Source organism: Lampetra fluviatilis, chromosome 20, assembly GCF_964198595.1.
Source record: "Lampetra fluviatilis chromosome 20, kcLamFluv1.1, whole genome shotgun sequence".
Classification (NCBI taxonomy): domain Eukaryota; kingdom Metazoa; phylum Chordata; class Hyperoartia; order Petromyzontiformes; family Petromyzontidae; genus Lampetra; species Lampetra fluviatilis.
The window spans coordinates 11497258-11629730 of NC_136294.1; the positions used below are offsets into that span (position 1 = coordinate 11497258).

The 132473-nt window shown below is 46.0% G+C and overlaps 3 protein-coding genes across 3 annotated transcripts; all 3 read right to left on the reverse strand.

The window, feature by feature from the left end:
• Positions 1-1739: 1739 nt before the first annotated feature.
• On the reverse strand, positions 1740-41739 carry LOC144937963 (erlin-2-B-like). The gene is made up of 12 exons (XM_078865615.1): positions 41650-41739; positions 22770-22876; positions 18488-18569; positions 17879-17925; positions 16235-16296; positions 14582-14707; positions 13813-13886; positions 12702-12760; positions 11532-11623; positions 9943-10032; positions 8500-8579; positions 1740-6144 (listed from the first exon to the last, which is right to left on the reverse strand). Exons 2-12 carry the CDS (start codon positions 22871-22873, stop codon positions 5920-5922), a joined length of 1041 nt encoding a protein of 346 aa, XP_078721741.1. The 5' UTR covers positions 22874-22876; positions 41650-41739; the 3' UTR covers positions 1740-5919.
• A 7178-nt stretch (positions 41740-48917) lies between these two features.
• LOC144937965 (peptidyl-prolyl cis-trans isomerase-like) lies at positions 48918-79144 on the reverse strand. Its single transcript, XM_078865618.1, has 6 exons — positions 78980-79144; positions 69910-69940; positions 62154-62242; positions 53600-53696; positions 51966-52041; positions 48918-50653 (listed from the first exon to the last, which is right to left on the reverse strand). Exons 1-6 carry the CDS (start codon positions 79046-79048, stop codon positions 50515-50517), a joined length of 501 nt encoding a protein of 166 aa, XP_078721744.1. The 5' UTR covers positions 79049-79144; the 3' UTR covers positions 48918-50514.
• Positions 79145-86702: 7558 nt separating this feature from the next.
• LOC144937964 (peptidyl-prolyl cis-trans isomerase-like) lies at positions 86703-95280 on the reverse strand. Its single transcript, XM_078865616.1, has 6 exons — positions 95074-95280; positions 91631-91661; positions 90592-90680; positions 89897-89993; positions 88566-88641; positions 86703-87525 (listed from the first exon to the last, which is right to left on the reverse strand). Exons 1-6 carry the CDS (start codon positions 95140-95142, stop codon positions 87393-87395), a joined length of 495 nt encoding a protein of 164 aa, XP_078721742.1. The 5' UTR covers positions 95143-95280; the 3' UTR covers positions 86703-87392.
• Positions 95281-132473: the final 37193 nt, after the last annotated feature.

Sequence of the window (132473 nt, forward strand, 5' to 3'; positions counted from 1 at the left end):
CAAAACAAACCCCAAATCGTCATAAAGACGTCAAAAACCCCACCAGATACAAACTTAAGCGATAAAAATGCACAACGGAGACAATCCAAAAGGTAACTACCGATTCTATAAGCGTGTATTTTAGAAGATCACAAGCAGTCCTCTCGTGTTTGTCACTGAGGGTTAAAAAAGTAGCGTTTTGCAGAGGCAGCCAAATAAAATAGCAGGATTTAAATGGAAAGCATTCACTCACTGCGTCAGTCGGCACAACAAAACACCATGCAAGTCACCAACATTAAAGATTTCCCATGAGCTTTCCACAACAAGCTCAATTCCCCATCGCAACTTTTACTGAGATGTCACTGAACTGTGGCTTCGGTGGTGGCCATTCACTTAAGACGTGAAACCAGACCGTTTTTTCCATTCTCACAAAAACACATTTGTAGTTGAAAACAATACACATCTAAACGAATTTTAAGGATGCATAAATCTAAAGCTATGGAAACACAAAACCACTTTTTGGGCTTGAAATGTAGATTGATGAGGACAGGTTTCATCCACGGGGTAAAACCAAATAGGTTACACGCAACTTTTAATTTAGGAAATATAAAACACATGTATGTTCTAGTGGATTATACCGAACCAATATATTTAAGTGTCAGATCGGCGTGGACTCTTCATTTTGTATAATTTGAGTCCAAGGGAAACTCATTCACTCCTATGAAGACACCCCAAAACATTTAAATAATTTACAATACATGACAGAGACCGCATTTTTTTACTTGTACTGCGGGATGATAATTTTAAACAAACTCGATAGAAATGATGGTTCAAATCTGGAATGTCAAGTGGTCATGTCACTGAAAATGTAACACTTTGTTTAGCGAAAAATGTGTTTCTCCTAAAGCTGAATTTCAAGCCAGACACAAAAAAGCAGCCATCTTATTCAATTTTTTTTTTATCAAGAAACCAATCATTTCTTTTTATTTACTACTTAAATTAAGAAAACAAACCCCTACAAAAGTGAAAAATAACGCAGCCAGCAGCATGACCAATTAAAAATGTTGAGGTTCCTATAAAGCAACACATTTGCCATGCTGTGAACGGTGAAATGAAATGAAAAGACATTACATCACGGCAAAGGTGTCAACTTTAGCAACAGAATAATTCAGCCCAGCCTTTAAACGACTCAACTAAACAGTCAAATGTTCAAAACCCAAGCTGCCTTGCTTGTTCGGTCCATTTGCCTCAGAACAAAAGTATACATTTGCAACAAGAAGCAGTCCTGCACGACCGACTGCTTTCGCAGCTTTGACACAAGCAGGCATAAGACTGGCTGTGTGAAGTCAAGTGGATCAGGTCCCTCATTTCCATCAACATCTCTTATTCTACTGGATTCAAGGACAATATCCTCCTCATAACAGTGTCTGTTGTTGTAACCTCTGCAGTTCCAGGTATTTTATAGCCACGCAGCTGGGCAACAAACGGACAGAGGCAAGTGCAGCCCAGTATTCTGAGGCATTTGACAGTTCACGATGGAGGAAAAGCATGTCGCAAACCTGGCATAGACCACAACAAATTATAATTACAGTAAGGGACAACTGAAGGTGTGCATTTATCCACCATTAACTTATTACAGCCTATAGTAATGACAGAACATAATATAATGTATTCTGGCCAACCATAAAATAGAAACGACTATTCTACAAATTTGTCTGACGACATTTTTTTTTAGTCCAACACTAAATTCACAAAAGGGCTGGAACTTATTTTTTTGTTTAATATGCTATTTCCTAACATCAACAATGCAATTATACATCACCCAGTACATAATTATGGGATCAGCTCGCCGCCAATTATTAAGTGTGGCACCGCGTTTTCAAAAACCTTTCCCTCGTATGCAACGTTATTCCCCGGTTCCGCAGGCACCCAGATGTATAGGCTTGAGACAATAGGACCCTTGTTAAAAGCTTGCATATAGGTGAGAATCACTCAACATTGAGCTACGTGTGGACTGCAAGGGCCCAATGTACTCAATCGGATGGTATTTGTGCACCCAAAACAAGAGCTGGCGTGGGATGGTGAATCATCTCCACAGGTGGCTTTGAAGTAGCCGCAGGAATTCGACATTCCCCTGGAGATGGCAAGTCTATCCAGAGGACAACCTCGAAGAAGGCACTGTTCAATCCAGGTTAACTCAAGGGCTCCACCAAGCTTTCATTAATGACATTTTATAACTCCTTTAACAAAAGCTTTTTTCAGATCTAGAACATTGTTAGCATCCGTGTTACAATGAAAATGAGTGGCTGAATGTACTCGGGGAAAGCAACTGCACCGACGTTGCGGAAATGCATCTGCCATGGTGTTTACTATGTTAGGACATTGAAGCAAAATTAAGTTCCAACATTGATACCCATCATTGCAAAGAGGCCAAGAAAAGCACATTGCACCAATAATCTTCCTACAAACAGGAGAGCCTTGTCAACATGACGAAAGACTGCAGAAGGATGGTACAGCTCAGCAACTCCTCAAAGACCTGCATGGTTAAGTCGTCCGATACATGTTTAACCATTTCAAAGTAATTTTTTTGTTATATTCTTCATTTATTGGAAAACTGGGCAGATAATTTCATTTCAGACCGGAATGTAAGATTTGAACCCAGGACGGTGCTCCTGACACCGTCATCAACCACTTCTGCCATTTAACAATACGGAGGTCATTTTCAAATTTGAGATCTTACACCGACACAAAATGGCCCAATCTTGTGAATGATCTACAAGGTCTTTAATATCCACTTTACAGAAAACGGCACGCTTTGATCGGCTCCACAGACATTACTGGGCAGCAGCAGCAACAATCAAACTTACTGCCTTTGTAGAAACTGGCCCAGTGGACAGGACTATGCATTTATGTTACACAGCTAAGATATGAATAATATAGTATCTATGAGAATAAGAAAACATCGAATCAGACTTCAAAGTAGATATTACATATGGCTCAATGAATTAACTAAAAAGACCACTAAACCTCAGAACCTATCCGCACCACACAGCAAAGACAGCTGGGGGACTTCCAATTACCAATAATTAAAGCCCACAGCCTCATTAAACCCGAGGGAAAAAAAGTAATTCGAGAAGCTGTTTAGTGTTTGAGGAGTCTGGCAATAGCCTAGGAAGATTGCATGCGTTCGGCGAGCACAGTATTTTGCAGCAAAATTTGGAATGGAAAAACACATAGCAAACGAGTAAGAATAACACTAATCCTACTCATTACGGGACCTACGTGTTGGGATAACTTATATTTAAACTGCATTCTTACCCGGTGTATTCGGCATGAATGCAGCTACGTTCGCCCATTTTACAACCCCAGCACCATCGCACGCAGTTGTCTTACAAGCAAGGGGGACCCTGGGGCCACACACGCGATATTACACACTGCAGGACCCACCCCACACGCTCAATTGTTACAACAGTTATATTAATCATAATTTTAAAAAAAGCTCAACCAATTTGAGATATTCACTCGCACGTCTTTCCTTAGCGCCATGGTGTTACGCAGAATAACCGGGCTATTGGAGGGTTTGGCGATCACAGGGGGGGGGGGATGGGTCCACGTGTATCCAGTGGTTGGGGGCACAATGGCTTACACGGATTCGCCACTGGGTGTCGTAATCCGCAAAGTGCATGAGGACTTTCCTTTCATTGGCGGCATTGGCTGCTCACTGCTGAACGGAGCTTGCGAGTACGATGTAAATTACGGCTGCTGTCCAGTGTATAGACTCCACAGGTCAAGGCAATCAAACCCGACTCCCCACTGGGGCAGTAATCGTCTCCATTCGTGGTGGCCCTTAGCCAGCGGAGGAAATCCCACATTCTCATGGTGGAAGTCTCTTCATGGGATGATCACGTGTAACTTCCCACAGATGGTATTCATTGGCCCTGGAAGGATGGCCGAGTTGATCCCGCACAGGAATTGAAACTCGTAACATTATATTTGCTACTCTAGTGCTTTGCTCACAGCAAGAACACTCTACGAAAAACAATGTTACCTTTCTTTACCCAGGAACACGTCAATAGATGACAATACTCAGAAAGGACGTGCTTGGGATGTTTCGCGGGTTCTTTTGAGTTCTGTTTTTGTGTGTGGGCAGAAACTAGTGTATGGGGAAAAAACCCCAATGCATACGAGGGGAGAACACTGAAATTTCATGCAGCTTATTAGAATCCTACTTGTGTATGACTTGTGTATGGCCTCCTACAAGTAGTTAACTGATTTTCAGGTGGGTGTCACAATGGCTATACATCCTCGGGGTGTGTGAACACACATTCCGGGCCCGTTCTTTTGCTTATATGGCCCCAACCAAGTGGAATTCTCGACCTCGTCAAATAAGGGACTTTCTAAACATCCCAAGCTTAAAAAACAAATACACGTTACCTGTTCAGCCCGGCATCATGGATGAAAGCTAACACAGCATCTAAGTTATGGTTCAGATTACCCCGATTATTTTAATTGCGTGGTTTCCATACCTGTCAACCCCTTACCAGTGCCTACATTTTTACAGCCCAATTCAGACCTTATTGGTCACCCCGTGCCACTTATAAATCTCAACGTTCATCAAACAAAGTCCGACCACAAGGGAGAAACACAAGACAAAAAAAATGTGTTTGTGCCCGTATTGAAACGGCTGTACGCCGTATGGACCTGAAAACTCAATTTCCCTGTACAAGAATACGGGGGGGGGGGGGGGGGGTGATGAGGGGGGGGTAGAAACCATATGGGTTGACAGGTATGGATTTCCCAAGTTTTTTTCGGAGAATCATAAATTATACATCACGCATTGGTTTAAGAAAGGCGCCTTTCAAAACAACAGTTTTGATTGAGAGTTGATTACAGCGGTTCCAAAATCAAGGCGTTGGGCATGAATTGAGAAACATCACAAGGCGCAGCTTCATTGACGAAAATAATGTATTGCAGCATTAGTGCACAAAGACTAAAATTGCATATACACTGCGGGAAATCAAATCGTGTTACGAAATTACTGGTACATTTTTGTTATCTTCCAGTTTCTCCTTGAGCAGGTTAGCATGGGGAGAAGGATCGATGTAGAATCCTAACGCTGTACACGATTCTGGTGAAGCAAAAAAAAGGTAACCGATTCAGAGTTACCATTCAAGATATTTTTTCCTGCAGAACACGTGCACACGAATGTTCTGTGCCGTTCCCATTACCTCTGCGCCCACGGTTATTTCCGAGTTTTGGCGACAGCACCCCACCACGTTGTCGCCCACCCTTTGCCGAGGCGGCCGTTTATTAGTTTGGGACAGGGTGTGGTGGTGCCGACACCACCACACCTGTGTGTGCCAGGTGTCATTTAGCAAAGTTCCCCCGCGTCGTGTTAGTCTCAATGTCGCGCAGTCCTCACGTCGTGAAACTCCAGGTGTGTCTGTAGGTTGTCCCTAGATGTCATCCAATCTAGATGTCATTTTTTGTTTGTTATAGAAATCACTTATTAAAAATGTCAGTCCTTATTGATGTAAATTCATACAGACATTAATCGGTATACGTATCAACTCATTCAGGCGAGATGTCACTGCAAAAAAATCATGCACTATAGAGGTCATTCCTAGTTGATGTAATTTCTTCTAGCAGTCAACTCTTGTATTTTTTTTTATTTTGTCTTTAAAGAAATCCAGCCAAGATACCAATCAATGAAGAATTCAACCAGCAAGTCATTCCCACACCAGTCATTGTTAAAATCACTCGGTGTAGATGTCTCTCCGCGTAGAAGTCATTCAATGTGAAAGTCATTTCTTTGACACGTCAACTCTTGCACACATCGTTCAGCGTAGGAATAATCTTACGATATGTCAATCCTCGCCGATTCTAGGATAATCTTTCCGTGCAAGCTGTCGCTTGTAGCGGATGTCATTCATTCCGCCGTTAGTGCTGCTGCTGCTGCTGCGACGCCTGGGAGTCGCCAGGAGAGCCCTCGGCAGTCGAGGCATCCCGTTGCCCCCCCCCGCCGGTGGGTGGTTGTCCACTGTGGCCGCCCAGCATCATGCCGTCCAGAAACATGCTGGGGATGTCGCGGCCAAAGTAGACCTTGGCGTTTGCGGAGATGGCCTGGTACCGCATGACCTCCAGAAACTGGGGCGTCAGCTTCACCTACGCTCGCACAACAGTGACAAATCAGTGACCATAAAAGCATTACCACCAATTCCCTTTATTTATCCATGAAAGCCTCACTGAAAAGGCCCCCAACTCCGCCCCCCCCCGAATTGGGATGTTTAGTCAGTTCCACTTTAAACGCAGAAAGATGAACGTCAAAGCGTTTTGCCAAAAAAACGAGAATAGGCCAGGGCTCATTTATTTTGGTGGCCCTAAGCTAGTGGTGGGAATGTGAAAGTCATCAGGTGGGGCCTATTTCTCCACAAGGCAATTACTGTTGACAACATATTTCGTGAAAACCCCGGGGCCAGCCCTGGACACGCTGGCGGGACTATGTCACTGGGCTGGCCTGGGAACACCTGGGGATTCTGCAGGAAGAGCTAGAGTCTGTGTTTGGTACTGTATAGTCTAAACCCTCCGCTTGTCTAATGAGCGTTGCAAAACAAAGTTTTTTCAATGCTCAGAAAGTGCTCTGAAAATGCCTCCCTCAACGCTAGAGTCCATCGCCAGGGAAAGGGAAGTCTGGACCGTCCTACTCAACATGCTGCCACTGCGACCCTCACCAGGACAAGCGGATTGAGAAATGAACGAACGAACATATTCCACAAAGTGATACTCCTGTAGAAAGTCGAAGGTATAAAGAAAGCGTCTCTCTACTGAAATAAGCAACAGGTGCAGCACTCCTCTGAAATGGGGAGCCCTAAACAAGTGGTGGAAATTCCACCTTTCTGTCTGTAGGACGGTAGATGTTGACATCTCAGAAAGTAGTACTCCTTTTATTGACACCCACGGACTGATGGAATGTTTTAATCCTTAACTGGGAATTAAACTAATTATAAACGCGAGTATCATGCGAAGCCACGATTCCCAGGGGCCCGACTGTACTCAATATTACACTGTTATCACAGCCCTTTGTCACTTACCTTCTCCATGGTTTAATCACGATCGTGTCACAGTCAAGGGAGTTGTTTAACCATCCTGAATTCACCACACTAATCAGTGCAGGTCGGCAATGAGAGGGCAAGGCCCTGGAACCAGTTCAGACACCATTCACCACTACTGTTATCCATGGCCAGGCTTTGAACTCAGGTTACTGGGTTCATAGGGAAATGCACTAATCATCGTGCCACTGGTCCTCCTGTTATTTGTTACCCAGCAAAAAAATAGCAAAAACGATCTCCCTGAAAATTCCACATTGTCAAGGTGGGAGGCCAGTCATTCCGCACGATGACTACTGTTGACGTTCAACAATGCAGTACTCATTTGATCAACATCAGAAGCGATGATAAAGCGAGTAAACCCCACCCTGGGGTTTTAAATCACGACATTCCAATTGTGAGTCAAGCGAGAAAATCATGGCAGCCACCCAGCCGATGATGCACAGAATGTGATGGCCCTTTATCCAACAGCGGATTGTGCAAGTAGGTGACAGTATTGACCACATAACAGAAATACGATTGGGATTTTTTTTTTTAAAGCAAGGCAATTGAGAACGCCATGAATGGGAATAAGAGACTAGAGTTTGCACATGGGAGCGCTTGTCAAAATACGGAGCTTGTGCAGAGAGATTACAACATCGGTGACTTAACCACGAAACACCGGTTACTCTCACCAGGGCAAAAATTTGCCGAGTAAACTGGGTTCAAAAGCCCTGTGCGCATTGAGGTAGCCACGTGACTGACAAATACACTAATAACTTCTAGATTTGAAGCTTTCGTGACTGCAAGGATTCATACTCTTTGGTTGTTTCGGTAAAGTCACGTAGGTAAAAAATAAAATAAATGAAAGCAACTAAATTAAATCACAACGTTTCGGAAGCAACACAAGCCTCCGTCTTCAGGTGATTTTGCTGTGGCGTGTTCCACCTGAAGACGGAGGCTTGTGTTGCTTCCGAAACGTTGTGATTTAATTTAGTTATTGTCATTTATACTGGTAGGAACCTCCTGGTTACACCAGCCCACAGGGGATTATTGTGCCTGTCCATCGTGCATCCAAAAATGGGAGGGGTGGGGCTGGGTGGAGAGGGGAGGGTGGGGAGGGGCAGGGTGGGGAGGGTCTGGGTGGGGAGAGTGGGGCTGGGTGGTGTAGGGCTGGTCACCCCGTGGTGCCCTTATAAAACCTACACACGCCGGCTTGTGCCCGCCCTCAGTCGGCCATATTTGCGGAATACACCACGCCGCCGTTGACCCTGGCCATTGACCGAGCAACCCAACGTTCCTACCAGCTCCCTCCGCAGGAATGTGTTTTTATTTTATTTTTTACCTACGTGACTTTACCAAAAAAACCTAAGAATATGTGTCCATACTGTAGCGTGTAAACCACTGGATCCTCTACTCCAAGCACACACTTCACCTTGTTAGCCTCTGCAGTCTTCAGCGACGTGTAGTACTCTGCGTCGGCCTTTGTTGTCTGCCGAGCAAGGAATGCCGTGTCTGAGCGACACGCACACGCACACACCACAAGAGTTCGATGAAACATGCGGCCCAACGCTTCCTTCTGCAATGCTTGTCACTTCTATCCATTCAAGGCGTTAGGATTTTGTAGTAAATCAACCAACGTGTTTTACAGCAAAGGATCGGCCATCAGCTCCCGATTATGATGGTAAATGTGAATGTCCATGTACAATCTAGCAAATTAAAAGGCAAAAATGTAAATATATGATCATGGTTTGGGGTGTTTACTCAGCCCATCATCCCACAGTGGTCAATAAAGTGCCACATTGTGGGAAGTCAACTGTGGTTGTCCTCTGGACAGGCCCATCCTACTGCCATAGGAATGTGTCATTTCAACCACGAGGCTCAGAGCTGTAAACAGGAGAGGAGCAACACCATAGGGTCCATCTAAACCCTCCGCTTGGCTAAACCCTCCGCTTGGCTAAACCCTCCGCTTGGCTAAACCCTCCGCTGGGCTAAACCCTCCGCTGGGCTAAACCCTCCGCTGGGCTAAACCCTCCACTGGGCTAAACCCTCCGCTGGGCTAAACCCTCCGCTGGGCTAAACCCTCCGCTTGGCTAAACTCCCCGCTAGGCTAAATGAACATTGCAAAACAAAAAAATTCAATGCTCAGAAAGTGCTCTGAAAATACCTCCCTCACAATTTTTAAGTTTACTGGGATGATTTCAGAGACGATTTCATGCGAATATCCGAAGTATTGTGGATAGTGTCACAGATAACAGGTTCCAAATTAATTTAATAACATAGGACGAGATTGAAGACTCGGGCACAATGGTCTTATCGCCTCAAGTTCATTTTGGGCCGATGCACGAACTGTCACAAGTTATATCCAAGGTGGTGCTCATTGGTGACGATATGACGGATGGTATATTCAGTTTAACACGTAGGCTTTCGCGACCAATATTATTCATAATAACGTTTTTTGGGTTAGATCGCGTTATTTATAAATGTATCGTAACCCTCCACCACCCGACACGGCCAATCAGCAAAAAAGTGTCACGTTGACAAAAGACAAATAGTTCACTACTTCCGGCGAATTGCCCGATGATGCTGGATGTAATTACCAGCGAAACGTCGTACTCAAAAACTCTAAATGTTGTGGATTCACTCTTCAACACACCGGTGGGCTAAAGTAGTGAACTATTTGTCTTTTGTCAACGTGAAACTTTTTTGCTGATTGGCCGTGTCGGGTGGTGGAGGGTTACGACACATTTATAAATAACGCGATCTAACCCCAAAACGTTTATTATGGATGGTATATTGTAACCGGTGCCGAAGCGCCGCTAGCCTGGTGCAGCTCTGTACGCGTCAATGTGTGTGCAACTGTGGGAGCACAACGTACCCTCCAGCTCAGACATCTTCTTCTCAGTCTCCTTCTCCTGCACCTTCTGCTCAAACTGGATCTTGGACACCTGGGCCACCTTCTCAGCCTCTGGACACGCGTAGAGCGCAAAGACAGATGCATGAATATACATGGAAAAGCACAGATTTCCCCCATTCATCTTCACGGTCTGTTGGGGCAAATCCCGCGAGCGAGTGCTTGTTAAGGCCACGTATTTATTTGTACAGCAAAGCACGCGAGAGGGTTGTGGTGTGGTCAGAACTATGCCTTAGCCACCTCTCTTTTCGTCCTGGTACAGTGTGCCAACATCAGCACTCAGTGCTCAATTAGGACGGAGAAGACCTAAAAAGGAGGCCTCGGTGAGGTTCAGGTGCCACTTTACACTGCTGTTATACCTGGCCAAGAGTCAAACCCGGATCATCAGGTTCGTAGCGCAGTGCGCCAACCACTCCACTACTGCTCCCCACATTAAAGCGTGTACAAATAAATACACACAACTTTACAGAAATAAATTCAACCGGACACATTTATACGTAGAAAAAAAATTAAGGTTCCCCATTTAGTCATAAAGACTGGTTGCGCAAGTGCAGTGAGTAAGGCCACAAAAGGAGTGATGTGGCCCGATGTGCCAACACCGGCAGTATGGGCTAGACATGTACAACGCAACGATACATCGATTTAGATTAAATAACATTCTTATCCTCATGATAATACACTCAGTCATGCCTGTGGCAAGTGACTAAGATGTATGCAAACTATGACAAGCAAATAGATTGCATTACACACAAGTGTAAAAAAATGAGACAGAATGAACATACCAACAAGATGGTAAAAAAAGACCAAAAAATAACTGATCATGGAATAGTTAAGACTCCGAATCGTGAGAATTCACCTCCACCCGTGTGGAGGTACCTGCCCACTATGGGCCCCCTCACCCATCGCTGTTGATCAGATTTCAAGTTTATTTTGTTCAACCAGAATGGAACTCAAGAGAACAAGATGGATCTCAATTGCAAGTGAGCTGGGTCACCAAAAGCAACAACAAATAAATTAAGATTCCAGCAATAAAAAAATAGAAATTAGAGCAAAGACAACTGGCGTCACATGAGAAATCACACTTATTGCACAAACGTAAATCAACGTTAAGTAATAAGTTCCCTGTAGCGCAAGTCGGCTCAGGCAGATTATGTCAGACTAATCCCAGTGCAATCACAATTAAGTTGCAGAATTGTATTACATTTTTTTTATTTTACCAGGTTAAGGCCCACTGAGCTATACGGCTCTTTTTCAGAAGCGACCTGGGCGCAAATGATAGCTCAACGAAGTGGCTTATCACGTGGAAATGTATTGTAGCCAAATACTCTTAACACATGTTTATAAATGTGGAGGGGAAAACCCGGAGGACCTGGAAAAAAATCCAAGCGACCACGGGTAGAACATGCAAACTCCAAATATACAAGCATCAGGTTTCGGAACGAACCCACAACCTCCCGCATACCGGGCGAGGGGAGTTAACATCTTGCCAATGTGGCACCCAACACTGATGCACAGTGTAAGTGGGAGACACGGGGCCATGGCCCGTACCCTACCGATGATGGCTTTCTTGCGTTCCGTCTCCGCCTCCTTCTCCACCACCTTTTGTCGCTGTGCCGCGATCATCAGCTTTGTTTTCTCGCCCTCCCTGCCATGGGAACAGAGACGTGGGAACCATTCGCCCAGTCAAGCGATTTAAAATGGGCGGCTTCCAGGCACCCACGCTCTACTCCGTCATATCCGTTCCACTATGCGCTTAGCAGAATCGCTAACGTCATGATCGTTTTAATCATTTCACCCGCCCCCACCCCGAACAACCAATAAAAGTTCATTCAACGGTCACAGTCTCATTCAATATTCCACCAAAACTGTGGCTCTTAATGTAAAAATACTTGTCTCTCTAAACCAGTGGTTCTTAACCTGGGGTGCAAGCATCCCCTGCAGATACGAGATGCCCTGTCTGGAGGTGCAAGACATGTCAGATTTTATGAGAAGGTAAATCACGGGCACCTAAGTACAACTACATTGTTTCATCAAACCGATGCAAAGCTGCAGTAATTTTTAAGAACCATTGCTCTAAACTAAGGAATTCCATTATTTATGTATTCTTTATAAAATTGGCTGGCACTCGACTCGGCAACATCACCTTCAATATATTCAGTTTTTATGAAGCACTATACAACCGAAATGTAGTCTCAAATCCAACTAGAAACTCTTGATGCAAAGATTCAGAATACATCGACCTGTGCACATATACGAGGAGACCTCAAAAGAATCGTCACTGTCAAGTTTTATATTCTTGGTTCTTTCGGTAAAGTCATGTAGAAGGGAAATAATAAATATAAAACAATACAATTCTCACGACGTTTCGATTGCCACACAAGCAATCATCATCAGGTGTGCCTGGTGTTCCTGATGATGATTGCTTGTGTTGCAATCGAAACGTCGTGAGAATTGTAGTTTTATTTTTATTATTTTATTACTTCCCTTCTACGTGACTTTACCGAAAGAACCAAGAATATGAATCCCTGCCGTCAAGTTTTAGTTTATGTTTCCATTACACATTCAACGAGGATAATTTTCATCTGGAATCCAAACATAATGATATAAAAAAAACTATCAGTAACAAATGGAAACAATTCAAGTAAATGGTCGCGATAAAATACACACACACACAGACAAATGCCCCCCTCCAAAGGGTTACACAGGGGAGAGGGCTCACTCACATGAGCTCATAGTTTCTTCGAATGGCTTCCGGGATCTTTGGTTTCGTGACGCGAACAGCCTGCGTGCAAAACACCCTCAATGTCGTCATCATCATCAACGCTGACATTAAGAGCACCATCATCGCAACCACTGACAACATAATTTTAAATCACCATCGCCATTGTTATCACAATGCTTGCAATGCATTGATTCGAGGTAGCATAAAGCGTGGGTACCATCACATTCCTTTCGCAGTGGACAGCTTTGAAAAACGCTCCCAGAGTGAGGGCACTCTTGTACGCACATGACATCAAACAAGGCACGTATGCAAGACGAACTTATTTTCACACCGGACGTAGCCAAACGTGCTAATCGGCGGTAACAGAGAGCATGGTATCATCGGAAATATTCATCACAATGCCTTGAAAGCCACAAAATATTGCACAAGCTCAGCTGCTTTCGAGAGCCAGTAGATAAAGTGAAGCGTACAGTAAAAACTTGGATTGCGAGTAACTTGGTCTGCGAGTGTTTTGCAAGACGAGCAATTTTTTCAAATAAATATTAATTTGATAAACGAGCGAGGTCTTGCAATACGAGTAGTACGTGTATAGGCTTTGTCTGCCGAACGTCACGTGATCACAACTGATATACGAGTGCTTTGGATTACAAACACGTTTCCGGAACGAATTATGCTCGCAATCCAAGATTTTACTGTATTAATTTGGAAATCCACAGTGGTAAATCATTAGAACACATGACTCGTAACTGGAGAGTTGCAAGTTCAAATCCTGGTTCAGGGTAGGCTCAGCCCATCATCCCTCCAGGACTTACAAAACAAGGAGCATTTTACAAAGAGATCAAAAGCAATTGTCCTACCAAAAAATGGTCTCTGCCATAAAAAAAATGTGCAATTTATGTCACTTATTTATGGTCACCAATGGAGCCAAGTGCTGCCTCTCACTCATTTGAGCAATGCTTCAACTTAAAAAAGAAAACCATCAAAAACGTTTCACCATTGTCAGTACAAGTAAGCCCTCATAACATGTACATGATTGTGGCTGAGGGTGCACTAAGATGAACATCCATCCCTTACAGCCTACGGAGTCTAAAGGAAGCGGTCCCAATTGGCACCTGTATGAAGAGGCCTGGAGCCATGGAGGTGAGGTCTTGCTGAAGGGCGATCTTGAGGTTCTCATCAATTTGATCTGCACTCGCCGAGATGAAGAGCAGACACACGAGCGTGCGAGTATGTTTGTGCGTGTATCGTTTGTGGAGCGGTGGTACAGCGGTTAGCACGCTGCGCGATGAACCCGGGCTGCCGAGTTCAATTCCCGCTCACGGCCAACACCAGTGACGATTATCCGAACCAATATTTGGCCTTCCCGAGGTCGACTCAACCTCAAATGAATACTTGGGACGGTGTGTAAACATTGGCACTAGGGAAACGACAAAGGTAGCCGGAATTGGTGCTGGCCGTGCTGACCTTCATAGGTGCTCGCCAACAGCACTTGGCCCAAATAGTCTGTTAAAGCTATAAGGGGGTCATTAGTCTTTATATTGTTTGGGCACCTATGTGTGTACACTGGAGCATTATCGTCAAACACTGCACTACGAACCCAGCTACCTTAGTTTCATTCCTGGCCACAGGTATCGTGGCGAGCGATATTTGAACCACGCCTGGTGTTAGAACATCAGCAATGGGGAGTCAAAAGCCACCAGATATAGTGTTGGAATTGGTCACCACCCCCTAAGTGTGCACCGCGCTGGCCTTAAAGAGATGCTCGCCAACGGCGGCAAGCCCAGGATTCTGTACGGATAAACGGCGGAGGTTCGATCTTCGTGTGTACGTGCGTGTACACCGGTGCATGCACACCGGCTGGGAGTTCCCGCGTGCACTCACCAAACAGCTCGATGTAGACCTCCTGCAGGGAGTGGACACTGCAGAACTGGTTGAGCTCGTGGTGCACCTTGTTGAAGATGAGCGTCTTGTCGTAGTCAGCGGTGTAGTTCTTCACAATGTCGTACACTGCGTGCCGCGCGCACACGTAAACAACACGACATGCACACAAACACGCACATGCTGAGTGACGTTCGTCCAGACTCCCCCCCGACTTCACGCCAAAGCTACCACCTCAAACCTGTCTCTGCAGCTCCCCCCAGTATCACCAGGCATTCTCAATCCACTGCTATATTTAACCTAACAGAGCGGTGCTGGAGTTGGAGCACTCGACTCATAATCCAACAACATTAGACCATCATACCTCCAAGGCAGTTAAAATGAGTACCTCTGTGTGGAAGCTCAAATAACGCTCGTCCGCTGTAGAGTGCATAACTACATCGAGGGTAAAAAAAAAATTCTCAAGTAAACGTTCCTCTCGTTGCTTAAGTACGCTTAGGATGGTGCTCATCTCTCGCAGCGGTCCTGAGCCAGTGGTAAAATTCCTCACTGCTATGGCGGGTACCGAGTGCATCCAAAGAAAATTACTGTTGACTTCCCACTAAAATAATAAATTTCTATTGAGCCTGAAGAGATTGTGAGTTGACTTGAGCCTTGACTGGGATTTGAACTTGCAACCATCTGAGTCGAGCGCTGTGCCACAAAGCTGCCTGTCCGGTAGCTGGCAATTCTCTATAGCGTATGCTGTCGTCTGATCTTGTCGAAAGCTTAGCAGGGTTGACCTTTGCTGTATTGCTTGAAAGGGTACCTGTAGGATTACGTTATGGGCAGCAGAGGGCAGTGCAGAAAAATACATAGTTGTACTATACCTCCATGCTCCCCCATCACCAACCAGCACTAACCAGTGAGCCGACGTATGCTCAAATAACTACCCACGATTAGCACAGTATGGAAAAGTTCTCACCCAACAGTGGATTAACAACGAGATATATATTAACATGGAAATGTAGCCTTCAAAGGTGACCTACTACTCAAATAACAATATACACAATCGCCGAGCTGCATTGGCTTACAGTTGCCGACCAAATATATTATACAGGTAGGAACAACAGGTTCCACACTGCCCACCAGGGATTATTTGTCTGTTTGTCGTGCAATTTGTGTGTCATGCACGAATGCGCTGTCCAACCAAGTTCCTACCTGCCCACTCGGAAGGAACGTGTTAAGGTTGCACTCAATATACACAAAGTGCTGGCCACAAATGAACCACAATACCTTGCTGATCTCCTCAAGGAGCATAAACCATCATGCGAACTCTGGCCATATTCGCAGTGGATTTTGGCTAACCATTGAACAAAGACGGTCACCGCATCGCATGCTTTCAGATGCGCTTCCGAGGCCGTCTGGAACGCTCTTCCTTCCGATATTAGGAAGCCACTGGGAGCTATGTACTTTTAAATCATCTAGATTGAAAACTCATTCCTTTACAACTGATTTTTTTGTTTAGTTTGTTGTCCTTCCCCGCACCTCCGATTAGCACAGTTGGCTACGTACGGTGCGAAAGAAGTTTAACATACGTACATAAACATGTGTATAAACACAGACAAAAGCACACACGCACACACAAGAACATGTGCACAAACACACACACACCACCTGCATCTGCTGCCAGGATGTTGACCACTTCTATCCGGTCGAAGTAGATCATCACTCCTCCACTGTAACACAAAAAGGCAAAATAAAACGCTCACAGCAGCCTGGTTAGACTGCAGTTAAGTGAACAATTCTAAATTATTTAGCAATGATAGGCACAAGCAAAGATCCCTCTATAGCATTGAACAGACTATTGGGGCAAGTGCTGTTAGCAAGCACCTATGAAGACCGGAACGGTACACGAGGCGGTAGGGTGGCCAGCACCACCCACGACTGCCTTTGTCTCTCCAGTGGTGCTATTTATACACTGCATCAGATACTCATTTGGGGCTGAATCGACCTAGGGAAGGCCCAGGACCGGTTCAGATAATCGTCACTGGTGTTGGTCGTGAGCGGAAATCGAACCCAGGACGCCGGGTTGGTAGCGCAGCGTAGCGCTAACCGCTACACTACTGCTCCCCACAACATGCACACACTGACACACACACACAGCTACAAAGGTTCCCCTTCCAGCCTGGATAATCTATTGGCGAGAGAGCTGTTGGGGAACACTTCATAAAAGTACAAAAAAATGCTGTACCAGATTTAAACTGGATTTTGGGAGTCGTTGCCTACGTTAGGGAGCTGTTCCCAACGTTTGGGAGCCGTTGCCAAGGTTTGGGGGGTCCGTGCATACGTTTGGGGACAAGTTGCCTACGTTTGGGGAGAAGTTGCCTATGTTTGGGGAGTCGTTGCTGGTGTGGCAACGATGACCAAAAACGATGTGGCCAGCACCGTGTCTGGCTGCTATTCTTTAACGTGGTGATTTTCACGCCACGTACCGGGCCACTTATTTTCAATGTTAGAAATGCAGCTCACTAACACTATCCACTCTTGTCGCCCCTCTCTATACACAGTATGGATGTATTAACAAGCAATGAATCTTGCACGTAATAATTGGATATTTCAGATCCGCATAAGTTGTGCGCGATCTGTTCATGGAAACCGTGATGCCTCTGCAGCTTCTACATGCACATCCTATTAGCATGGTTGGCTACGTACGGTGCGAAAGAAGTTCAACATACATACAGAAAGCCAAAGATTCAAGAGTCAAATGGTGACCCCCCCCACCGAATCCTCACAATTAATTTCAACAAATTGTGTAGGGGTGGTGAATCAGTGCATCCTTAGTGTACATGTCATTCCGCTGCTGGATGAGGGACTCCACACAATGAGGGTTATATCTGACCATACTTTAACACGCTGGTCCACACAGGTTGGTAAAGTTGGAAAGCATAAAAGTACAGAACAATCCAAACTCAACCTTGCGTGGCTTCCAAGATCTCGCAAAATTGGGTGGATTGTGGGCGATTTGGTCAAAAACATTCATTTAAAGCACAATAAACACACACACATAGGTGAAGATCATCCATTAAGTCTCTAGTGCTATTAATTAGCAAAGCACGCACGCATGTACACAGATACATGCAACAAAGATGTCTCCATTAACCAGGAAGAGTCGTAGAAAATTCCGTACATTTCCCATTTCGGCTGGCACAATGCAAGAGAGGGAGGTCAGATAGGAGAGCACCCACACCCCATGCCTGGCCGCCCAAAATGTACAATTTCAAATAGAACTCTCCAATACAATAAATAATTATCACTCGCCTTGTTCCGCAAGGCACGTTCTTGACTTCATCCGTTTGGAGGGTGGTCTGTACAATACATAAACAGATCAGTTAAAACACATTATCAAGTTGAAGCTTCCATGACTTTGTACATAAAAACAGGTTTCTCAACCGTCACTTGAATTTTGCCTAACATAACAGTGAAAGTAAAACCAACCTGCTGCTATTTCAATTTAACCTTTTGCATTAAGTAAAAATCATACACAAATTGATTATGTGGTTAGAGTGCTCAATTTAAAGTTACACGGTCAAATCCCGGCCGGGGGTTTACTCAAGTTTACTTGGGGTTGATAAGAATTTAGTGACGTCAACATCGGTTGTGCTATGGATAAGCTGGCCCCCGCCATGAACATGTGGAACATCCATCACTGGCTGTCACCAGATGAGTGTTGCCCCAACGCTCATTTAAGGAGGGAGCCACTGCCTTTTTAACAAGGTGTTTTATTTATAGATTTGTGTGTATATATGGGGCTCACAGCGGTGATTCCATGATGTGGTATATTAACAATAATTACAGTTAAAAAACCTCAAGGTGCTCTCAGTGACAAGGTGGGGAGGTGGGAGGGTGGGGTTGGGTAAGTTGTAACACCTGCACGACGCGGTTAGACGTGATGAAGGGAAGCATGATGTGGTAGCCCGGTCCACTCGTTGCCTTGAGCAGTGCCCCACCCCTGGGAAACAACCACAGCACACGCGCACCCACACGGCCATGAGCGCAACTCTGACACAACCCCAGCAATGAACCAAAGTTAAGTACCCGCTGTTCGCTGTACACACACTGGGGGAATATGCTCTCATAATGCATGTATGGTGAACTTATTTTGCACCGTACGTAGCCAACCGTACTAATTGGAGGTGTGGGGGAAGGTCAACAAATTGGTGAGCAACCACTACGGGTGGCGTGGCACATGCTGGTAGTCCAGTGATAAGATTCTTGAATACACATGCGCAGAGCTCTGGGCGTTACCCTCTTATATGTGGGTTTTCTCTGGGTATTCCGGTTTCCTTCCACACGAACAAAGAAAAAACTGTTTAAATAATTGGTCAAAAATTTTAGTTGCCACAATATAGGTTTTCAAGATGGTATGTTATTCAGTTTCACGATAGGATGACCATCGCAATCAGTTCCCCAGTACTTTGTATTTCACATTTTTATAGTTTAGTTTTTCTGCTTTGTCGTACTTCCAGTAGAAATAACAATTACTCTAAAGGTATTCAACTGCGATTCACGACGTTTTATAATTGTGATACCTTCACAATCTATCACACTTGCAACGCACACCATCAGTAACACTAATATGTATTAATTAAACTAACTACGAAAAGGATGCCGTTATATAACTGCCATGTCATTACTCTGAAAAGCCTTTTACAAAGCACTAATGTAGTATATAATATAGTTAAAACCTTAATGATTGACTTTGTTATTTCATAGTCAGAACATCAAATATGTATATAGAAATAAAATAAGCGCTGAAAATCTTGATACAAATATTTAGCTAAACTGAAGATACAATTATTGTGGTTCTTATTCTTGGTTCTTTCGGTAAAGTCACGTAGAAAGGAAATAATAAAATAATAAAAATTCAACAATAAAAATTCTCACGACGTTTCAATTGCAACACAAGCAATCATCATTTTTTTAAACTGCTACTTAAAAAAAAAATGTCTTGCTGTGGTTTTCACACCTGATGATGATTGCTTGTGTTGCAATCGAAACGTCGTGAGAATTTTATTGTTTTAATTTTATTATTTCCCTTCTACGTGACTTTATCGAAAGAACCAAGAAAATGAAACCCTGCTGTCACGAAAGCTTTAAAACGAAATTTATTGTGGTTCTCTTACAGATTGTACGGTTTGTCGGAACGTCGCCATTGGCGGCAACCCTACTGCTTAATGCAGAACCCTTGCTAAGAGACTCTTAATGCTCCGTGAAGCTTGATTATTAAATACAGGACTATAAGAAATGAGCAAAAATTATTTTTTAAAACTGGCTATATTACCATATAATCAAAAATCAGAGCGTTGTGGTGGGTGGCAGAGGAAAACATTGATGGTTCTGCAGTATTAATACATTCTAATGCTTTGGGTACAATGCATATTGCAACATGTCTGAGTCTTCTATTTGATCAAAATCAAACAGCCTCAAGCCAGAGAATCATTCCAGCCCAGCAGGTATGGATGACCCATATAGGTAGGATAACAGCACACTGAGTATTTCGTGAAATTGTATTTGTATCGTATTATATCGTGAAAAATTATATTGCAGCAACCCTAGTTAAGTAGGCAGGTAGAAAGATAGATACGGGTGTGGGTAGGTGAGGAGGTAGCTTTTATTAAAACCAGATGAGAGTACATTGAGACATCACATCTGTTTTGGAAGGAGACCTTGGAAGAGTTCAATAACAAAATAGGCAAGAGGTTATAGGGCAGAGGAAGTACGAAATAAAAACATAAAAAAACTGGACTGTAAAAAGAATGGAATTTGTACAACTGTACAAATTACGTAAATTTTAACAAATATATTGGACAACTGCTTTAAATAAAAAAGTAATGTGATGGAAATATAGAATATAATATGATGTATAATATAAGGGCACTCTTGTTAAAGGTACTTAGTTTAAATAAATGAAATTAAACTACACACTGTATTTTATCAACTGGTTTGACAACCTCTGACAAAACAAACACGTGGTACGCGATGAATAATTTCTCCAATTCGTTCTTTCTTTGGTATAGACGCAGTTCTGTTCTTGTGTATGGCAGCAATATGTCTAAGCGCTAAATACCAATGTTGATGTCTGCTGGCCACGAGAGGGCTTCAGGAGAGAGTTTGTGTAGTTTTGCTAATCCTCCATAGAAGGAGCGCAGACGACACAGTGGCTTACTGTGTGGTCCATAGTAGATGCAGTGAAGTTCCTGGACTGTATCAGTTCCATATCCCCCACATAAGTAACAGAGCAATTACATTGGTGAGTTGACAGCGAGGGGCTTATTCAGGTCATTCTCACCAACACCACAAGATGGTGCTGCTCTACCAAGTCATGCAAGCCAAAGCCACACATTGTCTTGATCTCTAATTGTTTTTCTCAACTCCATTCCTCGCAGAAAACGCACAGCCCGCATTTTCTTAAATTACCAAGTCTCTTTCGTGCGTGTGCAAATAAAGCCACTGCACACTCAATCCACCTGGTCACTAGCAATCACGCAACACAGTATATCGGTAACTAATCAGTAAATTTTATCCGTCAAGGTTGCTCTTTAATTACCGGTGAGCTGAAACAATAATTCACTGGTCAACAAAAAAAAACATTTTTTTCTCGCCTGGACTTTTGCAGCTGTTTTAGACTAATTTCAGGGTGCCGATTCCAAATCTGATCTCAGATTTGCTCGATCACATCTCATTTTTATGTTATCGGCATACCCCATTTTCATTGATTTTACCCGAAATTAACTCTGTCACTTATGATTGCAAGTTGTTGCGAGTCAGCGACTGCTTTAGTGTTAAAATATGGTGCTGTATTTTTAGGATAGTGTGTTTATAATATAATTTTATGTATATATCCACATTTATTTAATATTTTTCTTCTGCAGTTTTTATTGAAAATGCAATATTTGATATCTCAAAAACCTGATGTGATAAGACAAAAACTGATGCCAGATTTGGAATCAGCACCCCAAAATTACCTTAAAACCGTTGGAATACCTTATGCCATAAAAAGTGTGTTTACCAGTGTAATATTTGGCGCACTAACATTTGTACAGTGACAATTTAATTTGTTTAGCTATGTCGTGCGGCGGAGGATCTTACCATTATGTGGCCAAACTCAAAACTTATGAATCGTAACATTGTCTGCCAAAACCTATGAGTTAACAATGGCAATGATGATGAGAATCATGAACTGCCGAGTGAAGCTCAACTTAGATTAAAAATCACGACCCCGTAACCACCAGCCGAGTTCTCGACATACTAAGCCAGTTTGTAAGACTTTCCGGGGAGGCAAACCTTTCCATACGATTACACGACTGTATGTACAAAGGGCTGTGGCCACGGGCAAGAACAGATTACCAGTTGCATGCTCATTAGAAGAGTGCCACCCAATCAGTGTTGGGGGTGCAATGCTAAAAGGTCAGAGACGATGGCGCCCCTTGGGACTCGTTTGGCGAAGGGTTTCCGCCCCACGGGGATGCCCCGCTACTTCTTGGTGTTGCCTCGCAGTCCATATTGCTGGTGCTGGACCTCAGTTGCTTGGTCATGGGCTGTACTGCAGTGTTGTTCTCTCTCTCCTTTCTCCTATGTGTTCCCTGCCTTGCTGCCTCCCCTCCCTCCTACCCTAAACACTCGTTTTCGTCACTTGCAAAGCATCTTGAGATGCATTTACAAGATATGCAAATGTAAAGGAGTCCACCACGAACGAGGTACAACTGAGGTAGGGGGCTCTTTATTTTCGCCAGCCACACGACGACACTCTCAGGAAGCAGAACCAAGGCCGTGTCCCCGAGTTCTCCGCAAGCCCACTCCTTTTGGCTCGTTTACCGCCCTTTGAGAGTTCCAAACAGACCCCCTCCCCCCCTAATCAACCCCGCTTCAATTTCCCAAACAAGTCTCAAACCGACCCAGTATGACCGATATAAATTGCCTGGGTTTCTACCCATCAAATTGCTCGGTTGCGAAGGTCTCGCGCTCCCCCCAATCAGCTCGCACATGGCTTGCGATAGCCGGCCAATGCGGTACGAGCTGTACCATTTATATAATTAATCAATGGGGTACGCCCTCGGTGACCCCACGAGCTGTACCGTTTATATAATTAATCAATGGGCTATACACACCCTCGATGACTCTTCCATAAATGTAAATGTGTTGTTGTTACCTGTAGTAGACTGCCACGTGGCCCTCATCGATGCGGTGAATGGAGGAGATGAGCAGAGCAAACATTAGGGCGACACCTGCCACCACCACTGCTCCCACCGACATCTTCTGCACACGCACACACACAGAACTTCAACATACATACACACACGTAGACAATCGACCCTTAGCCTCGACAGACAACAGGGGGCAAGTGCAGTTCGCAAGCGCTAAGGCTGCGGTGATGCCCGGAAGTATCGGCGGTAGTGGTCAGGGGGGCCAGTAGTTAATTGATTTCATTATAAACAAGAGAAGAGAGTGTGATCGTAACACACAGTGATTACTGCGAAATAAAACCTATCACGTTTAAAAGTGTCACTGAGGGGAGACACACTGGAGCATGTAATGCGAGCCGTAGATTCGAACCCATATCATTTGCATGTTGAAACCAAGCCGCCCTGTACTCTACCCCTCGGCTACAGTGCCTCCACAGATGGTTGGCAACTTGTGTATCTTGATAGCTGCCGTTTCTCACTTCACGATATCATCTGAGGCCGAGTCAACACCAAGCGAGGCACAGACCAGGTGCGGATACCATTTGAAGCCGTCATGCATGGTCAGGAATCGAAGACGGGCCGCTTAGCTGACAGTGTGGTCGGCTAATTCACGTCACCGCAATACCAAAACATACAAGGGTGTATGTGCGCGCGCACACACAGCGCGATATCTTCGGTCACTTGCAGACAACTGCCCTTGTAAAGGTGCATCTACACACTCCATTCATCACAACTTCATAAAAATAATACGTAGATGGAAACATTCAGGAAAACTAAATTCAAAGATCCCATCTCACAATTTGAGGTTCTTTGCGAAAGCGTTGGCAAGCACCTATTACGATTCGCATGGAACGAAACATGCGTTGAGATTGTTTAGATTTTGGTGCTAGCAATGTCCAAATAATGGCCCACTTTGTTGAGCTATCATTTGTGGTGAGGTCGCTTCTGAAAAATAAGTGAATACCTCTTAGCTTTGCCTGGTGGGATGGAGATGGTTTAGCTGTATTTATGTGTTTGGGCAATTTGTTTACCTTTCTTGTCCTTTGCACTCTTATCGTGTTTTTGTATTGTTTGTTGTCGTAACGTTCTTACCCACCCCGACTGGAAATTTGTGGAAGAAAAGAGCTTTATACCTCATCGGATTCCTCCAGTATAAATAAATATTCGGGTTCTGATATTTTTATTATTCGGGATATGGGCGTCGCTGGTACTGTAATCCAGCATTTGTCGTCCATCCCGAGTTGCGCTGAGAAGGTGGTGGCAGTGGTGGTGGGCCTTCTTGGACTGCTGCAGCCCTTGGGATGAGGGTGGCTCCCACCACACAACGCCGTATCTGCCAGGGACATCTCAGATTCTGACCCAAAAATGATGGAGCGGCGATAAATGCCCAAATTCCGGACCGTGCATGGCTTGGAGTGGAACAAGGAGGCGGTGGCATCATTGGCATCATCATCACCACTTGGCAGCTGCTGCCCTTGTTGTTCTCAAAGGTGGAAATTGCAGGTTTGGGGGTAGGTGCTGCTGGAGTTGCCTAGGAGAGTTGCTGCAGGGCATCCTATAGATCAAATCAAGACGGATCCTATAGATTGTACATCAGAATTTAAATCTGAATATTTATATATACTAGAGGAATCTGATGAGCTATAAAGCTCTTTTGCACATGTGTCCAGTAGGGGCAGGTCAGAACGTTACAACAAACAATACAAAACAAGATCGGAGGTAAAGCCCACTGAGCTATTAGCTTCCTTTTCAGAAGAAGCAGGTGATAGAGGGGGTGGACATTCACACGGTTTAGCGAGGTGTCTATCAAGTGGGCTGCTCTGTCCTGGATGGTGTCGAACATTCTTCGGTGTTGATCAAGCTCTGTACCCATCCAGGCAAGTGCCGAGCCATTCCCATTAAAATCCTGACTTGTGCCTTGCAGAGACGGCGGCAAGGTATTGGGAGAGAAAAGAGGTGGGGCCAGTGTCTGCACATTGCCTGACGTCAACTCGTGCTGTTGACGAATGCACCCTCATTTCAGCTCGAGATGACCTTGCGGAGACCTAGACCACGTTCGTCAAGGATCTGGTCAGACAAGCGTTGTGCGTGACGAGGTAGCTGAAACTTGGGCTGCCAGGACGGTAGTGAATGTGGACTGCTTAGGATGACACTACTCAAGGCTGGGCAAATCCATTGAGACGTCTTATTTACACGAACCGCAAGCTGCCACGGGGGAAGCAGATTTCATTAAACCCTGGAACATTATTAATGAATCCCATACGTCTTCTGGTGACATTGCAAAAAAAAAAGCTCAATGTAATAAAAGTGGGCTGAAAACCCAGTCTTGTAGATTCCTCCATCCCAAATTCAAGCAAATGGTTGGGGAAATATTGGTTTCATGAAACTAGACTTTCAAAATTATTTGTGCTGGACGCACGAACCACATAACGCTATGGTCCTACGCGTCCGCGTTGGTTGTCTGTCCGAGCTGCCTATCCCGCTATGTGCCACTCACCCATCTCGGAAGTTGTGCTGGGAAAAATAATGCAAATAGAATTTAAATCAAATTTATTAGGATTTAGGAGACATGCGTGATACTCAACACTAGCAAGGCAGCCAAACACAAGCCCCCTAATCAAACCGACAATAAATGTGTTGTTGAATGCCCTTATCATAAAACTACCACCACCATATGGACAGATGTCCTTTATCTAAAACCAGTTGAGAGGCCACCGAGCCACGTCTCATTTGCAAGGAAGAATGGATAAAAATGTACGTGAAAATAATTAGCAAAATCTTAAATAAATATCAACACAAATTGAATTTGTTTTCACTTTAAATATTTTTTTTAAACCATAATCAACATAAACTGGTCCTTGCCACTCTAATGTAGAACATTCAGCACTTTCTTGGAACCACAATTGGGTATGAACTCTACGAAATGCTCTTATTAATGGAGAAAAAATTAAGTGATGATGATCATAGGGGGAGACCGATTCCTACCAAATGAAGATAATTTCCAGCAATTTCCAGAAATTGCCTCTCCTTAATTCTTGCCCAGGGATAGTTCCCTTCCGGTCTAAGATCCCAAGGCAACAATCTCTGGAGTGGCATGGGACAATATGGCCACGTGGTTCATGGGGGCAAGAATTGGTCTTGATGGGCAAGGATTAGGAACCAGCAGGATCCGGCTCCATGTGCATGGGTTAATGCCAGAATTTGAACTCATCCACTAATGGGAGCCCCCTGCTGCTCAATCAACTGGGCTACTTCATGGCTTAAAAATAAATATTAACCAGATGTTAATAATTGACTAATGCCTAGCAACGCATGGACTTGGGATTCTCAAGCCCAATGGGGGCTTTGTGGCCTTTTCCCAACCTTATCCAAACAGCCCGTGATTAGGAAGGATATTGGTCATAAGAATGTGATTTTTGCTATATGCACACCCGCAAATGCAGCTGCTACTCATCATCCATGACCTCGCGACTGCTGGACAAAGGCCTCCACAAGCTCTTGCCATTTTCCATGATTTTGTGATGTAACATTCCATATAGCTCCTGCACACCAGCTGATCTCATCACTCCATCTCCATGGTGGATGCCCTCTTGGGTGTGTTTCTGTCAATTGGCTTCCAAACTACTTTGATTTGGGCACTGCCGGCAATCACAATCTTGGCATAACTGATAAGAAAAAAGCTGATGTAAAGTTAAATATTAGATTATAGATAAGAAGTGGGACAATGGTTACTGTTCTGCACCGTGAACCCAATGCCATGACTCACATCAGCGGCAAATGATATCCGAATCTTTCCTAGGCATCCCTTTCACCAATCTGCAGAGATCAGGATATCTTTAAACTTTTTTTTTCATTTCGCATCAGGGAATTCAACTCGTGGTCAAATGATCCTTATGGCGGTACCCCGGGGGGGGTACCAAATAATAAAAAATGGCCGAGGCAATTAAATATTTTATTTCTGGGACACTATTTTTTCCAGGGATGTACTTAAACTCCGCGAATGGGGTACCAATCAATCCGAAATCAGCGCTACTCCGATGTCGAAACGCCAATCATTAGCATAAAAAATCCATTATCGAAAAATTAAACTTTGAATAATGCATCGTGTACAGCTCGTCGAGATGAGTCGATTGCCGCATCGCCGATCATCAACAGACTAAAAATGACTCATTCACAGACATTATGCGAGATCTAGGTACTATCGTCCCATGGGTTACCGCCATGAGGTTCAAATGAGCACCGTGCTGAATGCAGGGGTTACCTTCCTGGAAAATGCCGTGTTGGGCAAAACCGCGTTTGACAGGCAATAAAATATTTTTAAAATACTTTTTTTTTTAAACACGCTTTAATGAAATGTGCCGTACGAGTAATGGCAGAACTCCACGACTCCAGGAAGTGGGCCACGTAGCTTGCCGTAACGTCAGGGACCGTGGTGATTTACAGCCAACGTGAGTTGAGCGTGGACAATTAGACCTGTAAAAATTATTGTTTAAAAATATATTTTACATTTTTAATGATAGAATATCGTATTGTCATCAGTATGACATACCTATACCAAGTTTGCAGTCGATATGACATTGGGAAGACGGTTGAACATGAGTTACAAGATTTGAGGATACGACAACAGACGGAGCGAGTTAAATAAAAGCGTGTAAAATGTTTAAAAATATTTATTTTTATTTTAATGATATAATATAGAGTCTTGTCATCAGTATGACATAGGTATATCAAGTTTGCAGTCGATAGCACATTGGAAAGTGGGTAAAAATTTAGTTACAAATTTTTTTGAGGATACGACAACAGACAGAGTGAGTTAAATAAAAGCGTGTAAAATAGAGTGATGTTCCTGGGTCCGAAATCACCCCCTCTCTCTATGTTTAAACAATTCTACAAGACTTCCACCCAGCACAAAACACGGCTGCCTTTGTCATGTATAGGCTATGCTTGTGTCCGTTGGAATTGCCGAGTATGAGACATAATGATACGATTGTTAAGGCAGGGACCACCAGTAATAAAAACGTGTGGTACTACAACAGACAATACAGAGACAGCTAAGTTGTCTCTATCACTGTGCCAGATTTATAGTCCACACCTCACAATGTGAAATAATCTTCAATACAATACATGACAATGAATTACATCTTCATTTTTTTAATGATAAACAGGCCCCCCTCTTTGTAATAAAAAGGCATGGTGTCTTTGATCTAAAACACTCACTTGGTGAGATAGGACATATTTACCGCAATCGTCCATTGGAGGCGGCAACACAAACAGAAACCACGTACAACCACGCACACTCCTACTCCTGAACCCACGGGCTCACTCCCACGCCACATACACTCCCACCCTCACCCTCCCTCCCAGTGTGCCCAGCCTTAGTGAGCACAGGGCGTTACACATCTCGTTTGTTGGTCCTGAAACGATGATTAAAATTCCATATTACCGTCATGCTTACTATTACGCCAACCTTGTTCTTGATGTAACCCACCCTTGCAAAAGAGGAAATGCTGGTCTCGTGCGTCCCAACATATGTATTTATCTCCTGGTTAGATAAAGGAAACAATCAGGTGACCACTCGTTCACTGATCCCGGCAATGACGACACTCCTGAGTCCACCCCGACTAGGGAATGCACCGAGAATTTTGTTGTCGTGAGCCATTTGTTTGACGGACTTGGCTACCCAAAACACGTGTCAACACAATACAAACGGCTCTCAAGATGCACGAGCAGAACATATCACCAACTGTACCAACCGCTTACTTTGAGCATATCTCTGCAGACTGGTACCACGTGGAGTATTGCTTGTAAGCTCAAATTCAAACTTACACGTTCAACACGAACCAATATTGTAATACATGAAACAAACTTAATAGTCAACGATTGTTACTTCGTACTTTTACAACGGAAAATAATAGACATTTTCTAAATCACCTTCACATCACTCATTGCTCTGTTCAATGTACACTGCAATAGCAATGCATTAGCAGTAGCCCAATCGTCAGTGTACTCAGCACTGGGGCATTTCAGCCCTTAGTGTGGTTAGGAAATTCCTTATGCAAATGCTGGGGAAACACCGGATTTACTTAAAAACTGGCTCAGTGCCGAGTGTGCTGATCCCTAACATTGCTCATGTCTGCCTTCTACCCATAATACATTGTTCATGGCCGGCTACCATCCACAACATCTACAAGCAAGCGTTACATTATGACCCCTTGCCCATGAAAACTGTTCGTGCCCGACTCCTGTCCACAATATCAGTGAACATTGTTCACGGCTAGGCACTGTACCATATAATGAATGAAAATTCACAAACACCCGTTCCTGCACAAAACGTCAGGGTTCCAAGTGGAAATTCTTTGACGGGGCACATGATGCTCCAAAAACGAAAGATTTTTATTTTATCTGGTAAGTTCCACTAAACTGAATAGCTCTTTAATCAGGAGCGACCTGGCCACAAATGACAGCCCAGCGAAGTGGCTTATAATGTGCAAATGTACAGCACCCAAATACTCTTAAACACGTGTTGATTTTAAATGTGGAGGAAAATTCCACGCAACCATGGGGAGAACATGCAAACTTTAAATATACAGGAGTCAGGGTTGGGATCGAACCCACAGTCTCTTTTATCACAGGTGAGGTAGTTAACATCTCACCACCGTGCAAACCGGTCTAAGGCTGCCTCGCCTAAACAAACACTACAGGGCAAGATTATTTCACTGACAGTCAGAAGGTAAGATTCTCACAAGAAGAACACAAAACTGCCTCGGCGACACGATGTATTTATTAAGACACATTAATATTGCCACTAAAACCCTAGCCATTAGTAAAGTTAATCTATGAGAAACATACCGCAATAGCAATGAACTCTGGACCAACCAGCTGGAACACTTGACCACACTGTCAGGATGCATGTTTACAGACCGCGATTAAAAGGTCTGAAACACGAACTTTAAAAAAATGCCAAAGGAACAAGACTGCTCCACTTAGCGTCATGGGTTGGCATTTTTGTCAGCTCTAGGGAAATGAAGCATGCATGCAGACCACGAGTGATGTTCTCAGCCTTCCCTAATTTTAGTTCTGCTTCTGTTCACAGTAATTACAGTTGTAGCATTTTCTGTGTTATGTTTGATGGATTATCCCTATTATCACTTAAATTTGACCAGGCCAAGCAGTAGGTAGTAGAAGACTTCTCAAACAAACAGAAAGCAGGGAGTTCAAATTCCAGTTGGAGCCCCCAAACGCACTGCATTTCCCTTCATAGACTGAGAAAGCATACATTTATGAAAAAATAAGAATAGGTTTTACCCTTTCTGGCAATAAAACAGGTGTTAAGGTGTTCAAACACCACATAGAAACCTTCTTGCAAGAAATTAAGTTCGCATTAACGACAATACTTGTGGTAAACATGCAAACAAACATGTTCTTAAAATATATGCATTGTCTTTGAAACGGATTGGCCTACACCAGAGAGACAACCTTCTTTTGGGCCTAGTCTTCACCAGTGTCAGACCAGAGAACGCCAAAAGGCAAACAGCACAAAGTCAATGCACTATCAGGGCATTTATAGCTCAGGGAGAGCAGCTACAAAATGGGACCTTTTTTCTGGTATCAAAATCTGAAAAAATTAATTGGTTTTAGCCTTTCTGGCAATAAAACAGGTGTTAACATGATCAAACACCCAATAGAAATCTACATTTCCACGTACCCCGTTTTTCATTGTCTTGAAATGCAGGTGCAAGGTGCAAGTTATGTGCTCTATAAATTCAAATCGTTTTTCACTTTAAAACGAGTACCACTGTGCAAAGATGTCATCAACGGATTTCCTAAACGAACATCGCGCATCCCTGCCATAGGAAAGTACCTTTCCTCCATTGGCTCAGGGATTGCTAACAGGAGGTGAGCACTGCCCCCCGAGCCCCTCGAAGCATGGAGGAACTTTGCCCCCGGCCTTATTGTTTGTAAGTTACAGTTTAGTGATCTTGCGCCTACTGTAGAGTCCACTCACTCGATATTAGACTGGGTGAGGTGGAGAGCCAAGCCTCTCATCCAGACCGTGCATGGACATGAACCATATCACAGCATCAGACCATCACACGCTGCAGAGACCGGATGCGTGGATGGAGACATCCAGGACACTCCGCTGTACGAATGTGGTAAACAAATAAAAAAACATCTGCTGAACTCTCTACTATTAAGTCACTCCCCAGAAACATCTCTGAAATCCACACCACATCTCCCAAAAGCCCTCGACTGGATATGAAAAACTTAACATGGTTACTTCAAAATTGTCCCTATTAATCCATACGACATTAAATCAACGCAGACTCGGGAGGTGTGTTTCGGTAGACCCCTCACAGAAGTGAGAAAGAGAAGAGTGAAAATCAACACACACTTGCATATGAGGTGGTGCCTGTACGGGGATGTACAGCAAGCGGGTTTCTGGGAGACTATTTGTGCGGAATAATCCGTCTATCCTTGTACAAACATCACCATCTGGTTTTTTTCTGCATGTAAAAAAAAACAAAAAAAGGAAATGGCCAAACATCCCAACTGGAAGCTGAGAAAGTCTTTAGAACTTGTGGGGGTAAAAAATTCAAACTATGATTAGCTATACGGTCATTACAATTGATTGCACCAAATCACAGATATATCAGATTAGTTGTTTGTCATTCTGTGCTTTGGCCGAAAGATGTATTTATCGTTATGAAGACGCATGTTTTGACAATACGGTACCCCAGGCGAGTGAACGTGGCATCAACATCGCGGCTCTGATATGTACCCATTCATAATTCCTTTAATTATGAATAAATGTAATTCACATTCATAAGGACCTGGAAAATATAATTAATGTTGCTTATATATGACCGTGCAGAAAGCCAGATAAAATACATTGCATTAACGTAAAGTATTTATCGCATAATTAGGTATACATTTACAAGTTCACATCTGTTGCTCTGTACCGTTTTGAATTTTCTGCAAACATTTCTTAAATAAGAACGTAATGATTGCACAAGAGGTTAAATTAGTTTTAACTATACTGCACTTAACATTCTTCCAAATGTTCACAATTTAGCCAATAAAGAGTAACGCAAAAGAAAAGGCCAGGGCACACTCGGAGATCCACATGTTTACCATCTCTAGATTCAGGTACCCATTTGTCGAACTCCCTTCTCACCATCCCGCAGACCAGTTGGGGTTTCGAAGTTTCACACATCTGCATTATCCACCAACTTTCACAAAAACAAAGATCCCCAGTATAGTGCTGTTAGCGAGCACCTATGAAGACCGGAACGGCAAACGAGGGGGTGAGTGGCACCACGCCTGGCACCTTTGTCTCCCTAGTGGCGATGTTTATACACACTGCACCAGACACTCATTTGAGGCTGAGTCGACCTAGAGGAGGCCCAGAACTGGTTTAGAAAATTGAGCAGGAATCAAACTCGGGTCGCTGGGTTCCGTAGCGCAGCGCGCTAACCACTACACTACCGCTCCCTATTTTCGCTCTCCTGTAGATGCTCACTCGCTCTCCTTACAAGTGAGAAATCTCGCTCACTCTGCTGCACGCGTGTCCGCTTGATCTCTCGTACGTGCATACTCACAAGCCTGCTTTCGAGCGCATATGCTCGCTTGCAGTCCTGCACTTTCAAAAAAGTAAGTTGGCTTGGATGGGACACATTACTCAATTAGGATTACACATGGCAATCGTCACCCTTCCACTGGCACACAAATGCCACCTTGCAGGTCAGGACTGAGACACCCTTTGTCACGCATGGACAGCTGCCAATGGGGTTCCCTTTCGAATGGTTAAAATTAGATGAGATATAAGGAGCTTTGAGGTGCCAAGGCATTCTAAGATTATGAATGGGAAAGACCGCCGAGGAGGGAACACAAGTGAGAGGACAATCATTGCAGCAATGGAATGACGAGATCAGTGAATGTGGAAGAGGGAGATGGACTGTGACATTGCAGGGCTGTGAGAGATGGCGAGTGGCACATTTATTCCACCATCTGCCTTTCTTTGCCATTTGTCTGCAGATAAACAGGTATAACAGGACGACAACTCTACTCATCCAGCAATTAGCCTTTCCACTAATAACACCCTCACTGCAGTGTGGACAAGAGGCGTTGTACTTTACTGTGGCGGAAGTGGGCTCTTTTGGTATCACTTGTTAATTTGCATTTTTTTTATCCTTAATATTCCATTTTACGTCATATCTTCTCAATGAACATGCATCTCACCTGCAAAATGAGACGTATCTCAATGGGCTCTTGCCTGGTTTTAAATCACAGACTTGTTTTATTGATTTGCTCCTTGGGATCCACAATTAAGAACCACCATATCTAGCTTAGCCCCTACAGATAGCAGGAACCTTGTACAAGGCAAAGGGCACTATTGTCACAATGAGTGAGGAATTAAGGTTCAGCGGCAATTACGTATGTCGATGCCACCAGGCTTAGCCATCGCTTCTTTCCTTGCTTCTGCTAGATCCAGCAGTTGTTACACAATCAAAATGAAACAAATAAGGTCTGCTCTCACAAGTGTTATCATCTCCCACAATCTCGCTTCATATCCCCCATCTTAGGTCGCCGACCTTCTGGGTGTAACGCCAACAACGCCTGTAAGTATCGGTAACTTGCCCTCCACAGCCCTGCGCACACGTGCCGTATGCATCGCAGCCTCCTCTTTGAACTACGTGTAGAATTCTCTCTTGCCATGTTCCATTGCAAACTTTCAATTTGCTTTCCATACCATCATGACATTCTTTGAATTCTCCTCACGCACCTGTATTCAAATGCGAGGAGCGTTTTTCCTCGTTTTGTTATAGCCAGAATATATCCCAGTTGGTACAAGAGCAGAGCTTTTAATCATGAGTAATTAATTTAAAATCCAGGTCAAGATTTACTTTGACCATTATATTGTTTTCGGTGGAGGTCAATAAAATGGTCGCTGAAGACCGGTTGCTCACGTTTGTAATGTTGACTTTTCACAAATTCCATATTCCCGTGAACGACACTCAATGCTCATTTCAGGCACGACCTTTTTTTCTACAGATTGTCATGCGTCTGAGTTTTACATGGGATCCACAAAGGGTTGCTGCAACAAAAATAACCCATTTGGTTTTATTGACAGGATTGTTGCATAAAGTAACGTGCCATTTATTAACAGTTATTAACATTAACAGTTTATTAATAGTTAGCTGTAATGCAGCCACATATCAATGGTATATCACAGGCTCAAAGGCTCAAGTAATGTCACACCACAACTGATAGCCACATGCACACAATGATCATACAATTTTCTAAATAATACCAGAATACAAGTGTAGTGGGTTCAACTGATTCACAGACGTACTCTTGGAAGCAACACATTTATTAATACCAACACACTTAACACAAAGGGGTAACTGCCCCTTTACCAAATAACAACCTATGGTGGTGGACCAGCAGGCTAACTACATGAGTTACACTGGGAGTAGCTACAGCGGACCGGACCCCAGCTTGGGTCCAGGTCCACGTGTTGGTGACTTCTTCTTGGACGTAGGACGTAGAACTTCAGATGACAACAACAACACTGAACCTCGGTCCCTCTCAGGGACCCGGTTTATATGCTCACTGGCCATGGCTGGCTCCGCCTTTGGCCACGACCACCTTCTCAAACCCTCTAGCAGGATCTCGCCCGGCACGTGACCACCCCCAGCCCCCACTTGGGGCCCCTGTGTAGATCTTACCCATCACGTGCCTTCCAGGGTCAACCAGAGTGCCATGGCCTTTGGTAACCTCATTCCATGGCTGACACTCTCACACTCCATCCTGTAGGAGTCAGCACTGCATGCCACGCGTGGTGCCACCGAGCGCTATGACCCAGGGCTCACCGAGCCCCCTCTAGGGCTGGTACTACACCCACATATACGGGGTGTCCGCGATGGCAATACATCGCACGCCGTGCCTCGCTAGAGCCGGCATTACCAGAGTGACATCATACAATGTCGCTATATACGTGATGTCCGCGATGTCAGTGCATCGCACGCCGTGCCTCTATATGGCCGGCACTACAAAGTGACATCCGCGATGTCACTACATCAACCCCCCACCCCCCCCCTTTCATAGCACTCAACCGTCCCGGCTGTCAACTCCCCCTTAAACGAACCAAGTGATTAGGGTGATAAAAAATGAGTCAAAAGTAATTAAAATGCTATGTGTGCCTCAACAAGTAACAACAATTACCAATTAAATACCCAAGCCCACCTATACAATATATACACTACCGATAAATGTACATTAACAACAGGGAAAAGGGTGTGAGTACAGAACACAATGAGGGAAAAAAATGCAGTGAACCGCGAACGCTCGGAATCCCCTTCATCGCCAACATCTCCCACCCTCACCGTGTAACAACACCCGCAGCACAATAAGGGATAGGTTCAGCCAATAGCCGAAACGGCTTACCGAGTGCGACAACCAACTGATGTTGTGTGGGACTGTGTGTGCATGGGGATCACGAAACCCGAAGAGTTTTTGATCGAGTCCTCGTGGCCGGGCCTCCAGGGGAGGTGGACTTGCTCTCCCTGGAGGCCCCGGGGGGGAATATGTAAATGTCCCGTCGAACCCTCACGAAGAGCAGTAGGCCGGGTCGATGGGTTCTCCTCTCCCGAATCCAGTGGAGATGGCGCAGGCGGCGGTGCTGGGGATGTCAGGTGTGCGGCACCTTAGGGTGCAGTGGACCGAAGGACGGTCGGGCGGATGAAATCGGTGGTCCGGGGAGCCGTCGTCGTGATATGCGACAGCCCAACGAGACATGTCCCGGCAGGCCGCAGCTGTAGCACATGAAGGGGCTGCTCCCGGGACGAAGAGATGTCTTCCGCAGTTGCTGGTCATCCGCCCGCCGCACCATGCCATCCCCTCGCCCGCCTCCGCTCTGGGTTGATGCGCAGGCTGGGACAGGCTCCACATCTTCAGGTGTATCCGGCCCCTTGCAGGGTGCAATACACGCCGCCAACCCCCTGTGCCATTGCAAGAGCTGGTGAGCCTGAATGCATCTCGCAACCTTGATGGACGAAAGATCGTCGTCTACAGCTGGCAGAACGACGTTAAGGTCCTTAGCTAAAGCCAGCAGTCTCTTAAGGACCAACGAGTCGACTCCGTCGTGGTCCATCCTCGGAAAAGGCAGCCTTCGCTAGCGCCAAAAGTGCGCTACGGAAGGCAAGGGGCATCTCGGTTTCCCCTTTCCTTCGCGGAGTGAACTTGTGGCGCACGTTCGACGGTGGCTCGTAAATTTCCGCCATTTTGTCGAAGGCTTGAGTCAGCGTGGCCCTCTCCGACGGCGGGATGATAAGAAACGCTGACAGGGCGTCGTCATGAAGGGCAGCGGGCAGTGCTCTCAGTGCCTCCGCCTCTGTCCACCCCGCGAAGAGGGCGTTCGTCAGGAACCGCCGCTTGAAGGCCACCCAGTCGCCTCCGGCAGCTATGAATTCTTTCACTAAGGGAAGTCGTCGCCGAAGAGATGGAACGTCCACCGGCGATTTCGACGCAGCTTCGGATTTGGCAGGTCCCGTGCTCTGCTCTTCCGAGAAGATGCCGGCTGCCAGCACGGGCTGCGCCACGGAGGTTCCCACTTGGCGGGAAATAGCGGCGGGAACTTCGTCCCCGCGTGGCTCCATTGCTCCCGCTTCCACCGCTGGCTCCGCGATGTGGGGCTCCGCGAGGATGGACGCCGTGGCGTGGAGGAGTTCTGCGAGGCGGCCGTGTACAGCCTGGAGCACCCTCCTTGTCGGCGTTGAGCTGTCGTGTGCCCGGTCGGAGCTCTGCTACACCGGTAATGCTTCGCCTCCATCCTCCGGGGCTGTTTGCGGGATGAGATCTTCGTCTTCGACGTCCTGGTACGTAGTCTGCGGCGCATAGACATAGTCTAACGGCTAGCTAAGTAAAATAGCATTTGGCCACTTCAGACACCAGTTGTAGTGGGTTCAACTGAGTCGCAGACGTACTCTTGGAGGCAACACATTTATTAGACCAACACACTTAACACAAAGGGGTAACTGCCCCTTTACCAGATAACAACCTGTGGTGGTGGACCACCAGGCTAACTACACTAGTTACACTGGAAGTAGCTACAACGGACCGGACCCCAGCTTGGGTCCAGGTCCAGGTGTTGGTGACTTCTTCTTGGATGTAGAACGTAGATCTTCAGATAACAACAGCAACACTGAACCCCGGTCCCTCTCGGGGACCCGGTTTATATGCTCGCTGGCCGTGGCAGGCTCCGCCTTTGGCCACGACCACCTTTTTCTACCCTGTAGCAGGATCTCGCCCGGCACGAGACCACCCCCAGCCCCGACTTGGGGCCCCTGCGTAGATCTTACCCGGCACATGCCTTCCACGATCAACCAGAGTGCCATGGCCTGGGGTAACCTTATTCCATGGCTGACGCTCTCACACTCCATGCTGTAGGAGTCAGCCATGCATGCCACGCATGGTGCCGAGCTCCCTCTAGGGCTGGTACTACACCCACAAATACGGGGTGTCCACGATGGTAATACATCGCACGCCGTGGCTTGCTGGAGCCGGCATTACCCAGTGACATCCACGATGTTGCTACATACGTGATGTCCACGATGTGAGTACATCGCACGCCGTGCCTCTCTAGGGCCAGCACCACAGTGAGTGACATCCGCGATATCACCACACAAGTGTGAGCTTGGTTTGGAGTTGGGTATAGATTTTTAAGATGGTGTTAAATATGAATTTTATTCAACGTGTTTATGAGGATGACTGTCCACTGAGGTTATCCGTTTTGTTTTGCAAGGGTAATCTTGGCAGGTTTAGTTCGGCAATGTGCACATTCTTTCTTAGTAGAGCAAAGTCAAATGTATCATCCAGCCAGCTTGGGGTGGTGCTCATCTCTGGTGGAAGCAAATAGCACCAGTGGTACAATTCCACATTACTATTGACAGGGCCAGTCTCTCAATACAACTGCTGGTGACTTTCGACATAAGCAGCACTCAGTTTATCTACCCAGCAAGAATGATAATAAATGTAACTAACGGCCTTCCAAATGTAGTGTAATCTAGCACTCTTGTCACTTCGCTACATGCTTAGATTTGCTTTAATTCAAGCTACAATAGGGCACAAGATTACCCATTCCATTGACATAATGCAATGGTGGCTTCTATGTACAAAGGGTCAGAACGCTCTGATATTATGTAATTTGCAAGAAAGGGTTGGGAAACTATAGTCACTAGGAACGGGTTAAGTGGCAAGCTGGCAATTACTCCTGAGTGAACTGTCCAGCCAGTTTAATCAACTGGCTGGGAGTGAACTTCAACCTTGCGCAATCGCACAACGGATTGTATGGACAAATCAGGACAGTGTGGTAATAATATCCATGTCTCCAGAACTGAAATATAGAAGCCACATACGTAGAGTATCGTCCGAGCCCTCATACCATCTTTAAACCTCAGCCCTACCCTGAGGTTGGGGTTAAAACAAGTTGTTGTCAAGACCCTTGCCATAACCCTCATGCGAGTCCATACTTTAAAGATAGCCCAAGCCTTCACCCTAAAATTAACCAAAACATAACCGAACTATAACCGATATTGACCTCAACCTCGACAATAACCCCAACTCTAAACCAAACACCCTGGCCCAGCCTTAAATTACAGCCATAACCAAAAGCTCAACGATGGCATTTATGCCAAGTCCCTTTTATATAATCTAAAAACAACTCTAGCCATACCCCTGACTAACCGGAGACTTTTCGAGTTTCCTCTCACTCGTGCCATGCATATTAGTTTGGATTGCTCGCTGGATTTCCATTGTACATAATTGTCGTTGTTTATTAGCTGTGTTTATATATTTAAAAAACATCCCCTGCCTGTTCTGTGGAGCCCCCTGGAAACTTCCTCCCTTCCTGTGCAACCTGCTACCACATCAGCCGTTTTGGCCGGGTCACGAATGCAAAATAATCTTAGCTCAATGGGCCTTACCCAAAATAAACTGACCGACTTTCCCCAACCATCACACTATACAACATCCTGACCCTAACGCGAGAACCGATCCTACTCTAGTCCTATCTCTGCCGATAAAAGTCATGATAACCAAGATTCAACGCTCATGCAAGATGAGCCCAGCCATAAATCTATCGTCGAGACTTTCAGAACAGCTCAGCTCTGGTTAGTTGCATAAACACCTACATGGATGTATACGCATGAAGTGGAATAAATTAAAAGCAAAACTATAAAATAATTGAGAAGGATGTGTTACTGGCCACAGACCCCAACTCTAACCTTGACCCCTGACCCTATATAAGTGGCTTCACTTCCTATGTCTCAACGTCTCCGCGTGTCTTGCCCAGTGTTGCAACATATTCAAGGTTTCCCCCCAACTTACACAGCTTTAAATAACAAAGTGCAACTCAAAAGGAAACACAATAGCAGCTACAACATCTATGCTGTGTCCCAGGATGTCTCGCAGATTACGGCTTCGTGAATGAGAAAAAAAATCTAGCTTTTGTTTTATTATAACCAAGCGCGTTACGGCCCTTTGATGCTCCACGGGTGAAGAAGCTTCAACCAAATGACCCAACAGGTGCGCAGGGATACGCTTGGTGTGGCCACCGTGCATAACAGGCGTTATAGGTTAACAGGAGTTATACAATCCATAATATAGGGGGTTTCTTGGGGGTAGATCGCGCAAATATAAATGTGTCGTTAAACCCGCCAATTAATAAGGTTTATCAGAACATGACAATTCGTTACTAGTACAGCAACACCGTTGTGTTAACCAACAAAATCCACAACATTTACAGAGTACGACCACGTTTCGCCAGTAATTATAACCAGCATCATCAGGCGTCGAAGCAGAGGGCACGACAGCAAATCCAATGTTTGCTAGCCGCCTCCACCTGCAGGCTTGGTGAAGTTTGGTGAAACCAAATGTTAAATGGGCGCCCTGAGTGTAGTGCGTTAAGTGTGCTGCTGCTGTACGTGCAGCTTGTGTTGCAGTAGTAGCAGCAGGGGTAACCGTCGCTGATCGTGTTTGTAGAAGCTCTTAGTGTAGTGCTGCTAGCTCGTGTAGCTTAGTAGCTTCTGTGGTGTGGAGAAGTAGTCGCTGGTGTAGTCGCTGGTGGAAGGGTATTCGATTGGTATTAGCTACTAGTGTAGTAATATAATTGGCGTGTAGTAGTGGTTTTATTTTACTTTCATTAATTTTAATGTTTTTACCTACGTGACTTTACCGAAAAAATCTGAGAATATGTAGTAGTGGTGGTTCATGCAGTTGTAGTATTAGCTACTAGTGTAGCAATATCATTAGCGAGTGTAAGTAGTGGTGGTTTATGCAGTTGTAGTATTAGCCACTAGTGTAGTAGTAGACAGTGCAGTGGCGATAGTGTAGTAGTAGCTGGTGTAATGGTAGTTAATACTGGGAGTGGTAGTACTGTACTCGTATGTAGTGTGGTGTTAGTACTGTAGTAGCTAGTGTAGTGAAAGTACTGTATTAATAGCAAAAGCAAGCGTGGTTGTGGTACTGTGGTAGTACTAGTGTAATGGTAGTGTAGTAGTAGCTAGTGTAGTAGTAGCTAGTGTAATGGTAGTGTAGTGGTAGTACTAGTGTAGTGGTAGCTAGTGTAATGGTAGTGTAGTGGTTGTACTAGTGTAGTGGTAGTAGTAGCTAGTGTAGTGGTAGTGTAGTGTTAGCTAGAGTAGAGTGGTGAGTGGCGAGGGTGGTGGTGTAGTACTAGTGTAGTGGTAGCTAGTGTAGTGGTAGTGTAGTAGTAACTAGTGTAGTAGTGGCGAGGGTGGTAGTGGTGTAATGGTAGTGTAGTACTAGTGTAGTAGTAGCTGGTGTAGTGGTAGTGTAGTAGTAGTGTAGTAGTAGCTAGTGTAGTGGTAGTGTAGTACTAGTGTAGTGTAGTAGTAGCTAGTGTAGTGGTAGTGGTAGCTAGTGTAGTGGTAGTGTAGTGTTAGCTAGTGAAGTGTAGTAGTAGCTAGTGTAGTGATAGTGTAGTAGTAGCTAGTGTAGTGGTAGTGTAGTGGTAGTACTAGTGTAGTAGTAGAGTAGTGTTAGCTAGTGTAATGGTAGTGTAGTGTTAGCTAGTGTAGGGTGGTGAGGGTGGTGAGTGGTGAGGGTGGTGAGTGTGGTGAGGGTGGTGAGGGTGGTGAGTGGTGAGGGTGGTGAGTGGTGAGGGTGGTGAGTGGTGAGGGTGGTGAGGGTGGTGAGGGTGGTGAGGGTGGTGAGGGTGGTGAGGGTGGTGAGGGTGGTGAGTGGTGAGGGTGGTGAGTGGTGAGGGTGGTGAGTGGTGAGGGTGGTGAGGGTGGTGAGGGTGGTGAGTGGTGAGGGTGGTGAGGGTGGTGAGGGTGGTGAGTGGTGAGGGTGGTGAGTGGTGAGGGTGGTGAGTGGTGAGGGTGGTGAGTGGTGAGGGTGGTGAGGGTGGTGAGGGTGGTGAGTGGTGAGGGTGGTGAGGGTGGTGAGGGTGGTGAGGGTGGTGAGTGGTGAGGGTGGTGAGGGTGGTGAGGGTGGTGAGTGGTGAGGGTGGTGAGTGGTGAGGGTGGTGAGGGTGGTGAGGGTGGTGAGGGTGGTGAGTGGTGAGGGTGGTGAGGGTGGTGAGGGTGGTGAGTGGTGAGGGTGGTGAGGGTGGTGAGTGGTGAGGGTGGTGAGTGGTGAGGGTGGTGAGTGGTGAGGGTGGTGAGTGGTGAGGGTGGTGAGGGTGGTGAGGGTGGTGAGGGTGGTGAGGGTGGTGAGGGTGGTGAGTGGTGAGGGTGGTGAGGGTGGTGAGTGGTGAGGGTGGTGAGGGTGGTGAGTGGTGAGGGTGGTGAGTGGTGAGGGTGGTGGACGGGACGCGGCACTCACCGCGTTCAGCACGCGCGGCGCATTCACCAGTACCACGTGACCCGGCAGGGGAGCGCCACGTGACCCGGAAGTTAAACGCCTCCGCGCCACGTGACCTCAACCGCCGCCGCCGCCCACAAGGAGCGGCGGTACCACGTGACATTCGGGAAGTGGGGCCGCGCGTTCTACGGCGGCCGCGCGGGGCTAAATGGCACGGCAGTGGCACGTGAAACGCGATTTGAAAATAAATACATTTATTCATACCAAGTTATTAATTTAACTGTAAAAAAAAATTTTCACACACGAAGAGCGACATATGAGTAGCCATCGAGTCTCTCTATGTGTCTCTCTCTCTATGTGTGTCTCTCTCTCTGTGTTTGTCTCCCTCTCTCTGTGTCTCTCTTCGTGTCTGTGTGTGTGTCTCTCTGTGTTTCTCTCTCTCTCTGTGTGTCTCTCTGTGTCTCTCCCTCTCTCTGTATATGTGTCTCTCCAAGCTTGCATTTACACCTGATGACGGTTGCTTGTGTTGCAATCGAAACGTCGTGATCTATTATTTATTTTATTTTCTATCTACGTGACTTTATCGAAAGAACCAAAGAGTATCATAAAACAATTCGTTTTAATTTGCGGAGTAAATGTGGTTTCCAGTAATCATAAGCCAAGCATTTATTGAATATGTTGACTTATTGGTGCCTGCCACCAAGTGTGCATCCTCGGCAGGTGGTATTAATTTCGCTGACTCTTAAATAAGAGTCGAGGATCACGATGAGAGCGAGTCAACTCCGGCCAGGGTTTAATTCAAGAATTTTTCCAAATATCTCAACGTGGCGGCATACGATCCAGTGTCTGCTTATTGTAGGATTTGGTAGGAGTATTGGAAAGTGTTTACAAAAGCAGACCAGCTCCGTGGCAGCAGCCGAACATTCGCGCCTGACATTGCAGCAAATAAGCAACCAGTCTGCCTGGCGGCAAAGGCCATCAAATGAATGCCTGCTGATGGGGAAAAAGCAGAGATTATGGCAAAAAAAACTTCGTGGATTGTGTGTCTAAACTGTTCAGGAGCTCATCTTCTTGGTTCTTTCAGTAAAGTCACGTAGAAGGGAAGTAATAAAATAATAAAAATAAAACATAATAAAATAATTATCACGACGTTTCGGCCACAACGCAAGCAGCCGTCCTCAGGTGAAGACCAGGTCTGCTTTTGGGGATATTTGGCGAGTTTCTTTAATGAGTGGCATGTGGGAGTATCCAGAGTACCCGAATAAAACCCACCACGCACACACGAGGGGCCAACACTCAACACTGCCGTCTCCTGACAGCCTCGCAATCCCACAAACCTACAACACCTGGCAAGCCCTCTACATGTACAGGACTCATACTCTTAGTTATTTCGGTAAAGTCACGTAGGTAAAAAATTCAATTAATAAAAATAACACAATAAAAATCACGACGTTTCGGAGGCAACACAAGCCTCCGTCATCAGGTGGGACCGTCACAGCCAGATTTGCTGCATCAAGTGAGGCAAGGATTCAAGATGTAACCCCCCCTCAACTTGCATTTAAGGGATTACATCTTTAATCCTTGCCTCACTTGATGCAGCAAATCTGGCTGTGACGGTCCCACCTGATGACGGAGGCTTGTGTTGCCTCCGAAACGTCGTGATTTTTATTGTTTTATTTTTATTAATTTCATTTTTTACCTACGTGACTTTACCGAAATAACTAAGAGTATGAATCCTTGCAGTCACGAAAGCTTCAAATCTAGAATGTACAGGACTGCCCAGGCGACTATCCAGCAAGCGCATGTGGCTCTGCGTATCCCCACTAGATGGCAGCTTTGTCATAAAATGTCGTATGCGGTCATGTGCCTCAATGAGGTGAGTTTAACACTTCGGCTTTCGTGATCGAATATTATATTCATAATAAATGGGGGGGGGGGGGGGTGGGACTTAGATCGCGTAAATATGAATGTGTCGTTAACCCACCGCCACCCGACACAGCAAATTAGTAAGTTTTGTGACGTGAACAAAACGTGCCAATGATTTACTACTTCAGCACACCGGTGTGTTGGAGAGTAAAACCCACAACATTTATCATTCGAGTACGACGTTTCGCTGGTGATTACAACCAGCTTCATCAGGCGATTTGCCAGAAACACCAATTCAGAAATTTTGCCTAAATCACCAATTCTGGCAAATTGCCTGAAGCTGATGATGTTCACATGCAGGTGTATACGTCAGGCACCAAGGCCGTCATGATAAATATTCAAATATGCTCAAAATGCCCCCCCCCCCCTCAAAATATCGCTATAAAATAGATTTCTGTTCATATGATTGTGGCTATGGTTGTACTTTGTTAATCCCTAATCTCTGCCATTACATACAATGAAACAAGAAAAGGTGAAATAGAAAAAACAGAGCAATGTAATACAATATACTATTAGACATTATTGTAAAAAAAAAAAAGTCCATCCCATGTGTTAGTGGATTTTTTCATATTTTAGGCAGAAAATTCGTTTTCAAATTTAGATTATTTTTTCGGGGGGGGGGACCCCTGGAAGATTTGGTCCCCCCCCAATGTTGACTCCATGGCTACGGCCTTGTCAGGCACATTGCCTCATGGTGATTGGATACCTGGTTGACGATGGCTATATACGTGTACAGCGAATCTATTTAATTTGCAACCACGCCTTTAACTCAAAACTCAGGTTCTCGTAACTAATATCCAATGTTCCACGTGTTTTTTTTGTTTGACCAAATGACTAACGCCATTGCGTGTGAGTAGCTGTGGGGAAGAAACACTGTTTCTAAACTGAGGGAAACATTTAAGCATGGTCAATCGTGTGTTGCTTCCGGTCCTGGTTTTCCCAGAATCATCATATTTGTGAGATCACTATCCTGGGAAATCTGCAACTCTTTCCGAGACCATATTCTTAGTCACGGCTCAACTCTCGTTTGGCCTCCTAACGCAGCTCAGTTGCTTCAACAGATGCATGAGTGGCGTGACGAGCGTGGGGTCTGGGGGTGCCCTGGCCCCTCTTGGTGGCCAAGATTGCGAGTTGGGGCCACCCTTGACAACCACCATGAGATATTTTTCAACAACATTGTTAAAAAAAAAAATAAGACGTATTTAAAACGCGGTTTAAATTTACTTTAATGAAAGTGCTTTCATTTACGTTCCACGTTTTATTAACATTTAACTAGAACAGTAACGCGGTTGGCTTCCTCAAATTGCGCGTCGCATGTTTGTTTCGACGTTGTCATCATTGTGCCACCAGGTCGACAAGCAGAATCTTCTGGCTTGGGGCGAATAGGGGGAAGGTATAAGGTGGCACCACGCTTCGTTCGAGCGGGGCGCGCTCTCGTTCGCTGAAAGCCACGTCAGTGCTGTTTAGGTGAACCAAAGATTTTATGTTTAACACGTAGGCTGTCGCAACCAATATCATCCATAATACAGGTTTTTTTTGGTTAGATAGCGTAAATATATAAATGGGTTGTTAAACCCGCTACCACCCCACACAGCCAATTAGTAAGGTTTGCCACGTAAACAGAACATGCCAATTCGTTTCGAGTACAGCACACCGGTGTATTGGCATGTTCTGTTTACGTGACAAACCTTACTAATTGGCTGTGTCGGGTGGTGGTGGGTTTAACGACACATTTATATATTTACGCGATCTAAACAAAAAAAAACCTGTATTATCAAATAATTCATGTTTGCCGTTTGAGGGCTCCAAATGCTTGGATCCCGGATTCAAGTCCGAATCGAGTGCCAATGTGCCGTGCGAGACAAATCAAATATTGGGGCTCCACCTGACAAATTGCAACACCCCCTGAGCTGATAATGTAGTTACTACGTTACTGTGGCTCATCATCGATATATGGTTCAGGCTCTGCTCATGGAAATTCTGAGCATGGCTGGGACCATACCCAGAGCCGGCTCAAGTTAAGTGTGACTTTGAGCCTCCTCACTTGAACCAGAGCCAAGCCTGAGCCAAGCTATCACGAAAAATTCAGAGCTAAATGCCTCAAGGTTTTTATCCGTTCAAGGCAATGCTGTACATGTAGATACATGGACATGGCCCATTGGTAGCGAGTTCGCCACTCTTTGCAGAGGTCCACGGTTCTAATCCAGCAACCTCCCAAATGTTTTACCACGGGTGTATTGATCGTACAGATGCACGTCTGCTTTAGATTGAATAGTTCACATCCCGTGATGCAATTCTCAATGAGTCGGCTACTGTGCGCTGGAGTTAGGATACATTTTTTGACATTCGAAAAATTGCACGAAGCAATCATCTCCCGTATTGGCATACATATGCCCACTTTCAAGCCTGTCTGGATCGTCTTGTGCCGCACAGGAACAGCTGCTGCTGGGGGTGCCCTTTGAGTGTTTGAGATGCGATCATGCAATGAGATGATGACCTTTGCCGTACGTCCAATTAACACGGTTTGCTACGTTCGGTGCGAAATAAGTTCAACATACATACATACTGTACATGTCAGGTGCTTTGAGTTGCTGTAGGAATTTAAGTGCCATATGCATTTAAATATATTTTTCCCATGATATGCCCCAGATATTTTGTACTTTAGAAGTGCCAACGGAAATAAGTACATGAAAAATGTTGACATTTTATTTGTGCCTGCCATGACCATCACTCTGTATAAAAACTAAATAATTTTTTTTTCATCCCAGTTGGCTTCCAGGAATTGAGCTGGCTCAGTGTAGTTACATGGCCATTGCTAGCCTGTTGAACCATCCACATGGATTTCATACACACTAAATAACAGCTTTTGTACATATTACAGGTTATATACATATTCAATGAGAGGTTCCACTTAGTGCAGGTTGCTGTAAAAAAAACTACTACCATGCCCTATACAGTACAATGGTGTATGGATCACGTTTCTCACTGCAGGTTGCAGTGAGCAACAAGGCAACACCTTGTCACGTATCATGAAGAACTTTCCAGTATCACGCACGGACACTGAATATGGTCCAAACGCAAGGTTCAGTGCCCGTTGTGCAACTGTGTTCTCATGAGAGAATTCAACGTTTCATAATTTTGGGGGGGATTTCGACCAATTCCAAATGCACAATCGGAGTTCAGTCACGAAGTAAAGACACGTACTGCTCGAGTGCTTACAGTCACCAAAGCATCACATCGAGTTAGGGAATGTCCTTAGAAGATAATACAGAACGACTACTAAAGTAACGGATGTCACTGTGGTAACACACACTGGACTTGCACACCGCCGATCTCCCGGCACGGCTCATGAAATAGCGGGCATGTTTCTTAACTTCCCCCACCTGCCTCTGCCCCCTAACAGTATACACGGGCACACCAAGGTCGATAAGCAGATTTCCTGTGTTTGAAAAAAATGTGTGGGCACTTTCCCTCTTCTGCAATATCTGGTTAGCATGAAAGAGTAGACCAAAATACCCTCGAGAGTCACTCTAGACTAGAGTTCACTCAAACTTGATAGGCCATTTGCCAGCCATAGCATGAGCAAGTAATTGCAGTCATTTCTATCTATATATTTTCGGGGGTTAGATTGCGTAAATATAAATGCGTCGTTAAACCCGCCACCACCCGACACAGCCAATCTGGCTGTGACGGTCCCACCTGATGACGGAGACTTGTGTTGCCTCCGAAACGTCGTGATCTTTTTTTTATTAATTTTGATGTTTTACCTACGTGACTTTACCGAAAAAACCTAAGAATATGAATCCTTGCAGTCACGAAAGCTTCAAATCTAGAATTAACAGCCAATAAGGTTTGTCACGTAAACAGAACATGCAAATTCGTATGTTGGAGAGCAAATGCAAAACATTTACAATCTTAGTACGACGTTTCGCCATTAATTACAACTACAGTAGCTTGAAGTGAAACGTCGTATAGCGCGTAATCACTGGCTAAACGGCGTACTCAGATTGTAAATGTGGATTTACTCTCCAACACACCGGTGTGCTGTACTAGTAGCGAATTAACATGTTCTGTTTATGTGACAAACCTTACTAATTGGTTGTGGTCGGTTTAACGACACATTTATATTTACACAATCTAACCACAAAAAAACTATATTATGGATATTGGTCGCACAAGTCTACGTGTCAAACCAAGTAATTGCAGATCTGCATCTTTACACACCTCAGGAGGTCGTTAACATGATTATTAATGAGGGGGGAGTTGCCCCATGTGGAGTGACGTCACCCGCTAATGGTTATTGGGGAGGGGTGCGGCATGTGGAGTGACGTCACCCCCTCATGGTTATTGTGGAGGGGTGCGGCATGTGCAACGACGTCACCCGCTCATGGTTATTAATGAGGGGAGAGGGGTGCGGCATGTGGAGTGCGCGACCTTCTTGTGCGTTAGTGTAAATTTCCACGCGCTCATGAATATTAATGAAGGAGGGGGGGGGGCTCTTTTGCAGTGACGTCACGCATGGATGTCGCACTGTGCTGCGTAGATTTATTGTTTACCGTCACTTTCTGTAAAGAAACGTCATATTTGAAGGGACTTTGCGTAATAAATTATTTAATTCGGCTCGACCTTCCTCTGCGTTAGTGTAAAAATCCACCCACTCATTAATATTAATGAGGGGGGTGGGCCTCATGTGGAGTGACGTCACGCTGGGGGGTGGGCCTCATGTGGAGTGACGTCACGCGCGGGACGGACAGACATATCTGGGTGATTATAGTCGGTAATTACAAGTGGCTATCCAGGATCTCAGCCACGCTTGCTCAGCGTTACCAAAGAGGAGTCTGAGGAAAGTTTACGTCAAATATCACGTGACATACTCATTTGCAAGAGCAGCACATAATGTGTATATGTTATAGTGCCGATTTCAAATTAGATAAAAAAATGTCTTACTTTCAACTGGTTATCAAAATATAGTTTCCAGGAAATCCAGTCACATGATTAAACGAAGGACCTCTATAAAATTAACTGGACTGATTTGGCAAAATGACTACGTTAATATCTCTCCAATGTTTTAAACGTTGTGCCGCGTGTTGTTCGGCATAATGTCCAATGTCTACCACCACTTGCTGGGAGCTTCAAGAGCCGAATATGAAAAGTCTCCAAGCACGTGGAATGTAACGTTTGACATCATGCTGAACAACACGCAGGAGTATAACCCGAAAAAAACATCGCATAGCTTCGTAGCATAAATGTGAAAACATATACCGTAATATGACTAAGTGATGCCACTTATATTCAGGGTGATTTTTTTTTCACAGTCGTTACGGTAAAGCAAAAACAAATCCAGTCGAAACATTGTGTTGGATGGGTTTTCCTGATTTACTTTATTGCTGGTCATATGATGAGTACAGAGACACAACTCTGCCCACCATCGTTCCAACTTCGGGGGGAGAAGCTGTGCTTTGGAATCATTGCAGAAAAAAAGCAAGGACACAGTCAAAATTAATCGAAATAAAAAAACCTTGCAGCAAAGTCGTGCGGGAATCTGAGAGCGATTATCCTGCTTGGGTAACCTGTGTGCGGTTTTCATCAGCAGTTTGGCTGTTACGGTGTGAGTTGGATGCTTGGATGAGTCGAACATTAAGGTCAGGGTGAGAAAACCTCAAACGTGAAAATGTCCAAAACAAAAATATACGCAACTAACATCTTGGTAATTGAATTTGTAGCATTTGGAGTCATTTAGCTGTTTACTGCGATACAGAAATTAAATAAATCGGTAATTGTCATTCTTTTTTTAATTACATTGAGAAGGTAAGTACCGTGCCTATGTATTACCACATCAAAGTGTCACGCATTTAAGTTGTACAGCCTGAAAGCTCCGGGTTAAAGCTCAACTGGCAGAGAAATATATTTTCCAAACAGAAGTTCAAATCCCAGCCAGTTTAAATTCAATATATTTTTCGGTGAAGAAACAAGCTACGGCTATGAGAATGTGGAATTTACACATTGATGATGGGCACTGCCCAATGCTTGTCAGAGCACCGGAACACTGGCTGATGACTTGTGAAGCGTCTCAAAAGTGATGTATAATGAATTTTAAATGTATTTGCAGGCCACATTCGATAACTCTTTTGCCAATGTTCTCAAAGTACAGGGTGTTTGAAAAATATATGAACCCAATTTCAAATCAGTATATTTCACGATGGCAACATGTTACACGAAAAGTTACAAATGGTTTAATGAGTTATCAGGTTTTACTAACCATTTTATAAATGCTCTATGTGCCCTCCAGCTGCTGTACGGACAACATCGAGGCGATAGTTGAATTCGTCCCAAACGCCTCTCAAAGTGTCGTCTTCCACTGAAGTCACCGCTGCCGTGAGTCTGTTTTTGAGGTCATCCAGATTAGTCGCTAATGGTGGCACAAAAACACGGTCTTTGACGTCTCCCCACAATAAAAAGTCGCAGGGTGTGATGATGTTTGGGGATCTTGGGGGCCAAGAGTGTAGCGCCAAGTCTTGGGGTCCCGTGCGACCCATCCAACGTTGAGGCAGCGCGTCTTGCGAATGACTGAGGCTAGGGGCTGTTTGTGCGCTGGGAGAGGCATCATTTGAAACTCTATGCCCTGCCCTTTCAAGTGGTAAGAGTTTCATTCATGGGCGGTTCGTGATTGCAGAGATATAGCGATTTCAAATCGGGTCCATAATTTTTCAACACCCTGTAGTATGTAAAGCTTGTCACTGATGATACGTAGAGCAAGTCCAGTCAAGGGGCTGGAAAAACATTGCTTTGAATCAAACTTTCATTTCATGGGGATGTCCTTTTGGTGGAGATAATTTACTTTCCCCTCACATTTGGGTGAAATGAGCTCAAACAGGGCCACCTTATTCGCGTGAAACAGCAGCCAACTCACACCACCTCACCAAACACCGCCAGGCAATGCAGTGCTCGCATTCGTTTGCTTCAATTGATTTCGCCACAGTCGGCAATCACGATGTTCTTAGAAGTCTTTCCGTCTTTCTTATCTCCGTAGGTCTCCACTTTGGTGATGATATCCATGCCGCTGGTCACACTCCCAAACACCACGTGCTTGCCATCCAGCCTGAGAATGAGAGAATCACAAGACAGTGTGGTTCAGTCAGCTGCTTTTCTCAGTTACATGAGCCAGGGTTACATACGTCTTTTTTTTTACTAATAAAAGTTTAGCTCTCTGAGGTGTCTTTGGGCTGCACGGTGTGTTGTTCGGCATGATGTCTGATGTTTGGCTCCACGGTGGCGAGATGTTAACTATCTCGCCTGGTATACAGGAGGTTGTGGGTTCGATTCCAACCATGACGCCTGTATATTTGGAGTTTGCATGATCTCCCCATGGTCGTGTGGATTTATCTCCAAGTCCTCTGGTTTTTCCCTCCACATTTATAGTCATGTGCTTAGAGTATTTGGCTACTATAAATGTTCAATGGTAAGCCACTTCTTTGAGCTATCAGTTATGGCCAGGTCTGCTTCTGAAAAAGAGCTATATAGATCAGTGGACTTTATCTGGTGAAATAAAAAATAGTTTCGTTTAAGTTTACATGATTTAGGTTTCTTTGGGAACTGAATTAAATTCGGTTCACATCAGAGAGTGACACAGCACACCTGAGAAACCTATGCAGAACTAAGAGTATGATTTTTGGAAACCATTTACAACACTCTGCCTTGTCTCATTGCATAACGTAAGTGTTGAGCAGTAGGGATAATAATGATATTAATGTTCACAAAAGCTTCGCTGAATCTCAAGACCCAGTTTTCAGGAGGATTGTTAAAACGGGATTTTAAAATGGGATTTTTTGTATGTGGGAGAAAACCACCTTGTCACTTACAGGGCCACGCAGATGGGTTCAATACCCAAACAATGTACGACCATCTCCTAGCCACCTTGCAGCCCAAGAAATGTATTTGTAAGCTTTAGAAATATAACTGATCCCACGGGCAGCTCATGATTCACAACCCTACGTGATTTAATTGTCACAAACCGATTCTTGTTTGTCTTATTTTTACACTATCATTTATATTATTTCTGTTATTTCGTCTTGTTTGTACAGTTTTGTTCCTTCGATTAGCCTAAATGTAAAATTTGCATATTAGGTGCATACATCATTAAAAAAACAATAAATCCCATTCATGAATCATTCCCTCCAAGACGCTGGATTACAGCGGTGCGCCACCAGATTACAAGTTACAAGACATGTTAATGACAACGGCCAGGATATTTTAAGGGGCCTGAGTAACTGACGACAATGAATGATGTCATTCCCAATTTCATGTCGATTAATTGACTTCACTCATTGTCCCAGCCGGCTTCAAGTGGAACGCACGCAAACCTCCCAGACCCCTCTTCGGCATCGCTCCTGCGCACGCAGCTTGAGACTTACCAGCTGGTTGCGGCGGTGCAGATGAAGAATTGGGAGCCGTTCGTGTTGGGCCCAGCATTGGCCATGGACAGAATGCCTGCGAGACAGGGGAGCGAATCACTGGCAAGTATAAAATGCTGCGGAGTCACGCAGTCAGATGAAGAGACACCGGATGAAACCGCATTCTGTGTATGTATGTAAAACTTCTTTCGCACCAACCATGCTAATCGGAGATGCGGGGGAAGGACAACAAACTCAACACAAAAAGCAGTTCTAAAGAAATTAGTTTTCACGCTAGAATTGAAAGTGCATAGCTCCAGCGGCTTCCTAATATCGGAGAAGCGTTCCAGACAGCCACAGAAGGGCATCTGGAAGCACACCATGCAGTGGCCGCCTTGTTCAATGGCCAGCCAAAGCTGCTGAGAGGATAACCATAATGCAAATCAAGCGGCACTGGGAATGTTTTCGGAATTCTCAAAATCTGTCACGTTTCTGCTATCTGAAATGGGATACAGTAAAACCAGGGCTAATTTCCCTTGGTAGTCCAGAGTCATACCGGATGTATCAATTATAGCTTTCTATGACAGGGACCGGTCTATCCAACTTGCAACGACTGTTGATGCTTATTTCAGAGTGTGTATAGCGGTGCAACACGCGGGGTTACACGCAAGTGCATGATTTCAGCCGGAACAGTCCGGAAAGCTGTTCGAGGAATTATTTGGGCACCCGGTCACATGCATCTCTCCTTATTTCGTGCAGGAAAATGTGCGTCTGGCGATGAGTTCTCAGGGCTGCCAGATGTCCCGAGACTTAACTTCCCTCACCCGTACGATAAACCTCAATGACGCACGGATGTCCATTGCATCGAATTACGGAACCGTGTGGGGGACGTCACGCGTACCAGCTAGCAGCGTTCCGAAAAGAATATTGAATGAGAAGCGAAGGCCCATTTCTTTGTATTCCACCACATGCCCATCCTCCACGCGAAGGGCACTAATGTACATCAAACAAGTTCTCATCCTCAAACTTGTTTACAATCGGATGGGATCAACATTCCAGGCAATTTGGTCATAGGCAGATGAGATCTAAAGTTAAAGCTGCAGCCCTGACGTTGCTTGTGCACGCCACTGGTGGCAGGGCCAACACGAGGACTCTTGTAAAGATGTGGAGATACCCACACACCACTCAAATGCATCTCCACAGCAATGAAAATGGCAAGTTCAAATACGATCAAAGGCACACACATTGACAGTCATCTACAAAAGCCCTTTTACTGGTAGGAACCTCCTGGTTACACCAGCCCACAGGGGATTGTTGTGTCCGTCCGTCGTGCATCAAAAAATGGGAGGGGTGGGGCTGGGTAGAGAGGGGAGGGTGGGGAGGGGCTGGGTGGGGAGGGGCTGGGTGGGGAGGGTGGGGCTGGGTGGGGGGTGGGAGGGGTGGGGCTGGGTGGGGAGGGGCTGGTCACCCCGTGAGGCCCTTAAAAAACTCAACGTTTAACCTACTCACGCCGGCTTATGTCCGCCCTCACAGTCGGCCATATTTGCGGAATACACCACGCCGCCGTTGACCCTGGCCATTGACCGAGCAACCCAACGTTCCTACCAGCTCCCTCCGCAGGAATGTGTTATTTATCAACCGAATCTTATTCTCACCCGGGCCCACGTGCTTCAGCGTGAAGTTCTCATCCTCAAACTTGTTGCCGTAGATGGACTTGCCCCCAGTTCCGTTGCCCTTGGTGAAGTCTCCACCCTGAAGAAAACGACAGCAGGAATCAGCAGGGCACAGCCATCGGCTACCTTCATTCTTCTCAGCAGTTCACCGTCAGCTCCCGTGCTTCACATGGACACCTGCACACAAAGCTGACTGTATTACTCCATCTCCTCAGCGTGGACATCCTCTTGGCACGCACTGCATCCCTTGACTGTTACTCCGTGATCATTCTTGACCAATGGCTATCCCTTCTCGTGACATGTCCTACCCAAGTCGAACTTACTTTTCTAAACAATTTGAATTACGTCTTTAACCTGAGCATGTTCTCTAACGAGCGTTCCTCGCTCCATCTCTCAAATGCAATTCCAAGGTAACGTTATCTGTCATGTTATAACACTTTCCATACGTATTTATCAAAGCACCAATGATGGTTATTTTAGCCTGGAGTCTGGCCCGATTATTTTCAGTCACCGCAGAAGCTTGCACAGTCACACATGACACGAGCGGTCGCCAATTTGAGAAAGGCGAAGAGATACAGACCCGATTGCACGCAATGTTGAGCAATGTGCAATAGCAACCCATCATTGCGTCACTCTCACCACATGAGGCACAATGTGATACCAACCTATTCACCTTTACTCTGGACAACCAGAGCTGAATTGCACTTAAATATCTGACAATGAATCCCTCTGCTTAGTGTCCGTGAATTGCATTACTTAAATAATACAAACTGTACTGCAAAGTAATTTAACATGATACACAATATAAAAAAAACTAGGTGGAATAGCGGTCCATTACATTATTTTCATGCTTTACATTCAATGCTGCGTCAGATAAAATTGCACCATGCGCTATTACATTGTAGGCCTTGATTTCAGGAATTAAAGTTGAACTCTAGGACTCTTAGAGGCGCCTCGGTCAATCAATCTAAAATCGAATGTTAACTTTAAACCCTAAGGGGCCGTCCATAAATGACGTCACGCGATTTTGGACGATTTTTGACCCCCCCCCCTCGTCACACGGCGTCACAAAAAGTCAGACCCCCCCTCAAATATGACGTCACAAAGCTCTGCCCCCCCCCCCCAAAATAAAATATGCTTCAAATCGCTTTAAACTATTGTCATTTTAGTGCGTATTTAATATGCCGCTGCACTCTGATGTTGTAGGAGAAAACATTTATAAAAAAAAAAGTCTATTTAATTAAGTAGAACGTGTTGTTTATATTTAAAGTTACGCATTTTTATGTGACGTCACATTTCTCAACCCCCCCCCCCCCTCGTCACACACCGTCACAAATGTCTGACCCCCCCCTAGGTGCGTGACGTCATTTATGGACAGCCCCTAAAGCGTCTCGGTGGTCAGTTAGTCTGGCCCTTCAAGTCTTGGAGATTAATTCTGAAGCACAAAGATAAATGAGGCCGAGTTTTATTTCCTTTTAATTGTTGGTGGGAGTCGCATCTCTTGTTTTTCCTTTGCCACCAACTGAGCTGTTTAAGAGATGGCTGTGACGAGGAATTGTATATATAACTATATAACTGACTATATAATTCCTCGTCACAGCCATCTCTTAGACACACTTAAGCGGTTGTGCTTTCGCTACGTTGTCCACACTCGAAGAAGGACGCTTGTGTTGTGCCCGAAACGTCGTGATTTAATTTAGTTTTCATTTATTTTATTTTTTACCTACGTGACTTTACCGGAAAAAAACAAAGAGTATGAATCCTTGCAGTCACGAAAACTTCAAATCTAGAACTGAGTTGTTAATTCCAATTGCACCGTCAGCGTCAATGGCATGTGGAAAAGACATTCCCATTCCGAATGCGCACCCACACAGAAGCGGAGTGCTGCCACCGTTGTCACTACAGTCCTTGGGAATGTGTCTCGCAACGCCTGTGAAGTCACTGTAATTACCACTTATCTACCACTAGATGGCGAGTCTACGTTATAAAACTAAATGTGTACAGGTAGTCCTCGACTTACGATGGAGATGCGTGACGACGACCCCATCGTAAGTCGAAAATATCGTAAGTCGAAGATGGCCCAGCCTACCCAGGAGTCTTAAAGAATGGTCATAATTTAGCAAAACAGAGCAATTTACAGTACCGTACTGTATAAACTATATACTCTATGTATTTATTAATTACAATACTGTATTGCACAGTAAAATGTAAAGTAAAAAAAAACAAGGTAAATTCTTAGCCTACCTATATGAACTGCGATTTAATGGAAAGTTTTTTCAGGAAACAATCCTATCTGCTATAAAAACTTTTAGCATGCATTGAACGTATCGTATCGTGGTGACCCTAAAATGAAATCGCTAAAGCTACGTATCATACATGCATTGAACATATCGTAACGTATCATATTGTACTGTAGTCACCAAGATTATGTCCGTCGTCTGCATACTTGGACGATGTTAAGGTTGTTGATGGCAATTTTGTCGTATCGCCATCGTAAGATCGAAATATCGTAAGTCGGACCATCGTAACTCGGGAACTACCTGTATTTTTTTTCGAGAAATATGAAAGCTATTTTTCTTGATTCATCATTTTGATACTGGAAAAAAGTTTCCCATAGATATAACTCGCTGAAGCCGAGCTATAAATGTTATGCTACGTATATTGTCTTTGTGCTGTTCGCCTTTAGACGTTGGCTAGTCTGGCACTGGTGAGATAAGGCCATAAAGAAGGGTGCATGGGTGTTGCATGTTTTCTGCCACGAGTACGTGGGGTTAATGCAGACTTGATGCCCTGAAAAATGTATCATTTGGTATTTGAACATCTAAACACCTCCCGTTATATTGCCAGAAAGGGTTAAACCTATTCTTATTGTGTCATCATCGTGATAAAAAAAAACAATTTGTTTAATGTTCAGAGCCAATACTTTATATGGGTGGCTAAAACCCCAGATTAGAACTCAGCACCTAAGCAGCGGTGGGTTTCTGACAGCCGTGTCTAGCGACCCTCACCACGTTAATAAGCCTCCTCTGAGTGCGGCGTTTTTCACGCCAGCGTTGTCATCCTACTTCCTGCAGAGGGGAGCAGGACTGGCAGATTATTGGGGGGGGGGGTTTGGGGGGGGGGGCATACGAGCCCAAAAGTAGCCCATTTAACTCGAGTGGGAGCCCAAAGAGCACACGCTTTTGAAAATCCATTTCGTTGAATCGCAATTTCACAACAGCTTAAAAAACAGACCCCAAAATTCGCGTGCACTAAATCCGTCCTGGTAGGGAGTCACTTCAATGGGCTTTCACCACGCACCATAACTCCCACAGCCATACTGGGACAGGTGGTGCAATAATTGGTGATATTAATAATCCAAGCATATGCAGTATATTTAAATAAATAACAGTTTTAATGAGCAACTGCACTGCTCATTGTTGTGGCTGGCTTTGCATTCGGGAATGGTGACTTGTGTCTGCAAAGTGAAGCAGGCACGCCCCGCCAAACCGGCCAATATAGAAACAGTGTGGGTAGGGTTTCTTTTTTACAGAACATATCGTCGTGTAATTTTCCTAGAAACTAAAATGTATCTATGGACAAGAACACAGACAAAGATGCCCCATATAGCCTTAAACTTTTGGGGCAAGGACTGATCGCGAGTTCCTATGAAGGCCGGAGCAGCACACGAATGGGGTAGTGGCCAGCATCACGCCTTTGACTCCCCAAGTAGTGATGCTTACACATCGCAAAAGGTACTCATTTCGGGCTGAGCCGACTTAGGGGAGACTTAAGGACTGGTTCAAAGACATACACACACATACCCTGCTGGGAGAAACAAAGAAAAAGATCCCTCGTATGGCCTGAACAGACTGTTGGGGCACGTGCTGTAAGCGAGCACCTATGAAGGCCGGAACGGAGTGGGTGGCCAGCACCACGCCCGGCCGCCTTTGTCTCCCCAGTGGCGATGTTTCCACACCTCACCAGGTACTCATTTTGAGGCTGGGTCGACCGATGGGAGGCCCGGGACCGGTTCAGATAATCGTCACTGGTGTTGGCCGTGAGAGGGAATCGAACTCGGGTGGCCAGGGTTCATAGTGCAGCGTGCTAACCACTACACTACCCCTCCCCACACACAATCATCTCCAACAGCCTAAATGATAAAAAAAAACCCAAAGGCTGTCTGAGTTGGGATTCTGATTGATAAAAAACAGTAGCACGCTATGGAGAGCTATGATTCATAGCCAACGGTGCCCTCCGATGGAATTTGAAGGCACTTCTAGTGTCGCACTGTACGGCGGCAACCCCTAAAGCCAAACCACAGCTCCAACGTTAGCGGTTTGCACATGTGGGGTGGGGGAAATTGAGCCATGGCCTGGCAAAGTTTGCTAAATGTATTTATCTATTTCTTTATTTTGCTATTATACAAGCTTTTGGCTATAGAGTAGTTGAGCCAACTCCTATGGTTCTTCCACGTACAATAATAATAATTGCAATTTTGCCCTTCGTCCAGAAAAGCCTCGACGAGTTCCCGAGTCACGTTCAGAAGGATTTCCGCGTGGCCAAACTCGTTCTTTCATATTTCCGCACGTGGTCTTAAAACCCATACCCGTCAACCCCTTATCAGTGCCCTACCTTATTACAGACCAATTCAGACCTTATTGGTCACCAAGTGCCCTTATAAATCTCAACGTTCATCTAACAAAGTCACCTTCTCAAGGGAGAAATACAAATAGACATTTTTTGGCCATATTGAAACGGCTGTACGCCGTATGGACCTGAAAACTCAACGTCCCTGTACAAGACTACGGGTAAACCGTATGGGTTGACAGCTATGAAAAGTCAGGTAACCCAGAGGAGAACAAACTCAGGTATTAATTGGAGACCGCTGGAAGACTGCACAGTCGGGGTGCGTATAAGGCATTTGAATTAAAATTCAAATAAATCAGGCCTGTGTTCAAAATATCGTCATCACGTGATGGCACTTTATCAACAACGCATGACATCGCTTTTGCCTACATCATTATTTTAAAATAATAAAATGCTGACGTTAAAGTAATGTTTTTTACGGAACTTTGTATAAAAATACAATTCAACTAATGATATTCAGGATCCCTAGAAACTGTGTATTAACAACGATAATAGGCCAGATTTGCCTGTCGCCTGATGAAGCTAGTTGTAATTACTGGCGAAACGTCATACTCAGATTGTACATGTTGTGGCTTGGCTCTCCAACACACCGGTGTGCCGTACTAGTGACGAATTTGCATGTTCTGTTTACGTAACAACCCTTACTAGTTGGCTGTGTCGGGTGATGGCGGGTTTTAACGACACATTTATATATTTATGTGATCTAACCCAAAAAAACCTCTATTATGCATAAACAAAGAACTGAATAAAATACAATATTAAAATCTGAAATTAGATCTAAAAAACTAAATAATCTAATATCCAAAATAGGATACGAAAAACACATCCCTACTTCACAGATATTGCAAACCTACTTGCTGCCCTGCCCTCTACATGTGGAACCAAATTGCCCTGCAGGCTGCTTCGTGTCAACAACTTCTCCTTTTCCGATCGCTGGATTACAGGTGTGCATTTCCACCACGCCCAGAGTACACCTGCGTGAAACTTGTCCATCATGAAGTTGACTTTACTCTCCTCGAGATGTGAGATTTGCAGCAGTAGCATTGCACTCCATTCCTACGCGAAGGTGCTGTATGTGAATTGTATAGCAAATTCTACATTTGAAGCTTTCGTGACTGCAAGGATTCATACTCTTAGGTTTTTTCGGTAAAGTCACGTAGGTAAAAAAAAATAATATAAATAAAAATAATAGAAAAAATAATAGAAATAAAATTATAAATCACGACGTTTCGGAGGCAACACAAGTCTCCGTCATCAGGTGGGACCGTCACAGCTAGATTTACTCACTTGATACAGTAAATCTGGCTGTGACGGTCCCAGCTGATGACGGAGACTTGTGTTGCCTCCGAAACGTCGTGATTTATAATTGTATAGCAAAGTCTTGAGAGGGGGAAAAATGGGGCTAATTTCACATCGTGACAAAAAAATAACCTGCCGAGTTGCATTGCTTTGATCATTTCCACCACCGATGGTAAGTAGTCACATCGGCACATATTTGTTGTGAACTAATTGCTCGCATTGTGGTTCCATCTGCCTGCTTAAGCGCTGATAATTGTTGTTTGCTGATGCCATGCTCACTGTGTTCACGATTATCAATTGCCAATCACTTTGTCTTCGAGGATCTGTAATCTCATTCAATTCCTACACAATAGTTCCGTGTTGTCTTTGTACATTCATCCCTTTTTAACTTTTCTTCGTCATGCTATTTGTGGTTATCGATAGCTCGTTTTGTTTGATCTTCTACTTCTCCTACTTTCAGTTTCAATGTCCATAACAGTGCACCCACACAAAAAAAACCATCACAATAAATTCGGGGATTTTTTTCACCTTCATTTTAATACATTTTAGTTTCCGAGGATTAAAAACGAGTTGATTTGACTGCCAGTGGGACACATGGAACATCTCAGGGAATGTGTTTCGCCCACGAGTGTGGGTAAAACGGTAACTTGAAGGAATTAGTTCTCTGACATCATCTTCCGTGGGCCATTCTCTAACACTCGGTAGTATTGGACTGCACTACGAGGGTTCTGATGGCATAATTATTCTTATGAAATTTTACCAATAGCGCTATTGGAATACAACTGAAGGAAAAAAGGACGCTTTTAATGATATGAAAACAAAAACATTCACCAACACATGAATCGGGCTCTTACGTGTTGGATGAATACTTTCCAGCCATGTCCTCAATACATGCGTCCAATCTCGCATAAAAATCTACTTTTTGGTGGTTACTTTGGTCCCCTCCCCGTATTTTTCTTCTTCTTCTTAACAGTTTTCTTCACAGTCCACGCACGTGGGCTGTGGCCAGATAGCCTGGCACTTGGCCTGCTTGCCGCAGAGCCAGCGTCAGCGCTTTAGATGGTCAGTTCCTGCAGAGAATTACCAAAGCAAGCTGCTGTCTGCTGCAGAGTGCAGTTTACGTAACTCGACATCAGTGGCATGAAAATGCCACTGTCAGGATGATCATCCAAGCGCCTTAAAAGCAGTGGTGAAACATCAGAGAAGACTGGGGCTGACCAACAGTTGATGCATCATATTCTCCAAAAGTCGCATGAATTAAAACATTAAAATGTATATATGCATTACTCTTTGGTTCTTTCGGTAAAGTCACGTAGAAATAAATTATATTAACTAATAATAGAATACCACGTTTCCATTGCAACACAAGCAACCATCATCAGGTACAAATGAATGAGAAAACAAACATCGTAAACTTGGGAAATATAATTTAATTTCTTTCTACGTGACTTTACTGAAAGAACCAAAGAGTAATTCCTGCAGTCACGAAAGTTTGGAATCTTGTATCAATGCATGTTTAACTTCTTTTGCACCATACGTAGCTAAGCGTGCTAATTGGAGGTGCGGTCATTCTAAAAATGGTTAAAACCACAACACCGTACACATAAAAAACGCATGAACAATCACATACTTCTCTGCTTGGTCTTTACATTGAGCGTAAGGGTGGGGAATGGTGTGCTTACTGAGGGCCAATGAAGACTTTCACACAACCTTTAGCAGTGACAGCAGTAAACTAGCGCGATAACATTTAAAACCCAGCATTACCAGGTCAAAGGTCTACCCCTCTAGTACTCAATCGGAGCTGCTAAGACGCTTGCTGGGATGGATATGTATAGTTCGTGGGCCACATTCAAGTGGCAGCAGGCATTATGTGTGTGTGGGCCACATTACATGAAGTCGTGGGCCAGATACAGCACAAGTGCTGTGGGTTTCCCACCCTGATTGGATGGAAGACACAGACAAAAAAGACACAGCACTTATCCTGACTTTAAAGTCCCGGTCACGTGCTCTCTAGTGAAGTTACCAAGGTGTGACGCCTTTAAATTATACTGTAAAGTCACTAAATCACTCCTCATCGTGACTTTTGAAAGTGTTTTTTTTTTAGACAGCCCTCATCGTGAAGACATGCACCTAGGCTGTGTGTCCGGGGCTGTCTCAAACTGGTTTTATGTTTTTATTATACAACAACAAAGGCACTTTAAAAAGTCACGATGAGGAGTGATTTAGTGGCTTTACTGTACTGCACATTTACAGGAGTGACACCTTCGTAACTTCACTGGGGAGCACCTAACGACACGACTTCAAAGTCGTATTTTAATCTCATTACACAAAGCTAATATCGTCTTGAAGATATTTTGCTAGGGAGAGCATCTCCTCTTCCGATGCACATTCTCCCCCATTGGTGTGCGTTTGATTCTGCGAAAACTGATACGTTTTCAAAGCTCTCCCAAAAAAAAGAACAGCCTTCATTTTTTGTATTTAAATATAAAAATTGCATTATTTATAGAATGACATTACCCAGTAGTGGCATATAGAGGCAGAAAGTGAACATGTTTAAGTGTTTCTGGACGTGCACCAGCAGAACAAACTCCAGTTGTCGCCGTCTTACCTGGCACATGAACTCCGGAATGACACGGTGGAATTTGGACCCCTTGTATCCGAAGCCTTTTTCCCCGGTGCACAGAGCGCGGAAGTTTTCTAAAAAAGAAAAGGCGCAAAAAAAACAACACCCGCTTTCTCCGAATGCATCGATACGTTAGCGATTGTTACACATGCCTCCAGATTCAGTGTACCGGGCGGAATCCAGTCTCTGCTTCTTGGAGGAGCAAACAATTGTGAACATGGTAGAGTATTATTTATCTAACTGAGTGAGAGATCATATGAACAATTAATTCTCTCCGCTTTTGAAGCTATATAACTTCACTTATATAAACCAAATATAATAATGCCCTTATGCTCCATGGACTACTGGCTCATCATGCTCCAGTTGGGAATTACTATGGCAAGAACCAGTCTGCCACCAAGTTGTGCAGTTTTACCAGATAGTAGTTACTTTATTGACCCTAGAGTGATGATGGTAGGGCTGAGCTAACATTGGCCAGGATATGAAATCAACTGCATGTTTGCAGCCAGGTGCTGCCCCACCAACTGAACCATATCCTGTTATATGACTAAATTGTTTGGCATAATGTAGTCATAATAATAATTATTATATTTATCCAGGAAGGCCACACTGAGTCGTCAGACTCTTTCAGGGGGATTCAAAATTGGGCTTTTATTTTAAGATGTGTTCTGGCAATTAATGAGTGTTTATTATATCTGGAGGGTGCAACACTCGATACCCACACAGATGGACATGTGAAGAGAGTTTCACAACATTTGTGTGATCCACCAACCGTCGCCTCCAGTGCTGCATTATAGGCCACATGCATAGCCACCACTGCCTGGCTATATGCACCGCGGTATCCATGATAATACATTATACTGTAATTATTTATTAATTATAATTAGGCAGTAGGTTTGACCTAACATTAACATGGCGGTGCGTTTCAACCATTAAAATACGCGCCATCCGCTTGAAAGTGGACTTTACAGATGCCGTGACGTCTTTCGCAAAAGAGCAGGCCAAATTCATATTTTTTTAAATTACCCGAAAATTACTCAATTAGGATGACATATAGCAATCATTATCGCCCCACCACCGCCTCTCTTCCCCGCCACTCTTGAAAAAGAGTAATGAGATTCGGTGAGACTTTCCTGGATGAAACAAGCGTAATAATAAATAATAAAGGTAGCTAAAACTATAACCACGCACACACTTTGTATGTGCGTTGAACTTCTTTTGCACCGTACATAGCCAAGCGTGCTAATCGGAGGTGCGGGGGAAGTAAAAAAAATAAACACAAAAATCAGTTTTAAATAAATAAGTTTTCAAACTTGCATAGCTCCAGTGGCTTCTTAATATCAGAAGGAAGAGCATTCCAGACGGCCGCAGAAACACATGCGAAAGTGTGCGATGCAGCGAACGTCTTTGTTCGATGGCCAGCCAAAATCCGCTGCGAGGATGACCGGAGTTCACGTGATGATGGTTTACGTCCCTTGACGAGATCAGCAGCGAGGTAATTGTGGTTCATTTGTGGCAAGCACTTTGTGTGTAACGAATGCGACCTTGAAATGCATAGTACAATGTCGCACTTACAATGTACTTTGTAGCGTGAAACTATATCACCCGAATATCATCCCTTTCAACTCGGCGTGTATCTGCCAAGGCATTGGCGACGCACACATCGCATGGATGTTCAAGACTCTCCCGGGTGTTCCACCAGCACCTCGGCCATGATTGTTTTGAAGGCTTCTGTTCAAGATCACTCAAGCTTTCCGAGTCTTTTTTAGTTGGCATAAGTTACTCTATCTGTTACAGAACGTCGGCATTCAACCGCACGGCTTTAACGGCTGTGAAAATTAAAACTGTTTAATAATCGATTATTGCTTCATGGGCGTTGTTTTTATAGGGATGAAGGGGCGTTATTCCATTGTGTATATAGATTGTATTTTTTTATTATTAAAAAACACATTCCTGCGGAGGGCGCTGGTAGGAACGTTGGGTTGCTCGGTCAATGGCCAGGGTCAACGGCGGCGTGGTGTATTCCGCAAATATGGCCGACTGTGAGGGCGGGCACAAGCCGGCGTGAGTAGGTTAAAGGTTGAGTTTTATAAGGGCACCACGGGGTGACCAGCCCCTCCCCACCCAGCCCCACCCCTCCCACCCCCCACCCAGCCCCACCCTCCCCACCCAGCCCCTCCCCACCCTCCCCACCCAGCCCCTCCCCACCCTCCCCTCCCCACCCAGCCCCTCCCCACCCTCCCCTCTCCACCCAGCCCCACCCCTCCCATTTTTGGATGCACGACGGACGGACACAATAATCCCCTGTGGGCTGGTGGAACCAGGTGGTTTCTACCAGTATGAGTTAGAGCCCTAAGTCAGCCTCCTGCTGGATAAATGCCTCCCCATGCCATGTTGATCACGGGGTTGTTTGACGATACTTCACTGTACTGGTCAATACGGATTGGCAAAAGGGGGGCCAGGGGTCACCACGTTCAGAGCATCGTATTCTAACCCCTGTCCCACCACTCCATTCGTATTTAGACGGTCGTGTATTCACATTTGCCCAGGATATAGTTTAGTATTGAGCTCCCGATTATGAGTGTGTGAGTTCCACTCCCAGCCAAGGCCACCTGAGGCCTCTATTCTGGAGCAAATAATACGATCCCCACCAAGTGAACACCAACAGTGTTTGCTCTGTGGACAGCATAAACTTGGTCACTGGAATATGGAAATTCCAGCTCTGACTCAGGGCCATGCATAGAAGACATTCCTGCGGAGGGAGCTGGTAGGAACGTTGGGTTGCTCGGTTAATGGCCAGGGGCAACGGCGGCGTGATGTATTCCGCAAATATGCCCGACTGTGAGGGCGGGCACAAGCCGGCTTGAGTAGGTTAAACGTTGAGTTTTATAAGGGCACCACGGGGTGACCAGCCCCTCCACACCCAGCCCCTCCCCACCCTCTCCACCCTCTCCACCCAGCCCTTCCCCACCCTCCCCACCCAGCCCCTCCCTACACGACGGACGGACGGACACAATAATCCCCTGTGGGCTGGTGGAACCAGTGGGTTCCTACCAGTATTCGACTAATCCAGGGGTCGGCAACCTACGGCTCCGGAGCCGCATGCGGCTCTTTACGGGCTGCTTCTTGACGATATGTACGTATGTACAGTATGTACTCAGATGCATTGCGGCTCTTGAAATACTGAATTTTGTACCGAATTGGAAAGAAATGGCTCTTCTTGTTATTTTGGTTGCCGACCCCTGGACTAATCCGATGCCCGTTTGAGCACATAGCGCTTGGATATTATTCCAGCGCATGATGGCGGGATGTTAACTACCTCGCCTGGAATACAGGCGGTCGATCCCGACCCTGATTCCTGTATATTTGGAGTTTGCGTGTTCTCCCTGTTGTCGCGTGGATTTTTATCCGGATCCTCCAGTTTTTCCCTCCACAGTTAGAAACGTGCGTTTAAATTATTTGGCTGCTATAAATTTCCACATGATAAGCCACTTCGTTGAGCTATCATTTGTGGCCGGGTCGCTTCTGAAAAAGAGCTACATCGCTAATTGGGCCTTACCTGGTGAAATAAAACATTGTTTAATAGTTTATAGTTTCGTGCGATTTACTTACGCAATGTTTCCATATCTGGGGTTTGGGCTATGAGAGTGCGCGACACGATGGGCCCCTCTCGTGAACGATGTCACATGTTCTTTGACACGCTGTCCAAAGTGGGTGGCGTGCTGTGGTTAATGCGTGTTGCGCATTTTTAGCGCGAGGATTGAAAATGACCGACTGAGCGCTTTCATTTGCGCAGAAGTGCTGCTCATTGGGCTATTAATGATAGAGTGTGCATACCAGAGGAAAATTCCACACGCCCCACATTGGCGTGCAAGTGTGGGCATAAACAAAGACAACAATCCCTCGTGTAGCCTTGTGCAAACTGTCTGTGCAAGGGCTGTTGGCGAGCACCTACAGGGGCCCGCACGGCACGCCAGCACCACGCCCAGTCAATTTTGTCTAGCCCGATGCTGATGTTTCCACACCACGCCAGGTACTCATTTCAGGCTGAGTCTACCTAGGGGAGGCCCAGGACTGGTTAAAATATTCGCCACTGTTATTGGTCGTGAGCGGGAATCGAACTCGGGTTGCGCTAACCACTGCACCACCGCTCAGGGCATAAACACAAGGGGATAAAGATCGACATTTATCCTGATAGACGATTGGGGCAAATGTGAGCACGTGTTATAGTTAAGATGGCACATGAAGGAGTCGTGTGCATGGCTGGCCACCAAGCCTCTCCAGTGATAGCATTTACACAATACACTGGGAGCTGAATTCAGGCCGAGTTGACCTAGGGGAAGCCCAGGCTAAGTAAAAACTGCAACTTGCGTGCAATGCCAGGCATCGAACTTCCACTCTGAAATGAGCATTGGGTGTTGCTAATTGACGTGGGTGGACTGAAGCTAGTGGCGGAAATGTCTGTATTGCTACGGAAGAGACCAGTCTCTCAATAGGACGACCAATGTGGATTTCCCTCGGGATTTTGAACTCACAAAGATCTTCTGATTGCGAGTGGAGTTGCCGAGATCAAAGATAGGGCACTCACCATCACAACATTGCTTTCCGTACACACACACCAACAAATATCTCTATACAGCCTATAGAGAGTGTTGGTGTAAGTGCTGTTCATGAGCACTTTGGCTTGGTGTCGTCAGCACGATGCCACGCTGTATTTGCGCTATCGCCCAGGGGTCAGCTACCTGTGGCTCCAGAGCCACATGCGGCTCGTTAAGGACCGCCTCGTTACGTTATTCAGATATTTTGCGGCTCTTCAAATATTGCGGGGTTTTTTCTTCACCTAATTCGAAAAAAAAATGCTCTTCTTGTTAGTTGCCGATCCCTGGTTTAGACAGCAACCACGTGTACACTCCGCATCAGGCCACATACTCTCGTTTTAAGGCTGAGCCAACTTACAGGAGGACCACCACAGGTACTAAAAACACTTGCCGCCGATGTATTTCAATTTTTACAGGATATGAACATTGGGTTTGCCGGCTTGGCGGCGCAGCAAATACACGAACCCACTGCTTCACCGCTCCTTACGCGCACAACCGCGCACACAAAGCCCACGTGGGGACACGCGGGGCATTGTGATACGCAGAGACGCGCACAGGCATAGCCCCCCGCAGGATATCGTACAGGCACACACATGTAGGCTAATGCCCACGCACGCACACAGACACGTGCGTGTGTGTGTCTGTGCGTGCGAGAGTGGTGGGGTGCGGTCAAGGGTGTGGTGGCTCGGGCGGGTTGTTTCAATGCCAGAAGGTGCGGCCGTTTACACTCCGGCTTTCATTATATATATATTTTATAAATGCCCTCCACGAGTTACAACACTGATCCCCCCCCCACCCGGCTCTGCTCACCTGATTTTAATTTCAAACCTGCAATGGAAAACAGGCGAGCGCGGTAGAATGTACTAAAACAAAAACAACAATAAGAGGCCTGATTATTTACACCAGGTGGGCTAGATAGCCAAGTGGTCGGTCATCGTGCTTGTATTGGAGACAGCCGGCACAGAGTTGAATAGCTCAGTTCCTGCGACGATCTGGACATTCAGATTCGAACAGAATTGGGGGCATTAAAGTCCCAGCAACGTCAGTCGCGACCGTGCAGCTTTTTATATGGTCCGAGTTTGCGCGCTGGTTGCAAAATCTGTCTGCGATGACAGTTACGTAATCTTTCGGCACACGAGTTATAAGAACAGCACTCACCCCTGGCCCTGGGCCAGGCGTGGTACGTTGCTGCACTTAATATAATTCAGAAGGCGTCCCTTTGGTTAAAGATGACGCATGGCACAAGCAACGAAGTGAAAATGAGCTATTTAAATCAAGGCCGTAGCCATGGAATCAACCTTGGGGGGGACCAAATCTTCCAGGGGGTCTGGGGGTCCCATCCCAGAAAAATATCTAAATTTGAAAACTAATTTCCTGCCTAAAATATAAAAAAATCACTATCACATGGGATGGACTTTTTATTTATTTTTGACAATGTCTAATAGTGTATTATATTACATTGCTCTGTTTTTTCTTTTTTACATTTTCTTGTTTCATTGTATGTAATGGCAGAGATTAGGGATTAATAAAGTACAACCATAACCACAATCATATAAACAGAAATATATGCATTTATTTATATGAAGACAAATCCAGATATTGTGGCCAAGGTTTAGAAAATTGTTTTTTTTTACTTACATAGCATAGTAATTTTTTTTATAGCAATAAATTGGGGGGGACATTTTGAGCATATTTGAATATTGGGGGGGATATGTCCCCCCCAATATATATTATTATATATATTATAATATAGTGTAATTGTACTGTGATTGGTGTTTGAGACTGTCCTGGTCTCTTTGAGTTCTCACCTGAGTTCTAAACAAATTAACCTTGAACTTGTTTGGGGTCACGTGCCACTGTGGTGGTCATCGTCGTCATCATCATCACAATCTATGGGGCAGATAGCCTGTAGGTGTCCACTGCACATTTCATCGCTGTGGTGGAAGGTTGCAAATTCTAATCCTGGTCGGACATTGTTGACTCAGCCCATCATCCATTTGGAGTCAATCGAGTACAACGAGGACTTCATTGTACAAAGTAAATCACATCGATGGCAGCATCCCAAATTTCGCTAGGACAATGATACTTTCACATTTCAACATGGCATCATAATGAACAGGGCAGCACGCACAGAATTCGGGACAGATGTTACTCGTGAACACGCAGTTGGTAGCGCGGTATGTTCATGATACCGTCACACGTGTTACCCATCAATGGGCCGATTTGCCCTAGTGGATACCCAGACCAAATTTAGATACCAATTGCAACTGGTAGTTTACTGGGCAGAGAATCGAACTTGCTATGCCAAAGCTCCAAATACTACACAACCGACACACGCAGATCCCCATGTGGACTGCAGGCCAATGCTTGAAGGTGCTGTTAGCGCCTGCAAGGCCACAATAACTCACGCACGCGAGTGATACAGCCCGCAACACGCACGCATTGCCACTTGGCCTGTTTCCTACTGGTGTTGACTGCAACAGGTACTCCTCAGTGGGCTTTACCTGCTAAGATAACTACTAATAATTTAGTTGTATTTGTATATGTTTAAGTTATTTGTTTACCTTTCCTATACTTTGCACTCGTATCGTGGTTTTTGCCATTTTTGTTGATGTTGTAACCTTCTTAACCGCCCCCACTGGACATCTGTGAAAAATGGCTTTGTAGCTCATCGGTTTCCTCCTGTAAAAAAACAATTCTGAGGTACTCAATTTAGGCTGAATCAACCTAGAGGAGGGTCGGACCAAGTAGAGGTATCAATTGCCACTGGTGTGCATGGCCCAGATCGCCGCGGTGGCGTAGATGTTAACTACCTCGCCCAGTATGCAGTCGGGCGTGGGTTCGTAAATTTGGAATTTGCGTGTTCTCACCCCCCGTAATCGTGTAGATTTTTCTCCAGGTCTTCCTTTGGTTTTCCCCTCCACATTTAGAAACACGCGTTTAGAGTTTTAGGCTGCTTTAAATGTCCACGTGATGAGCCACTTCGTTGAGCTATCATTTGTGGCCTGGTCGCATCTGAAAAAGATCTGCATAGCTCAGTGGGCCTTACCTGCTAGTTGCTGGTGTGGTCGTGCAGCAACTTTTTCACTGCACTACATTCACACACTCACATACCTAATGTGCAAGGTGGGACCGTTCCTTACCTGCAGTCTTGGGCACAACATCAGCCCGCAGCTGCAAAGCAAAAGGAGAAGAAAGCGAAACATTAATCACATGATAACTACTCAGGGATCAATGGAAACGGACCTCATGTGCTTTACACGAGCACACGTCTGCTTTTACAATTCACGCGACATTTTTCAATGTAACGTTTACAAAAAAATATATACACTGTTACGGCCCTTAATATGCAACACTGTATACAAAGTGAGTACAACATATAGGGTTTTACTGTGTGTACAGTTTCACCAGCGATCCCAACATTGACGATTTAAATCATAATAGAGGGGGGGGGGGGTTGGGTTAGATCGCGTAAATATATAAATGTGTCGTTAAAACCCGCCACCACCCGACACAGCCAACTTGTAAGGGTTGTCACGCAAACAGAACATGGCAATTCGTCACTAGTACAGCACACCGGTGTGTTTGAAAGCCAAGCAACAACAAATCTGGCTGTCGCCTGATGAAGCTAGTTGTAATTAACGGCGAAACGTCGAACTCAGATTGTAAATGTTGTACAATCCTTACTAGTTGGCTGTGTCGGGTGGTGGCGGGTTTTAACGACACATTTATATATGTATTCGATCTAACCCAAAAAACCTCGATTATGAATGATTTAAATCATAATTGGGATAGTTAACCGACTATAATTAGATTGCATAAAGATTCCAGTTATTTTTCGTGCCTGCACGTGTAAACACGCACCGAAATGACACGTATGACTCTGTTGGTCCCAATCTGTTAATATTGATGTTTACTCCAGATATGTGCCACGTGACGTATTTATGTGTGTGTGTTGAACTTCTTTCACACCCTACCTAGCCAACCGTGCTAATTCGGAGGTGAGTATGCAGACAGCTGCCAATATATAAATTCGTATTTTTATAAACGACACATTTCTGAAATACAAAAAATCTCCACGTGTGCTATGGAGTGTATTGCAGTATACAAATGAATGTTTTTTTTATGATACCAAAAGCCATAACTGTGCATGAGCTCCATTGAGGTTAGAGGGATGCCACACCCTTGGGCTCCTTGCCCACTATACAGTGTGGATACATTTTTTTTTCAAATGTATTTGATTTTAAACAAGGAAGCCACTCAGACGAAGCTTGGGAAGTTTCTCCCACCATTTCCCGGAATGAAAGATTGCATTTGTTCGGCTCTTAAGAGTCCAGGCAAAATCCAATGCATTCCAAGGGTGCAAGGTCACGTGCTTCAACCTATTTTAACAATCGTTTCCCAAGTGCTTTATTGGAGAATGCGTATTGTTGTCAATACAGACAGATGTAGACATCATTGTCTACTGCTCGATGCCACATTCGAAGGAAGATTTGTAGGTATGCAGCCAAGTGAGACAAACAGTCGAATTCGACGCAAGTACCTACACACACATACCGACTGTGTTGTCTCATCCACGCGGTGTTCAAACCAATACCTTTCTTGTTCCCCTTATCCCCTCCCACTGGTCGACTTTGAAATGCCTTCTCGTTGGCTCTTTCCCAGACTCTGAACATCGCCGCTCAACTCGAGAAAGGTATCAGCTCTCATATCAACTACAACTTCTATGGTGCTGTTTGTTGCTGGCTTCGTGACGTTGCTCAGGAACGGGAAGCTAAAATGCCCCTATGGTATGGAGTGGGCATTGCTCGTCTCGTTTACCCTCCCATCACACTCTTATTAACCACAACAAAATGCACATCCCGCATGTGACATACACTATACTTCAACATATTTGCTGCTTATTAATATAGCAGCTTGTCATTGCAAATCTCACACCGTGTAGGTTATATGAAGTAAACCTCTTACGAGCAATGACTCAGCAGTGATATTAGGGGCCATGCTGTGCGTTAGCCGAGCTTTCAGACAATTGTCCGTGATTAAAAAAAAATCAGCATTCTATTTGATTTGGTATCGGTTGTTGACAGTATTGCACACAACATCGAAGAACTTGCTGTGCAACTGTTATCCGTTAAAAACAACAACAACAACAGTTAATCATAGGGCGCCTCCGTTAAGAGGTTCGTCCCACTATCTGTTAGCGACTGAAGTTATTTGTGTGTGCGTGCGTTGTCTGCCTGCCCAAACGAGCAGAACCGTGGCACTCATTTCCATTGGCAGCCCAGTCGGCGGTGGTGGAAATCCACACATTCCCACGGTGGGAGCCAGCCTGACGTGTAGGGCAACCACTGGTCACTTGACAGAAAGTGGTCGTCGATTTGCTTATGGCTTTATTTTGGTGATTCGAAAAGTTTTTTGGTTTGGCCATGTTTGTTTGTTGTAGTACGGAGTTAGAATGATGGCTTTAATCTAAGTTGTCTTGTGGTTGTTGTTGTTGTTTGACTTGCATCCCACTGGGATTTTTGCACACAGCGTTGGTGTACGGTGCTTTTTTTTGGAAGACTTTGCAGTTTTTTCCTGGATTTTTCTGTTTGCGCATAGTCACTTTAAGATGTTTTCTTGTTCATGTTTTTGTTTTTTGTTTGTTGCGGTTGCACCCGATTCAAGAGCCGAATGGCTCACAGGGCTATACCAAATAAATGAAACTGAAACTGAAAGTCCCTTGGGGGAACGATAGGCCCGGGTCGGTCCCCAGACGCGTTCTGAACCCGCCACATCCCAGTCACGTGTGATGAGCTCCACCCACACCCCTCCAATCCCCATCAGACCACTAACACACTTTAAATCAAATATCATTTACTGGATATATAAAAAAAATAGACACGTCACAAAATGCATATTAACAATATTATTAACAATAAAGTGAAAATGCATATTAACAATAATGTTAATATGTGTTTAAATAGTGGCGTTATCCATTCTAAAATATTATATACTGTAAATATAAATAATTTAAAACAAATACGTCACAAATGCACGTTAATAATAACAACCTCAATGTGTGTTTGAACAGTGTTCGTTCTCCTTGGTAGATTCGTGGCTTCGCTGTGCAAGCAGAATCCTGTGTGTGACTCACATTGTGTCGAATACTCGTTACGTTGTCGGCAGCCACTTTTCAGGCCTCACAGTCTGCCCTCTGGTGCAAACTTAGGGTTCACTTGATTGGACACACGTAGTAAAGGACACGTGTCGCCAAATTAAACACAAATCCCAATCTGTTTAGCACGGGCCTCTTTTGTGCATTAATTACCGCGTGAAATTATCCAAGTTTGTTGCACAAACCCCGCTTACTCCCGAGTGGCAAAATGGGCTTGAATCCAGCTCTTTGAGAGCTCTGATGGTGGGTGCTTGATGGAGGAGCTTGCAACGGAGATTTGTGGTGGAGGAGGCCGGATAGATGCCAAGAGGAGAGTGCACCTGCAGTTGCTTGGATAGTGTTCCGCGCCCGGCAGTTGAAGGTCCACTAACTCTTTTGAAAAGAAACCAAATTTAATTGCAGCGTGCAAGCGGCTCTAAAATAACGACTGCTTATGCAATATCACACCAGTCATCAAGCTGACATCAGACACAACTTTATGACCATAAACATGATGCTGTTTTGTGGCTCAGACGGCTAATAAAATACGTCTGTGTTAGATCACTGAGTCAGCACACCTGAGACCCTCGGTTCGAGTCAGTCCCCCGGTGCTGCTTCCCAAAAATAACATTCTGAAGTGTCTTACACGAATCTGGACAGAGAGAAGCTTTGTGAACATTTATATGTGCGCGTAATCTTACGAAGTGTGGTCCTACAAGCCCACTGGGCCAAGTGGTGGGGATGCGTGGTCGCGCTCATGCATCCGTGACTATGCACCGAGCACTATGGAAGTGGTAGTCAGCTGGGACGCACGCGTGAAGGATGACGTCCAACTGCTGCCCATTGTTATGACGCTCCTGTGCAGTCGACACGTGCCTCCTGCCTTTGTATGTAATGCTAATTTTAAACTATATTTGCTTTTGTTTTACCAGGAATGGGCCCACTGAGCTATGTAGCTCTTTTTTCCGAAGCGACCTGGCCACAAATGATATCTCAACGGAGTGCCTTGTCATGTTGAAATGTATTGGAGCCAAATACTCTAAACGAAAGTTGATTCTAAATGTGAAGGGGGAAAACCGGAGGAGCCGGAGAAAAATCCACACGACCACAGAGAAAGAGACATGCAAACTCCAAATATACAGCAGGTGTCAGGGTCGGGATTGAACCAACAAACTCCTGTATACCAGGCGAGGGAGTTAACATTTTGCTATCGTAGCGCCTCTTCACAGGAGGCTTCAAAACAATGTCAACACTTCTGAGAATTTGCAACAACACCACAATAAATGTGCCTCCGGGCTCTGGAGGCCACCTGGAGAAGATTCCAGGCACGTGTTGACAGTGATGGAGAACAAGTGGAGACTCTGACTTTTTTATGCTATTAACATACATTTGTTATCATGTTGCGGTGTATTATCCGTTCTTTTCCCATTAAAATTGATAGTCCCATATAAGTGTTAAAAAATTAAGAACCCTGTATAAATGTGCATGTAATATACATGTAAAAACAGTTTAAAATATATATTTTTAGGAGTTTTTATCCGGAAAAAACCTCCCAAAATTATGCCCTGATGAATGTTGGATTTGCTGCACAGAGGAGCGCGGATTATATTTGCAGCTCCGCTGTTTTTTTGCGTGTGGGAGGAAGCTGGGGTAACCCATAGAAAGTCCACATATAAGAAGCAACAAAATGCGACACTCCGCAGAGACGTATTCAATAATCAATTTCTGCATTGTCATCTCCTGGCTACCTCACAGCCTCGCTGTAGGGTCCGCAACAAACACAAAAAACTATCATCCGCAGCCCTATTTATTCCTATTAAGTTCACAAGTAATGTGACAGCGATTAACCCCGGCCTCAAAAGTTCCATATGGCAGGTGCGCATGAAACCCGCGGTTATAAACCGAAGAGCAAGTAAACTGAATGCATGAACCAACAAGCAGGTATTTAAACTTAAACAAATTCCCGTTCAAGAGTAAGAGCGGGGAGCGGCGTCAGGCGCCGTTGTGGCCAAATCATTGAGCACGATCAATAACAACATGCAGTCAATGCCAACGATTCATTCGCGGATCGAGATGCTCACGCAATGGTCCCTTTATTTGGTTGGCTAAGCGCCGCTTTTATTTCCGTCAGCTTTTATTGAATTCCAGCGCCCCCAACCACACCCAGCTGAAGTTCATTCCTTTTTCAGAGAGCCTCTTGCGCGCGCGCACACACACAGCGCATTGTTACCCAGGTGGCTATAAAACAGAAGCATCGGGCAGCACTTGCCTCGTGTGCTGCCTCTCGGGCAAGAGAGTGGTGGAAACTCCACGCACAGTCACGTGTCAAGAGGTCAGTGCCTCCACGTGTGATTTCCATCAAAGTAGTGCTCGTTTAGCGATGCTGGAGGAATGATGATTGGTCGGAGTCGACCGTGAAAGCCACAATTTTAACTTGTAGCGGCTTAAAATAACCGCCTGCCTCTAAGTTTTCGTTGCAGCTTTCTGCTCGGTCTCTATTCGAAGGCACGGCAATGGCGTGTTCATGATCCCATTCTCGCGGGGACACTTTTGAGCAAACGAATAGAATGCTCCCACTGTGTTGCGCCATTTCTGCACACTGCCAGGTGTGACTCGCTCAACACCTGTGCTGATAAACATAACGGTTTGCAATGGAAGCGTCGCAAATATGCCAGGTTTACCTTTCACAGTTTGTATTTGCAGATCCAATGTGTATGCGGTAGGCGCGTCATCATTCGTTCATTCAATTAATTTTTTTGGTAAAAACTCGCAGACCCCCCCCCCCCCACACACTAAACAGGGCATGGCCATACATTACAGTGTAATTCACCACTCGCGTTTATTTCCAATAGCTATCGAATACATGATCAGTTTGGTGAAACTTGCCAATGCACGACTAAAGTCTAAATGACATTAAACCCTTCGGAAGTACGTATATGTAACCGAGAACAATTATGTAACTTTCAAATTGCAATAAGAAATGTAGATAATCATGTTCTTAGGTTCGCTTATTCAAGATGAAGTATCGATGATAAAGAAACAAACGACAAACTTGCCATGTGCAGTCCAGTACCAAATGTTCTCTCTGCTCCCACAATTTTACTATTAACTATTTTTTATATATTTTTGGAATTGTCCCAGGGAAGCCAAGTAATCGACAAACTGCCTTTGATGTCTGTTCAATGGCTCTAAGTTTTTTTCTTTTTCCACAAGCCTGTTTTTGCTTCAATTGTATATTTCACTCATGTGCGTTCAATATGCAACGCTCACAACCACTGGCAAAGATGCCAACGCTAGCCGGTGTGGGCAGACAAAGCGAGCAGCGTTCGTGCATCACGCAACGACCGGGTGGGCGCGCTTCGCAGCGGTTTGCAAACTCAGACAAAAAAAAATAGCTTCGCGAGGCGAAGAGGGTCTTTGGCAAGAACCCACCCAGACCCTGGGCCACGTTCCAAGCCATGGGTAGGGGCGGTTACCGCCCGCGCTTCCCAAGACAAATGGCATCGACTGCAACTCTATTTGTGTGTCACTCGCGGACGTTTCATAACCAGGGGGGAAATAATGCAAATGACGTATCTACGGGACCTTTTATGCCAGTGTCAAAACGATGAGGGGGGGGGGATTGGCTTTTTGCCCTCTCTGACAACAGAGCAGGCGTTAATGTATTCAACCAATTCAAATACAGGCAATGCAAAAACGATGCTTTAGATTTTGATTATGTTTTCCTTACCAGGTGGTAGGCAGCAGAGAGGCGGTGCTGCTGCTGCTGCGGTTAAAACTCTAAACTGAAAAGCTGGAAGACTGCGAGTTAAAATCCTGGTTGAACTCATCATTCCTCCGGGGTTAATAAAATTACTACCACTTTTATGGAAGTCAGCAGTAGGTTGTTTTTTGGATAAACTTTCCCCAGACATAGGAATTTGTAGTTTCACCCAAGGAGATGAGCAACGCTCCACCCCGTATAACTGACAATTCAGAATTTTTTTAATCGCAAATAAATCAATTAAACTAATTTTACATTTAGGCTAATCGAGCAAACAAAACTGTACAAACATGGCAGAAAATAATCACTAAATAATATAACTGATAGTATAAATATGAGACAAACAAGAATCGGTTTGTGACAATTAAATCACATATGGTTGCGAATCATTACCTAAATGGAACAATTTTTTATATGACCAGGTAAGGCCCACTGAGCTATAGAACTCTTTTTCAGAAGTGACCTGGCCGCAAATGATAGCTGGACGAAGTAGTTTATCATGTGGAAATTTATGGCAGCCAAATACACTAAAAGCATGTTTCTAAATGTGGATGGAAAAACTGAAGAACCCAGAGAAAAATCCACGCGACCACGGGAAGAGAGACACGCAAACTCCAAACATACAGCAGACGTCAGGGTCAAGATCGAACCCACAACCTCCTGTATACCAGGCGAGGGAGTTAACATCTCGCCACCGTGGCGCACAGTGTCATATGTTTTTTAAGCCAAGTGGAGGCTTGTCTCTTTCACAAGAGAAATGCACGCAATGTCATGGGTTCAGAGTACTGTATAATATTGTATTGCTAAATGTGAATTAAAATGTATTGTTTATTTGAATATGATTTAACGATGCTGTATTTAATTGTTATTTTCATAATAATACAGGACACATTTTGAACACATTATTCATTTACGAAAAGTGATTAAATGGAAGTTTAATGTGGCACAGAATAAAACGTATTGGGGAATGCGTGCACAATTTTCGATGGGGCCCTGTCTACGCCAAAGAAACCTGATTACAGAAACAAACAGGAACTAAACAATGCAAAATGAACCGTACATGGTGACTTTAGAACCAGCATAAACTAACAGAACGCATCGCATGTACAACATTCATAACCTAGAGTCTGTAAAGTACGTTCACTTGGAAGAAAATCAGCGGTCCAAAAGTCACCTGAGTTTGATTCCCAGCCAGGGCTAAAATAAGTGGTGGGTGACATCCGAACCAAATCCTATTTCCCATCCCTTCATCAACCCACACTTGACCAGAGTGTTGAAGTATGGTAATGGGAGGCTTTTATCCAGCAGTAGATTGACAAAGGTCTTCAAATATGTTTAAAATCCATTGTATCCCGTCTGTAAACGCCTGTAATATATCGTTAACCTTTAGACTGATTTGCAAAATTCACACGAAATGTTGTTATCAATTAAGTCTTCAAGATGTAAAACGATATGAGCTTTAAATGGAGAAATAAAGTTATCGAATTCAAAACATAATACAATTCAAAGATGTTTCATTTAAAAACTTCAAAACGGAGCATCGGGTGCTTGTGTGAATGCGTCGTTCGTGTGCAGTTGTTTTCGTGACTTTCCTTCCCGAAGGCCGTAAATGGTTGTGAGGGGCACGGCAGGCGCCCCCGAACAAACCCTAGTGAATAATATTGGTCGTGAAAGCCGACGTCTTCAGTTGACTCTGGTAGATTTTGACTCATTGACTGGCAGATTTAGACTCAGTGAGATCAGTTTATTTTTAAAAAACATTGCAGTGATGAGAAAATTGCGCATATTTATTGTGCAGGTCCACCAATGCGTCGGCTGCTTAATAAATACTGCGGTACGTACAAGTTTGAAAGCTCTACATAATTTCTGGGACAATCCCTCGTCAAATTTGAGAATCCAGGAAAAAAGACCTGCACTGGTGATAGAACTCGCGATCGCCTGTTAGGTTCTGATTGTGCCATGTGGCCGGCGCCACGCCCGTGTCTCCCACGTGTTGATGTCAACCTGATCATCGCACCTGGTCCTCATTTTAGGTTGAGTCAACCTTGAAGGTCCACTCCACGTTCAGTGACAGGCGCCTGTCACCAATTGCCACGTGGTGTTGCGCATCATGACCAGGCATCAAACCCAAGTTATTGTGATCACAGGCAAGTGCAAAAAAAACCACCGCGCGACAGCCCGCACAGACATAAGAACGTGTACCGTATACGAACCTAGTCCGTGTAATGCATTGGTCAAATGTTGTCAAGGCTGGGCACACCTAGCACAAAACATGCGCATTCCGTACATCTTCAACAAAACCTTTGGTCTTTACCTCCATGACGACACGGCCCAGCGCCTCACCATCGGCAGTCAGTTCAAAAAACACTTGTGGCTTTGCCATTGCTACTTTTCTTTATCTCACTCTGAGACTAATTATGAATTAATGCCACTGCCGTGTCCTGCCTTGCCAGTCGTTGCAGCCCAGAGATCGATGGTGGTGGGGGGGGCAGCGTGTGAGCTGCGCCCCTTTTATACACACGGAGACCGCACGGTGCAGTCATCCTCCGCCGCGCAAAAGAGTGCGCAAGATATTGTGGGTTTTATGTAAGAATGTTGTTGCGGCTGTTGGACTATTTCCCCCCCCCCCACCCCCTCGCTACTTGCTTACTTGCTAATCTCACTGCCATCCACTGCTGCCCTACGCGTGTCCGTACGAGTCTACTCGCCATGCCCGGCAAACACCCCGCCCGCCTTACCAACCATCCTCATCGACAACTCACCTGGCATCTTGTCCATCGTAAGTGCCACCTGGGCATCAAGTTACCCGCTTCGCATCTCCATTACCTTCTCGCGACCATGCGCCCCGACTCATATTCATTCATTCCATTTATTTAACCCAGGTGAGATCTATAATAGAAGGTTTTTTTTTGGGATGTGTCGTTAAACCCCCACCCCCCACACCCAACACATCAATTAGTAAGGTTTGTCACGTATACAGAACACGCCAATTCGTTACTAGGTAAGATCTCATCGACTTTAATGGCTTGCCATGGTACGGGCACTTTAGAAATTGTCATTATTATTGTTGTTTCGAGTCCATTTTTTAAGGAACATTTGGGTTACACGGCAAAAAAAAGAGCGTAAAATGCGATTGCGTAACATTCAACATTTAATGTAAGGTGGCATAAACAAAGCTGACACCAAACACGAGGGCAAACGAACAGAGAGCAGAATACGGCAACACCAAATGAGGTCGAAACAAAGATAAAAAATCTTTTGCACTCAATTTTTTGTCCAAGCAATTAATCCAGTCACAGTACGTCCTAGGAACGGGCGTTAATTGTTGCGGGTTACATGGAGCGTCGTGGACATTATCATTTTAGAAAACAACCGTATCATCATTGGCTCATGCCGTAACGCACAACCAGCGTACGAATCATCCTCCTCATAACCCCACGGGGACATCACACGGCCAAGCATCTCACTCACCGCGCCTACCGCACGCAGTGGGACACCACTCATCCCGCCGACGTTAATGTTCAGAAGAAAGTTCAGAAGTTGAAGTGCCAGAGTAAATGCCATTGAGAGCCAAGAAGCTCATGTTTCTTCATTTTCAAAGGCGACTCAGCCGGACTCACGCATTCTCACCACACGCGAGACCACGCGACAACATGCCTCGTCATCATTAGCCAGGATTAAGCCACTGCTGGATGAAGGCCTTCTCCAAGACGTTGACGTCTCTCGTCATCTCACGATGTAGAAGTAATAATCCACCCGGCGCCTGCACGCACTCTGATTCCATTGCTCCGTCTCCTCAATTGATGTACTATTGGGTGCGTCCACATGATTTGGCTGCCACTCCCATCATTTCCTGACCATTTAACATAAACATTACTGGCGACGTGTCCGGATGATGTTGAGTAAAAGTGATAATGAACAATAATTATTAATAATAAAAATATCTTGCATCCCCTCCATGTTCATGTTTAGGGAACAGGTTCCCCTGCAGTCGTAATGTGCGAATACTTGGCACTGGGTGAATGCCACTGATGGAGGTGAGAATGTAGTTTTTTATAGATATATAATTATTTTTATATTCAGAGACATTATTATATTCTCCGTAACGATGCCAAGAATTTTTCTGGTTTTGTATTCAATAGTGTTGCGTCGAACAAGGACCCCGTATTGGAAAGAGAGTCCTTTGCCTGTGAGATCGGCAGTTGCTCAGCATTGATTCAAGCGAGCCTGACTGCCGATGAGACTCCGTGACGAATTCGGTCCGGTGTTTGCTGGTACTGAACCAATCTCTCTGTGTGTGTGGAAAACTTCTGTCGCACCGTACCTATCCAACCGTGCTAATCGTAGGTGCGGGGGAAAGGACAACAAACTAAACAGACACAAAACTGTTTAAAAAACGAGTTTTCAATGTAGTTTTTTTTTATTGCATAGCTCCAGTGGCTTCCGAATAAATATCGGAAGGAAGGGCGTTTCAGACGGGCGCAGAAGCGTCTCTCAAAGTGTTTGCTGTGAAGAAGGATCATTGGCCAAAACGTCGCCTTTCATGTTTGTGTTTTATGTTAAGGCTGTTGTTCTTGTGCACCATTGCCAGCTCAATATCGTCACATATTCGGTTCAATATGTCAATGGTGCGATCTGCTGTCCGCATGACTCAGCAGGCGTGATGGGCACGCGTCACATGGATTTGCCCTGCACATTGACATGTTTCCCAGGCGTGAGAGTTTTCGACTCTCAATTATCCGGGACAACGGGGTGGCCCCGCATAAAACACAATCAGGATAATGCGAAACATTGAAATTCGACGAGACGGACATATTTAGTGCTCACTGACATAAAATGAGGGTTAACATGTAGAATGTGTCGTATTTCTTGTTGCTTATTAAAGTAATCTGCTTACTTGTCGATGTAATGATAACACTGTGTAACAAATGTTTTATTTATTTTTTGTCCCTGGGTAGTAAGTGTTATTTCCTAATTGCTTATGCCTCAAAAGTACATAAAATGGCTATTATTCCCCACGAATCTTGACTTAAAGCTTTCGTGACTGCAGGAATTCATATTATTTGGGTCTTTCGACTAAGTCACGTAGATAAGTTCAAAGACAATAACAAAAAATGACGTTTCGCTAGCAACACACGCGGTCGTCATCCGACAAAGGAGTTAGCTTCTGAAAGCAAAATGTTTCTAAAGGTTTGGGGATGGGCGTGCCCCAAGTGTATCAGCGGCAACCAGGGTCATGGGCTGTGCACCACTACCAATGCAGCAACAGCGACAATGCCGCACTACTGCCACTGCAGCAGCTGTGTTAATGTGAACAGCAACAGTGGCAATGCCGCACTACTGCCACTGCAGCAGCTGTGTTAATGTGAACAGCAACATGGCAATGCCGCACTACTGCCACTGCAGCAGCTGTGTTCATGTGAACAGCAACATGACAATGCCGCACTACTGCCACTGCAGCAGCTGTGTTCATGTGAACAGCAACATGACAATGCCGCACTACTGCCACTGCAGCAGCTGTGTTCATGTGAACAGCAACATTGACAATGCCGCACTACTGCCACTGCAGCAGCTGTGTTCATGTGAACAGCAACATGACAATGCCGCACTACTGCCACTGCAGCAGCTGTGTTCATGTGAACAGCAACATGACAATGCCGCACTACTGCCACTACAGCAGCTGTGTTCATGTGAACAGCAACATGACAATGCCGCACTACTGCCACTGCAGCAGCTGTGTTCATGTGAACAGCAACATGACAATGCCGCACTACTGCCACTACAGCAGCTGTGTTCATGTGAACAGCAACATGACAATGCCGCACTACTGCCACTGCAGCAGCTGTGTTCATGTGAACAGCAACATGACAATGCCGCACTACTGCCACTACAGCAGCTGTGTTCATGTGAACAGCAACATGACAATGCCGCACTACTGCCACTGCAGCAGCTGTGTTCATGTGAACAGCAACATGACAATGCCGCACTACTGCCACTGCAGCAGCTGTGTTCATGTGAACAGCAACATGACAATGCCGCACTACTGCCACTGCAGCAGCTGTGTTCATGTGAACAGCAACATTGACAATGCCGCACTACTGCCACTGCAGCAGCTGTGTTCATGTGAACAGCAACATGACAATGCCGCACTACTGCCACTGCAGCAGCTGTGTTCATGTGAACAGCAACATGACAATGCCGCACTACTGCCACTACAGCAGCTGTGTTCATGTGAACAGCAACATGACAATGCCGCACTACTGCCACTGCAGCAGCTGTGTTCATGTGAACAGCAACATGACAATGCCGCACTACTGCCACTACAGCAGCTGTGTTCATGTGAACAGCAACATGACAATGCCGCACTACTGCCACTGCAGCAGCTGTGTTCATGTGAACAGCAACATGACAATGCCGCACTACTGCCACTACAGCAGCTGTGTTCATGTGAACAGCAACATGACAATGCCGCACTACTGCCACTGCAGCAGCTGTGTTCATGTGAACAGCAACATGACAATGCCGCACTACTGCCACTGCAGCAGCTGTGTTCATGTGAACAGCAACATGACAATGCCGCACTACTGCCACTGCAGCAGCTGTGTTAATGTGAACAGCAACAGTGGCAATGCCGCACCTGATGACGATTGCTCGTGTTGCTATCGAAACGTCGTGATATTTTATCATTATTTTTCTATCTACGTGGCTTTACCGAAAGATCCAAAAAATATTAATTCCTGCAGTGACGAAAGCTTTAAGTCAACATTTCTTGACAACCGTCTCAACCCCACTGCCTTCTGGGAGTACGCAATTACAGCAACATTGATTCAGTACAAACTGCGTTCTTTTGCATATAGCGTCTCATCAGCGAGTGCAGTGCCTCTAAATTGTGCTGTTTTGTGGATCCTTACTCCTAGCGACAAAACGACGAGGGTACAGTAACAGGCGGGGTAGTCTGGAAAGCAAAAACATTGGGGGGAAATCATAAATTTGGAGTGTTATCCATAATACAGATTTTTTGGGTTCGCAGTTTAATCCCAAAAAACTGTATTATAGACCACAGTCTAACCCAAAAAATACCTGTATTATGGATAGTACTACTGGTCGCGAAACCCTACATGTTAAACTATTTGGAGTGTTAACTTTTAAAGATTGGTTAGAATCCAAACTCGGAGGGTACTCGGGATATCTCCCCGAATACTTACAGATCGTGTTGGCTCTGAAAATGGAGCGTCTGGTACTGATACTACAGCCCAAGACTCGAGAGGCCCACTCATGTACTTTGATATTTAAAAAAAAAAACATCCTTAACGATGCTATAGGATAACACTGGCTACCCCCTTATATATCCCTCCATTAACTCCCCCAACGCAACGACAACACCCAGGACAATCGAGCGGTACGTTCCTCATCACCTGGGCCCCAGGTGGCAATGAGTCTCATAGCTACCAAGCCACACTGGCACTTGGGACAATGCGGGCGTGTCCACACTCACCCGGGCACTAGGCGACACGTGCATTCCAGCTGACTTATCACACTGCTGGAGGAGCTCAGGTTGGGGAGATCGGGTTACCCACCGCTCCCCCAGCCCCGCATGACAAAACATCAGACAGCAGTGCCGAACCAAGCCAAAACTATCCTCAGCCTCCCAGCGCCCACCGTTTTCAGTGCGCACAAACTACGGCGCACCGCACCGTAAGTAAACCCTCACCGTCCCCGCACATTACTCTGCTACTCATCCTACTCAAGTCACCTCTCACAGTACACCCCCACTGCCTCGACCCCCAACCCTGCCAACACCGCATCCCCACACCCCACGATATTATGCCACGGTCCCCATCACATCCCCTGCCGTGTCTCACCAACACCTGACGCCTTCAGCCACACCCTGCAATTAGTTTAGGCAACACGATTCCACCCAGCCGTCCGCGATCCCTTCTCCTCCCTCCAAATCTCTTAAAAACCCAGCCACTGGGGGTCGCGACATGTCCACATCTGCCTTAATAGCAGTCTCTCACCACTTGTGCAGGGTGGGGAATGAGCAATTCCCTCCTGCTTTCCATACAGGCATCGAGCCCTACCCACGGTGCTGCACAACTCCGTATCCGTAACAGATTCTCGCAGCAAAAAGTAGAAATGGTGCCCGTTCGTCGGCGAGTTGCAGCTGTGGCAGCATCAACAGAAATGACAAGTTAAAAGAGTGCATGCACAGTTTTAGAAACTGCCAAAATTATTTAACCAAGGAGCTTAATAATGTTGACCTCTTCATTCAAAGGGCCCGTCTACTGGGGGAGTGCTTGAGCTTGCGTGCATCGAGGTAGTCAACTTGTCTGCAAGAGAGCAACACAATGCGCATCCTGTACTAAGGATACATTCACAAGCCTGGGACAGCACGAGTGGAAAATCACGAGTGTGGAAGAATTGAGTACATGCACACACGGAGGCACACGGTTTGCTGGACCAGGCAGACCTTACTCCCAAATATGCTGGGTTGCGAGATGGTGTCAGCCTAAAGGGGCAGGTCATCCATGTGCAGAACGTCGTGAGAATTATTTTTATGTTTTATTTTTATTATTTTATCATTTCCATTCTACGTGACTTTAGCGAAAGAACCAAGAAGATGAATCCCTGCAGTCACGAAAGCTTTACATCGATATTACTTGGCAAGTACTGTACCGTCAGGTCGTTTTTCCTTTCAAGGTAAATCCAGTTGCAGAACTGAAAAATGTACCAAGTCGGTTTTCTGAATGCTTGGTATTAGCAGCATAATTCACTCACTGCCGGCAGTATGGTCACTCGTGATATTTTGTTTGTGGAACAGCTTCCTGGCATAAGCTAATTACCATCCTTCAGAATATCATAAGAATTCAAACGTATTTCAGTTGCAAATCCCAAGGCATTAAAGATGGGCTGCCCCAAATACTCGCATTTGTTGCAGCCTTCAATTCGGGCCGTTTCTTACCAAAGTGCCTTTCAAAAGTATACCCTAACATTTAAAACAGATCTAGGTACAGGCACGTCTCGCTTAACAAGCATTTTTTTTGCGAGAATTTACTGTAGAGAGCAATTATAGCTTAACCCAATGTATTCCCATATCGAGCAAAATGTTCGCCTTCAGTAGACGGATCAAATGCACCCCAAAAGCGAGTGGCCGAACCACGGCCCGCAGCTGTTTGTTTAGCAGATGGCCTCTGCTGTGCGATTCCCACGCGCGGGCAACACGAGGTGACGATAATCCGAAACGGTTCGAGCCACCCCTAGGCACAACTCAGACGAGTTCGTGGTGTGCGGGGTGTTAACATCGCCACGAGTAAGACAAGGCCGCCGGGCATGGTACCGGCCACCCACCCCTTTGTGTTGCTGTGCCGGTCTTCATTCGATGTCTGTTTTATCTCAAATTTAGCAATCTTTGGAAGAACGTAATCAACCAGGTAGGGTGTTGACCGTTGTGTTAGTCGACTGTTGTATTGTATTTCTAAGTTACTAGGTTTGTTTCTACCTGATGACAATTGCAATCAAAACATTCTATTAATACATTTTTCTTTCTACGCGACTTTACCGAAAGAACCAAATAGTAGCTTCATTAGACGCTAATATGAACAGCACTTGGCTAGTCTGCTATGACTATAAACGGTTGGCTACGTCCGCTGCACGAAAGTTGTTCCACATACATCTTTGTCTTGGGGAGGGTGCACGAGACGTGGAGATCGAGGGCTGGGTGACGGAGTGGAGGCTAAATCAAACTAAAAAGGGGAATTTTCTTGTCGTGGTTCTTCATGGTGTTACGTTTCATTACGTTATAAATTCGTTTGTGGATACTTGTTGCTGAAACACAACTCCGCTTTTAACATAGGGAGTCAATAGGACATCTGATAATTTAACATTAGTGTACGCTTGCCGAGAAATGTCTGCGTACCGTTCAGACACCTGTACCAATGAACGATAAACCCCGTTTGTATAACAGGTAGAGCTAAACAAACGAACCAGTGACACTCACATGCAAACGTAAATACACGCGGTAAAAAAGTCAAAAGATATAAGGTTGCCTTGATCTTTACTGTTCAAATCAGCAGTACAGAAACACAATGACATTCACTGTAACTTTTATGAATGGGGAAAAGTAGGGTTACGGGATCATTAAAAAAGAACCACAACCAATCCAAATAAACATTCTTGCAGTGGACTACAACAAAAAAAGTAGAAGCGATTATACTGCATGGCTACCTGTGGACAAAAAACTGCAGATTTGGCAAAAATGGCACGAGTTGGGGATACTTGAAAGGGAAAAAAAAATCTCCAACATCAAAGTGTGACTAGTTTGGACAAAGCGAAAAGTCTAACCTCTTGCTATTTGCACCATTCCACAAGACAGTTAATCACATTTCCTTGAGGTTTAAAAACAATCATAATTGTGCTACCAATTCACAAGGATTGCATAAATACATGTCCCAGAATAGCATACAACCATTTACTAGCAACCTCATCCAAATTGCCTGTTCACATTCCCAAAGAAAATCCTGTTGGGGATTACTTCAAAACTAAAATTGAGTCAATCGATTATTTAATAGTTGTTTCTAAGGCCCAATTACAAATGACACAATTTTGGCAAGCGCAATGGATTTAGTTGAACTCATCGAGTTCAACTAAAGATAAAGTTCTGATTTTGAATAACCAACTCGTGCCATCTCACCACAATCTGACAAGACAATGGGGAGCTTTGGTTTGTTTTAGAGTTCTCCACAGTCGGCAACGACAATCTTCTTGGACGTCTTTCCACTCGACGCTCCATAGCCCTCAACCTTCTTGATGACGTCCAGTCCGTTTATCACTTTCCCAAACACAACGTGCTTGTTGTCCAGCCTAGAGAACACAACACAAGTTTCTCGTCACGATGGGGGGGGACCAGGGTGAAATAAATCATGCAAAAAATGCAGCACTATATACATAAACTAAGCTATCGCATTTATAATTTTATGCAACATACTCATTGCATAATGCTCAAAATAGTAACCATGTTCAATTTGATGCTTTTTCATTACTGCATGTACAACGAATGCATTTGCAGTAACATTCAAGTCAGTGATTTAAATAAACTCCTAAAAACAAGTCCTTTACAATGTTTAAATTACATTATTAACTTGACACGAGTGACACCCATTATACAATGCATTTCAAAAAGTAAAATCTATATGCATTTACATGCATGTTTGGCTGGCAGTGTCAAATCGCCGAGTAATCCATTGACACCCAAAGAGCACCAGGCATTTAATGATGTATTCTTAAATTATGCTTATAACAATTCTATTCCAATTTATCCAAAGTATGCATAAAACTAAATCTCAATACATCTCAGAATCCAAGCAGGGTTGTATGGCGACGTTGCCTGGATAGGCAGCTAATAACAGGTGTGCTCACAAGCGGAGGGAAGACAACTCCCATCTTGCATGCATGGAATGTGACCACCAAATTGCATTATCAAAGCCACTAGCTCAGAAGCAAGACATGTGGCTGCATTGCTTACACCAACAGCTTGAGGAGATGTTGATGCCCTTACTATAACCAAGGAGTCTTAATGAGCACAAAGCCAGTTTACTGTTGGTGGTTTAAATGCAGCCTGTTGGGATGGCTACAATAAACAGAGTTTGTGGCCCAAACAACTAGTCACACATTGTTCAGCTTCCAGCTGGTGGCCGAGACAAGCTGAGATCATCGTACATGCAATGTGGTGTCACACGACATGCATGAAAAGTATGGCAGTCATACCTTCCGGCTGTTTATGACACCGGTGTTATTAAATCTCGATTGTTTGGCGTTTTATCATATACTTCATGTTTGGATTTGTATAAGAGGGACCTCTGAAGTCTGTATGTAACCATGCATGGACAATGTAAGCTACTTGCCATGCAGTCTTTGCAGTGCAGATGAAGAACTGAGAGCCGTTCGTGTTTGGTCCAGCATTAGCCATTGACAGGATGCCTGTAGCATGGATAAATGATCAATTATAACAGCGAATATATCCACAAATTACAATACACAAACAACACAAACTAGAGCATTATGGACCCACTTCGCTTACCGTCACTGCTTAATATTACACAGTACATAAATAGAAGCCATACTTGGAAATAGTGTTGCACACTTGTTTTTGCAAACATGAAGGTACCATTGTTTTAGAAAAATATGGAGGGCATCATTTCACAAGTTTAAAGATGTTCAGAATTTTTAAGCAGCTGCAGCCTGACATGTAATTTTCCAATGTTGTATTGCTCTGGTGGCCAGTAAAACATCTTGCCTCCAGAGGGCAGGACATACCCGTAAAATTAGCCCACTTAAACTGCCAACTCTGGTATTAATAATCGGGTCCAGGGTAATCAAGGGGCTAAACTGGAGGGTGCAGCCAACTTTGGCCTCGTCATTGAAATTGCAACCCAATTAAAAGTTCTCATGAATGTAAAATTATACTAATATCAGTTAAACTAGTTCAGCTGAAACCTCTCGTATGCCATTTTATGAAAATCCAAGATGTCTTTCGTCTAAACCATTTTCAGCCACTCAACGTGTTTGGAGGAAACTGAAAACGGTACCACACAGCCCAAGTCATGTTGTGGCCAAACTTAAAACAATTAAAAACCTAATTTCTAGCGTGCATTAACTCAGGTAGGTCTTTCTAAAATGTGTGAAAAGCTTTAAAGGATTTTGAATTTGTACACATTGCCATGCCATTATATTGACATGTAAAGGGATAGATTCCAAGCCACTGGAAAAGGAGGGTCTTCCCACACTTCACCACTGGTTGAGGGCAGGGCAAAGTACATAACAACAATGAATTTTGCCGCACTGCCTTCTACTGCCAAACATGTAATCCTGCAGCAGACTTATAGCAAACTGATCTGCTTAGTTGTCAGCCTTGAGATGCAGGCACTTTCCAGGATAAAACATTCTTCACTTGAAAAATCTGATCGGAACATTCCAGGCAATTTGGCCATAGCCAAACCACATCTTAAGTTAAAGCACAGCACTGCTGGCAGAGGACCAACACTACAGAGAGGTCTAGAGCCATGAGGATATTTTGCCCAACTTTCCATGTGACCAGGCATACTGTAGGAAGATGAAGGAAACCACACGCCACATCGAACTGCTGAAAAATGCATCCCACAGCAATCAAAATGGCAAATAAAAATACTATCAAAGGCACAGACAAAAGCTCTTATCAACCGAATCTTATTCTTACCCGGGCCCTCATGCTTCAGCGTGAAGTTCTCATCCTCAAACTTGTTGCCGTAGATGGACTTGCCCCCAGTTCCGTTGCCCTTGGTGAAGTCTCCACCCTACGACAGAAAGAAACCGGAGCACTCCATCAAGACACTTCAGCCAATCTACCATTCCCAAGACTGCACTTGCAAAGCTATACAGCACTGACCTTGCAATATTTCAGCAGCAAATTGCTGTAACCACGAGTTGGCGTAACCACTACAGGGTGTTTTAGTGCCATGACAATTGTTTGTCAATGCACAAAGTGATACTTTGACCTGGAGCACCATATACAAAATATGGCCAACGTGGAAACGCAATGTACTCGAATATTGAAAGCTTGACCTGGTTAATCAATTCACCATATGGCTAAAAGGTTGCACACAAACCAAAAGAATTCCACGTACGACCCCCACTGCTTGAATTCACTGCAATAATGATAAGTGCAAAGCACTTTACAGGGATAGAAAATGGGGCACTCAATCGGCACATTTCCAATCATCCAAAAACACCATTAAGATACAACTGTTGCATTTAAACTGTAAAAAAAAGCTTAAAATAAAATTCCAAGTTATTCCTAATACTGACATTCAACCTAGCAAGTTGTTAATTCAATCATGTTCAAATCACTTGCCATTGGCACCTGTGTGTAAAGCTGTAGGTGTAAACTCTTACCTGGCACATGAAGTCGGGAATGACACGGTGGAACGTGGACCCCTTGTAGCCAAAGCCCTTTTCTCCAGTGCACAGAGCACGGAAATTCTCTAAAAGCAAAGGACAAGATAAAAATAGGAATTAAAAACGGAGCCAAAACAAGACAAACAAGACAAACATCAAACAAGACAAACATCCAATAGGAGCTCCACATAATCCAAGTAGAAGTTCCCACACAATGTACCACAATTTCCTTCTGCAAAGCAAGTGTTTATTGTACTGGAGAACAGCCAAAACTGGCAGTGGGCCTACCATAAAGCATACTGCAACGAGACATCTAGATGTGCACCATTTAAACAGCAAATAGCCAGGCCCATTTTAAAATATAAAAATACACAAATAATTGATGATGTTCATTAAAATTACAAAACCCAACAAGTGAAATTGGACCCATGAAACCGTTTTTGTAATGCAACCCCACCAGGTCAATATCGATCACTTCTAACGAATAAAATTAACAGTTTTGCCCTAATTTGCATGTTAAAATCATCAGCTTACATAACGTTAGGAGCACGCTCATTTGTACTTAAAGTCTACGATCATTAAATTGTCATTCTTGTATTGCAAGGCTCTGGAAAGCTCGCTTCAAAGTTAAATAGTTGGCGACACTTATCATTTAAAAGGATCAAGTTATTCAATGTCTCATTTGTTCCTCCGTTTAACTAAACTGTTGGGAAAAATAACCTACCATTGAAAGTAGCTAGCTTAAGGCAACAGATGCAGAAAACCTTCGATACATATTTGCAAGGCTTCTATGCGGAGGCCATTTATTTTTTCAAAGTAGCTTACACTAATTATGTACATCAACTACAGTAATTCTAAATTATTTCAACCAGTTTGTAGAGCACCAAGATTTACTTTAAATCAAGCATTTTCGAACAGCCAAGGAGCAAAATTCCCTCATCTTACATACGTCTAATCTCAAAAGTATAATTTACCACATTTGCTAATGTAACACAACCGGAACAAAAAGCACGGTACTGTAACAGGCACAACCTACCGGCAGTCTTGGGCACAACGTCACCCCTCAGCTGAAAGGCAAACACAAGAGGCACAAGACCCATCAACAAGGCAGCCAATGACAAGGTGCTGGTGGACAACGTTGCTCCTGAAGCTTACATTTGAAACAGCCACGTCCCACATCGAACATAAAATCACCGTACGTTAGTTATTTCACCCGCTAAAGCGTTCAAACTTAGTTGGATACTTATTTGCCCGCTCAATTGGCTTCTAAATATAATTTTGGCGACTATTATAAGTATTGGTTTCTGAATAACGCTCAAGTAGAAGTATATCCACACTTATGAAATGTAATCAAAATGAAGACCGAGTAATCTCGCGAGGTAATTACAAAGTACTGTAATTGTTCTAAGCATTCGTGGATATTGAACATTCGATAAGAGCACCTAACAGGAACGTTATTTACTGGAATCACGCAAGTGTTCAGAGCTCAAGACTTGGCAGGCCAAGAGGAAACGTGAATATTGACATGTATACGAATAATAGTCTAACGGTAGGTGTATGCATTCCTTTGGGAACACTGAGGCAAGGGCAGTCTACTAAAATTTAACTTTCAATTTCGGCGACTAAATCACAGTCCGTTGCACCGTGTGGTGTCAAAACAATTGTATTTTTATATTAACAGAAAGGATAAGGCATCAAATCAAGCAATTTTAATATCTAAAAACATTATTACAAACGCAGAGTGCGTAATACAGCACCTGAATATAATGCATTTTAAAATAGGAGACAAGTCTACAATACATTGCAATGGGCCCGTGCACATGCCGTTATATAAAGGATGATGGTTTTAGGAAAAATCTGCCAGCATTTGATAAATACATGGTGGTTTTGTCGCCCCGGAACTTTAATGCGATAGCACAGTTGTGGGGTGAGTGTTGCAGAGATGACAGGGATGCAGAGATGGCCAAGACCAAAATTTGTCGATTCTCACTGCGGTCAAAGAAAACCGAATCTCAAAGACGACACATAATGGGCGACCCCTTTGGCCAAATACGGGGATCTGCCCGCAAGTCTTAAAAACACATTTTCCAGTGCGCATTGTTCTGAAAATGGACGAAACCTCCATTAAAAGTATAAAGTTAGCATTTGCTATAATTACTTCACCCCCCCCCGCCCTATTCAGAGTGGGTGCGGCCACACCGCCTTGAGGCAGTGGTAGAAATGTCACATGGCCGGGGACGTGTCGACACGAAAAACGAGCACCATCGTAACTTCTTAGTGGCAACACTTTTGATAAATCCCAGAGCAACAGAGGGCTTATCGTCTACTACCTCACCAGGATATGACCTCACCATCTTCCACAGCGCGCTAGCGACAGCGCCAACACGCCCCCGGACATTATGGTTGCCGATAAATGCATGAAGAATTTGAACATCCCTTTGTCAAATCAACTACTGGATAACACCACATTCCATTAGGGTGCTTTAACCAATACTTCATCGCGCTGGTCACCGAGGGTTTACGGGCACCAACTAGTTGCGACTTTGCCAATGTCGCAGTGCACCAAGCAATGTGGTACTGATGCCCCCCCCCGCCCATTATACTTGGCAATCGATACACACGATGTTGCCAATTCACTTGGGTCTTCGCCTAAGTGGCTTTGATCAAATGCAGAACTTTGTATGACACGAGCTAATAATTTATGGGGGCCAATACCCAAGGCCTTTTCGACTCTTGCATGCGCATGTCACTCCCACCTGCATATTTGAGCAGCTGTGCGCAATTGACTGCAAAGCGTTGTAAAATAATATGCAACCCGACTGCAATACTGTCGCCAATGATGGATTTCGTCTGGAATCCAATACGCACACCCCACACGAAAAGGCACACGGGGGGGGGGGGGGTCACGATTGTAAAAAAAAATGACTGCTAGGACGGGGCGCGACCACCCTAACCACAGCGCCCGGTGGTGCACAGCGAGTGACGTGGAGCCACGACCCCACTCACTGCACCAAGACGCTCACTGCCTAGAGGAGATCACGGGAACTGCACCGTGCCGGTCACCGTACAGGGATGGGAAGGCCGGGGAGCGGCGCTATTCGATTCCCCCCCCCCACCGCGTAAAGAGAACTTGCATTGCCATCAACGTCGCAAAAAAAACACCGCACGACTATAGGCAGCGAGAGCATGGGCAATTAGTAGCCTGCGGTGGGTTCAAATACCTAATAAAGCAACCCGATACGCTGTTAGTAATCACAGTATTCGTCTTCCCGCCTCTCCTCCCCACGCACCATTTTGCCGCAATCCCACGTTAATGTCGTAGTTTAATTCGTGTGCTCAGTGCAGTGGCCGCCTTGGGCCCGTGTTGTCATTCTCGACCGTACAAACTCAATTCCAGAGCCCTCCCTCGGCGTAGCACGGTCGGTGGCTTTTATACGGAACAATTAGAATCTTAAGTCGGGATCAATAATTAAAGCCTCTTCGAATACTTGACGCGTAGTCTTATAGATTGCAATTGGTAGGAGTTGTGGCAAGAGAGAGATGTTGTCACATGCCCATTTCACAAAGTCCCTCTTTAAATTATATTCTACAACGATGTTTAACAATGCGCTACATTGCCTTGACAAGGTACTTTAAATGTGTCCCTGTACTTCCAAGGTTTAGAGGTTTCAGAATTAAAAATTCAAACGTAGGCGATTTGCTTTCGTGCAGGCTTTAGACGTCTGGCTGCATTTTAAGAATTCCGATTACACAGCCACGTATCAATTTGTAGTATCGATTAGGAGTTTAGAAAGCATTATTTCGGTTTGGCGGGGAAACGCCCCGAAGGCCATGGCCACATCCTTCACCGCGACTCAACCCACTTTAAAATCGTGCAAATCTTTCTAAAATCATTAACGAGTAGCTGGTGCTCTTCCTCCAAGTACCGTCAACTGTGGGGTTATTCTAATACCTAATTTTACTGAACATTTATTAAATTAAACATTACAATGCATGGTCGCTGAGTCTTCAAACACGCGGCCACGCGGGGCGGCAAAAGCCACAAAATCCCGCGCTCTGCAGAATGACATTTATTTTCTCAACGCAGACTTAAAAATCAACCTTAGAACGTTTAACTAATTCCTGCCCCATTTACAGCCCTACCCTGGTGTCTTAAAACGAGACAGCAAGAAATATTTTATTTAAAAAAAATCAAGAACCAATATTTCAATGATCGTTATGGACGTCCCCGCCATGCGCAATACAAACAAAAATCAACCGGTGCCAAAACAAAATAACATCTTTACATTCATCAAGAACATATTTTTTAAGTTAAAACTTCTTCATAAAGTTAAATTAGCACGGTGAATTAATTCACAAAAAAACATTTTTGTTAGCTCAACTGGCCTCATGGCCCATCCCAATGGCGGGAACAGCTCCCGGCACGAGCGCCACAAAGAATAGAAAAAAACAATAAAAACCACAATTATCATCTCTCACCTCCATCACGACGCGACCCACGGCAGCGCCGTCGGCGGTGAGGTCAAAGAACACCTGTTTCACAGCCATTGTAATGCTAATTTGAGCTTCCTTGCCTTTGTTTTCCCCACTTTAAACTTAGCAAGGGGGTGGAAATTAACGTTGCAGCGGCGGTGGAAGTAGTAGCAGCAGCAGGGCCCGGAGACGGCGGAGGAGGGAGTCGTCCGCGCCGCGCCGCTTTTATACCCTGAGACCGCGTCACAGCCCCCCCCCACCTCCACGATACCACTCCGCCTCGAAAAGTAGGGCGGCGTGTTCACACGGACATTTACAGTGCACCAGCACCAACTTAATTACCTGCCAGCAGCATCTTTTTGCTTGAATGTTACATTTAACGACTAATTAACGTACGGTAACGCTGTATTTTTGTTAAAATTGCATTTATGTGTAAAGAAAAAAAAATTAGGATGTCGAGTTTTTTTCTATTGAAAAAACATTTTTTTGTGTGGATTCCCCTGCATTTGAATTTGGGAAACCCGTTAGGCTCTAAAGGGACGGCGTATCCTCGTCCCCTCGCTCACAGAGGGTGCCTTGCCCACCACTGCACCGTCATTCATTCATTCTTTATCCTGTGCACGGCTGCTGTAGGTTGCACAGTAACAGCTGGGGGTGTCACGGTGGCGAGATGAGAACCGCCTCGCACAGTGTACACAGGAGGTCGTGGGTTCCATCCCGACCCTGACGCCTGCTGCTGTACTGTATATTTGGAATTTGAGTGTGTCTCTCTCTCATGCCGTGGTCGCGTGGAGTTTTCTCAGGGTCCTCACGAGTTTCCCCCTCCACATTTCGAGTCAACATCACCACGCGTTTAGAGCATTTGGCTGCTGTAAATTTCCACACGATAGGGGGCCGTTCATAAATTACGTCACACGATTTTGGACGATTTTTTTTACCCCCCCCCTCGTCACAAAAAATCAGACCCCCCTCAAATATGATGTCACAAAGCTCTGCCCACTCCCCCCCCCCCAAAAAAATAAAACATGCTTCGAATCGCTTTAAACTACTGTAATTGTAGTGCGTATTTAATGTGGCGCTGCACTCTGATGTTGTAGGAGAAAACATTTATTAATACGTCTATTTAATTAAATAGAACGTGTTGTCTATATTTATTTAAAGTTGCGCATTTTGATGTGACGTCACATTTCTCCCCCCCCCCCCCTCGTCACACATCGTCACAAATGTCTGACCCCCCCCCCCCCCCAGGTGCGTGACATCATTTATGGACGGCCCCTAAGCCACTTTGTTGAGCTATCATTTGTGGACAGCTCACTTCTGCACAAGAGCTATGTAGCTAAGTGAGCCCTTACCTGGTATAATAAAATAAATGTTTAGTCTTTTAAGTTTACAATCTCACATTCAGGTGGTGGTCAAGCCAGACAAACCGCATCAGCAGCAGCGGAGTGGATCATCATCGCTGTGATGTCTCCTTCGTATTTGTGGATCGGCAATTGTGTCGCGATATGTCGTTGCACGGTCTGTTCTGGATGACCACAGTTACACACGACTACTGGGGGAGTTTAACACATTCCTGCGGAGGGAGCTGGTAGGAACGTTGGGTTGCTCGGTCAATGGCCGGGGTCAACGGCGGCGTGGTGTATTCCGCAAATATGGCCGACTGTGAGGGCGGGCACAAGCCGGCGTGAGTAGGTTAAACGTTGAGTTTTATAAGGACACCACGGGGTGACCAGCCCCTCCCCACCCAGCCCCACCCCTCCCACCCCCCACCCCTCCCCACCCAGCCCCTCCCCACCCTTCCCACCCAGCCCCTCCCTCCCCACCCAGCCCCTCCCTGCACGACGGACGGACGGACACAATAATCCCTTGTGGGCTGGTGGAACCAGTGGGTTCCTACCAGTAAAACCTTCCACTTGTGTGCACCATCAGCTATCCGCATCCACTGCCGTGGTTTGTTCAGTGGATGCGCTTTAGGGTGGACCATGAGCTTCGTTTAAAGACCAAAACCAGGCATCTTCTTGCGTTGGCTCTTTCACAACAAGGCGGTGTTTTGTGAGTTACTTTGAACTACATTCAGCTCGCCATTCTTCATCGGGGATTGAACTGGCATTGTTGAAGGTTTCAGCGCACAGGTCCAAAAGGGCTTGGCGTGACTTGAAGCGATGACTAGGGATGGGATTGAGGTCCTGATGGATGGGCAGGCGACTGTTCTCGATTCGCAGGACTTCCCGAAGGGTTACTATGCCCGTTTGCGTGGCCCGTCAACCCCTCTGTCAAATGTCACGCGTGCTTACACACTCGCATTGGCAAATATTAACGTGGAAGCTGATGTATAACATAAAAATCCACGATTTCTATCTACTCACAGTGACTGTAGAAACAGTTTTAAGTGTTTTAATTTCACCTATTAGCCTTGTTATATTTCTACATGCTGATTGCTGTATCATGTTGTTGTAGGACCTTGGCATTGTGAACGGAGCACAGTAGGGGGCACAGCTGGTGCATCTGCCACCCATCTCAGTCAACCCATAGCACCTGAGTCTGTTCCGTGACCTCCTGTCAGCGAGCCTTTAGCACCTCACGTGGCCTCAAAGTGCACCTGGCCTGGCACCGGTGCCGTGGCGATGTCACTGCCATTTAACGATGAATGTCGACTTGGTATAAATACCAGCTTTAATAATTAATCATTGTTGAATGATAGTAGGAAGCCGTTCTATACCCTTAGTCGACTCCAATCCCAATGAACTAGACTAACATTCTCAAGTTATACATTCCAGTTCAGCTATGTTAAATACAGTACTGCAATTTAAATCTAGTACTGTACCAAACAATTACTTTGAAGTTCACACGGTACGATTTTAATGATAATGTCAGCAAAAGTCTGCTTTTCTCTTCTGTCCTGCAAAGGGGTCATGCTCACATGTGCACAGGTTATATATTGTACAGTGCCTTAGGCATGAGCTGTTTAAATGGAGCACACGCTGTAAACTTACGTTTACAGCGTGTGCTCTAATATCCTGCTCATTTCTGAGTCCAGCATTATTAAGAGGTATTGGCTATCCAGTGATCGTGTTGCCCTGATTCTAATTTATCTGATGGGAGATTTTTTTATGCAGATTTTTTGGAAAATAACCACGTTTTCTGCTGGGTCTCATTGGCAAGCTTGTGGCCTGTTAGAACTTACACTTCATATTCAGAACCGTTTTTGTGCAAAAGTCAACAGCGGTCATACCAAGAAAGGATAGTTAATCTCCTACAGAGCAGAGGGTGGTCCAGATGTCTTGTGATCCCCATTTAATTCTCTAAAACGTAAGTTTTGTATACCAATGGGTGTAAAAACAGAAGTTAATAACCAAAGGGGTGGAAATATGTAAGGGGTAAATTAATTGGGGGTCACCACACATCTGGACCACCTTCTACAGTGCATTCGTATGGGATTGCTGCCATTGGGTCAGGACTGAATGGCAATCAGCACTGTCCATTTCTCTTTTGAGGATGTAGACACTTTTGAAATTATCAAATTATACTTTATAATTTTTGTACAAGCAACTTGCACATACAGTACTGTATATGCTTTACAGCCTCAAACGCTTCCTGTTAAAACCATTAAGAGATTGGGCTAAATATTACTGATTATGGCAAAATACCAATGTTTTTTTTTGCTGTGGTTCATTTTGTGTTAATTGGAACATTTATAATGGGATTCATACCCCTGCCACCTTTCACCATATTCCCCAGTTGCCAGTCCAGATTTAACAGCTGTGTCGTTGTCACCACTGTCTCCCAACACCCGCAGAGAGGGCTTACATCTCTCTCTCTCCCTCGAGAGTGGGCTGGCCACATTCCACGCTGCTGAAAAGTCGCTGCATTGCCCTGCCACTTACGTGATTTCCACTGCAGACTCCATTTTCTCAGCTTAGGTCTTGCGGGGAAACAACGCACGTGCCCCGTGCTTTGAACCTGCCATCTATTCGTTACCGCAAACAATTGGGAAAATGTTGAGCAGCCAGTGGTACTAACGAGGTATGTGGCATGCTGCTAATTAGGAGCGATTATTTGTGATCACATGGGAATGTTGATTTTACCAAAACATGTGACAATCGGCCAAAACAGATCATCACTGTTGCACGATGTTTCTGTATCTGGAACATAGCATTTGGGAATTCAGATTTTATGCAGATGAAGCATTAAACATGTTTCATGTAGTCCCATGTGCACAAAATGCATGTATGGTGTAAAAACATGTAAACACATTAAGATACAGTTAATTGAAATTTTAACCATTGGGACTCCATCAGAGTGCCAATCAGAGGTTAACAATTGTAAAATATATTTTGGCTAAAAACTACTCAAACAAGTCGAGATACAAATGTTGATTACATTTTCCAAGACACCAGAGGAAATCATTGTTGTAAAGTACTGTAAATGAGACTACTGTAGAGTACACTGTGGTATTAAAAGTTAAGTTGTGTGTAACATTAAATTTAGCATTTTCTCCGACACTGGAAAAGGTTTGTCTTTGCAAATAACAATTTGGGGTTCAATAATTCGATATTACAGAGAACATCGTTTAGGTATATGCTGTGCTTTTTACAGTATCTGTGCACTATTTTTTCAGTAACTCAAATATATCTGCATTTAATGCATATCAAAGTTAACAGACTTTGTGATGCAATACCATTTTAGGCACAATTGGAGTTGGTTTGAAAATACAATTTAGACAGTGCATATTGTACAGCACAGCAGTTATAAACAGCAGTTATATACTGCTGTACATTAAGAATGCACTTCACTAATCCACTCTATAACTGTTGTCGAAAGTCTGATATTTATGCTGATCCTGCACCGATAGAAAAAAACTTTAATTCCTTGAGTTGTGAGTGGGATGTGGGGACTGGTTTGTATGTGCTAGTAAACACATCATGGGTGGTTATCGAATTGAAAGAGAGTCCACGCAAAGATATCTTTCGGAATCTTCATTTATCCTGGAGAAATCCGATGAGCTATGAAGCTCTTTTTCACAGATGTCCACACTACGCACAACCCACGACGTGCACCAACGGGAGCCTTCTCAGAGCCCCGAGCACGTGACACAACTTTACCTTACCTGGAGTCCCTCCTCTTACCGCCAAATATCCTCACTTGAGGTCTCCTCCACTCTCCTGCCTCCTTTTTGTGGCTCTGTTACCACCGTTTGTTTTATTTATTAATCCTGGGTGTGGTCCCGTGTCCCCACCTAACCTCAGCAATGTTCCGCCACGACCCTTACATCACCCCCTTCCTTGAGACCAAGCCGTCCTCGGCTTTGCCAATCCATGTTTCCCTAATGACTGTGATGGAGCGTATATCGCCCCATCAAATGTGCCCCTCAAAGCACCCCTAACGCGGGCGGAAACTGTAAATAGAAAACAAAGAGGAAAATTGCACAACGCAACAACCAAAAAGCATGTGCATCTTCTAATGAAAGTCCGTTATGTGCAAAAAGAACTGGGGAAAGCGATGAGTGGAAGAAGACGAAGGAAATATAGGAAGAAAGGACAAAAACACAGTCATCTCCGACACTTGACGCGCCACGACATCGTCAACACAACATTTTATGGAGAACCCCTTAAATTCAAGGGGTGGGGGGGTTCCCAAGGATGTCGGCATGTTCCTCCGAGTGAGGCTCTTCGGGTCCGGCAGCGTCCATGGCACCACTTGGCTGGGTGCTGGGACCCTTTTGCTGGGGCTAATGTGGGGATGGTCACCGCGGGTGGCTCACAGTTGACCCCGAGGATGGAACGGGCCCAGGTCAAGTTGACGCACCAGCAGACGCATGGGCGACCCCCCTGGAACCCAGCTCGGGGTGATTGAAGCAGTAGAGGCAGGCAACGATGAGTGAGAGACAACTGCATTGTGATCATCGGAAGACATCCTAGCTATGCACTTGTAAATCTAGATTGGAAATTCATTGATTTAGAACTGTTTAATGTGTTGTCCTTCCCCCGTACCTCCGATTAGCACGGTTGGCTATGTACGGTGCGAAAGAAGTCCAACACACATATGCTTTCAAGTGAGAGGGATGAACTTAGCAATGGCAGTTTTGCATTTTAATGCGGACACATTGCGACCGCAGAATCCGGATAACCTTGACAGGTTCCCTCCATGGTTTACACGATTGAGAGATGTTCCGGTCGGCATTTGTGCAGCCATGCCAAGTTGCCGAACTACCCTGCCAATAACTGGGATTTTTAAAGAAGGCACGAGTCTTTCTGTCTCCCAAGTGCACGATCTATGGGGCCGTCCATAAATGACGTCACGCGATTTTGGACGATTTTTGACCCCCCCCCCTCTCGTCACACGGCGTCACAAAAAGTCAGACCCCCCTCAAATATGACTTCACAAAGCTCTGCCCCCCCTCAAAAAAATAAAAAAATGATTCAAATCGCTTTAAACTATTGTAGTGCGTATTTAATATGCTGCTGCACTCTGGTGTTGTAGGAGAAAACATTTATTAAAAAGTATATTTAATGAAATAGAACGTGTTGTCTATATTTATTTAAATTTCCGCATTTTTATGTGACGTCACATTTCTCAAACCCCCCCCCATCGTCACACATCGTCACAAATGTCTGACCCCCCCCCCCTAGGTGCGTGACGTCATTTATGGACGGTCCCTATCGTGTGTGGATGTCATTGCGCGCTATGAATTTCCGGCCAAACAAGTATGGGTGGAACTGGTGCACAACCGACAGCAGTATTGTTGCTTGGTGGGAGACAGAGCCTGACTACCGTGTACGCTAGAACCATCTCCCTCCCATGTTGCACTTGGCGACAGCACAGCTCCGATGCCGACATCACTCGCATCGGTGTCTGACGTGAAGAGCAACGAGACATCTGGGTACGCAAGAGAAGGCGCCTTAATCAGGCGCATACACAGCTGCTGGAAAGCAGGTTCCTCTTCTTAACTCCACGGACAACTCTGGATTTTACTCGTAAGAGCATGCAGGGGTTTCACTATGGTGAGAAACTGGGGTACGAGTCATCGATAATAGGAAACAAACCGAGGAATCTAAGCACCTCTGGATCTGATATTGGCACGGGCTGTGTTCGTAGGGTCAGCAGCAACCCCTGGTTGCACTGACAATATGGCCAAAATATCAAACCGACGATTGAAACAAATTCTCACTTCTTGGGTGTAAGTTAAAATGTCGACCCCCGGACTCTAGTGAATACCTGACGCAACCCATCTGGGTGCTCCTCGAATGAGCTACCAAACACAATCCATCATCCAGATATACGAGGCATGTATTCCCACTGGAGGTCCGCCAACATAAATTCAATTGATCTTTGAAGTGTTGCAGGAGCCGTAATCAGCCCCATCGGCAAACAAGTGAGTTGAAACATGTGTTCGAAAGGCCATCTTTTGTCGGGAATCCGTGTTGTGGGGGTCGCTAGCCCCCGAGATCCCTCCCTCGATAATGCTAACGGCCGGGCTAACATCATCAATCGCCCCCCCGCTGCTAAGCGAACCGCTGCTAGGTTCCTCACCCATGGTGTGGGAGCCGTCGCCCGAGGATTCCCCTTCACCGCGGGTCCGCGTAGCAGGCATGGTTAATTACGTACGCGCACACCCACACACAGCTCCACACGCGATACCCACTCTTGCGCCGCTCTGCGCCGCGCTGGCCGCTCACGTTACGATCGCGCACCTGGGGTACGCCGATTACGCACGCCGAGAGCTTACGCAAGTAACGAGCACACGTAAGCGGGGCACACGCCGACACAACGACTCAAGTTGCCGCCGCCGGGCGCGCGAGACAAACTGTACAACAATGCGCAGCCGATTACGCGCTCGAGCCGCGGGGTTGGGGGTCAGGGGCCCACCACTGCGCCGCACTTTACGCAAGTAACGAGCACACGCAAGCGGGGCACACGCCGACACGACGACTCGTCCCCTCCCGCACTCGCGCGTGCACGTCAACACAAGTATCGTACAAGGACGATTCTCCTCTCACACGGCTGCGTAGGCACGCCAACACACAAAAGTGCTCTCCCCGGGCGTTAACACACACACCTCCGTACCCGCACAATCGTACAGAGACCACGGCCTTTACGCATACAACGACCACACACCCGCGAATGCAGTGCACGCTAATACCACGTTCAAAAACACCCAACAACACGGTTTTGTTACTACGCTCGAGATTTTATTAGCCCTTGTTAACCCACCGAGCCACCCGTGTGTGTGTGCGGGCCAGCAAGGCGCTTCTAACCCACTCTCTGGTGGCGTGCAGCCCTATTCTATGCTGCGCTCTCTGTTAAACCGCTTTCCTACTCGTCCTTACCCCGAACTAACCCTCTCCTACGGATCCTACTCTCCGCTCTGAGGTGTTGTAAGGCGCGTAATACGATACCGTCTGTAGTTCTTGGTGACCTTGCGGCGCTCAGATCGTCCTGCAGACAATCTAGCGGCTCGCCCGATGACTCCCTCGTCGCTGACCCCGTGTCAAAACTCCAGAAGAAGAGAGTTCCCTACTGCCCCTGCGTTTTCTTTTAAACTATTCACATCAAAGGCTAGGCGCCCCCGTCCCGACCGCCTTGGTCTCTCGACCAATCCTGAGCCTAGGATTTCCCGCTCTTTTGCGATCCCGCCGGCCTTTGACCTTTCGACCAATCAGTCGCCCCGGGTCCTGATCCCAGCTATCTGCCCTGCTGACCCGTGTTTGTGTTTGTATGCGTTTCTAACTGCGGGGCTCTCTGAGCTCGCCGTGGTCGTGCGATCTCAAATCCGCCCACGGCGCCGCAGTGTTACTTGGCCTGGGAAGGGTCCTGTCCAATTCCCTGGCCCTGAGAAACCGTGGGGTAACCCCCCGAGGGGGCCCTCGGGTGAAAACTCAGGGTAGGTGACCCGACCACGAGACCCTACGTGGGTGCGGGTGCGTGCTTATGTGGGGGGGTGATGGGGGGCAGTGCGGTGGTGGAAGCCGGGCGGCTCCCTGGCTCGGCAGAGCGGCCCCGTCGCTGTGGCACCACATAGCCCCCCGGGGTGCCAGTCCCCGTCTCGGGTTGACTGGAGCACCTCGCCTGGGTTGCCCCCATGAGGTATCGCCGCGGGGTCCGCGGGATTCGCCCGGCCCTTGTGGCTGGCCTCGGGGGTGGCGGCTCCGTCTCCTGGGGCTCCGGCGGTGGTCTCCTCCTCCATTCCAACGGCTCCCCTCGGCCTCTGGCACCTGCGGGCTGGGGAACAAACTCAGAAGCGGTGGGGTTTAAGGGTCGCCGTCCTCGTCGCCCCCGGCCCCGCCCGGGGCCCCTCGGAGCCCGGGGCTCCGTGGGGCCCATATACTGCGCGAGGCCCCCGGGCACGGGGGGTGGGGGGACCCCGGGGTTTCGGGGTACTTGGACGGCGGGGCTCCCCCCCTCGGGGGCTGCTCGCCACGGCTTCAGTCGGCGGATGTTGACCACCATCTCCCGGCCTCTCTCTCCTCCCTGAATCAGCACCGTCCATGGTGAGATCTGCCGTCTCACAATCCAGGGTCCTCGCCAGTAGGTGGTCAGCTTCCCCACCTGTCCGGCACCGACGCGGGGAGTGTACAGCCACACCTCGGAGCCCGCAGTGTAGAAGGGGGGCTCCATACGGGGTCGGGCGCCCTGCTCTTTGCGCTGGTGCGCGGCCTCTCCGTGCGGGTAGGCTCGGCCCCTGGCCCCTCGCAGGGTCTCCAGCAAGTGCTCCACAGGGTGGCTCCCTTCCTCCCGTTGCGGCGGAGGGACACCGAACAGCAGATCTGCGGGCAGGCGAGACTCGCGACCAAACATCATTAGGAACGGGGTCTGTCCTGTAGATGTGTGAACGGCGGTGGTGTAGGCGAACAGGGCATAGGGGAGGTGTTCGTCCCAGTCCTGTTGATTCGCGGCCGCCATGCGTTTAAGCTTCCCGGCCAGAGTCTGGTTCATCCTCTCTACCATCCCGTTCGCCTGGGGGTGATACGCCGTGGTTCGGTCCTTCTGGATCCCGAACTCTCGGCACAGCGCCTGGAATAGTTCGGCCTCGAATTCACTACCCTGGTCGGTAATGACTCGTTTGGGGATCCCGCACTTAAGTACGTAGTTTTCCACGAAGGCCCGGGCCACTACGAGGGCTGTTTTATCCGGGATAGCCACCGCCACGGGGTAGCGGGTGAAGTACTCCACCGCTACGAGAATATATCGGTTGCCCCGGTGGGATCGTGGAAAGGGCCCCTGCAGGTCGATTCCGACCAACTGATTCGTCCGACTGACTCGGAACGGCCTCAGGGGTACCTGGTACCTCGCCGGCTTTTGCCCACACTGCTGACAGGCTCGGCAGCCCTGCACCCAGGCGGCCACATCTTGCGCCAATTTAGGCCAGAGATACTGGCGACGCAGAGTCTCCCGGGTGCGCCGTTCCCCATCATGGCCCCCGAGCGGGTGGTCGTGTACCAGTCGTAGTAGTTGGGGTCGCACATGGGCGGGAACGCAGATGCACCCCGGCTGCCCAGCGTCGGCCAGTTCCCTCACCACCCCGTTTTCTACACACAACCGGGCATACAAACCGCTCCAGGGCCCTGGTAGTGCATCCTTCTTCTCTCGCAGTGCCGCCTCCACCGCCGCCAGATCCGGATCCCGCTGCTGGGTTTGTCGCAGCTGCTCGTCGTCCAAGCCCGGGAAGGCGCAGCCGACATCCTCCTGGATCCGCCCGGTTGGGGTGGGATGATCCGTCTGTCCCCGGGCTCCTTCTGCAGGGGTTCCTGCGGCGCACACCGCACTCTCTCTCGGGGGGGGGAGTTTAGTTTCCGCGCGCTCCTTGGGTTCTGCTGCCTGGCGGCAGCGTCCCCCCGTGAAACACGGGCAGGCGTCTCCCTCCCTCGTCTCAGCGCGCACCGCGGGCCGTCTTGACAAGGCGTCCGCGTTCGCGTGTGTCCGCCCCGCTCGGTACTCGATCTGCAAGTTGTACTCCTGCAGCTGCGCCAGCCATCGGGCCATCTGCCCCCGCGGTTCCTTAAATGTAAGGAGGAACTGCAGTGCATAATGATCGGTGCGCACACGACATCTCCTGCCGTACAAGTACGGTCGGAACTGTTTACACGCGAAAATCACGGCATACAGTTCCTGACGGGTTACGCAATAGTTCAGCTCGGCCCTGCTCAGGGTCCGACTGGCGTACGCGATGACCCGCTCCGTCCCACCCTGCACTTGCGACAGCACCGCGCCCAGCCCACTGCTGCAGGCGTCAGTGTCCAAAATAAAATCGGTGGTGAAATCTGGGAAAGCCAAGGTGGGGGTGTGGGTGAGGTGGTCTTTGAGTGTGGTGAAAGCCGTCTGACAGGCCTCCGACCACTGATAGGGGTTCTTAGGGGAGGTGAGTTGGGTGAGGGGGCGTGCAATCTCACTGAATCCCTTTACAAATCGACGGTAATAAGTGGCGAGTCCCAAGAATGACCTGATCTCCGTCAGGTTCCTCGGCCGCGGCCAATCCACTACGGCACGCACCTTCTCGGGATCGGTGCTCACCCCTGCCTCGCTGACTCGGTGTCCGAGGTACCCCACCTCGCGCTGCGCAATGTAACACTTACGCGGCTTGAGCTTGAGATGGGCTGCTCGCAGTCGCTGGAATACTTCCTGCAGCCTGGACCAGTGTTCGGACAGCGACCTACTGAACACTATTACGTCGTCCAGTTAAATCAGGCACTGTTCCCACTGTAAGCCCCGCATCACCAACTCCATCAACCGCTGGAACGTCGCGGGCGCGTTAGTGAGTCCGAACGGCAACACTCGAAACTCAAACAGGCCCATCGGGGTGGTGAATGCTGTTTTTGGCCGATCCTCCTCCGTCATCTCCACCTGCCAGTAACCGGACGCCAGATCGAGGGTGGAAAAATACCGCGCTCCTGCGAGACTGTCGAAGGTGTCGTCGATGCGGGGTATGGGGAAGGCATCGCCGAGCGTGACTGCATTTAGTTTACGGTAATCGACGCAGAACCGCGTTGACCCATCCTTTTTCGTTACTAGTACCACTGGGGCTGACCAGGGGCTCGCCGAGGGCTGAATTATGTTATCGCGTAGCATATCCGTGACTGCCTCTTTGATCTGGGTCCGTTCAGGCGCGCCCACTCGGTACGCGGGGAGTTTGATGGGTCGGGCTGCACCTGTGTCAATTTGGTGCTTGACCAGGTCGGTCCGGCCCACGTCCGAATCGTGCTCACTGAACACGTCGGCGTACTCCCGCAATAACCCGCGCAGCTGATCGGCCTCCCCCTTAGGTAAGGCTGCCCAAGGCACATGTAACGCATCCTGCAGTGGAACAATCTCGGCTCGGGGGGTCGGGCCGACCCGCCAGGCCAGATCCTGGCTGTCCTCGGGGCGGCCAGGGTCCTCCGCCCAGAGTGCGAACACCGAGTCGTTCGAGTGGCGAGCGTGCAGGGGGTGTACGGTGGCTACCGGGGTGCGTCGTCGTATCATTGCCGGGGTACTGTGTGGGTTAAACACACGTATAAACAGCCGGCCCCCATCTGCGTTTACCAGTGTGGCTGACCCTACCACCCCGTATCGCGATGCCAACTCCGGGTGAGAAGTCAGCATTACCTCGCCCGATGGTCGGTGGGTTGGGTCGGTGGAGAGGGTTGCCACTGGCACCAGCATCTCGGCGAGAGGTCCGATGGTGACGGCCGACACCAGCGTAGCGGCCACGGGTGTGAAGCGTGGGCGATTCGGCTCCTGTCCTAGGAACGGAATCCGCTCCCCGCTGCCCTCCACCGTAGCGCATCGTTGCCGGGGCTGTACGTTAAGTCCCAACTTTTCCAGGAGGTCCGTTCCTGCAATGCACTCGTGGCACAACACACTCGACACGTAGAATTCCTGTGTGCACACCTGGTTTCCTAGACGGACCTCGAGGGAGACCTTCCCCAGCAACCCCATCCCGGCTCCGCTTGCCGTGTGCAGCGCGCGATCCGGGGCCTGCAGACAGCCCACGTCCACCCCAAGCATGCTGCAGTGCGCGGCGCTCATGAGAGAGGCCACGGCGCCCGTGTCCAGTAGGATCCGGGTGCGCTGCCCGTTCACCTGGCCTTCCACCAGCGACGTGGCTCCCGTTATCCCTGCCACCAGCTCCCGCAGCCAATCGCCCGAGGTCCCCGCGCCCTTGGGTGTTGTCGTTGTAACCTGTTTATGGATCACTCTCTCGCCATTATTCTCATTATCGTCTATTTGTATCGGGACCGCGTCGATTGCACCCCTAGTTGGTCCGCTCACTAGGAGGCGTTGGAGTTTAACCCCCTGCGCCTGCCTAGCTCGGGTAATTTCAGGACAGTCTCTCACTAGATGCCCTCGGCGATCGCACATATAACATGCCCGGGGAGGGGGGGCGGCTCCGTAGTGGGCCCCCTGCCCACTCCCTCCCCCCCCATTACGCCGCTCTCCACCCTCCGCCTCTAGTCGGGCTACCCTCCCAGATAACCCTCCCACCGTGGCGCGTAGGTCCCCCATTTCGGATCGGATGGTCTCAACGGAGGATTGCAGTTGGGTCATATTTTTATTCGTTTCCTCGCGTACCTGGGTTACCCTCTCACCTACTTGGTTTACCTTGTTGTCTATCTGGGTTACCTGGCCGGAGACATCCTTTATACCCGTTTGTATACCGGCAACCCATTCCGGGGTTGTCTCGCGGGACACTGGAGGCTCTCTTTCCCGGCCCCTTACCGTCCTCGCGAGCTCCTGTTCCTCCTCCTCGTCTTCCGAGAGCAGGCTCGCAATGGCGCGCTCTCGTCCCAGCCCCCGGAGCTGCGCGCGTTCACTGTGAATTCTTTCACACTTACGTGCGCGCTCGACAAGGGCGTTAAAGGGAAGACGTGGGCAGCTCATGTCTGGCTGCCACCACGCCGTGCGAGACAGGTACCACTGGATTTTCTCGGCGGCCAGTTCCTCAATAACATCAGTTGCGTACCCCGGGCGTGCGATCTTTGTTAACTCGCGCACATCCTCGGCGTAATCACGTAGATCCTCGCCAGGTTGACGACGGCGCGCCTCTAAGGCCGATTTTGCTTCCTCCTCGTCACGCGTGCCAAAACGCTGATCGAGTCGGCGCATCAGCTCCTCTAGCTGTGTCTGTGCGCTCGCGGGTAACGCTTCTACAAAATCGGCTGCCCGCCCATCAAGATTCATATTAAGTTGACGTACTGCCTGCGCGTCCATCCATCCATTAATTTCCTTGGCCCCTAAGAGATTGCGGGCGAATGCCTTCCACGAAGGGGCCCCCCGGCCGGTAAATATTAGTCTTATTTTAGCGTGAGGTAACGCGGGGGTCCGTACCGCTTCTGACACCAATCTGTGGGGGTCGCTAGCCCCCGAGATCCCTCCCTCGATAATGCTAACGGCCGGGCTAACATCATCAATCGCCCCCCCGCTGCTAAGCGAACCGCTGCAAGGTTCCTCACCCATGGTGTGGGAGCCGTCGCCCGAGGATTCCCCTCCACCGCGGGTCCGCGTAGCAGGCATGGTTAATTACGTACGTGCACACCCACACACAGCTCCACACGCGATACCCACTCTTGCGCCGCTCTGCGCCGCGCTGGCCGCTCACGTTACGATCGCGCACCTGGGGTACGCCGATTACGCACGCCGAGAGCTTACGCAAGTAACGAGCACACATAAGCGGGGCACACGCCGACACAACGACTCAAGTTGCCGCCGCCGGGCGCGCGAGACAAACCGTACAACAATGCGCAGCCGATTACGCGCTCGAGCCGCGGGGTTGGGGGTCAGGGGCACACCACCGCGCCGCACTTTACGCAAGTAACGAGCACACGCAAGCGGGGCACACGCCGACACGACGACTCGTCCCCTCCCGCACTCGCGCGTGCACGTCAACACAAGTATTGTACAAGGACGATTCTCCTCTCACACGGCTGCGTAGGCACGCCAACACACAAAAGTGCTCTCCCCGGGCGTTAACACACACACCTCCGTACCCGCACAATCGTACAGAGACCACGGCCTTTACGCATACAACGACCACACACCCGCAAATGCAGTGCACGCTAATACCACGTTCAAAAACACCCAACAACACGGTTTTGTTACTACGCTCGAGATTTTATTAGCCCTTGTTAACCCACCGAGCCACCCGTGTGTGTGTGCGGGCCAGCAAGGCGCTTCTAACCCACTCTGGTGGCGTGCAGCCCTATTCTATGCTGCGCTCTCTGTTAAACCGCTTTCCTACTCGTCCTTACCCCGAACTAACCCTCTCCTACGGATCCTACTCTCCGCTCTGAGGTGTTGTAAGGCGCGTAATACGATACCGTCTGTAGTTCTTGGTGACCTTGCGGCGCTCAGATCGTCCTGCAGACAATCTAGCGGCTCGCCCGATGACTCCCTCGTCGCTGACCCCGTGTCAAAACTCCAGAAGAAGAGAGTTCCCTACTGCCCCTGCGTTTTCTTTTAAACTATTCACATCAAAGGCTAGGCGCCCCCGTCCCGACCGCCTTGGTCTCTCGACCAATCCTGAGCCTAGGATTTCCCGCTCTTTTGCGATCCCGCCGGCCTTTGACCTTTCGACCAATCAGTCGCCCCGGGTCCTGATCCCAGCTATCTGCCCTGCTGACCCGTGTTTGTGTTTGTATGCGTTTCTAACTGCGGGGCTCTCTGAGCTCGCCGTGGTCGTGCGATCTCAAATCCGCCCACGGCGCCGCAGTGTTACTTGGCCTGGGAAGGGTCCTGTCCAATTCCCTGGCCCTGAGAAACCGTGGGGTAACCCCCCGAGGGGGCCCTCGGGTGAAAACTCAGGGTAGGTGACCCGACCACGAGGCCCTACGTGGGTGCGGGTGCGTGCTTATGTGGGGGGAGTGATGGGGGGCAGTGCGGTGGTGGAAGCCGGGCGGCTCCCTGGCTCGGCAGAGCGCCCTGTCGCTGTGGCACCACAGTGTCAATAGGAAGCTACCAAACTGGTATACAACGACAGCAGCAACCTCACGGCTGCCCCCTTGGAGAGCCCCGGAAGCTTTCTGCTGATCCTCTGGCTGGTGGACAGCGTTTGGGTTGTCTCTAGTGGCTTGAGGAGTAGCCCCCCCCCCCCACCGACATTTTGCTGTGCTGGGGACCTGCGGAGCGATGCCCTCCGCGTCCTGTGCAGTGCCGGCGGCTGCCCGAAGTCCTGGCGGTAATGATGGAGCTGGCTGCGAGTCGTCGTCCGCCTTGGTTGACGGAGTAGCGATGGCTCCCCGTTGTCCTTGTGAGAGGACGGCGGAGTTGGAGGCGATGATAGCAGCGTGGGCTGAGGTCACGCCTGCACCACCCGGGAGATCGGCTGCCGCGTCTGCCGGCGCTGTTCAGCGCTGCTGAATAGAGGCCCTGGCGGGATGCTTGGTCGGACAGCCGCGGCTGTGATAACGCGGCTGGCGTCGTGGTGATCTGTGACTCGCAGCTGTCAGTCGGCGGAGGCTGCTCGTTCTCGTCCTCCCACCGGATGAGCAAGCCAAGTTGACTGGCGTCCACCAGGTGGTCTGCCCTCAACTCCAGCCGGGTCGGGAAAACTCATCGACACCAACTCTGGTTCCAATACCCGGATGGGGGGGGGGGGTCTCCACAGCTGACACATCTGAAATTGCTGAGCCGTCTCCCTCAACTCGCCCCTCCCAGGCTTCCCTCGACTCTCTCTGATGGGGTCTTCTTCGGAACGTGGCATGATGAAGCATCTCACCGCTGCCACCATATGAAAGGGAGTCCACATGAAGAAAGCCTCCACGTGAAGAAAGCCTCCACACGACGCTAGCTGAGGGAGACTGGGCACACGATTGCACTGCTCAAGTTGAGTATTTTGTATTATGTTACAATAAAAACTCGAGATTTTCAATAATGGAGAGCGACTCTGCTGGACACACTTGCAGAAGCTCCTCTAAGCCCACCCTTCGCATTCTTTTCCCGACCAAATATTTCTCCTTCCGGTCTCTTCCAATCTCCTGCCTCCACTGTCGCGGCTCTGTTATCACCGCCTTGCTTGCTTTATTAATGCTGGGTGTGGTCCCGTGTCCGTACCTAACCTCAGCGTGTCCCGACACGACCCTTACAGACGTTCTAGATTTGAAGCTTTCGTGACTGCAGGGATTCATACTATTAGGTTTTTTTCGGTAAAGTCACGTAGGGATAAAAAATAATAATAACAATAATAAAATAATAAATGAAAAATAACTGAATTAAATCACGACGTTTAGGAGGCGTGATTTAATTTAGTTATTTTTCAATTGTTACTATTTTATTTAATGATGATTATTTTTTACCTACGTGACTTTACCGAAAAAAATCTAAGAGTATGGATCCTTACAGACGTGTAGATGCCATTCTCAAATTCGATCGGATGCAGCACCACGAAGAGAGTGAAATCCCACTCGGCATTGCAGTGTATTGAGTAGTAGGTTATACGAAGCATTTACTCAATGCACTGGTTTGCCATACTCGTGTGTTTTGAGGCTTTACAGTATTTCTAACCTCTGCCTACAGCTTTTGTGTCATCACCCTACTGGAGGACGAGGGCCTCCCCAACCCATGCGTGTCATATGGGGGTTATTTTTACCATACTTCACCACACTTGTCAGTGCTGGTTGGTGCAGGTGGGGACCATACACGTTGGAGCATAGTATAGCGTAACAATTGATGTTTCTGCACCAGCCTGGAATGACAAAGTAGCCCCACAGCAGCTAACCCACAGCAGCTAACTTCTGTTTTGTGCATTGGTGATCGCCCATCAAAGCATGATCCGGACTCAAAACCTGCTTAGCATCTGAGAACTGATGGTAACGAGGGAATTCTGTGTGGTTTGGTCATAACCTCAACGATACAGGCAGACCTCGCTTCGCGTGACCCCGTAGAACACTGATGCGTTGTAGCACCCTTTGTTCTGGAGACATTTTTTTTACGAAAAAAATAACATTGTCCCTCGGTTAACGATATTAACTGGTACCACAAAAACCATCGTTAATTTAAATGATCGTTAATCGAATATAGGTGATACATGTTAAAGGATTAATTTGTTCCAAGATGATTAGAAGTTGCCTTTGTCACCCTAAAAACATAGTTTATAATATTTAAACATAATAAATAAACGTTCTAAGAACATATTAAAGCATTCATATTAATAGAAACATGGATAAATTAATAATGAATAGAGCATAAAAGGTGCATAAGTAGAGCATAAAAAACAATTATTACAATAGGCTAAGAAGATGGACGGTTTAAGTGGTCGATGGAGAAGTTGGGGTGAGAAGACATTTTTTTCAATCAGCGTCGCTGATTGGCCGAGGTCTGCTGAGTCCACTTAGGAGTGCTCCGATTGGCTGACATTGGTGGCTGCGTGATATCATAAACATATCGTTCATCGAAAATCTATCTTTAAGAGAAACAATGCGGGACCCTATGGGAGGCGGATCGTTAATCGAAATATCGTTAATCGATGGCATCGTAAATCACGGGACCTCAATAAAACTAATCTACAAAACGCTGACACGTGAGAACACTCAAGTTTCAAGTTTCATTTATTAGGTATAGCCCTGTGAGCCATTCGGCTCTTGAAGCGTTGGCCCGGGGAAACAAACCCGTCCACATCATTCACTCAGCCATTGATAGCGACGAATGCTCTGAGTCAGCCAGACGCCCCGCGATTCGAATATCACAATTCGCAGTCACGGTTACGATATTAAACTAAATAATTTGTTTAGCCAGGTCAGCGCTCACGAGACCAAGATAATGGAGTATCAGGCTCCACCTATAATATTAGGCCCCTGTTCTTCACTCATTTTCAGAGGGGGGGGGGGGGCACTTTCGCCGATAAGACATCAGTGTGAGGGCCGCCGCACCATTTGAAACCATTGGGGTTTGACAGCAGCACGATGATGACGGAGAGTGTTGTTTGATGTGTTGTTTGTTGTCGGGGGCCACACGTCGTGGGCCGAACTAACGGCCACCGGGGGCCGCCAGTAGCCCGTGGGCCTTACCATGAAGAACACTGGATTACATTTTGATTTACAGCTTTCGTGACTGCAGGGATTCATATTCTTGGTTCTTTCGGCAAAGCCACGTAGAAGGGAAATAATAAAATAATAGAAATATTAAGCAATAAAAATTCTCACGACGTTTCGACTGCAACACAAGCAACCATCAGGTGTGAAATCCACAGCAAAAAAACAACCACAATTTAAAATTGTTATAATTTCCATGCCAAACATTGCTTAGCATTCCTGACAACGCATGAATTAAGCACCTTATGTTGGGTAGTGGTCAATAAGGAACATTTCACCCTTTTGTCTGTAATGATTATGGAGTTTATTTTGTCAGGCAAACGTTGCACAAAGGAGCCGTCCATAAATGACGTCGCGCGATTTTGGACGATTTTTGACCCCCCCCCCCCATTCGTCACACCGCGTCACAAAAAGTCAGACCCCCCCCCCCTAAAATATGACGTCACAAAGCTCTGCCCCCCCCCCCCCCCCAAAAAAAAAAACATGCTTCAAATCGCTTTAAACTATTGTCATTGTAGGGCGTATTTAATGTGGCGCAGCACTCTCATTTTGTAGGAGAAAACATTTATTAAAAAGTCTATTTAATTAAGTAGAACGTTTTGATTTAAAGCTTTCGTGACTGCAAGGATTCATATTCTTGGTTCTTTCGGTAAAGTCACGTAGAAGGGAAATAGTTTTATTATTTTATTATTTCCCTTCTACGTGACTTTGCCGAAAGAACCAAGAATATAAGTATAACGTGTCTATATTTATTTAAAGTTGCGCATTTTGATGTGACGGCGCATTTTGATGTGACGTCACATTTCTCACCCACCCCCCCTCGTCACAAATGTCTGACCCCCCCCCCTAGGTGCGTGACGTCATTTATGGACGGCCCCAAACCATTATTTTCACGGCTTCTCAGTGCCTATCCGCCAAATAAGTCCTCACAACTGGATAAGGCTTAATTCAGGCCGAATAACAAAGATATATCTCCAGCAGCTGCAGTAATTAAACTAGCGACTCAGCAGTTCTGACCACAGGCATCGGTCCTCGGAAGTAACCAACCATTTCCAAATAGATTTTACGTGCATGTAACAATTTAACGATAACACTCTTCACCATCTCGAGATGTTCAATGTCAGCACAGACCGTGCCTCGCTGTTGGTCTTCATCTCTGGAGGTTGGATGCCTCAGTGCACAGACTGCCTCTTGTTGTCCCACCACACAGCTGCCGCGACGCTTCATGCAAGTTAGGGGTGTGCGCCTGGAGGTTTCGCTAAGACGAGCATTTCCACGATGTGTGTGGGGAGTGAGAGGTGGGAGGCGGAATGCAAATTCCTAGGAGCAGCAATGAGCAACAACACGGCTGTACCGATACCCAAAACATTCAAATACACAGTCTCGATTGCAATTGCTGGAGCATGGTGACAATAGGCAAATGTGGACACGTCCTCAGACGGTAAAACTTGGATGCATACACACACACGGTCTTGTGTATCTTTCACAGCTGAATGTCAAAGATCTAGCAAGAATAAGCAGGGCTCGTGCTCGTTTATAAAATAACTCGGAGGTGTGGTTGGTGGATGGCACAGAGATGCAGCGATGATGTCACTGACAGCCTCCTGTTAGGCAAACAAAACGCCTGTATAAGGCAGTGCAACGAGGAGGATTCTGGTGTGTTTGTCCAAGGCTGCCCAGATTTCTAATACAGCGACAGTTTTGGCCGATGTGGTGGACGCTCTTCGCGGATCTCAAAATCCGCGAATCGCCGCGATAATCATTGATAAAATGTGCATTCAAATGTGTGAAATTTAGAACATTTCAACAGTTATAAGCTGCACATCTCCCAAATATCCATGAAAACTGTGCATACTATATACACATATAGGCAGGGCTAACAGGCGAACTGTAACATTCGTGAAATGCACGTAGAAATGTGTGTAAATATTCCTCCTTTCTCCTGTCCCTCGGGTTGGGGGATGATGTTAACTATTGCCAGTTATTCTGGTAGGTCCTTCATGCGGTTCCACAGACCGATACGGGAGAGACAGCGCTTGCCCTATGGGATGCAGAGCCATTCCTGGTCGTGCGGTGTTTAGAGCTCTCTGCATTACGAGCCCAGTACCTTGAGTTTTGATTCCTAACCATGACTGCCATCAGGCGCACGTGAACTTTGCACTGGTATTGGGCACCCCCTTCACCAACCCATTGTGACCAGCGTGGTGATGTATGATTAAACAGCCCACGCGACCCACGGATAAAAGTTGGGGAGGCCTTCAACCAGCAGTGAATGACAAATGCCGGTCAATTATTATGTTGAATTCCTCAAAGTATGTACGAGGTATATGTATGGATGTTGAACTTCTTTAGCACCGTACATAGCCAACCGTGTTGGCAACAAACCAAACACAAAAAGCGGTTCTACAGAAATGAGTTTTCAATTTAGATTTAAAAGTGCATAGCTCCAGTGGCTTTCTAATATGGGAAAGGAAGCGCATCTGAGCGCGTGCGTTGCGGTGACCGTCTTTGTTCGATGGTCAGCCAAAAGTCGCCGCTGCGGGGGATGACCGGAGTGCGTGCGACGGTTTATGCTCCCTGACGAGCTCAGCAATTGAAGTTGCAAATTCAAGTGCGGTGTGAGGTGTGATGCTGAAAGATTACTTATGCCATCAATGTCTGTAGCATTGGCATTGAGGATCACTCTATTGGCCACTGTAGCGTTTAACAAGTGTGCGGTTTTGGCACAATCTGTGCTGTCGCAAAACAACGGGCTTGGATTCGTTGAGACTCAAGAGCTGATTGCCAGGTTATTTTTAGGCTTGTCCAATGCTGACGCCTGCATTGCGCCACCCGTGGCTCAAGCAAATCAATGGCAGTGCACGGATCAGTCAAGGGGTTGGCAGCAAGCCATGTAGACAGGGGAGGTGGGGGGGGCACTTTTAGCGATCAGTGACTTGAAAACTACAGCTGGGGCGATACGTCAAGTAAATTGATGAATCGACAAAAATTGCATTTGAACTACTTTTTGAAAGTCAATTACTCAGGCTCCTTTTAAAAGGATGCCACTGTGGCGAGATGCTAACTACCTCGCCTGGTATACAGGAGGTCGTGGGTTCGTTTCCGACCCTGACGCCTGTATATTTGGAGTTTGCATGCCTCTCTCCCCGAGGTCGTGTGGATTTTTCTCTGGGTTCTCTGGTTTTTCCTCCACATTTAGAAACATGCGTTTAGAGTATTCGTCTGGTATACATTTCCACGTGGTAAGCCACTCCGTTGAGCTATCATTTGTAGCCAGGTCGCTTCGGAAAAAAGCCGCATCGCTCAGTGGGCCTTATATGGTAACATACAAAGTTTAGTTTAGTAACACGATGCCCATCCTGACATCCTACTCCCCGACGGTGGGAAACCCCCTAAAAATGACGCTCATCATGACGCAGATAATGATGAAGATGCGGATGATGTTTCTCCAGCCCCAAGCCATCACCTCCCGTACCATACAGCGGCACACGTGGGAACATTGGTGAGAGATGTTTTGTTCTCCAAAACTTTCATTTCGTTATCTGATTTGTCGAGTAAATCGGACCAATGATTGGCAATTTATTGCTTAAACCACTGGACTGTCCAGTCGCACTTTAATTACATGTTTAGGAGACTTTGTTTCCAGAAACATTGTGTGTGTTTAAGTGAGATTTTTGTTGTGATATCGCTGGGAGACGTGCATGGTGCAACCAAGAATGTCTCTGGATTGGATCACGTATATGTGCTCTGCCAGGACTGCTGAAATAAAATCGTGCCTGTGGCATGATGCAAGCATAGCTCGCTCTCTCTCTCTCTGCCTGAGACCAACTTTAGAACATGTACGTAGAAAGTGTTGAAAGTTGGGCTTGTAGCTTTCACTCCCGTGCCAGGCCACTGAGGCAGCAGCAACAATGCCATGCGCTGTGACATCGCTTGCGGTTTCACACAACGCACACGCGTGGACATATCGCACGGAACTTTGTGTGCATGCAAGAAACCATCATCAGTTCCTAAGTAAGTAGATTGCGCTCTTCTGAGATCACCATCAACATTCATTTGAGCAAAACATGTGACCGTCACCATTCGCTTTTGTTTAAAAAAAAGTGTATTTCTCTGAACGGAAGACGCAAAACGAAAATACAAAAGTAGAGCTGTTTTCGACGTGTACTTAAGTGTCAGTTTGAAACTTTGTTCGTGAGACAAACGTTCAAATGGCTTGTAGGTGCTTCACCGCAGCGTGCTGCACGTGGTGTCACGGCAGTGGCCGTGTGATAAGAGGGGCACATGCGGCTCGCTCTGTATGGGGCGTTGGGACGGCGGCGTTCTCACCGACTTGTACAAGAAACAATCATCAGATGACATCAACAACTAACTCGCCGCTCTGTCACTCACTCATTCTGGTCTGTTCCCAGTTCCTAACCTCCCTCCGTCACGTCCAGAGCGTGACACATGTGGGGGAGGGGGCCCAGCGGGCGGTAGGGGGGGGCGGCGTGGGGTGCCCCCCTCCCCCCGCGGTGGCCACGCGGGTAGTGGTGATGGTGGTGGGGGGGGCCTCGGGCGATGGGGGGCATGCAAGGGGGGGGGGGTTCCTGGGGGTTGCCACGCAAGGCTGACTCTGCTGATGAAACACGGAATGTCGAAACCGGTCCCCAGTTTGCTTGTCATAGATCAATGCTGCTAAACATTATGCACTCCCAGAAGGTCGTGCGGCTGATGAGTTGTGTCAGAAATAACTTTTATTTTTTAATATGGGGAAGCGAATTTCGTGAAGGATACGTGCTGCAGTCACGAAAGCTCCAAATCAAGTAAGTTATTTATATTCTCCACAACGAAGCAAATTATTACTTTGAGTTGTGAAAATGTCAATTGGGTCTCCCATTGACCTATTCAAAGCACTCCCACAGAGCCAGCCGTGGTTAACACGAGGTGGCCTCAGGGTCCAACCTCGAGTCTGGCTTCAATTTGTTTTAGACCGGCTCGAAAAACTAAAATGTTGAAATTCAGCCTATTATTGAAACAGAGCGTTAATGAGCCCTGTCCTAGTGGTGAACAGGGGGCAAATTATGTTCCTGGGATCTAAGATGCTGCGCTCTTCTGCATTGGTAGCCCTGAATCAATAAGACAGTTGTTGCTACATTGCTATGGGCATGGCCCCAGTGCATCGTCAATACTTCGCTGCTCACCTCACACCAGTATTGCGGTGCACACTTTACTGACCCTGGATAAATACATCTGAATGATGTGGACAAGGTGACCCTGGGCAGAATATCACCGATGTATACGCAATATGCAACACGTGGCATTTTTCGGCTGGCCGGCCCTGTGGCCGGGGTGAGTTAATATCCCGGTGTCGGATTGACTCGGCTCACCGACCTTCTGTGGTTGATACCATCAGGGCCATTGTGTGTAAAGTAAATAGCTGTCCCTGCAAGAGAATGGTTTCCTCTACTGGAAAGTCAAACTTCCACCGCTGGTACGGGGGGAGGGGTTGAGAAACTAACGCAGCACTTGCTTTTAGGGGCCGTCCATAAATGACGTCACGCACCTAGGGGGGGGGGGGGGTCAGACATTTGTGACGATGTGTGACGAGGAGGGGGGGTTTGAGAAATGTGACGTCACGTCAGAATGGGAAACTTTAAATAAATATAGACATCACGTTCTACTTAATTAAATAGACTTTTAATAAATGTTTTCTCCTACAAATAGTTTAAAGCGATTTGAAGCATGTTTTTTTTTTGGGGGGGGCAGAGCTTTATGATGTCATATTTTATGGGGGTCTGACTTTTTGTGACGCCGTGTGACGAGGGGGGGGTCAAAAATCGTCCAAAATCGCGTAACGTCATTTATGGACGGCCTCTTAGCACGAATACAAGTTGACCTGCTCTTTCACTGTATGATACCGTGTATGAACAACACGTTCTTGTAATTATACCGCACGTGTATTTTTTTGCTTGCTAATATATAAAGTATTCGTGGTTGAGTAAAAGTTTGCTGAAAAATGGAGGCCTTTGAGTAGCTTGTGTTTGAACGGTTGTTCCTGTGACTGCTTGGCGAAGAGCTGCTGCTGGTGCTGACGCTCGTGAAGCAAATGCACCGAGCCACCTTCCAAACCAACGTGCAGCCAGCCCCAGCACAGATGACATTTGATCAGTCAACGAGCAGCGAGCCTGCAGCGAACACCCGCGGCAACCACGTCCGCCCCTCCCCACACGGCGCACTCCCACGGGAATCCAGTCCCTTAAATGGCAACAACAGAAAATCACCCCACGACAATGAAAAGTTGCCAAATGTACAGGATGTAGCGCAGGGATTAAACAATTTTTTGCCGACGGTCACCGGAAAGGAAATGCTGATGGCTTTTGCTGTTGTTGACGAGCACAGGAAATATCGTTGCTGTCTCCGTGGACAATTTTGTGTAAAGATGTGCGTCTCAAATTTCGATTTAAAGCTTTCGTGACTGCAGGGATTCATATTCTTGGTTCTTTCACCTGAAGACGGCTGCTTGCGTTGTAGCCGAAACGTCGTGAGAATTATTTTCTTTTATTATGTTTTATTTTTATTATTTTATTACTTCCCTTCTACGTGACTTTACCGAAAAACCAAGAAGATGTGCGTCTCGTTTCTCACGTAGACAAAATCAATTGCACGATCTGGACGATAAACTTCGCCCGATGTTAAACAGAATATACAGCTGCAGTTGGATGGAAATTTAAACAAAGGTGCAAGTGCAGCAGGGTGGGGCATTTTAATCCCGAAATAAATGCGGGTGGCACCGTGGTTAGCACGCTTGACTCACCATCAAAAGATCATCAGTTCAAATCCTGATCAGATCGGATATAAGCAGCCGATTGCTCCAGAATCATTAAAACAAATACCGCTTTGTGTGAGGTCAACAGTGGCTGCAACGTGGAGATTCAGACTCGTCCTTGAATAAGAATGTGAAATTTCCACAATTGGTGTAGCACTAACAACATAAATCATCACCACCAAAACATCGATTAAGTATGGAGACACTGACCTTTAATTGATTATTTATCCGAGTTGCCTGGACACGCGCTCAATTAAAATGACACTTACATTTGTACTGGGAGTGGCTCTGGTAGTTAGGTCTTCTTCGTAAAATGTAAGGTGAGTGTGTTTTCATGAAATCTATATATAATAAAGCATTGATTTTCTAAGACCAGTTGACTATAGTGAAATGTGTGCGAATATTGTAGGGGCGTGGTAGTGCAGCAATTGGCGCCCTGCGCTACACACCCGCGACCCGAATTCGACGATTATTTGAACCGAATTGGGCCTCCCATAGGTCGACTCAGCCTCAAATGAGTACCTGGTGTGGTGCGTAAACATTGCCACTGGGGAGACAAATGCGGTCGGGCGTGGTGTTGGCCACCCGCCCTCTCGTGTGCCTTGCCGGCCTTCATAGGTGCTCGCTAACAGCACTTGCCCTAAGTCTGTTCAAGGCTATATTGGGAATCTTTGTCTTATCTTTGACATATTCACAACATGAGGTTTAATGTCTCCACTCATGTGAGCCATGGTGGCACACGTCTGTGGTTCAGTGCCTTAGACTCAGGGGCGACAGTTGGGGGATCACACAGTGGCCAGGAGGTGGCAGTACAGCAAATAGGCTGTTAAGCTGCCTCTTCATGCCTTTTGAGTGTTATTCCTTCACATTTTTGAGTGTTATTCCTTCACGCACGAAAATATTCCTTCATGGAATTGGCCAAACATCCCTCCAGAAAATGTCCCGAGACGCAATGGAGTTTTCCTGGATACATTACGGAATTATTATTCCAACGATTAGATCACTTTACAAAATTACACAGGACATTATCTGTGCAATTCATCAAAATTCCTGGAAAGACATCATTGGTATTCTTGTGGAGAGTCGGGCCCCTGCTATAGGAGTTTGGATTCCCATCCCTCGCTTATCTAATAATAATTACTATAATAATGTAGAGCCCTTTGTCAATACACTGGATGAAGGCCTTCAATTGCCAGGTCGGTTATGGGAATGTTTGACCACCTTTGTCAGTTTGGGTTTGTGAAGTGGGAGGGAGGGGCCCAGGACCGGTTCATGTATCAGTTGTCACCAAAGCTAACCGTGGCGAGGAATCAAACTCAGGTCAAACTCAGGTCATTGGGTTCGTAGTCTGGTTGTTTTTTCTGTGGTTGGGAACGATTGAAACCCTTGCATAATACTTATTGGCAATGATTTATGGGCCCCTTTTTATATAGGTGGTACGTTTATAGGTGATACTTTGATATCTGAGTAAAATTGTTTCATAGCTCATCGGATTCCTCCAGTTTAAATACCGATTCTGAACAATATTCAGTATATTCTTGGTTCTTTCGGTAAAGTCACGTAGAAGGGAAATAATAAAATAATATTAATATAAAAAAAAAAAATTGTGTTTTATATAAATATTATTTTATTATTTCCCTTCTACGTGACTTTACCGAAAGAACCAAGAATATGAATCCCTGCAGTCACGAAAGCTTTAAATCAAGATTAAATATTCAGTATATTTGGTATTTGCGCCATTCCTATCGCCCAAGGCTGCTATATTTCACAGGTGGGTTTAGTGTGCCGTTAGGGGGAGGGGGGGGCGATTTTGCTCCGTGGTTTTACCCAATTGGCTAATTTATTTGAGTAGTTTGATAAGTTTGTGAAAATTCGGACCGTGAATGTACGTATGTTGAACTTCTTTCGCATCGTCCCGAGCCACCCGCGCTGAACGGAGGCGTGGGAAGCCGCCAACACACGCGGCCGACTGTTTTTTTTTCGAATAACCTCACGCGGAGTCTTTAACGTTCCCCGTGAAGCAGAGGGTGCGTCGCATTATTCTCTGGTCCATGCACTCCGCAGCAGTACGGAAGCTTGGATTATGAGTCAAAGCACACTGTATATGTTTTGCTCTGTAGCGTTTGCCGCTGTGAACGTCTCTCGGGACTTTTTATTTAAAGGCGTCTGGATGAGTCACCTGGTCCGCGGAGAACGATGAAGACAATTTCTAGAGCGCCCCATAACATTGCATGCCGTTACAATGGCAATCTCGTGATATTTTTCTGTTACTGTAGTGCACGTGAAATATGCAGGCTGTACAGTGGAATTTAATTTATATGTTTAAATTACATACAATATAATTCAACAAAGGAATGCACTGACGTGCTTTATCGGCGTATCAACGCGACTGTAAGATGGGAGATGGCAGCCTTCACACGGCCCACCTGTTACGTGTCTCATCGCACGACCAATACCATCACTTCGGCCTTTTTGGAAATAATTAATTTTTTCGATTTCAAGATTTTGTGTAAATCCCGTCCGAAACACTGACTTTTTAAGGGCCAAAAGACCAGCCAAAGAACAGTGGGGCCTGCATTCCGAGTGTGCCAGCTCAATGTGCAAGGCCTCTCACGTGCAACGTGTGATGTGCTTGCACTCCAGAAAACCCATGCCGAAGACAAACTCGCAAAGTATACAATCAAGGGATACGACATCATTTCTGTTTGGTTCTTTCGGTAAAGTCACGTAGAAAGAAAAGAAATGTAATAATAAAATACGACGTTTCGATTGCAACACAAGCAACCGTCATCAGGTAGACCTAAATTTGAGAGAGAGACAAAACACAGACACGGAGACACACAGACACACACGCGGTGAGAGAGAACACAGAGACACATAGAGAGAGACACACAGCATAGACACACAGAGACCCAATGCCTCTGTGTCGAGGCCTTAAATAGATCATTTCTGTGATCAACCATCCGAAGTCTGGCTTCGACACAAATCAAGCAAGGCCTTACAGAGTATGAGGTGACCTGAAGAAGACACCACCAATGGAACAACGGCCACCGCCATCAGAATAGGCCAGGGCGACTCATAATCACGATTTTTCCTGACTTTAATCGCTTGCTGTATTTTCTCAAATCTCTTCATATTGGTTTATCACATCGGTAACTCCCAGCCCCTCTCCCCAGGGTCTTGTAAAATACAGTGACCCAAAACATGAATAAACACAAAGCATGCCAACATATAAACACAAACACTCCCGCACATACTCGGCAGCACGAACATGCACACACTCCCATTCAAGGCAATCTCACACGTACACACAGCGGCAGTAACGCAAGAATGGAGGCCCTTTGTACGTGGTTCTGACATGCATCAATCATCCCCACAGGCTACCTCGTGTGGTGGGCATGTCACTAAAATCTGCAGATCGTAAATTGTTCTCAAATCGGACGGCTGTGTCTCACTTCGCACGACGCTACGCAAGATGTTAATGCCCCTTCCTGTGTTCGTCCTTTAGTAGCGGAGGCAATGTCATTCTGCGTCCCAAATATGCATTTCCCCGCACTCTCCCCCCCCCACCGCCCAACTGGAATTGAACTCACAAAACTTGCAAACGTAAGTGCCACATTGCCACAACGCCAGATTTATTTTCAAACAAAAAAAAAATCCGTTAATTATGTTTGTGCTCAAAACTTTTATGCCTCGCACACAATTCATTAAGCTTGCTGTGAAAATTGTCGCGTCGTTGTGAGGCTGCTGGTGTGTACGCGTGAGCGTTTCACGCGCGTGCATGGGATTGTGCCACGTACTATTTGGATATTACTGCTGCCGCGTGTTTATGCTGCTGTGTGTCTGTGTTGTGGGTTATGGCATGACTATCTCCCGTAATCTATTGTTAGCACAATCTGCCAGAGCAAAAATAGCGTTCGTGCCATTTAATTAAGTCGAGCATCAACAACATTTCAATGCTTTGTGAATTTCAGTTATATGGATATATTTTTTTGTCACAAAATACAAGTCTTTTGCAAATTAACTGCGTACATTATACTACACGGAATAGCCATTCAATGGAAACCCCGTTCCTCTGATACCACAAAAAAGAAACATTCCATGTGATTCAACAGCCTTATCCAGCTCATTTAATACTGGAAACATCGCTGCCTCTCACTCATTATTGACAGCGAATTGGTCCGTTTTACCCATGCCAAAAGACGGCGACGCTCATGTCCAATAGGTGGCCCTAATGAAGTGGTGGAAATTACATTTCCCTATTGCAGGGGACCAGTCTCTCCACAGGAAAATAGCGGATGACTTGCCACCAAATTCTGCTCCAAAACCGAGTCGTGCTCGTTTTACCTATAATCTATGAAGGGTTGAGTCAACCATGCTGGCATTTGAACTCCAGTCTAACGAGATGATTTATCATTATCATCATCAGCCATGGTCTGTCCACTTCTGGATGAAGTCCTCCCCAAGCAGTCACCATCCCTCACGGTCTTGCGATGCATCAATCCATCTGCGCCTGCACACGAGCTGATTACATCACTCCATCTCCATGGGGGGCGGCTTATCTATGGTGTGTTCCAATCATTTGACTGCCACTCCAGGTTTATACTTGACCACTGCCTATCATTCCTTCTAGGAGATAATACGATAAATAATTATAGGTCTGATTAAATAAGGTTGGAAGTTGAAATGCATCTTCTGCAGTCGTCTGAAAACGTGCTGTGGGAAAACAAGAACAGTGATATGCTTTTTTTTACCGACAAAGACTAAAAATTTTAACAAACGCGGGTGACAAGATGTCATATTAGCATACATTCCTCGGCTTAATAGCACGCCGTACGTTAATAGTCAAGGAAGTAAAATGACTTGCTAAAATGAACCACTGAACCATGACCATATCCGTACACTGCACTGTAATTTCCTCTCGTTTCTAATATTGTCCTTCCTGAATACAGCGCTGCAGTGGACTAGCCAGCGACAGGCCGAGAGCGGCCCCTCCTGGACAAACGAATAAAGTGCGTCACAGTTCTTCTTGGTTATTTCGGTAAAGTCATCACGTAGAAGGGAAGTAATAAAATAATAAAAATAAAACATAATAAAATAATTCTCACGACGTTTCGGCCACAACGCAAGCAGCCGTCCTCAGGTGACCGAAACGTCGTGAGAATTATTTTATTATGTTTTCTTTTTATTATTTTATTACTTCCCTTCTACGTGAATTTACCGAAAGAACCAAGAAGATGAATCCCTGCAGTCACGAAAGCTTTAAATCGAAAAATTGCGTCACAGTTGTCTCAAACCGTGTGCGGAATGTTGCTGCTCTTCTCTAAACATTCCACATTCCCTATACTACAATTGTCTTTACCAGGCAAGGCCCACCGAGCTATACCGCTCATCGCGTGGAAAGGTTTAGCAGCCACATACTCCTAAACGCGTGGTGTTGATTCCAAATATGGAGTGGAAAACCCGGAGGACCTGGAGAAAATCCACGCGACCACGAGGAGAGAGACACGCAAACTCCAAATATACAGCATGCGTCAAGGTCAAGATGGAACCCACGACCCTCCTTGTATACCAGGCGAGGTAGTTAACATCTTCTAGCCACCGTGATGATGAGAGAGAGACACGCAAACTCCAAATATACAGCATGCGTCAGGGTCGAGATGGAACCCACGACCTCCTGTACACCAGGCGAGGTAGTTAACACCTCACCACGGTGGCGTGGGCCACTGGCTAGAGCACGGTTTCCCAAACTTTAGTCATTGTGACCCCCCACCGCGCTACGCCTTTACGCATTTACCAATTGGCACCTCATTCAAATTAACTCGCTCCACGCTGCTGGACGCGCCAGATGATTGTTAGACGTCCCACGTGACGCGCTAAGCGATTAACGCTGTCTGCGGTAATCGAGACGATTCAAAGTAAGATTACGATCTCAGTGTGTGAACGTGTTGCAGACAGTCGATTGCTTAGTGTCACGTGAGACGCGTTTAACAATCATCGGGAGCGTGCAACGTGGAGCAAGTTGGTTTGTATTTGAATGTATTTGTATTTGAATGCATTTGTATTTGAATGTATTTGTATTTGAATGCATTTGTATTGGAATGTATTTGTATTTGAATGTATTTGTATTTGAATGTATTTGTATTTGAATGTATTTGTATTTGAATGTATTTGTATTTGAATGTATTTGTATTTGAATGTATTTGTATTTGAATGTATTTGTATTTGAATGCATTTGTATTTGAATGTATTTGTATTTGAATGGCGTTAACTTGGTAAACGCGGAAAGTCGTAGCCTACGTTGGTGAGTGACGAAGACTGACATTTGGGAGTCCCTGCAATCTAGGGAACTACTGTTGACTTCTCGCTTCGTGTTTGTGTCCCTCATTTATTGATCAGTGAGCTTTGCCTGGTAGGATGGGGATGGTTTAGTTGTATTAGTATGTGTTTGGGTCATTTGTTTACCTTCTTTGTACTTTGTACTATGCTCAAAATGCCCCACCCCCCCAATATATTGCTATTAAATAGATTTCTGTTGATATGATTGTGGTTATAGTTGTACTTTATTAATCCCTAATCTCTGCCATGACATACAATGAAACAAGAAAAGGTAAAATAAGAAAAAACAGAGCAATGTAATACAATACACTATTAGACATTATTGTAAAAAATAAATTAAAATTCCATCCCATTTGTTAGTGAATTTTTAAATATTTTAGGCAGGAAATGGCAAGAAAAGAGTTTTCAAATTTAGATTTATTTTTTCTCTGGGGGCGGACCCCAGACCCCGTGGAAGATTTGGTCCCCCCCAATGTTGACTCCGTGGCTACGGCCTTGCTTTGCACTCCTATCGCGTTTTTGTGCTGTTTGTTGTTGAAACGTTCTCATCCGCCCCTACTAGAAATCTGTGAAAAATAACTTCATAGCTCACCGGATTCCTCCTGCAGTATAAATACATGTTTTGATTCTGATAAAAATAAAATATTGTGATCAAAAAGGCCGAATTGACCATCAAATGGGAATTTGAGACGATCCTCTGATTTATGAGTTAAATTCTCACCATAGGCGTATCCCAGGAAAACCTTTGCGAGTATTCCACAAGATTTTTAGATTCCTGTTTTGAGAAAAAAAAATGCAAATTCCTCATTCGAGTATTGCATTGTTACATCTGATTTCCTGGCGTCATCTCTGTGGTGGATATTTGGTTTTTGTGTAACATCTTCTTTTAGACTGTGTTGTTTGTTCCAGACAAAGCAACTTGCTGATAACGCATTTTAATCCACTATTGAGAAAGGAGAACGATTCTGATAGCTCACCTACAAAGGCAAAGAAAGAGTACATATTATCATCGTCATATCATCAAAGGTTGGCATTGCTTCATCAGCACGCTTCTGTGTCTGGAACAAATAACACAAAATGAATACTTTTCCATATAATCCTCACTGAATATCAAAACTTTTGAAGAGGTCCAGTATTGCAATGTTTGACCAATTATTTTGTTATTAATTAATTTGCAATGGACAATGCTCATATCATAATAATAGGGTTTTTTCCATTTTTTCTGGCAACAAAACTGAAACCTTTTTACAAGGAATCACGTGTGCATTAACCACAATACTTGTGGTCAAAATGCATACAAAAATACACACTCTAATAATATATACATTGTCCTTGAAACTGATTGGTCCACATCAGACGCTTTCTTTTGAGCCTCGACCCAATTGGTGCTAGACCAGAGGACGCCAAAAGGCGTACAGCTCAAAGACAATGCACTATCAAAGTAATGAGGACTCGGGGTAAGCATCTACATGATTAGATCTCCTTTGTCAGTACCAAAGTAAAAAACGGTTTCAGTTTTGTTGCCAGAAAAAAGGGAAAAACCCTATTATTATACTTTGGTACTGGCAAAGGAGGTCTAATGATGTAAATGCTCATATCATTTTGGTTGCCCTGAGGCAGTGGTGGAAAGTCCACATTGCTATGGTAGGGACCATTTTACCCTTGGAACAAATGTCATCGTTCCTGGCAATGTAATATCTGAAGTGTTTTCTCGATGTGCTGCCCATGCATACCGCACTCCTTTCACAAGGCTGATCCTTTATTTCAATGTACTATACAGTATTGTCCACATGCTCTTTACAATGACGAACACTTAAGACAAATCGCAGACAACACGGAGCCAATGGAAAACCCTCATAGAAACCCGAATTAAAAATCCACCCGGGACGTTTTTCCTTTGGGATTCGCACGACCGATTATTCATTTCACTGATGATATTGTCCCAGCAAACCGGACGAATAGCGTTCAACATTATCGGCATTTATCATGAGCGAACTGACACGAACACCACGTGGTAGACCTACTCGTAGCTCATCCTAGTTGCCGACTGAAGATCAACAACAGACAAAAAGGGGTTTTGAAATGCAAACGGATCTTGTTCTGTATTGGTGTCAAATGAACACATTTGATTATTCAACCCATGCAACTCATAGATTGTACATGCATGGCATGGTACGTGTGATGCCATGTACAACCCCGCTGCCAGTCCGCTTGCTAGATGGGTCGTGGGCGTTATTTGACCATACTTCACCATACTGGTGATTGTGGATTGAAGGTGGGGAGTATGAGGCACGGGAGCATAGAAGTATAGTACAACAATTAATTATTGCTGCCCTCTGCTCGTCCGAAACGCAGCCATACAGCTCTATGGCAATCTGTTCGTGCAGTATGTGCTGATATATCCACGGTTGCTGGACGTGCGTGTGTAGACACGGCCCCTCTCTACGAGGGCATTTCAACATCCTTAGTTAGTTGGGGGGGGGGGGGGGTACGGATAAAATGTACCATGTGCACTCATGAAAATGTTTATAATGTTGAACGACTCCTAAAAGGCCCACAGTATTACACGTAATTACTATCCGTCGGAAATAACATTTGTTAAAAAAAGAAACACGTGACACAAGAGCGAAAATTAAAGAGCGATACACACATCATCATCGTCATCATCATCAGCCGGTCGCATCACTCCCCTGGTGGAGGACCGCGTCTCTTAGTAAGCAAGAAACGCGTGCACAGTTCAACACAAACCCATGTTGTTATGCACAAGGACTGCGATTCGCAAGTCTTTGGTCTTTTGGCTTTTGTCCTGCTCTCAGTGGGTTCGTGGAATCGCCTATCCACCTTGCGTACGGATTGAACGGTGTATTAAATTAAAACGATGTCTCAACGTCCTCGTGCTCACACGAACATTGAGTTCCTGCTCAGCAGTCCCCAGCCATTGGTGTGAACTTCTACGATTTCATGACGGGGCCCAGTCTTTCCAACAATAATTGACCGTCCACAAAAGTGTTTATATGGATTTATGAATCCCAGAGGAATGGTGGACTAAGTCGACCTCCAACTGAAATTTGAAGGTTGGGCCTTTTAATTATGGTAAGTTGGGACACTCGGTCATTACGCCGCATGACCAGATAACAGTCTTTAAAACACACAATACTGTAATACGAGGTGAGTAGCAAAAGTTTTTGTCATCATAGTCCACTTGTCAACAAACATATGCGAAAGAGAACGGCCACCAAGCGTTCAATTCGTAACATTTCAGTGGAGTAGATGCGTCAAAAGGGACCGGCTTTCACCAGCCTGCACTGACCGGCGTGGTGAAGTATGGTCAAACAATCCCCGTGACCAGGGGTCGACAACCAACATAACACAATTCAAGAGCCGCAATGCAGTGCGTGGTGAACACGAGACGGCGGTTCCCTAATCAAAGACGTCACGAAGCAGCTGTCCTTAAAGAGCCGCGAGTGGCCGTCCCCTGCCTCATGGCCAACAACGCCGCGAGAAGTCCTCGATCCGATTGTCGCTTTACCACAGGCCTGGGGTTAACGCAGACTTGATGATGCCTTGCAAATGTGCGTCTATTTGGTGTTCGAATATCTTATTGTTTGAATATCTTATCTTATTGCCAGAAAAAAAAGGGGTAAAGCCCATTCGTCTGATTTGAAGCTTTTGTGACTGCAGGAATCCATTCGTCTGATTTCATCATTTTGATACCGGATAAAGAGACTCATATATGTATCTTTGGGTGTCGGAGCGGAGCGCCACGTGCTGCCGCTTGTGTTCACACGGGGGCGCTGCAGTATTTGTAATCAAGGCTGCTAACAAGTGGATTTTCGAGCGTACAAACAAAAACAAGAGATCAGATTTCTTGCCAAAAAGAGGTTCCGAGGCTGCCGAGATGTATAGCGTTTTGAATACGGTTTTAAAAGACGCGTGCATGTGTGAAAGCAATAATATCAGGAAGCGGCTCGTGTGATTCAAGGGTAGCGGTTACAGACACTGCTGACCGAAAACCTGGAAGCGAGATCATTGCAGTGACCAGGTAGCGTGGAATTGGCCAGTCAGGGTCGGGGACGTTTTTAATGGCCTGAGAATTTGCCTACAGCGCCGCGCAGTAATTGGTGTCTGAATCGTGATGTCACGATGCTTTTGTGTATCACGGCAACTCCAAATGTTGAGACGTCTGCCAAGCTGCCTTTATCTGCAGACATCAATGCGATCTATACATCCACATTGTCCATGTGTTTTGGGGTTAGATTGCGTAAATGTGTCGTTACACCCGAAACCACCCGACACAGCCAATTAGTAAGGTTTGTCACGTAAATAGAACGTGCCAATTCGTTACAAGCAGAGCACACCCGGTGTGTTGGAAAGCAAATCCACGACATTTACAACCACATTGTCTTGTGCGTGCGCCTTCTACCATAATCCGTTGGCAAGTCTGAGGAAGGCAGAAGTTGATTGGTACATGCCAACGTGGGGTCACGTTCCGCCAGAACAAATACTTTGATGAATACCTGCGACACCCCCCCCTCCCTCACGTCTTTGTTATTTGGGAAAAGCCGAGATTATTTTTTTTTCACGAGGGTCCTCCTGCTTGTGATGTTTGGCCACTTGTATTTTTTGGAAGTCTCTTTAATTTGTTGAATAAAACCCGAGTGGGCCAGAGAAAATGCACGCTTCAGGGGAAAGAACGCTCAAACTCCATGCGGATTAATTATAAACCTACATGTTGCCCTGCCTCCTGCATCCATCTTCATTGCCCCTGCAGATGTGAACTCACTTTGTACGATATTGGCGTCACCCGCGAATCCCACCTCAATAGTACAGATGTGCACCACTAAAGACAAAGATCCCCCTATAGCCTTAACAGATTGTGGGGGCAAGTGCGGTCAGCCAGTAGTACCTATGAAGGCCGGCACGGCACACGAGGGGGTGGGTAGCCAGCACCACCCCCGGCCGCCTTTGTCTTCCCAGTGGCGATGTTTACACACCGGCCCAAGGTACTCAATTTGAGGCGGCCACCACTACTACCACTCCCCACCAGCAGGTCTCTGTAGAGCAGACGCTGGTCCAGGTGGGATCACACGTTCTGCTTAGCCACTTGACACACAGGGACTTAATGACAATTTTAAAGTACTGTATTGTTTATATCTATAAGCAGAGCATTTGTATGTACTTTGTCCAAGCAACTCTCCCTAGACTGCTCTACAGATTTTCTGAGGTGCCATCGGAAAACTGACGGTGTAGCTGTTTTTATC

What these genes read in the sequence shown, in the direction of transcription:
- LOC144937965 (XM_078865618.1), bottom strand. Translation starts at nt 79,048, where the DNA reads ATGGCAAAGCCACAAGTGTTTTTTGAACTGACTGCCGATGGTGAGGCG. An exon ending in TGTTGTGCCCAAGACTGCAG is followed by an intron (nt 62,243 to 69,909) that starts GTAAGGAACGGT and finishes TTTCTTTTTTAG; the next exon opens with AAAACTTCCGCGCTCTGTGC. An exon ending in GCTGAAGCACGTGGGCCCGG is followed by an intron (nt 52,042 to 53,599) that starts GTGAGAATAAGA and finishes CCTGTCTCGCAG; the next exon opens with GCATTCTGTCCATGGCCAAT.
- LOC144937964 (XM_078865616.1), bottom strand. Translation starts at nt 95,142, where the DNA reads ATGGCTGTGAAACAGGTGTTCTTTGACCTCACCGCCGACGGCGCTGCC. An exon ending in TTCCCGACTTCATGTGCCAG is followed by an intron (nt 89,994 to 90,591) that starts GTAAGAGTTTAC and finishes TTTCTGTCGTAG; the next exon opens with GGTGGAGACTTCACCAAGGG. An exon ending in GCTGAAGCATGAGGGCCCGG is followed by an intron (nt 88,642 to 89,896) that starts GTAAGAATAAGA and finishes TCCATGCTACAG; the next exon opens with GCATCCTGTCAATGGCTAAT.
- LOC144937963 (XM_078865615.1), bottom strand. Translation starts at nt 22,873, where the DNA reads ATGTCGGTGGGAGCAGTGGTGGTGGCAGGTGTCGCCCTAATGTTTGCT. An exon ending in CGTCTAACCGCGTCGTGCAG is followed by an intron (nt 17,926 to 18,487) that starts GTGTTACAACTT and finishes TGTATTGTACAG; the next exon opens with ACCACCCTCCAAACGGATGA. An exon ending in AGACTGCAGAGGCTAACAAG is followed by an intron (nt 6,145 to 8,499) that starts GTGAAGTGTGTG and finishes GTGCGAGCGTAG; the next exon opens with GTGAAGCTGACGCCCCAGTT.